This window comes from Pelophylax lessonae, assembly GCF_965119305.1.
Source record: "Pelophylax lessonae genome assembly, chromosome: 2".
Classification (NCBI taxonomy): Eukaryota; Metazoa; Chordata; class Amphibia; order Anura; family Ranidae; genus Pelophylax; species Pelophylax lessonae.
Window position 1 is genome coordinate 659,095,763 of NC_138769.1, and position 144,179 is coordinate 659,239,941.

General features: G+C 46.5%; 1 protein-coding gene across 1 annotated transcript; it reads left to right on the forward strand.

The window, feature by feature from the left end:
- Positions 1–2,983: 2,983 nt before the first annotated feature.
- RCBTB1 (RCC1 and BTB domain containing protein 1) lies at positions 2,984–119,538 on the forward strand (the record flags this gene model as incomplete). Its single annotated transcript, XM_082245394.1, has 12 exons — positions 2,984–3,151; positions 11,148–11,312; positions 13,470–13,620; positions 23,426–23,592; positions 35,505–35,663; positions 47,473–47,580; positions 50,400–50,539; positions 54,432–54,622; positions 72,060–72,186; positions 80,200–80,351; positions 90,085–90,215; positions 119,284–119,538. 12 exons carry the CDS (start codon positions 2,984–2,986, stop codon positions 119,422–119,424), a joined length of 1,800 nt encoding a protein of 599 aa, XP_082101520.1. The 3' UTR covers positions 119,425–119,538.
- Positions 119,539–144,179: the final 24,641 nt, after the last annotated feature.

The window sequence follows — 144,179 nt, forward strand, 5'->3', positions numbered from 1 at the left end:
AAATGATTCAAGCCAATGAATCAAATCACGACTCATTTCCTCCTAAACTAAGTTAGGATCATGAACTATAGTCCTGCGATACACTTAGTACACACAGATTAAAAGTCTAGCTGCATCATCCAATACAGAATTATTGTGTGCTTTCTAAGGCTAGGAGTCATTCATAGAATCGGAGTCTGACTGCCTTACACAGCTCGAGACAAAACAGAATCATTGCGTGCTCTCCGATTTAGTCAGACTTCTTGTTCCCTAAGGGCTCTTTCACACTGTCCGCGATCCCTGCTGAGTCGGCGGATGACAGCTCAGTCTCCGCTTGCAGCGCGGAGAGGGAGGTGTCACAGCCCCCACTGCTCTCTATGGGGGATCGGATGAGAGCGGACCGCCTGTACGCTCTCATCTGATCCGATACCTGAACGGATGGAAAAATAGGGTTTCCATCCGTCCAGATTTCATGGACAGGATCGGATACGGGTGTCAGCGGAGGTGTCTCCGCTGACATCCGCTGCCCCATAGAGCTGCATGGAGGATCCGATCAGATCCGCCTAAAAAACTGACAGGCGGATCTGATCGGACCGCCCGTGTGAAAGAGCCCTACACAGCTCATACATCTTATGTGCTCTGATGAGTCATTCACAGAATCCGAGTCATGCTGCTGGCTCTCACAGACAGCTCATGAATCTTATGTGCTCTGATGAGTCATTTACAGAATCCGAGTCATGCTGCTGGCTCTCAAACACAGCTCATGAATCTTATGTGCTCTGATGAGTTATTCACAGAATCCGAGTCATGCTGCTGGCTCTCACACAAAGCTCATGAATCTTATGTGCTCTGATGAGTCATTCACAGAATCCGAATCATGCTGCTGGCTCTCACACACAGCTCATGAATCGTATGTTCTCTAATGAGTCATTGACAGAATCAGAGTCATGCTGCTGGCTCTCAAACACAGCTCATGAATCTTATGTGCTCTAATGAGTCATTCACAGAATCAGAGTCATGCTGCTGGCTCTCATACACAGCTCATGAATCTTATGTGCTCTAATGAGTCATTTACAGAATCCGAGTCATGCTGCTGGCTCTCATACACAGCTCATGAATCTTATGTGCTCTAATGAGTCATTTACAGAATCCGAATCATGCTGCTGGCTCTCACACAAAGCTCATGAATCGTATGTTCTCTAATGAGTCATTCACAGAATCAGAGTCATGCTGCTGGCTCTCACACAGCTCCTGTTACAAAACAGAATCTCAATTCTTGTGAGCTCTCCAAGTCATTTACAGACTAATGCCTCGTACACACGTGCAGATCGTCGGCCGAAAATGTTCGGCTGCAGAACGATCGGCCGATTTTTGGCTTGTTAGTATGATGCTTCCGACAGCTGACAGCGCACTTTCGGCCGAAAAGAATCTGTCGTGCAAGCATTAAAATTTTTGTATGCCGACACCAGAATGGCCGATTGTTCGCCAGTCAGTACAGAATTCGGCCGACAGACAGCAGATTTGCAAGACTGGGCATGCTCAGAAAGGAAAAAACAGGGAAAGTTAACCATCACATGACATCACTTCTGCAGTCGGCTGTAGTCGGCGGACAAAATTCTTGTGCAGTCTTTTGCACTTTTCAACAGACACCGACAGCCGATGATCTGCACGTGTGTACGGGGCATCAGTCTGGCTGCATCAGCTCATGATAAAACAGACTCCTTGTACTCTGTAAGAATGAGTTATTCACAGACTCAGAGTCTGGTTGCCTTACACAGTTGATGATATCACTGGGTGCTCTGATGGGTCATTCACAGAGCCATGCTGCTATCTGCCTCACACACGTCCGCTCTTCATTAAAAAGAGAAAGGTGTGTGCTCCGATTCCGAGTCTTGATGGCTAATCACATTCTAGCACATTTTAATAATCATGAGCTGAGGCAGCTGTTTCCAGCTCCTTCCTTTACTCAGCCTGAAAGGGGAGGATCCTTGACAATGAACCGAATCAGATTCACTTTCAAGATCCCATTCATTCAAACTCTGTAGGTAGTTGATTCACCAATTTGAATCAGTGACTCAGTAGCCAAGCCTACACTGTAGCGAGCACCCGGATGATCCCAACCAGCTCCTGTCATTGGCATTTACTGTCAGGAGAAAAGCACCCCGGTTTTTACTGGATGCCAGAAAAAGATACTGACAGTTGGTAACACTGCCCCCATACCACTAGCTGTGAACATTGCCAATCAGTATTAACGTTTAATGCGCAAGATTACATCTCACACAGGACAAAGGGCGGAATGACACTGCTGTATGGAACCGTTAGACAACCGCAAACATGGCGCCAGCTTTGGCCAGAATGTAGGCTGAAGAAATAAAGCAGAAAAAACAAAACATGCTTTGGGGATAAAAGTACTGATGTGTGTGGAGTGGTTGATCATAGCGCTCTTATGATTTCGGAGGTTTGGTTCAGCGCAGTTTCCAATGGTTTCAGGCAGGGATTCTTTACGGAATATTTTCAGAAGGATTTTTTTTTACTGTCACTTTAAAAGAAAGTTTTCGTCCTGGAAGAAATAAAGTGACCATCACAGGTGGTGACAACGTCCAGTTCCTGATGACACATGAGGATGTCTAGCAGTGGTCACCACTCTATGAGGGCCATATGGTAACCTGGGCTCCCCCGGGGGTCCTATCACAGAACATCCGCCGTCGGGTACATGCAGCTGGCAGCCTTACCCCCCTCATGCTCAGCAAAGCCGCACACCTCAAACAAACCTGAGTACAGGAACCCACCGGCGGCTGCCGCACCGCACTCAACTCCGCTACTTATACACTGACGTCACACCTAATCCTATCAAGAGAGGAGGCGGGCATCCCTCCACCAATCGTAACTCTTGACAGCCGGTAGAACCAATCAAAGAGAGATACTTAAGACACCGTTGACACATGGGGCGTTTTGCTTTTTTTTTTGTGCTCTCTGGCTTATCAGCTATAGCGGGTCACGTGACATGGCATACCCCCTCCTCCACCCGCTGTGGGAGCGTGAGCTGAACGTCAGGTCCAGGAACAGAGGAGCGCGGGGCGGAGGGAGTCAGATACAACGGAGGGGCGGCAGACGGCAGCGGAGACTCACTCTTTTCTCACCGATAAACCCGCTCGTCCACCCAGTCTATTCGGTAAGGTGAGATAGATGCCTGTTGTCATGGTTTCCTGAGACCAGCGGACTCGTGATGTCATTGATGTATATACACTCCACCATGGGACATCAACATTAAAAGGTGCCCCCCCCCCCCCCTTGGGGAGATTTCCATTCACTTTCTGTCCCAGAGTCAAAACAGGAAGTGAGAAGAAACTCCTCCAACCCCTAGTGGTCCCCTCTGTAGGGGGGGGTGGGGGGCACTTTTTGAGAGCGAATGCTGGGACCAATGAGGCGCATTCACATCTGCGCTGTCCCTTAACCACTTCAGCTCCAGAAGGTTTTACCAGGCCATTTTTTGCAATTCGGCACTGCGTTCCTTTAACTGACAATTACGCAGTGATGTGACGCTGTACCAAAACTAATTTGATGTCTTTTTTTACCCCAGCAAATCTATCTTTCTTTTCGTGGTATTCGATCACCCCAGCGGTTATATTTTTAGCTATAAACAAAAAAATCGACTGTTTAAAAAAAAAAAAAAATGTTTTTACGTTAATTTCTTCATCAATTTAGGCCAATATGTATTCCGCTACATATATTTGTTAAAAAAAAAAAAATCACAATCAGAGTATATTAACCACTTCCCGCCCGCCCTATAGGCAAATGACGGCGGGAATGTGGTTGCATTATCCTGACTGGACGTCAGGAGGGCCGCGCAGAGCGGCGATCGGTGATGCGGCGTGTCAGTCTGACTCCCCGCATCTCCGATCTCGGGAAAGAGCCTACTGAGGTAGGCTCTTTACCATGTGACCAGCTGTGTCCAATCACGGCTGGTCACATAGTACACAGGAAGAGTCGTTGATCGGCTTTCCTCAGTACGTGCCTGACAGACACGAGTAAAGGAGCGCCGATCTGCGGCTCTCCTGACAGGGGGGGGTCGGCAGTGGTAATCAGATCATTGATTACCAGTGCAGACCCTTGGGGGGGAGGGGGATGCCACTAGAACCCCCAGGGATGCCCACCCATGACCCCAGGGATGCCCACTATGGCCACCAGGGATGGCAATCAGGGCTCAGGGAGCCCCCCAGTGCCCTCCCCATCAATGCTGCCCACCAGTGCCCTCCCCATCAGTGCTGCCTCACATTGCCCATCATTGCCATCTATCAGTGCCACCCACCAGTGCCCATTATTGCCCACCAGTGCCCATCAGTGCTGCCCGTCAGTGCCCACTAGTGCCACCTATCAGTGCCCACCAATGCTGCATATATGTGCTACCTATCAGTGCCCACCAGTGCTGCCTATCAGTGCCGCATATCAGTGCCACCCCATCAGTGCCTCCTCATCAGTGCCTGTCAGTGCAGGAAAAAACTTATTTATTTACAAAATTGTATAGCATAAACAAAAAAACATTTTTTTTTTTTCAAACTTTTTGGTCTTTTTTTTTTATCTGTTTAGCAAAAAAGAAAAAACCTTGCGGTGATCAAATACCACCAACAGAAAGCTCTATTTGTGGGGAGAAAATGACATAAATTTGGTTTAGGTACAGTGTTGCATGACCGCGCAATTGTCATTCAAAATGCAACAGCGCTAAAAGCTGAAAATTGGCCTGGGCAGGAAGGGGGGGGGGGGGGAGTGCCCTGTATTGAAGTGGTTAATCGGTTTGCGCAAATGTTATCGTGTCTACAAACGGAATTTAGGTAATTTTTGTGTTTTTTTTTTTTTTTTTTTTCTACCAGTAATGGCGTCAATCAGTGACTTACAGCTGGACTGCGACATTGTGGCGGACAAATCGGACACTGACATTTTTGACAAATTGGGGACCAGTGACGCCAATACAGTGATCAGTGCTAAAAATATGCACTGTAGTCACACAAAAGTGCAGCGCTCTGCTTCAATAAAGTGCATTCAAATTTATAGTGCATAAATAAATATCTGAAAACAGTGTAAAAATCATCTATACATACAGTACATTTATGTGAGTCTTTTCTTTTAACCACTTAAAGCAGAGTTCCGCCTCCTCCCCTCTCCCCCTCCAAAAATTAAGTCAGCAGCTAGACATACTGTACACATACTGTACACATACTGTACACATACTGTACACATACTGTAGCTGCTGACTTTTAATATTAGGACACTTACCTGTCCTGGAGTCCAGCGATGTCGACACTGTAGCCAATGTTTCCATCGGCTGTCTGGTGCTGCCGCCGCCATTGCCAGTAAAAGGACCCAGCAGTGAAGCCTTGCAGCTTCACAGGCGGGTCCCTACTGCGCATGCGCGAAGCACGCAGCACATTCCTATTGCCTTGGCGGCGGAGGAGGGGGCTGAACTTCCGAGGGACAGTGCCACGGTGCCGTATCCTGGAAGTGGGGAAGGGTATCTGTCAAAAACAGGTACCCGTTTCCCCCCTCCCCCCCCGAAAGGTGCCAAATGTGGCCCCTGGAGGGGGGGAGGAAGCAAATGAGCAGAAGTTCGACTTTTGTGTGGAACTCCGCTTTAAGGACCGAGCCTATTTCTGACACTTGTTTAGAAGTTAAAATATATATTTCTCTATCGTTCATCGTCAGACGCAGCTCCATCCTCATTATTAGTAGGGTTATACTCCCTCTCATCTGGAATAGGCAGTAGGCAGGCCTAAAGCTTAACCGCTTGCTGACCGCCCCGCGTAAAATATACTTCTGCAGGGTGGCTCGGCTGCGCAAAACCACGTAGATCTACCTGATTTTGTGCACGCTGTCTCGGAGCCGCGCTCCCGCTGTGTTTAGACACAGCGAGAGGCGGGAGGAGCAGCAGCTTCTTTGTTCATCCACATTCGGTGTTCATCCAGTGAGTCCATTCCCCCACACAGAAAGCACCCCCTAGGGACACACCTAACCCTTTGATCACCCTAGATGTTTAACCCCTTCCCAGCCAGTGTCAATACAGTAATGGGACATATTTTTAGCACTGATCATTGTAATTTAACTGGTCCCCTCAAGTGTCAGGTGTCACTGCAATGTCTGCTGCAATGTCGCAGTCCCTCTAAAAATCACTGATCGCCACCATTACTAGTAAAAAATAAAATAAAAATTACATCTATCCCCTAGTTTGTAGACGCGATAACTTTTGCGCAAACCAATCAATATACACTTGTTGGGATTTTTTTAAACAAAAATATATGGCAGAATACATATTGGTCTAAATTGATGAGAAAATTCGATTTTTATTGTTAGATTTTTATTGGATATGTTTTAGATCAGAAAGTAAATATAAATGTATTTATTTTTTTCAGAATTGTCGCTTTTTTGTTTATAGCGCAAAAAATAAAAACCGCAGAGGTGATCAAATAACACCAAAAGAAAGATCTATTTGTGGGGAAAAAAGGACATGTTTTATGTGTATAGTGTCGCACGACCGCACAATTGTCAGTTAAATTATGCAGTGCCGTAACGCAAAAAATGGCCTGGTCATTAGGGGGTAAAACCTTCTGGTCCTTAAGTGGTTAAAAGCTGGTCTCCAAAACAGGGGTTGTTTTTTTTTTTTTCATCGCTTTTTGTCCATCCCCCAAGCTGTAGAATTTGTGCACTCTGCAGCTGAGGATTCAAGTCACATGTCCATGAAACTAAACTGTTCCTGTTCTCTACTCTGCAGCTTGGTTTGGCTTTGTAGTTGTGATAGGAAAATGAACAAGAGTGACATGGTCAGGCCCCTTTCACACTAGTGCGACTTGTCCCACGATTTTGGACCGCAAAATCGCATGACAAGTCGTTTTCCATTATTTTCAATGAGCCCCATTCATATCTGTGCGTTTTTGAAGTCGCACCGACTTCAAAGTAGTTCCTGCACTACTTTGGCACGATTTTAATGCGTTTTGAGGTATATAGCCATTGTTTTCAAAATCGCGGCAAAGTCACGTCAAAAACGCGTCGCATAAGTGTGAAAGGGGCCTCAAGGTAGAAAACTCTTTTGCAGGTGAAAGCATTGTGCTACTTCTGTTCTGAGTTTGTTGCTCACTCTGGAATGTCCAAACATTTTGGTTTTAGATGGTATGATCGAGCTTCTCATGTGTTTGTTTATATAGGGTGTTCTGATTACTTCTGGGGAGACTCGCCCTCTTTTTGCCCTTAAAGTTTTTTGTTGCCTTTTAGTTATGGTCTAAAGCTGCTCTCCAGCCTTTTCTTCAGTCTTGCACAGGTGTACAGGCCCCTCTCCTCCTCTACTCTGCTTTCACTGCACACTGTAAACTTCACTCGGTGTGCATTAGAAGCTGCTACAAGTCAGACAGAGCTACATCCCTTCCTCTCAAATAAGACGTAATGGAAAAGGACCAATGGAAGGCAAAATATAAGCTGAATATTCTTCAGCTTTAAAGCGGAGTTCCGGGCACAGAAGTCAATTTTCAAGCATTCCCCCGGGACAGTCAGGGCTAGTACATTCCACAATGGCTAGCCTCTGATCTGTCCCGGTTCGCACTTACCTGCAAGAAGAAATACTTACTTATAAAATTTCTTCCACAGCGTTTCCATCTCTCTTGTGGGCAGCTGAAGCCGGCGCGGTCCTCTTCTGTGTCTTCTTCCGCGTCTTCTTGTCCCAGAATGCGCCTGCACCGGCCCCTCTCGTCACTTCCGGTGCGGCGCCGCATTCCTCCACAGCTTCTGGGCATGCCCAGAAGCTGTTTAGCAGGGGAATGCAGTGTCGCCCGGAAATGACGAGCGGGGCCGGTGCCGTCGCATTGATTCCTGGGAGCTATGACGTTCAGCTCCCAGGAATCATAGCGAGACAGGAAGTGACGGGTGAGCCGCGGCTCCGAGGGAGGAAGTACTCTGAGGTGAGTATTTACGATCTTCAATTAAAAGGTGAGTGAACAAAAAAAAAAAAATAACTATCCAATTCCTTTTCAGGTCAGGTCTACCTAGCGGAGGGGCACAAAAAAAAAATATAGTTTTTGTGCCCGGAACTGCGCTTTAAAGTGATTCTAAAGGAATTTTCTTTCCAAAAAAAAAAACAATTTGTTACTATTTACAATTTGTTTTGCACAGAGCATCCCTGATCTCCCTTTTTTTTTTTTTTTGGTCCCCTGCTGGCAGTCCTGGCTCCTCAACCCCCCCCACCGAGTGCCCCCAACAACATGGGGGCACTTGAGCAGGTTCTCTCCCGAGCTGAGCTCTTGTGTCCATTTGCACCTGGAGTGTGGCTCGGCTCCGTCCCCAACCTCTCCTTCATTGGCTCATTGTCTGTGGTTAACCTCAGCAGGAGCCAGTGAGAGACCCGGGAGAGCTGCTGCTCTCATGCACATGGCTGGATCGAGATGGGCATGTGCAAGTATGAGGGGGGAGCTGCACACAAGGTTTTTTTTACCATTAAAGGAGAAGTACAGCCAAAGCCCGTTTGGTTGTACTTCTCCTGTGGATTGCAGGAGTGCAGTTGATTCTGTGATTTGTTTACAGCAGATAGTGGGCTGAAGCTGTTTGCTGACAGCTGTCCACTGCTCAGCCAGTCCAGGCAGAGGCAAGGTGTGACAATGAAGTCGGGATCCACCCACATGCCTGGACCGGCTCAGCCTGTCAGTGAGCCTCAGAGCTTGAGTTGGCTGCAGACAGTCAGTCACTGACAGTCACCAGCTCTCTGCTCAGGGAGCCCTGAGCGATGAGCAATGTTTGATCGCACGGTTCTCAGTCTTAGAGCCGGCGGGGGGGGGGGGGGGGGGAGCAGAAGCAGCATCAGGCCGATGCTGCATCCACCTAGGTAAAAGTATGATTCTGAAAAAAAAAAAGAATCCTAATTTTAATGCATAGAATGCATTAAGATAAAAAACAAAAACGAAAACCTTGAGCCTTTACAACCACTTTAAGGTTGGCCTCCATCTTGGCAACATTGGATAGTATAAAAAGGTGGTCACCAAACCTCTTCACAAGCATCATATTAACACTTTGGGTAAAACAATGCCAGTTTAACCACTTCCGGCCCGCGCTATAGCCGAAGTACAGCTACAGCGCGGGCTCTAATTTCCGGAAGGCCGTCTTTATAAGGCCTCCCAGTAACAGACTCCCCGCGCGCTCCCGCGAGTGCGCATCGGGGAAAATCTGTCGGCCGTGTCCCTTGGACACAGCCAATCACAGATCGTGGTAAATGGCCAATCACAGCGGCCATTTAACACGTGATCGGACCGTGCAATGAGAGATGATCTCATATGTAAACATATGAGATCATCTCTCATCGCCAGCGCTCCTTCCTCACACAGAGACTGCAGTGTGAGGAAGGAGCAGAGCCGATCAGCGCTTAGGGGACACAGAGGAATGTAATCAGGGCACTGATCACCAGTGCCCTGATTACAAAAGCGGTAAATAAAATACAAGTGCCCACCATCAGTGCCCATAGTGCTGCCAGTCAGTGCCTGCTCATCTAGGCACTGAAGGGTACTGACTAGCAGCACTATGGGCACTGAGTGTGGGCACTGATGGTGCTGCCCATCAGTGTCCAGCAGTGCCGCCTCTCAGTGCCCGTCAGTGCCACATCTCAGTGCTCATCAGTGCCACCTATCAGTGCTCATCAGTGCGGCATATTAGTACCTCCTCATAAGTGCCACCTCATCAGTGCCCATATGTGCCACCTCAGTGCCCATCAGTGCCGCCTATCAGTGCCGCCTCATCAGCGCACATCAGTGAAGGAGAAAAATTTATTTATTTTTAAAATTTACTCGCAGAAAATAAGAAACTTTTTTTTTTTTTCAAAGTTTTCTTTTTTTTTTTTGTAAGAAATAAAAAACCCAGAGATGATTAAATACCACCAAAAGAAAGCTCTATTTGTGTGAAAAAAATGATAAAAATTTCATATGGTTACAGTGTAGCATGACCGCGCAATTGTCATTCAAAGTGTGAGAGCGCTGAAAGCTGAAAATTGGCCTGGGCAGGAAGGGTGTGAAAGTGCCCGGTAGGCAAGTGGTTAATATTTAGAAAATACCTTGGGGGGTTTGCTTTTATCATACTTCTAGATTTCAACATTTTTCACTAAGAGCCATACTATAGTCTTTCAAATATGCGTGTTTTTTTCTTTTTTTTTTTGGCATGTTTTTGGAAAATGTGGGAAGAAATTGAAAAGGAGCTGACAGGAAAGATGCGGACAGGTAAAGTGTAGCAAACAGAGGTTTGATCAGTATAAGTGAGAAGGTCGTCATGTTTCTCTCCCCCCCGTTTTGGTACAGATCAGTGACGTGTCCTCTAGATTGGAAGGCACACAAAATGACCCAATATATCAGAAGGCAATGATTGATATCGGCAAATTGCTATTTCTAAAAAGGGGGGAATGGGATTTTTCTATGCTTGGGTAGTTGGGTAAATCTGGGCTTCTCAAGAGGCATGGTTAACTGGGCATGATCTGGTAACTGGTTCTGCTTGCTCTGGTAAAACTAACTGAAATATTTTAACTAAGGTTGTGTTTTTTTTTTTTTTTTTTTTTTTTTTTTTTTTTTTTTTAAAGCAGACCAGCCCATGCAGGGAAAAGTAACCCACCCCCTCCCTGCCAGCGGTACATACACTCCTTTCCTTCACTCTCCTGCTGCTCTGTTCAGCCACTGGTAATACCTGGTTCTTCCAAGGTAGGAAGGAACATGTAACTCCACGTTCTCTTGTAACAGTGCTGGTGATTGGGCAAGTTCTATGACATGGTTTAGCAGAGAGCTCAGACTAGTGATTCTGTGCTTACATGGGGTTTCTCTCCATTTGCTGGAAAGCTGAATGGGTAAGGGAATAATGTGCTGCTTTACTGGGAGAGGCCATTAAAGTACTTTCTTGGTTTTGCCTGTATGAAGGTCCAGATCCAGTTAGTCTCATTTAACATTGGTCAAAGTAGTCCATTTGTATTAAATTCTTGAACGGTAAATGCAGACATGAATTTCTTCATGCCCTTACTACGCATAGGAGAAAACGCAATACTTTTCTGCAGTGTAGGTGTGTCCATACTTTACTATGTGTTGACAACACAAGTGAGATCCGCTAATACTATAATATAATCCGATATTTAATGGATACTGATATACGTTTTTTTTTCCTGATCTTTGTAGCTTTTGAAACCTGGTATCCCTGATGTGAAACACTGTAAAGACATGGTTGATTTTGGAAAGTGGCCTTTATTCACTTTGCTGTCACCTCAGGAGGTGTCCTCCATTCGGCAAGCCTGTGTTTTTGGTACTTGTGCCAATGAAGTTATATACACTACTGACAATGAGGTAAGATATAAGCCATTTCTTCCTTTTTTTTATTTTTATTTTTTCCACCGTAACAACTTTAATTGCTGCTAGGCAGTTTTAGATTGACCAGGCTTCCATAACCCTTGGCAATCCATCTTGCTCTAAATGCTCAGTAAAGTTGGGTTGTAATAATCAGTAGCTTAAAAAGGTCCTCTGGAGTGAAAAATCCATGCATAAAGTCACTCTGCCATCAGCGTCTGGTGAATTTTTCTAAAGAATGATATAGTCAGGTCCATAAATATTGGGACATCGACACAATTTTAATCTTTTTGGCTCTATACACCACCACAATGGATTTAACATGAAACAAACAAGATGTGCTTTAACTGCAGACTTTCAGCTTTAATTTGAGGGTATTTACATCCAAATCAGTTGAACGGTGTAGGAATTACAACAGTTTGTATATGTGCCTCCCGCTTTTTAGGGACCAAAAGTAATGGGACAGATTAACAATCATAAATCAAACTTTTACTACTTGGTTGCAAATCCTTTGCAGTCAATTACAGCCTGAAGTCTGGAACGCATAGACATTACCAGACGCTGGGTTTCATCCCTGGTGATGCTCTGCCAGGCCTCTACTGCAACTGTCTTCAGTTCCTGCTTGTTCTTGGGGCATTTTCCCTTCAGTTTTGTCTTCAGCAAGTGAAATGCATGCTCAATCAGATTCAGGTCAGGTGATTGACTTGGCCATTGCATAACATTCCACTTCTTTCCCTTAAACTCTTTGGTTGCTTTCGCAGTATGCTTCGGGTCATTGTCCATCTGCACTGTGAAGCGCCGTCCAATGAGTTCTGAAGAATTTGGCTGAACATGAGCAGATAATATTGCCCGAAAAACTTCAGAATTCATCCTGCTGCTTTTGTCAGCAGTCACATCAATAAATACAAGAGAACCAGTTCCATTGGCAGCCATACATGCCCACGCCATGACACTACCACCACCATGCTTCACTGATGAGGTGGTATGCTTTGGATCATGAGCAGTTAATTTCCTTCTCCATGCTCTTCTCTTCCCATCACTCTGGTACAAGTTGATCTTGGTCTCATCTGTCCATAGGATGTTGTTCCAGAACTGTGAAGGCTTTTTTAGATGTTGTTTTTGCAAGCTCTAATCTGGCCTTCCTGTTTTTGAGGCTCACCAATGGTTTACATCTTGTGGTGAACCCTCTGTAAGTCTTCTCTTGAATGTTGACTTTGGCACACATACACCTACCTCCTGGAGAGTGTTCTTGATCTGGCCAACTGTAATAAAGGGTGTTTTCTTCACCAGGGAAAAATCTTCGGTTATCCACCACAGTTTTCCGTGGTCTTCCGGGTCTTTTGGTGTTGCTGAGCTTACCGGTGCGTTCTTTCTTTTAAAGGATGTTCCAAACAGTTAATTTGGCCACACCTAATGTTTTTGCTATCTCTCTGATGGGTTTGTTTTATTTTTTCAGCCTAATGATGGCTTGCTTCACTGAAAGTCACAGCTCTTTGGATCTCATACTAAGAGTGGAAAGCAACAGATTCCAAATGCAAATAGCACACTTAAAATGAACTCTGGACCTTTTATCTGCTCCTTGTAAATGGGATAATGAGGGGATAACACACACCTGGCCATAGAACAGCTGAGCAGCCAATTGTTAATCTGTCCCATTACTTTTGGTCCCTTAAAAAGTAGGAGGCACATATGTAAACTGTTGTAATTCCTACACCGTTCACCTAATTTGGATGTAAATACCCTCAAATTAAAGCTGACAGTCTGCAGTTAAAGCACATTTTGTTTGTTTCATTTCAAATCCATTGTGGTGGTGTATAGAGCCAAAAATATTAGAATTGTGTCGCTGTCCCAATATTTATGGACCTGACTGTAGAAAGCAGTTCATAGAGGAAATGGGAAGAATGGCTCACAAGAACAATAGGGAGCAGAGGGAAACATTCCACAGGAACAAGGATGGTAACAAAAAGCAAGAGAAACCGAATACTTCCAGGTTATCAAAAACTTGGCTAGCGTTTCAAGCTAAATAGTGGGGCAACCAAGCACAGAATGTCAGTGCCAGGATAAAAACTTCAGCCATTAGCAGTTGTGTCCAACTGTTTTGTATTCAACTAGTTTGTAGTGTACATGGCCTTTTAATTGTCTTGGATTATTTTGCAGGTATTTGCATTTGGGCAGAATTGCAGTAACTGTCTTGGAACTGGAGATAATCAAAGCACTATGGTCCCAAGGAGACTTGATGTCCTTTGTGGCAAGAAAATGACTGGCATTAGTTATGGCAGTGGCCCTCATGTCCTGGTTTGTACTGAAGGTATGTGATGCCATACTTTTTTTTGTGGCAAGAAAATAACAGACATAGTTATGGCATTGGCCCTCATGCTTTACCTCCATCCCTCATAGAATTGTGATATACATAACTTCGTTGTGCCTGTTTAATGCCCATTTTCTCTGATTTTATAAAGAAAACCTATAGCTCATATGCTTCCTATAGATCTTAGATCTCCGTCCATCTCTCGCTATTTTTTATTTTTTTTTTTCGTTGCCCTTTGACAGTAGTGTAAAGGTATTAACTGAATTTTATGCAAATTCATTCCTCTGATAGAAAAAAGGAATTTGTTAAAGAGGTTGTAAACCCCAAAATTTAATTTTTTTTTCTTTTTGCAAGCTGCAAGAGAAACACATAATGAGCTAGTATGCATCGCATACTAGCTCATTATGAAATTCTTACCTTAGAACGAGCCCCCGCCGTGCCGTCCACTCACCTGTATGACGGGCGACATGTCTAGTTGCCCGTCTTCCGGGATCGCGGCATCCGGCCATCTGATTGGCCGGAGCCGCGGTGACGTCACTCCCGCGCACGTGCGCGGGAGCCGGCGGTCACGGCACGGAGCGCTAAAGGAACGGCACTCCCACTTTTTTCTGCCTAGTGATGAGTAAGGACCTAGTCCCTTGCTGGGATCTCTGGTCCTAGCATTTTTTCCTTTTTAAACGGATTTTTTTCCTCTTATTTTCTGTTCCTGTGAGAACCACAACCAACTGCTGGAATGGGCGACGCACTGGATATTCTAGATCCTTAGGGTCTCACCAGTCCGGCCAGTGAGCGCGACCCGATCTCAGCTCTGCACTAGGTTAGACGTGACCTAGCCCCACTAGACAGGTGCTGTCCGGCGAGTTAAACGTCTTGTGAGGACGCTCTCACCTGGTACAGCCTGAGTTACAGCGTACCTCTCCAACCAACCCCCCCCCTCCCTCTTCCTGCCCATTCCTTTCTGAGGGTCCTGGGATCCACTTGGAGCTGCCATTTTGCTGTGGATAGCTGCTGTATCTATCGGAGTTCATGTTTGTGTAGTCAGGTGGCCATTTTCTTGGTTTCCCATTGAATAAAGCGGAAGAGCCTACAGAGTGGCGGTTCTTTGGTGGGCCTCTAGTGTTAACTCCAGTGCTTCCTCCTTCTCTCTGATTGCTGCACGGTGGGCAGCTGAATGCTCTGCTCTGTACCTGGGTCGGTGTGAGTCCCTGTGGGGGTAAACGGCTCTCCCTCTTCTCTGCTATAGCAGCAACTTGGTGGGCTGGGATTTGTGGTGCCGATTGTGCAGCGGTGGGGATTTTTTTTTTTTCCTTCCTATCTGCTAAGGTAGTCTCTGGGTTAACCATGGAGCCGCTGGAGAATGTTTTACCACCTGGCCCTCTCTGAGGCTGCGAAGCCCTCTGTGGCCCAGCCTGCTTTGTCTGCTATGACGGCGGTCCTGGAGTCAATAGGGTCCAAGGTGGATATGGTCCTGCAAAACAGGATGGGCAAAAAACAGCCTCCCCCCTCCCTCACCTTCGCCTGCATCCTCTGTCTCCTCAGATTTGGAGGTTGATTTGGCTGCTTTGGATGCGAGTCTCCCTACTGGCACCCTGAGTGCTCTGATAGTGAGGACGATTCCTCTTTGTGGTGCCAAAGCATTTTGCTAGAATGTACTCTTTTGAAGAATCCCTGTTAAAGCCGACAGTCCCACCTGTGGTGGACTCTCAGGTTTCCAGGTTAAATAAATAAAGCCACCCTTTTCCCAGTGGAGGACTCGCTGTCTTTTAAAGACCCTGTTGATGAGTGGAGTCTCTGGTCTGGCATCTTTTTACCATGGCCGGTTCCATCCTTAGACCAGTGTTTACCATAACTTTGGTCTCCCAGACTGTAACGGAATGGGCAAAACATTTGCACCAGGATTTGGGGGCGGGGGGGGGAGACAGATTTCTCCTAATCTTGCAGAGCTGACGAACCACTTGGTCCAGGGGTTTCAGTTCATCTGTGATGCCTCTCTGGATGCGGCTCCTTTAGTCTGCAGGGTATCTGTAACAGCAGTGACCCTGAGGTGCATGATTTGGCTCAAACATTGGTCTGTGTACCAGGCTTTCAAGAAGGTTCTGTCTGATCTCCCCTTTGTAAGAGATCGCCCGTGTTTGGAGCTTCCATGGATGAGATCAATAAGGGTCTTACGGGGGAGGGGGGGGAGCACTCTTCTCCCACAGGCATACCAGGTGCAAGGAGGTTCATCGCAAATGTGGCCCTTTCTTCTCGGCTCACAAGCGGCCCTTTCGTTCCTCAGGTCAAGGGATCGAAATCCCCTCGAACACCTTTGGGAGGTTCCAAGAGGTCCTGGTCTGGTAAGCCGAGAGCGGGTCCCTTCAGACCCACAGACAAGCCCTCTTCTGCCTGAAGGGCGCCCTCACCGGTATCTGGGGTGGGGGGGATGTCTTCGCTTCCGAACCTGTGGACCGCCTGGATTCAATACAGGTGGTTCCACGAGCTGATCAGGTCCGGTTACAAGATCGTGTTTCAATCTTCGCCTCCGGCAAGGTTCTTCCCTTCCAACCTGCGTTTGTCCTCCCTCGGGGCGGTGCAAGATTTACTTCTACAAGGGGGTCATTGTAACGATTCCTGTTTTTCAAGGGTTTTACTCAAACCTGTTTACTGTTCCCAGAAAGGAGGGAAAGGTTGTGCAGGTACAAAAATTCCAGATTGAGTCTATTCCCACGGTAGTGACATACCTTCATCATGGGAACTCTTCTGGCCTCCATAGATGGCAAGGACGCTTACCTTTTATATCCCAATATGTTGGACATCAGCCTTTTTGTTTGCTTGGCCGAGAGCGAGGAGCATTATCAATTCCTGGCATTACCCTTTGGTCTAGCCTCAGCTCCTCGGGTGTTCACAAAAGTGTTGTCCCTGGTGTTAGCAGTGTTGCGTCAGCGGGGGATTTCGGTACTGGGGTACCTGAACAATCTCCTTTTACGAGCAGAGTCTCCTACTGCCTTGTAGGGCAACCTGGACATCACTGTGAAAACCGAATTTCCAAAAATATGCTCTGGTTCCATGATCCACCAAGCTGGACTACCTGGGCCTGACCTTAGACTTGGCCTCAGCCCGGGTGTTTTCTTCCAGAGGAAAAACTCCAGAAATTGCAGGATACGATTAGGCTCCTGTTGTCCTACAGGAGGTCATCTCTCAGGACTTGTATGCAAGTGCTGGGCCTGATGGTTTCCACCTTCGAGGCGGTTCCGTTTTCACAGCTCCATACGAGACCTCTGCAAAGGGAGTTACTTGCCAAGTGGGACAAGAGTGCACAGTCTCTAAACGATGTGATCCTGTTGAGTCGGAGTACGGGAGGGTCCCTGATTGGTGGCTCCGCTCTCCGCTTCTTTGACAGGGAAAAAAGTCTTTCTTCCCTGTACTCGACGGTGGTCACCACGGATGCCAGCCTGTCTGGGTGGGGAGGCGTCTTGGGGCATGGATTGTGCTTAAGGGGTTTGGAGTCCAGACTGCCTATCCATATCCTGGAACTTTGGGCGATCAGGCTTTGCCTGACCCATTGGACGCATTGTCTGCAGGATTCAATCGGACAATGCCAGAGCCATGGCATATGTCAATCATCAAGGGGGCACAAAATGTCCTAGCGCCCCGGGAAGTTGCCGGCATTCTACCGTGGGCAGAACACATTGTACCAGCCCTCTCTGCTGTGCATATTCCAGGGGTGGAAATTTGACAGGTGGACTACCTCAGTCAGCAGGCATTGGACCAGGGAGAATGGTCTCTTCATCTGAAGGTGTTTCATCAACTGTTCCCTCGGTGGGGAACTCCCGAAGTGGACCTGTTGGCCTCTCGACAGGAAGGTACAGAGGTTGTAGCATGGGCTCAGGATCCTCTGGCTGACGCCACAGACGCTCTGGTGTCCCCTTGGGGCCAGTATCATCTGATGTATGCTTTTCCTCCTCTGAAACTTTGCCAAGACTTCAGCGAAGGATCGAAGCAGAAGGGATTCTGGTCATCCTAGTGGCCCCAGACTGGCCTTGCTGGTCTTGATACTCAGATATGGTACGGCTGGTCGCCGACATCACATAGACTCCCTCCCAGAGAAGATCTTCTGGCTCAAGGGCCAATCTTCCATCCTGCTTTACAGTCGCTGGATTAACGTTGTGGCTATTGAAAACCAGGTGCTGAAGGATAAGAAAGTGTCAGAATCAGTGATTCCCATGCTGTTAAAAGCTAGAAAATCTACTTCTAGGAAGATTATTCATCATGTGTGGAAGACGTATATTGCGTGTTGTTGGGGGGTGGTGGGTTTCTCCCCGTTCCTTTTCGGTGGCTAGAATTTTGGAGTGCCTCCAAAAAGGGGTAGATCTATCGCTTGACCTTGGGAACCATTAAGGGCCAAGTTTCAGCCTTGGCGTTTTTTTCTTTCAACGCCCTTTGGCTACGCACTCCTTGATTCATTCTTTTTTACTCAGGGGGTCAGCCACTTGGCTCCCCCCGGTGAGGTCTCCGTTGCCCCTGTGGGACCTCAATTTGGTGCTGTTGGTTCTTCAGAAACCGCCTTAGGAAAATAGGAGTTTCCTCTGCTCACTGTGACACAGAAGGTAGCCTTCTTGGTGGCTATTACTTCTGCACGCAGGGTGTCTGAGTTGGCTGCGTTGTCTTGTTCCCCTTATCTGGCGGTCCACAGAGAAAAAGTAGTACTCCGTTCCTGTCAGTCATTCCTTCCTAAGGTCGTTTCTGGTTTCCATTATAAATGAAGACATTGTGTTGCCCTCCCTGTGTCCTAAGCCTAAACACCCTAAAGAGATTACCTTATTGTATCAAATGGTGAATAACAACAAAATTTATAATTCAGGTATACTGGACAGCCAATGACATATCTCGTGAATATTTAGAATGAAAGCAGGCACCAAGAGCAGTTTTGATAAAAAACATAAAACAAAACTTTACTGGACATCATAAACACAAAGTTTCCTTAAACATCTTAAAAAGTTACCATTACTGGACATCATAATACATAAAGCTCCCTTACACATAAAAGTTACCATGAACAAATACACTTTAAACATAATACTTAGCTTTTGGTAGTTGTAACAGCGTCCAATAGATCTCTGCAACAAAGGGGTCTTGGCCGCATGTTTCCAAACAGCCAACCTTCCAAACGAACAAACAAGCAAGGCTACATCATGGATCTTTTCTCTGTGTGAGCGTGATCGAAAAAAGAGCCTTTCTCATGCAAATTAACCCTTTTTTATAGTACTGTGCACAAGAGAACGCCCACAGGATGTGGTCATACCTCTTGTCCACTCATAGGTCATTTTTGAGTGAGGTCATCCACACATGGCTGCACCTCCCCCCCCCCCCCCCCACAATCACATGGTTCATTAAATATGCGGCAGCCATTTTAGGACCACCTGTGGGTGAGAGATTATTATTATTATTATTATTATTATTACACATGTATTGGGAACATTTGTAAAAAAATCCACAACTGATACACTTATGTTCCCTGGATGTGGTTTGGGCGATCAGGGTATCTGGTGGTGAGTTGTTTAGGAAATCAGACTCACTATTTGTCCTTACGGATGGACCTTGTAAAGGGCTGGCTGCGTCTGCTGCAACCATTTCCAGATGGATCAGGCAGACGGTGGTGCAAGCCTATTCTATTAAGGGTCAGGATCCTCCTTTCCCTGTTAAGGCTCATTGTACAAGCGCGCTTATTGCCTCTTGGGCCTTTCGTTATCAGGCAACTGTGGTGCAGGTTTGCAAGGCAGCCACCTGGTCGTCTGTGCACACTTTGACAACATTTTATAAAATGAATGTGTTGGTATCTGCGGACGCTGCCTTGGGCCGCAAGGTTTTGCAGGCTGCTGTTAGTCCTCTTTTTGAGCGTGTAATTTTCAGGTGAGCCCCAGTTCTTGGTTGAGCTCTTGTTACCTGGTTGGCCAGGTTTAGCCTTTTGGCCAATTTCTTTTGTTTTTTTTCCACCCCTAATGTTTGACACTGCTTTGAGACTAAAGCAGGAAAAAGCTTTCACCACGCCTATGGGCATAACCTCACACCCTCTGCTACAGTCCTTAGTTTGTTTCTGCCTAGTTTAGGAGTAGGACCTAGTCCCCTGCTGGGACTTCGGTCTTAGCTGCTGTTTTCTGGGAACGTGCTTTTTCTTTTGTTCCTGGAGAACTACAAGCAACAGCCGGCTGGATTTCGGACTGGATATTCTAGATCCTTAAGGTCTCTCAGCCTGGCCAGCGAGCGTGTGCAGGTCATAATCTAGCACTAGGTCTCGCCACGACACAGCCCCAATGGCTGGGGACGAGCCTGCGAGCGGACAGTCTCGCTGGGATGCGAACGACCTGGAACGCCTTGAGTTGCAGCGTACCTCTTGGCTGGCAGCACCCCCATTTTGGGTTGGAGGTAGTCTGCTCGTAGTGGCGCCCACCTGATCCATGGTATGGTAAGAGTTCCCCCCCCCCCCATTTCTCTGGCGGTCTCGAGGTGGACGTGGGCCCCCTCCTTGGAATAGTTGGACCCTCGGGTTTCCCTTGGTTCCCCTGGCCTCTCGGACATACCAGGCCCCCTTCAGGTTCCCACATTTGGGAACAGTCTGCTCTTCTGTGGTGGCTTCACTCGTCAGCACTTCGCCTGGCAAGTCCTTCCTGCCGCTGTATTGGACGGTGGTAACTACGGACACCAGCCTGTCAGGCTGGGGAGGAGTGCTGGGGAAACTCTGCGCCCAGGGATCTTTGACAATGGAAGAGTCCAAGCTGCCGACGAATATCTTGAAGCTCAGAGCGATAAAGCTTTGTCTGAGTCATTGGATGGCTCGTCTGCATGGTTGCCTGGTCCGGATTCAATCAGACAATGCGACGGTCGTGGCTTACATCAATCAAGTGGGCACCAAGAGTGTCTCCGGGAGGTCACCGAGATTCTGGTTTTGGGCGGAAAGGTTTGTCCCTTTCTGCTGTGTGGATTACCGGAGTCGTCGGGTATTGGATCAGGGGGAGTGGTCCCTGCACCCGGAGGGGTTTCACCTCCTGTGTGTCCGGTAGGGGACACCCGATGTCGAACTGTTTGCTTCTCGACTCAACAAGAAGGTTCAGAGGTTTGTGGCCAGGTCAAGGGATGATCTGGCCGATGCCACAGGCACCCTGGTAGCTCCTTGGGGTTAGTATCGGCTGATATATGCGTTCCCTCCGTTAAAACTCCTGCCAAAACTGCTGTACAGAATAGAGGTGGAAGGGATTCCAGTCATTCTAGTGGCCCCTGACTGGCCTCTCCGGTCTTGGTACCATAGACCTGGTAAGATTGGTCGCCGATGCTCCTTGGAGGTTTCCTCTCAAGGGCCGATCTTCCATCCTGCTTTACAGTTGGTGTGGCTGTTGAAAGCCAGGTATTGAAGGATAGGTTTTTCTGACTTTGTGATTCCCACACTGTTGGAAGGTCAGTAAGTCTACTTCCAGGAAGATCTACCATCGTATGTGGAAATCGTACGTTTCATGGTGTGAATCATTGAAAGTGCTTGTTTTCGGTAGCTAGGGTTTTGACTTTTCTTCAAAAAGGGGTTGAACGGCGTTTGGCTTTAGGCACTATCAAAGGCCAAGTGTCTGCTTTGGCTGTGTTTTTCCAACGCCCTTTAGCTACACTTGTTTCAAAAAACTATTAGATGGGCACCTTAAAGACCACAACATACAGGGGTATACAATGTACTAACACACACAGACACATACATCATAGGTTGAACTGGATGGACTGTCTTTTTTTCAACCTCACAAACTATGTAACTATGCCCTGATTCGCACTTTTATTCAGGGGGTGTGCGTCATATGGCGCCTCCGAGACGAACCCTGTTACCTCCGTGGGATCTGAAAAAAACCTCCCTTTGAGAACTTTAGGGAGATTCCCCTCTGCTTTCATTATCTCAGAAGGTTGACTTTTTGTTGGCTTATCACTTTTGCCTGCAGGGTGTCTGAACTGGTGGCATTGTTTTGCTGTTCACCTTATCTGGTGGTCCATAGAGATAGTGTTACTTCAACCTAATCAGTTGTTTCTTCCTAAGGTGGTTTCTGATTTCCATTTGAATGAAGACCTTGTGCTGCCTTCACTCTGTCCTAAGCCCAAGCATCCCAAGGAAATTGCTTTGTATTCTTTGGATGTGACTCGGGCAATTCGAGTTTACCTGGTGGCTACTGAATCTTTCAGGAAATCAGACTTTTTGTTCTTACCGAAGGACCTCGCAGGATTGGCTGCGCCTGCTGAGACCATATCCAGATGGATCAGGCAGACAGTGGTTCAGGCTTTTTCACTGAAGGGTCATATTCCTCCTTTCCCAGTAAAGGCGCATTCTACTAGAGCGCTGAGTGCCTCCTTGGGCTTTTCGCCATCAGGCGTCAGTGATGAAAGTTTGCAAGGCCGGCAATTTGGTCATCAGTGCACACGTTTACAAAATTTTACAAGGTAGATGTGTTGGCATCTTCGGATGCCTCTTTTGGCCGTAAGGTTTTGCAGGCTGCTGTTTAAAAGAGATCTTCTTTTTTTTTTTCTCTGAGTGTGTGTGCTTTTTCTAGGTGAGCTCCAGTTGTTCCTGGTTGGCTAGGTTTTAGCCTTTGGGGAATTGCGTTCTTTTTTGCATTGTTTTTCCCACCCCTCATGATACTGCTTTGGGACGTCCCAATGGCTAAGAAGATGTGAAGCTGCGTCTGTCAATGAACGATAGAGCACTGGATTTTTGACTTACTGTAAAATCCTATTCTCTGAAGTTCATTGACAGACGCAGCACCTGCCCCTCTAAGAGTGGAGTGGGGTTGTTTTCTTAACACTGCTTGCAACGAAACTAAGGATGTAGCAGAGTGTGTGGGGTTATGCCTGCAGGGACAGCCCCATAGGCGTGGTGAAAACTTTTTTTCCTGCCTAGTGTCCTATTACTGATGGAAGGAGCAGAACCCAATGGCTAAGACTATATGAAGCTGCATCCTGTCAACGAACTTCAGAGAAAAGGATTTTACAGTAAGTCAAAAATCCAGTTTTTTGTCTTTCCTTAAAAATTTTTTCTCTGATGTTCATTGACGGACACAGCACCCACTCCTCTATTGAGTGGGGTTATTTATTCTGACACTGCTTGCAACAAAATTAAGCAGGAAGTAGGAGTATACCCCATGGGACTACCTCATAGGCGTAGTAAAGTTTATTTATTTTTCCTGCCTAGTGTCCTACTCCTGTAGGGGGCAGCGTAACCCAATGGTCAAGAAGATTGTGGAGCTGTGTCCGTCAATTAAAATTTGGATTTTTATCTTACCGCAAAATCCTTTTCTCTAATGTTAAACTAGTATCAATGTCAGTGTATTTTTGTAGGATAAAAAAAGCAAAATGCACACCATGGTTTCTGAGCCCTACTATGGGTAAAAACGACTACTGGCATACAGATCTATATTGCTGCTTTATTTTAGGGTGCTTTTTGGTACGTTATGGTAATGGCAAGAAATCGTCAGCTAAATTTGAAAAAAAAAAATTTTTTTCCTTTGCTGGAGGGGGAAAAAAAAAATAATTGGCTACCATATATCATCAAAAGAGCCCAATTTGTCGTGGGGAAAAAAAAAAAAAAGATATAATGCACCTGGATACACAAAGTAGATGCAATGACGTATACAGTTTTTTACGAAGATGTGTCAGTGTTGCAATATTGTGGTCAGGCATGTACATTTGTTATACCATACTCTGTCACAAAGCGATTTATGTTGTCAATTTTTGGCTATGAGATGAGTTAGTACCTACTTGTTCTTAAAAAATGTTACGAATACTTACAAAAATTGTTTTTACCTAGATGGAGAGCTGTATGCGTGGGGACATAATGGTTATAATCAGCTTGGGAACGGCAATACAGTCCAGGGCACAGTTCCTGTCCACATTGGTACTGAACTAATACCAAAGAAGGTGGTGCAGGTGGCTTGCGGCTCTCATCACTCTCTGGTCCTCTGCTTGGATGGAGAGGTAATTATGTACATTATCAAAAAAATTGCATTCACACTAATTTTGCTTTGTAACTTACATCTGTAAAAGCACTGGGATTTTGAGCAATAGACCATACTGACTCCTGTAGAGAAATCGGGCACCCCTGGTCAGTGTGTCGCCATAGATGAAACTCTTGTCATAATAAACCCTAAAGTCCTTGAGGTTCCTGAAACGACCTCAAACTCTGTAAAGCCTTTAGGAAAAGTAGAGCCAGATGTGTGTACAAACATACTGGACAATGGTTTTCAGGTATAGAAAACCAAGGTTGTCTTCAGATTAACACTACCGGCAGAAGCATCCCTTATAATTCACCTTCCATGATCTCTAGTTTCTAGTAATCTCTACTGCGCTGCTTCCCAAAAACACTGCTGAAATCCATCACTAGATGTAAATTAAATGTTTGTGTTGCTGCCAAAGTGTCACCTGCTGCAGAATTGCATCAGTGCTTTTACCTTAGAGGGCTTAACCCTTGTTCCAGAACCAAAAACCTTATCTTAATTGTACATTACACAGGTATTCATAGAATCAAGCTATAGGTTTGTTCTTCAGGTGATTAGACATTTAGCAAAGCTTTTGAGGCTGTACTCCTTGGTCCCCTACCTTGTAATCCTGCCCCACTCCATGAATCAGTTTTGTTTTAGTGCAAGAAGGTGATGGGCTTTTTTCTCCATGGAAAAATCACTCGTAACGTAACTTGTTTTTCCCAAGTCATCTTCCAGGACAGCTTAATGAGACAGTCTCCTCCCACCTAGCACAGGAAACACAATCCACATTAGTTTAAATACAGATGAGAGCCAGAGACCCTCAGTATTTTGTTTCCTCGGCCAGACAGGATCACATCATGCTGTCATGCCTCCATGCTAGGTGGCAGGAGCCTCCCAACCCTGGCCTTTCCTTAACCGGGGCAGTGTTCCTGGGGACGTTTAGCTGGGGAACTCGGGGGGCCCCCTGACCCCTTTGATATTGGGGGGGGGGGTGAAGGTGGACCCCTTCTCCTCCTCCTTTTTTTTTTTTTTTTTTTTTGTCCATTGGAGGGGGGGGGGAAGCCATTGGAGGCTTACCTGGTCCTTGCAAGCATTGCAGAGTCTGCGTTTCCCTGTGGGCAGCATGGGGCTGGTGTCTCCCTTCTTCCTAGGCAGTCACGCTCATGGACCGGGGAACGCCGAGGGCCCATCATTTCCGGTATCCTCCAGGTGGCGAAGTAGCACGGCAGCTATTTTGACTGTTGGTCAACCGGTGTGTGGGCGCTAGCCTAGATTTGTCGTCCACCTGGAGAAAAGTGCTTTGCCAAGACTGCATTGACGCTCTAACCAAAAAGAAACTAGCTCTAGATCTAAAATATTGCTAGGCACCATGAATGCAGAGATGGTTAAAACTTTTAAGTCGTTTAGATCTTCTCTGCAAGAGCCGGGTCCTTCGGACGCATCTCAACCAAGTACTTCATGTGCTAGCAAAGCACCTCCAGGCCCATGCATCTGCACCTGTCATAGAGAACATTGCTGCTTTGAAAGATACCATACTTCAGGAATGGAGGAGCCAGAAAAGTCTTTCTCCCCCAGAAATTTGAAAAGGTTTCCTTTTTAAAAAGGAAGATGCGGCGTTGGGGAGAAATGACCAAAGCTGGATGCAGCGCTTAGTGGCCAGACCTATCTTTTGAGGACGCAGTGGTGTTTAAAGCTGCCATGGATAGAAAGGCAGAAGATTATTAAAAGAAGGCATGGGATGCAGGTGTTGCGAACTTTCAACCGGCACATTGCATCCACCTGTGTATCCAGGACATTGGATCTCTAGTTAAAGCAGTTGAAGATCTCCTAGAACATCCTAAAGAGGAGATTTTGGACTCCCTCCCCATCCTCAACAAGGCTGTGGCTTATATTGTAAACGCCTCCGCAGAAGCCATCAGGTTTTCAGCTATATGTGCGGCGCTCATAAATGAGGCCAGACGGGCGATCTGGCTTAAAGTCTGGGCAGGAGACGTGGCTTCTAAAGCAAAGTTATGCTCCTTACTGTTCAAGGGTGGCTTAATGTTTGGTAAAGACCTGGATTCGGTTTTGGAGATGTCTGCTGATAAAGGCTTTCCAAATCCATGGAGGCAACAGTCCAAAAAGCCTTTTCGTCCTTTCAGGAAAATAAGTCAGAAGGACACAGGCAAGGAGGACCAAAATAGACCTGGCAACAGAAGGGTAAAGGCAGAGGGGGATTTCTGTTTAATCCCTCCCAAACCAAAGACAAAAGCCAATGACTCCCTGCGGCGGCCATTCATTTTCAGGAGACATGAAAAAACACATGCATATAAGCGCTAAAGTCCATTCAACATAAATAATGATTGAATGCTAGAAGGAGGGAAAAGGAGGGGGGGCCTCTGTGGGAAGGGGAGGAAAAAACAATCTAAAATTGGTAAATATGTATGGAATGTCCATAAAGTCCATTGAATAAGATATCCAACTGCACCAAGCAGCTCTTCTCAGAAGTGGAAAACTCTGGAACAAATACAAAAAGCACAGAACAGCGCTCAAAGTGCAGACAGATTTTATTGAAGTGTGTTAAAACAAATGTAGCAACTCGCAAGAAACCACGGCATCAAAAGGCTGTTGTATCAATGATTGAGCAAGACGACTCTAGGTGGTGCCGTCCATCCACATGTAAGGACGAAACCGAAGTAAGCCATCTGTCACAGTAGGAGAGGTGCCGGCTATCTCCTGTGATAGTCTGGGTCCCAAGCAGAGCTGTGATGCGGAAGTGAAGATGAGAGAATATGGCAGCACTATATGGCAGTATTTTCATCTTCACCTCAGCATCTCAGCTCCGCTTGGGACCCTGACTATCACCGGAGACAGCCAGCACCTCTCCTCCTGTGATGGAGGGCTTACTTCGGTTTTGTCCTTACATAGTCAGGTTGAAAAAAGACAAGTCCATCTGGTTCAACCAACAAAAAAAAACAAAAAAAAAAAACACCAGTATTGAAAACCCAACCATACAATCCCATATACACCATCCTATACCCGCAGTTGATCCAGAGGAAGGCGGAAAAAAAACGCAAAGCATGATCCAATTTGCTACAGCAGGGGAAAAAAATTCCTTCCTGATCCCCCGAGAGGGAATTGGATATTCCCTGGATCAACTTTACCTAAAAAAACAATTTTAGTACCCACTTACTGTATATTAAGTACACCCAGGAAAGAATCCAGACCTTTTTTAAAGCAATCTAATGAGCTAGCCAGAACCACCTCTGGAGGGAGTCTATTCCACATTTTCACAGCTCTTATGATGAAGAAATCTTTCCTTATTTGGAGATGAAATCTGTTTTCCTCTAGACGTAAAGAGTACCCTCTTGTCCTCTGTGTTGACCTTAAAGTGAACAACTCAACACCAAGTTCACTATATGGACCTCTTATGTATTTGTACATTTTGATCATATCCCCCCTTAATCTCCTCTTAAGAGAATAAATTCAGTTCCTCTAATCTTTTCTCGTAGCTGAGCTCCTCCATGCCTCTTATCAGTTTGGTTGACCTTCTCTGCACTTTCTCCAGTTCCCCCGATATCCTTTTTAAGAACTGGTGCCCAAAACCTCATATCCCAGATGAGGTCTTACTAATGATTTGTACAGGGGAAAAATTATATCTCGCTCTCTGGAGTCCATGCCTCTGTTAATACAAGAAAGGACTTTGCTTGCTTTGGAAACCGCAGCTTGGCATTGCATGCTATTAAGCTTATGATCTACCAGAACACCCAGATCCTTCTCCGCTATTGATTCCCCCAGTTCTACTCCACCTAGTATGTATGATGCATGCATATTCTTAGCCCCCTTACATGTGGATGGACGGCACCACCTAGAGGAGTCTTGCTCAATCATTGATACAACAGCCTTTTCATGCCGTGGCTTGTGAGTTGCTACATTTGTTTTAACACTCTTCAATCTGTCTGCACTTATAGCGCTGTTCTGTGCTTTTTGTATTTTCGGCATATTTGACCCGTTTTCGGCCGAAATGGGATAGGCCCATTTTCGACCGAAAATTTTGGTTTTCTGAAATTTCGGTGCACCACTACACTCCACTTCTTTGGTCAGCCATTGCAAAGCCTGCTCTGAGTGGAACTTGCCCTGTCAAACCGCTGTATGGTCTTGGCCACCGTGCTGCAGCTCAGTTTCAGGGTCTTGGCAATCTTCTTATAGCCTAGGCCCGGCCCTAGGCCATCTTTATGTAAAGCAACAATTTTTCTCTTTTTCAGATCCTCCGAGTTCTTTGCCATGAGGTGCCATGTTGTTGAACTTGCAGTGACCAGTATGAGAGAGTGAAAGTGATAACACCAAATTTAACACACCTGCTCCCATTCACACCTGAGACCTTGTAACACTAACAAGTCACATGACACTGGGAAGGGGCCCGATTTGGACATTTTCACTTAGGGGTTTACTCACTTTTGTGTGAGGGGACAGCAAATTTACACTTGCTACTTTACATTGTAGCATAGTGTAATTTCTTCAGTGTTACAAAAGACATAATAAAATATTTACAGAAATGTGAGGGTTGTGCTCACGTTTGAGAGACTGTAGGTCTTATAGCTGCCTCCTTTTGAGGCTGTTCAATTTGCCCAATTTAATTTTGAGATTTCTCCAACACAACCTCTTGTTGGCATGGAACAAGCTGGATCCTATTCTTGACCTACCTATGTTACTGCCCAGCCAAGCAAGAAATTCCCTAGCTTGGTGGAACTCCAGCCCAGCCTTAAAGCCTAAAGCTGGATACACACTATAATTTGTCTTTAGATTTTTTTTCCTTTTAGATTTACCAAAACCATATAATACGAGGACAAACCTAAACACTTTCAGTTTGTATGCAGTCAGGCCTGCCCTTGCACTACATAGTTGAAGGTAAATCTAAAGGAAATCTAACAACAAAAGTTGCATAGTGCGTATCCAGCTTAACTCTACATGTTTTAGTGAACTGTAAATATTTCATATTGGCGCACGCTGGACCAAACAAACTTTTTCACTAACCTGTGCAATGGCTGTCAGCGCTGTATGAACTGTATGTAGCATCAGCTACATGGAATAGAGTGCTGTGTTCTAGCAGCACTATGGGGACTTCTATCCAGCTCCCAAAACAAAATAGTCTGGCTAAACACTGCTCAGCCATTCATGGAAAGCTCTGTATTTTCTGAATGCATGCAAAGCTTCATCTTATTGGCTGAGGTGAATTTTGAGGTCATTTGCATGCCTCTCCTCCTCAGAGGAAGCTTTGTATTCAGAAAATACAAAGATGACCTGTGATAGGCTGAGCAGTACTTGGCCTGGCTCTATTTTTTGGTCCAGGATGAGAATTCCCAATCCTGCTGCCAGAACGCCACCCATGAGGCTACATACAGTTTATACAGCTCTGATAGTCACTGCATGTGTTTGTGAAAGAAATAATTGGTTAGGACCAGCTTGGTACAAAAAACTAGTTAAGCTCACTAAAACCTGCAACAATGAGGAAGTCCTTCTTTCCTTACAAAGTTCTGACTGCAAATGGCAGTCTTATCAGGCTGGGGAGGAATGGTCCAGTCCACAGTTCAGGGAACATGGTCATCGGTCAAAGCCAAGCACCCCATTAACATCCTATCGTTCTGAGTCGTAGAGATGGCTCTGCAATGCTTCTGCAAGGACACCCAATCACTGCAATCAGATAAGAAATATCCAATTGCCTCCTGGGGGGATAAGAAATATCTAGTTGCCTCCTGGGGGATCAGGAAGAAATTTTTCCCTGCTGGAGCAGGAAAGGTAAAGAAAAACCTTCTTACAGGGTGTTTTTGCTTTTGTTGTTTTTTCTTGTTTTTGTTTTTTTACAACCGCTTCAAGGATTTTTACCTTAATGCATTCTATGCATTAGAGTAAAAAACACCTGTTCTGCAGGAGCCCCCCCCAGCCCCCTCCTTATTCTTACCTGATCTGTGTCCGATCTAGCATTGTGCACAAAAGCAGGGGCTCTCACCGCTAACTCCCTGATTGAGCAGATTGATAGCAGCGGCAGCAATTGGCTCCTGCTGCTGTCAATCAAATGCTGTGATGGGGGGTGTAGCAGAGTTGCCTATCCGGTGTCAATAGACGCAGACTGGGTGGCTTTGGGGGGGGGGAGGGGGGGAGGGGGGGGAACCCACACAGGTGCCCCCTGGGATAGTGGCTTTCTCTGCGTGCACTCGCTGAAGAGAAGGGGCATGGAACGCCTGCGGGGGAGAAGGGGCATGGAGCGCCTGCGGGTGACCCCAGAAAGAGGATCGGGGCAGCTCTATGCGCCACCCCAAAGCACCCAAAGGAATTTGCTCTTTACTGCCCGGTACTTATTCAAAGGCATCAATCGACCTCAAAGTGGTCAGATGCATGCAGGCAGCCCTAATGAATGGAGATGAACGGCTGAATATACTCGCTCGCACTTCTATGTTTCACAGGTACATAAGGGCAGGTGCACAGAATTAGACGCAAAGCTGATACATGTCCATTCACCTATATACTACCTGGGTACAGCTGAACAGCTTTTCAAGCTGTATGAGGCTGAGCACCATCTGATCCCTAAAAATGTAGATCTTCTTCTTTTTTTTTTTTTTTTGTATGGAAGTAGAGAGTATTGGTTTTAGCAGTCTAGAATCACGCAGATCAATGCTGGGGTGCAATGAGTAAGGTAGATTGTCACACTGGAATAATGCATTGTTCATTGCAAATGGTTTTCCAGCTATTCTATTACTAGTGCAGTTTATAGTCCTATGTTTTTTGTTCATTGATGGACACAGCTCCAGAATCTTCTTGACCATTGGGTTATGCTGCCCCGTACAGGAGTAGGACACTAGGCAGGAAAAAAAAAACGTTACCACGCCTATGGGGCAGTTCCAGGGGATATACTCCCTGAGCCCTGCTACAGGCTTTTTTTTCCGGCCTAGTCAGGAGTAAGGACCTAGTTCCTTGCTGGAATCTCTGGTCCTAACAGTTTTATTTTTTATTTATTTTTTTTTCTACTGACTTTTTTTTTTTTTTTTCTTTTGTAGTTCTCACAGGAACAGAAAATAAAATCAACTGCTGGACTGGGCGATGAACTGAATATTCTAGATCCTTACGGTCCCTCCCAGTCCGGCCAGCGCGTGCGAGCATGCCTTAGCTCTGCTCTAGGTCGGCAGCGATCTATCCCCACTGGACGGGGGCTGGCCTGCGAGTTAAACGTCTCCCGAGGGTGCATACGACCTGGTCCCGGCGTGAGTCGCAGCATGCCTCCTGGCCCGCAGCACCCCCATTCCGATGGTGTGGTGGTCTGCCTGGAGCGGTGTTCACCCGGTTCCATGATATGGTAAGTAGTATCTTTCCCCCCTTACCTGATTGCCTTTTGGGGTGACCATGGGATGGTCAGATCCTCGGGTCCCCCCCCTTCCCACACAGCGCACCCAAATATGTCAGAATCCCCTGTGGACCGCTCCCTCCCCCCCCCCCCCCCCCCCCCAGGGGTGGCCATATCTGTGTCCAGGTTCGTGATTGGGGGGAGTGCTGTGTGGAGCCACCATTTTGTTGTGGATGGCTGGCTGTATAGATTGGCCACCATGTTTGTGTAGTCCGGCTGCCATTTTTTTTTTTTTTTTTTTTGTGGTTTCCAATTGAAAAGAGCGGTGGCCATGGTTTTGGAGCCTTATGGGTAGTGTTTACAGTGGTGTGGTTTCCAATTGAAAAGAGCGGTGGCCGTGGTTTTGGAGCCTTATGGGCAGTGATTACAGTGCCATGGTTTCCAATTGAAAAGAGCGGTGGCCATGGTTTTGGAGTCTTATGGGCAGTGATTACAGTGGTGGACCTCTAGTGCTGACTCCTGGACTTCCTCTTTCTCTCTGATCGCTGCATAATGTGCAGCATCTGGCGCTCTGCTTTGTGTCTGTGCCTGACCAGGGGTGGTGAGTTCTTGTGGGTGCCTTGCGGCTCTCCCTCTCTGCTATAGCAGTGACTGGTTGTGCTGGGACCTGTGGTGCCGCTATTGCGGCATGGGGGGGGGGTCACTTAGCAGTGTTTTCTCATTTGTGCTTGTGTAGTTCCCCTGGTTAACAATGGAGTCCCTGGAGCACATTTCACCGTCTGATCCCCTCTCGGAGGCAGTGGGCCTTTTTGGGTCCCAGTCCACCCTGTCTGCAATGGCGGCGGCCCTTGAGTCCTTAGTGTCTAAGGTTGATATTTTCCTGCATAGACGGACCAGCAAAAAGCGTCCACTGCCTTCACCTGCCTCTTGTCTCCTCAGATCCTGAGTCTGATCTGGCTGCTGAGGGTGCAATTGCCCTACTAAGTCTGCGTCCACGCACCCTGAGTGCTTCGATAGTGAGAATGATTCCGCTTTTACTACAGCCACGCATGAATTGCTGGTGGATGCATTGATTGATGCGGATCTAGTATGGCTGGGCACCGATGTCCCTTGGGAACTCCCTCTCAGAGAAGACCTATTGGCTCAAGGGCCGATCTTCTATACTGCTTTGGCTTAAACTGCTTGGCTGTTGAAAGCCAGGTGCTGAAGGATAGGGGGTTGTCTGACTCTGTGATCCCCACGCTGTTAAAAGCTAGAAAATCTACCTCTAGGAAGATTTAACATCGCGTCTGGAAGTCGTACATTGCATGGTGAGTCTCTGGCGGCCATCCCCCCCATTCCTTTTCGGTGACTCGAATTTTGGCGTTCCTCCAAAGGTGCGAAGCAGCGCCTGGCCTTGGGTACCATCAAGGGCCAGGTTTCTGCCTTGGTGATTTACTTTTAACGACCTTTGGCCACGCATTATTTGGTTCGCACCTTTGTTCAGGGGGTTCGCCACTTGGCTCCCCCAGCACGGTCTCCGTTGCCCCCGTGGCATCTCAACTTGGTACTGTCAGTTCTTCAGAAACCATATTTCAACAATATTCCTGAGATTCTTCTGCTCACATTGTCCCAGAAAGTTGCCTTTTTGGTGGCTATTACTTCTGCACGCAGGGTGTCGGAGCTGGCTGCTTTGTCTTGTTGTTCACCTTACTTGGTGGTTCACAGAGACAAAGTGGTGCTTCACCCTTATCAGTTGTTCCTTCCTAAAGGTTGTATCTGGTTTCCATCTGAATGAAGACATTGTGTTGCCTTCCCTGTGTCCTAAGCCTAAGCATCCTAAGGAGATTGCCTTGCATTCTCTGGATGTGGTTCGGGCGTAAAGGGTGTACCTGGCAGAAACCGAGCGTTTAGGAAATCACTCACTCTTTGTCCTTGCAGATGGCCCTCGCAAGGGGTTGGCTGCGTCTGCCGTGACCATTTCCAAATGGATCAGACCTGGTGGTGCAGGCCTATTCAATCAAGGGTCAGGTTCCTCCTTTTCCTGCTAAGGTGCATTCTACGTGGGCGCCTTCTGCCATCAGGCGTTAGTGCTGCATGTTTGCAAGGCGGCCACTTGGTTATCTGTGCACACTTTCACAAAATTTTGGCTGGCATCTGTGGGTGCTGCTTTTGGCCGCAAAGTTTTGCAGGCTGCTGTTTTTTCCCACCCTTGATGTTTGATATTGCTTTGGGACATCCCAATGGTCAAGATTCTGGAGCTGTCAGTCAATGAACAAAAGAGAAAATTGGATTTTTGTCTTACAGTTAAATCCTTTTCTCTGATCATTGATGGACACATCACCCACCCTCTATTGAGTTGGGTTAGATTTCTTCTGACACTGCTTGCAACAAAACGGAGTGCCTGTAGCAGGGAGGGGGGAGTATATCCCCTAGGACTACCCGATAGGCGTGGTAGTGTTTGTTTGTTTTTTTTGTTTTTCCCCTACCTAGTGTCCTATTCCTGTAGGGGGCAGCATAGCCCAAAGACCAAGAAGATTCTGTCCATGATCATCAGAGAAAAGGATTTTACGGTAAGACAAAAATCCAACTTTCTTTCGTTCATAGACAGGCACAGCTCCTTAGCTTGACCATTGGTTATACTGCCCCCCCTACAGGAGTAGGATACTAGGCAGGAAAAAGCTTGACTTGCGTCTATGGGGCAGTCCCAGGGGGTATACTAACTCTCAGCTATATGCACTTTTTTTTTTCCTGTCAGGAGTAAGGACCTAGTTCCTTGCTGGGATCTCGGGTCCTAGCATTTTTTTTTTTTTTTTTTAATTTTCTGTTCCTGGCAATTTTTTCCTTTTTTAAATGGAACATTTTCATATCTTTTTGTTCCTGTGAGAATCTACAATCAACTGCCGGACTGGGCGACGGACTGGATAATCCATATCCAGACGGTCCCCCCAGTCTGGCCAGCGCGAGTTAAACGTCTCGCAAGGGCACATACAACCTGGCTTCTGCCTGAGTCGCAGCGTTCTTCCTGGCCGACACCCCCCCCCCCCCCATTCAGATGGAGCATCGGTCTATCAGGAGCGGTGCCTACCCTGTTCCTGGTATGGTAAGTAGCTGTCCCCCCTCCTTCCCCTGTTCCCTGAACGGTTTTGTGGTGGATGTGGGCTCCTCCCTGGGATGGTGGGACCCAAGTGACCACCTCGAAAATTTCAGTGGTCACTTGGCTCCTCCAGTGCGGTCTCCATTGCCACCATGGTACCTCAATTTGGTTGTCCGCTCCCCAGAGACCACCCTTTGAAAATATTCGGGAGGATCACCTGCTTATGTTGTCCCAGAAGGTGGCCTTTTTGGTGGCTATTACTGCTGTGCACAGGGTGTCAGAGCCAGCGGCGTTGTCTTGTCGTTCACCTTATCTGGTGGTTCAGAGATTAGGTGGTTCTTCATCCCTGTCTGTCCTTCCAAAGGTCGTCCGATTTCTATTTGAATGAAGACATTGTGTTGCCTTTCCTATGTCCCAGGCCTAAACATTCTAAGGAAATTGCCTTGCATTCCCTGGATGTGGTTCGGGCAATCAGGGTGTACCTGGCAGCTACAGAGTCATTTAGGAAGTCAGACTCACTGTTTGTACTCGCGGATGGACCTCGGAAAGGGTTGGCCGCTTCTGCTGTGACCATTTCCAGATGATCAGACAGAAGGTGATTCAGGCTTATTCCATTAGGGGTCAGATTCCTCCTTTCCCTGTTTAGGCTCACTCTACTCGGCGCTTAGTGCCTCCTGTGTCTTTCGCCATTAGGCGTCACTGCTGCAGGTTTGCAAGGCGGCCACCTGGTCATCTGTGCATACTTTCACAAAGTTTTAGAAGGTGGATGTGTTGGCATCTGCAGGTGCTTCTTTTGGCCGCAAGGTTTTGCAGGCTTCTGTTACGAGGACCTGGTCCTCTTTGAGGTTGTATTTTTTTTTTTTTTTTTTTCAGGTGAGCTCCAGTTGTTTATGGTTGAGCTCCATGTTACCTGGTTGGCTACGGTTTAGCCTTGGGAATTGCTTCTTGCTGTTCCCACCTCTTATGTTTGATGCTGCTTTGGGACATCCCAGTGGTCAAGAAGATAAGGAGCTGTCAGTCATAGAACAAAAGAGAAAATGGGGATTTTTGACCTACCGTAAAATCAATTTCTCTGATGTTCATTGTGGAGTTGGCTTTCTTCTGACACTGCTTGTAACAAAACTGAGTGTCTATAGCTGAGTGGGAGTATACCCCCTGGGACTGCCCCATAGGCATAGTCAAGCTTTTTTCTGCCTAGTGTCCTACTCCTGTAGATGACAGTAAAAATTAATGGTCAAGAAGATAAGGAGCAGCGTCTGTCAATGAACATAGAAATGGATTTTATGGTAAGTCAAAAATCTCATTATTCACACCTGACTGCCATAGGGTTAAGGCCATAAAGTTGGCACAAAATGTTTCCACAACGAGTTGAAAATAAGTTACAAGGCTGACTATCATTATGGCAATTGACATGCGTCACTTGTCTGAAGTGTGAAACCTTTTTATATTTCTAAACGCCTTTTAAAAAAAAATAGTTGTCTTATGGTAAATGTTTTTTTTTTTTTTTATAACTTAGGTGTATGCCTGGGGATATAATAATTGTGGACAGATTGGCACAGGGACCACTACAAACCAGCAAATTCCTCGGAAAGTATCTGCACAACTGCAGAGCAAGGCAGTGGTTGCTGTTGCAGCTGGTCCAACGTGTTCCATGGCTATTACAGACAATGGACAGGTGAGTTCAGTATGTGCATAGTCTTATTTTCCCCTCCTTGTGATAGACAGAAGGTTGTTTGTACTTGTATACGCACAAATGCTCTGATACTAAAACCGATGCCTACAAGTCGCACCCAATTTCAAACAATGGAAAAGTTTAAATCTTTGTGACCTAAGTCGCAGTGGCTTTGAAAAAGGCCCCTGAACTAATTTTCTGCAAATTCAATTGTAACTTGCATTGACTCGATTTAAACGAGGTCACAAGCTGCAATGAAATCTGAGGTCCAAATTGTACTGCAGCTTTGAAATCGCACTGAAGTAGCGCAATTTCAAAGCCGCTCTGGTGTGAACCAGGGCTAAAAGTGGCCAAAAGTTTTGAGAATGACGCAAATATTTTCACAAAGTCTGCTGCGTCAGTTTTTAATATGGCAATTTGGATATACTCCAGAATGTTATGAAGTGTAATCAAATGAATTGTAATTACAAAGTAACGCTTTGCTATGAAAATGAACCTAATCCAGAAACATTTCCACTGCATTTGTAAAGAAGACTTCACAGCGCCCAAGAAAGTCCCATCAAGTGACAGGACTGTCTTCTACAGTCGATTCAGCTACAGGATGAGGGCACCACCAGTGTAGTGCTTGCTCAAGAAAGGCAGCAGGCAGGTGTGAGTGCCTCTGCACGCACAGTAAGGGGAAGACTTTTGGAGGATGGCCTGGTGTCAAGGGGAGCGGAGAAGCCACTTCTCTCCAGGAAAAACATCAGGGACAGAGTGATATTCTGCAAAAGCTACAGGTATTGGATTGCTGAGGACTGGGGGTTAAAGGAATTTTCTCTGTATCCCCTTTCCTATGGTTTGGGACATCATGAAAAAAACCTTGTCTGGTGAAGAAAAGGTGAGCGCTACCATCAGTCTTGTGTCATGCAAACAGTAAAACATCCTGTGTCCATTCATGTTTGGGGTTGCTTCTCAGCCAAGGGAGTGGGCTCACTTACAGTTTTTGCTTAACAGTCATGAATAAAGAATAGTGCAAAAACCTCTTCCGAGAGCTACTTCTCCCAATCATCTAAACTTTGAGGAAAAACTCCTTTTCCAGCATGATGAAGCACCTTGCCATAAGGCAAAAGTGATAACGAAGTGGCTTGGGGAACAAATCGTCAACATTTGGGGTCCATTGCCAGGAGACTCCCCAGACCTTAATCCCAGAGAGCACTTGGGGTCAATCGTCAAGAGGCAGGTGAAAAAAAAAAACCCCACAAATTCTGACAAACTCTATGCATTCATTATGCAAGAATGGTCTGCCATCAGTCAGAATGTGGCCCAAAAGTTGATTGACAGCATGCCAGGACAAATTGCAGGGGTCTTGAAAAAGGGGCAACACTGCAAATATTGACTCCTTGCATAACCTTAATGTAATTGCCAATAAAAGCCTTTGACACTTCTGAAATGCTTGTAATTATACTTCAGTATACCATAGGAACATGTGACAAAAATCTAAAACACTGAAGCAGCAGACTTTGTCATTCTCCAATTTTGGCCAAGGTTCTAGGTATCGGTAATTAGTATTGGTAAGTACTTGAGAGAGCGATGGTACTTGGTCCTAAACTGGTATCTGTGCATCCCTAGTGCTAATGTATAGGTCTAAAAGGTTTGGATTCCTGTAATGCTGTACATGTTCTGTAGCTTACAAGTGTATGCACTAGGTTTTGTATTTCTGAGTTTATAGCTTTCCTGGGCCTGGTAAAACTTCCACTACATTCATCATAATATAAAAAACACAATATTGCTGCGCTGAAGAAAACATATAAAGGATAATGTAAAAATGACAAAATGATTTGCCAAGACGTGAGGATAAAGCAGCCACACTAATCTGGAATATAGCAGATTAAAATACAAAGAAACAATAACTGTGGCTAAACCCTATAAAACAGTCCCAAATGAATGAGAAAGCAGAGAAAATATAATCTCCACACTTGAGAAACAATTCCAAAGTTGAAGAACCACCACCAGAAAGCACTCCAGCACCATCACTCCTTACCAGATGTAGTTGACCCCCGTGACAGAGATCAAATGCGCATAAACAGTGGGTATAGAAACAGGAGGCTTCCCACTCTGATGTCCAGATAACAGGCTCAAAGGGTGGTGTAGTATGTGAAAGAAAAAAGGGGACATCACATAGCGTAGACTGCTTAATTGCACTTTATTCCCACTCATAAAATTGGCCACTTACAGAATAAAAGAAGACATCTCGCGTCCATAAAAGACATATGGAGACCTCCCTGATGTTCCTGGGCGTTCTAAGCGTTAACCACCCGAATGATAGCCGCTCTGTCTCCTCCACGCTGCGGCACGCGTCACCAAGAGCGCCACCCGACGCACGTTTCGTCATAAAAAGACGTCGTCAAGGGGTGTGGCCTCGAGGTGCGCTGGTGCCTTTTAAAGCTGCGGAAGAGAGCCCGCCAATCAGAAATGCTAAGTGGCCGGAGGTCGCAGATGCGCTCCACGCTCCGGAACCACCGCATAAACCGAAAGGAAGGGGAGGAGAGAGGACAATATGGAGACGATCAAGACGTGAATCAAAATCACCCCATATTTTAATTGCACAATCTTTTTCTCAATCTCCCCCCGCATCCGTAATACCCTAAAAACAAGAATGACCTGGATGGGGCAAATACTACAATACTTGGGGATAAATATACCCGCCATAAAGCATAAGGCCGCGGCCCGGCGGAGACAGCGCCATCTACCGGTGTCGATCATTAAGAACATCCAAGGAACAAGGAGGCCCCAGTAACCAACAATATAAAATCACAAATAAATGCAAAATACATGCATGGAAATACATTTTAAAACCTCAAATGTATTAAACAACAATTTTAAGAAATATTTGAAAGCATGAACATCACCACTAAAAAATATCACATATTGCACAGAAAGATAAGGAAACCCAAACTAGGAATTATTGATATGGGCATTTAAATCCCATTCAATATTGAGACCTAGGGGGGTATAAGACTTGAGCCTATAGATCCAGCTAGTCTCAAGCCTTGATACTCTCCTCCTTAGGTTGCTTCCCCTCCAGTGGCCCGAAAACCTATCTATGCCCAAAAATAGGGTTCCACTGGGGTCTCTATGATGGCACTCATCATAATGCCTTGAGAGACTATGTTTGGGGAAGCCCTTGACTATGTTGGCCATCATAATATATTTAACAATGTAAGCCAGAGTGAAACCACTTCATAACGGCCATTCCTGATAAACGGCTCTACTAACTGGAGTGCAGAGATGTTACTAAATTGATTGCAGATATCTCAACGCTTGAATCCCTAATAGACTAAAAATTTGGGTGCTTAGGTGTTCAGTATCTGTCAAAAACTGCAATCATTGTTCAGGCAAAGTTAACATATTTAAATGCATTCCATGTGATCCTTTAAATCCCCACTCAGAGACCACTAACTTTTACCACTTCTCCTTCCCACCCCCTCTAATCCAACACTGCAATGCCCCCCCCCCCCCCCACCATCACCGGTCACCAACCACACCATCTTCCATTAGATCGGCCCTCTTCTCTGTTTTTATAGGACCCCACTGGGACCATCCAATAGGAAATGTCCACGTCACACAGAGTGACATAGATTTCTAACTAAAAACCCAAAGCAGGAAGTAAACAAATTGCTAAGGACTGTAGTATCACGTGACCGCAGGTTAAGGTAACCTAAAACCAGGCATTTGGATTTTTTTTTTTTTTTTTTTTGGGGGGTTTTAGCAATCGGAGGGAATTGGGCAGGGGATGACCTCAATCCAGAGGGGAGTGCTTTAGTGTTAACTTTGTGTTCCTAGATATCAATGTAATCAATATATCCTAGAATATAGATATGAAGAGGCAGGTGTGGCAGTTAAATGTGCAGTATGCTATGTTATTGGATAATAAAATTAGTAATAATCAGCAAAAACCATAAAATTCAAATAATTCAAAATCCATACAAAATAGTGCACACAAGGCTGCAAACAATCAGTGCTAAACACAAAACACCAGTGACTAATCAATAAACAATATTGCTGCGCCAAGTGAAAAGATATCAATAAATGTGTCTAAATAACATAAATAAGATAACAACTCAATGTTAATAAATCAACTCTAATAATAGTGATTGCTAGTGATATTAATAGTCCCAATTAATAGTGAATCATAAAGATGAAATCAAAAAACAATCTTCATCTGTGATCACAAAATAAAGTGCTGCATGCTTCACTCCAGTGCTCCCAGTGGCTAGTGCAAGATGAGCAGCTCACCTTAAGGACTAGACTCAGAGTCAAACACGCTTTGGGATGTAAGGATAACAGCCTGATGTCCCTTCCTTCACCGCCTCCAGCTATCACTACGTATAGACCAGGAACCCGGTGTGTATAAAAGAGAAGATCTAATGCTCTCTGTTTTGCAAAAAGCTATTTATTTCCTCTTAAACAGAAACCATTACACTTACATTGGAATGCACTTAACCACTTGCCGACTGCCGCACTACTATTTACGTCGGCAGTCAGCCCTTCACAGGCAGAGCGATGTAGGGCTACGTCGCTAGCCTGTGAGGGTCTAGGGAGCGAGCGCACGCCGCCGAAGGCGCGCTCCCGCGCAGTCACGGACCCCCACCCCCGCGTGTGACCGGCGGACCCGATGTCCGCCGGTCACTCGCGATCGTCGGGTGGAGAGGGAGAAAGGCAAGTGGCTAATGTAAACAAGCCGTCTGTCATTCTCCTCTGTGTATGAATGGTGATCATACGGTTCTACTATGTAGGACCGTTGATCACTGTTCATACACCTCAAGCCACAGCCAATCAGTTAGAATCACGCCCCTAGGGACACACATAACCCCTCCCTCTCAAAAAAGTTAACCCCTTCACTACCAGTGTCATTTTACAGTAACAGTGCATATGTATAGCACTGATTACTGCAGTAATGTCACTGGTACCCCCAAAAGTGTCCAAAAATGTCAGTCAAGGGTCCGATCTGTCCGCCGCAATGTCGCAGTACCGCAAAAAAAATCGCAGATCGCCGCCATTACGCGTTAAAAAAACAACAAAAATGACAAAAATCTTTCCCTTAGTAAACGCAATAACTTTTGCGCAAACCAATCAAAATATGCTTTTTCCGATTTTTTTTTTTTTTTTTTTTTACCAAACATATGTAGCAGAAAACAAATTGGCCTAAAATGTTAAATTTTGATTTTTACATTTTTTTTTTTGGGGTATTTCATTAAAAAAAAAAAAAAAGTAAAAATATTGTTATTTTTGCAAAATTGAAGCTCTTTTTTTGTTTATAGCGCAAAAAGTAAAAATCGCACCGGTGATCAAATACCACCAAAAGAAAGCTCTGTTTGTGGGAAAAAAAGGACATCAAATTCGTTTAGGTACAGCATCGCATGACCGTGCAATTGTCCGTTAAAGTCACGCAGTGCCGAATCGCAAAATAGGCCGTGGTCAGGAAGGGGGTAAAATCTTCCGGGGCTTAAGTGGTTAAAGCAGTGCGGGCTTCACAAACAGCTCTCTGTACACCTCCAGGAATCTACGTACTCCAAGCAGGCTCCTCCCCCGGAGTATGTCGATTCCTGGAGGTGTACAGAGAGCTGTTTGTGACGCTTGAAGCCCGCACTGCTTTAAGTGCATCCCAATGTAAGTGTAATGGTATCTGTTTAAGAGGAAATAAATAGCTTTTTGCAAAACAGAGAGCATTAGATCTTCTCTTCTTTTATACACACCGGGTTCCTGGTCTATACGGAGTGATAGCTGGAGGCGGTGAAGGAAGGGACATCAGGCTGTTATCCTTACATCCCAAAGCGTGTTTGACTCTCATGAGTTTAGTCCTAAGGTGAGCTGCTTATCTTGCACTAGCCACTGGGAGCACTGGAGTGAAGCATGCAGCACTTTATTTTGTGATCACAGATGAAGATTGTTTTTTGATTTCATCTTTATTATTCGCTATTAATTGGGACTATTAATATCACTAGCAATCACTATTATTAGAGCCGGTTCACATTTGTGCGGCTCCGGCGTTCGCATGTATTGTCTGAGCCCACTGCTCCTTCATTACATGCGATCGGCTGTGCGGTGCGAGTTTAGCCATACAGTTTGTATGGCTAAATTTGCGCCGCAGCAAACACCCACAAGACCCTTTTCGGAAGCCGCATCAGGATCGGGTCGCACAGCGGTTCACACTTGTGCGATCCGATCCTGTGCGAACTGCACGATCGCTCTGCGATATGCGATCAAACTGGGGGTGTCGTTAAGATTACATTGACACCCCCAGCGTATCGCATATGGCAGTGTGAACTGCCGGGGGTGCGTGTGCAATGCGGGAACAGGCTGCGGATGCGCAGCCTTCCCGCATCGCATAAGTGTGAACCGGACCTTAGAGTTGATTTATTAACATTGAGTTATCTTATTTATGTTATTTAGAGACATTTATTGATATCTTTTCACTTGGCACAGCAATATTGTTTATTGATTAGTATGCTTGCTATGTTATATCCGGTGCGAGTTGCAGCACAAGGTGTGGTTCATTTTTGTTGATGCACCTACTGCAGCCGAAACTTGGTTGGAAAGAAATGAGCAGTCTATAGAAGTATTGAGATAAGAGGTACAAATCTTGATAGGGACACAAGGGTCTTGCCTTAGTTTGGCAATACTTTTTAGTATATAGGAGCATTAGAATGGAGTTATGATTTAGGAGTGTAATTATTTAGAAAGTCAAAGGTGTTTTGACACAGACACATTTTTTATAGGAAGGAATCTTGGTATTTACACAAGATTATGGGACCACAATCAATACCTCCGGGGAGAAGGTGGAGCCACTTATTTATCTTTTGGGCAGAATTGGGCCCGAAAAAAAAAACTCACTTGGTAGAGATAGAAAAATGGGTATGAGCCAGGCACATTGAAAGTTAGAAATTGAAAAACACGAGTGTATGTTCAAAAATGTAACATTTTTGTAGATGTCGGGTATAAGGTGTAGAGGTAATGGATTAAAAGAAAATGGCCCCTATATAACGGAGTGTATGTGTGTGTGTATGTGTGTGTGTGTATGTATGTATATATGTATGTATGTATATATGTGTGTATATATATATATATATATATATATATATATATATATATATATATATATATATATATATATATATATATATATATATACTATATATATATATATACTTTCCCTTTCGTTCATTGACGGACACAGCTCCAGAATCTTCTTGACAATTGGGTTATGCTGCCCCCTACAGGAGTAGGACACTAGGCAGTAAGAAGCTTTACAACGCCTATGGGGCAGTCCCAGGGGGTATACTCCCACTTCTGCTATAAGCATTCAGTCTTTTTCTGCCTAGTCAGGAGTAAGGACCTAGTTCCTTGCTGGGATTTCTGGCCCTAGCATATTTTTTTTTTTTTTCTTAAACTGATTTTTCTATCCTCCTTTTTTTTTTTTCTGTGGGAACTACTACAATCAACTGCTATACTGGGGCGATGGACTGGATATTCTAAATCCTTATGGTCTCTCCAGTCCGGTCAGCGAGCGCGTGCAGACCTCAGCTCCCCGCTAGGTCAGCCGCAGCATAGCACAACTACATCGGGGGCTAGTCTGCGAGTTAAACGTCCCACGGGGACGCACACAAACTGGTCCAGGCCTGAGTGGCAGCGTGCCTCCTGGCCCGCAGCACCCCCATTCCGATGAAGTGGTCTGCCTGGAGCGGTGCTCACCCAGTTCCATGGTATAAGTAGTGTCCCCCTTTCCCTGGTGGCCTTTCGGGGTGGACGTGGGCCCCTCCCCTGGGATCGTCGACCACCCCTCCTGTCCAGGTGCATTTTGGAGGCGTTGAGCGGGAAATAGGAGCCAGGGGGGGTGCCTCTGGCAGCTGAACACATGGTCTGTTTGGGGGGGGGGGTGTCAGGCTGTCCTGGTGGGTTCTCCTGCCAGGGCCCCCCTCTACCTTACAGATGTCCTTTGGTCTCCCTTGTGGGTCCCGGGATCTGCGTGGGCCTGCCATTTTGCTGTGTATTCGGCGGCCATGTTTGTGTAGTTCGGCGGCCATTTTCCTGTGGTTTCCCATTGTATAGAACGACGGCCATGTTTTTGGAGCCTGGGGGGCGGTGACTGTGGCGGTGGACCTCTAGTGCTGACTCCTGGACTTTTTTTTTTTCTCTGATCGCCGCAGTGTTTTTTTTCTAGATTACTTGTGTGGTTCCCTGATTAACATGGAGGCTCTGGAGCAGATTTCACCCCCTGATCCCATCTTAGAGGCGGCAGGCCCTTCTGGATGGCAGCGGCTCTGGAGTCATTAGTGTCAAAGGTTGATTTGGTCCTGCAAAAAAAGGACCAGCATAAAGTGTCTGCCAGAGGTTTTTCTTCCAACCTGTGTTTGTGCCCAGACCGCTTGCGTAATCTCTTTGGGGGTAGTACAAGATTTTCTACTGCAAGGAGTGATTGTACCGGTTCCAAACTCTGAACTTTCGGGGTTTTTATTCAAACCTGTTTACAGTTCCCAGGAAGGAAGGCAACGTTCGTCCAATCCTGGATCTCAAATCCCTGAACTGCTTTGTGTGGGTACAGAAGTTCCGGATGGAGTCCATCCGTTCGGTAGTGGCATTCCTTAATCAAGGGAATGTTCTGGCCTCTATCGATATCAAGCACGCTTACCTCCATATCCCGATATGTCGGACATCAGCACTTTCTCGGCTTTGCTGTGGGCGAGGAGCATTATCAATTTGTGGTGTTACCTTTTGGTCTCTCCTCAGCTCCTCGGGTCTTCGCAAAACTGGTGTTAACATTGTTGCGACAGCGGGGGATTGCGGTGCTGGGGTACCTGGATGATCTTCTATGAGCAGAGTCTCCGACTGCTCTACGGGACAACCTGGACATCACTGTGCAGACTCTGCAGGAGTTTGGGTGGACTCTGAATTTTCAGAAGTCTGCTCTGGTTCCGTCCACCAAGTTGGAATATCTGGGTCGGACTCTGGACTCGACCTAAGCCAGGGTGTTTCTCTCGCTGGACAAGTTCCAAAAGCTGCAGGATGCCATTTGACTTCTGTTGTCCAACAGTCGATCGTTTTTCAGGATTTGCATGCCGGGGGTGGGCCTGACGGTGTCTACCTGCGAGGCGCTGCCATTTTGCGCAGTTCCACACGAGACTGCTGCAGAGAGATTCTTGCTAAGTGGGACAAGTATACACAGTCTCTAGACAATCTGATTCTGATGAGACGGGGTATGACAGGGTCCCTGATTTGGTGGCTTCGCTCTTTGGCTCTTCGACAGGGAAAATCCTTCTACTTTGTCTGGCCTATTGAACGGTTCGTCTTCAGGGGTGTCAGGTATGGATTCAATAGAACAATGCCACGGCCGTGGCAATTGTCAATCACAGAGGGGGCACAAAGTGTCCTAGCGGCTCAAGAAGTAGCAGGCATTCTAAGGTAGGCCAAATGTTTAGTTCCAGCTCTTTCCGCTGTTGCATATTCCAGGGGTGGTAAAAAGGCAGCAGGATTAACTCCCAAGGTGGACCAGTTTGCCTCTTGTCTCAATAGGAAAGTGCAGAGATTTGTGGCAAGGTGTCGGGATCCTCTGGCCGAGGCCACGGATGCACTGGGGGCTCCTTGGGGTTGGTATCATCTGATCTATCCCTTTCTACCTCTCAAACTTCGGCTGAGACTTCTGCGAAAGATCGAGGCAGAAGGAATTCCGGCCATTCTCTTAGCCCCAGACTGGGCTTGCCAGTCTTGGTACGTGGATCTGGTACGGCTGTTCGCCGATGTCCCTTGGAGACTCCCTCTCAGAGAAGACCTATTGGCCCAAGGGCCTATCTTCCATCCTGCTTTAGTCGCTGGCTTTTAACGGCTTGGCTGTTGAAAGCCAGGTGCTGAAGGATAGGGGCTTGTCTGCCTTGGTGTTTCCAACGCTGCTGAAGGCTAGCAAATCTACCTCTAGAAAGATTTACTATCGTGTCTGAAAGTCGTATATTGCGTGGTCTCTGGGGGTGGCTTGAATTTTGGCTTTCCTCCAAAGAGGTATGGAACAGCGCCTGGCCTTGGGTACTATCAGGGGCCAGGTTTCGGCCTTGGCAATTTTCTTTCAAGGTCCTTTTGGCTACACATTCCTTAATTCGCACCTTTGTCCAGAGGGTTCACCACTTGGCTCCATCTGTGCGGTCTCCGTTGCCTCCGCGGGACCTCAATTTGGTACTGTCGGTTCTTCAAAAACCGTCATATAAATATTTGCTAGATTCCTCTGCTTACATTATTCCAGAAGGTAGCCTTCTTGGTGGCAATTACTTCCGAATGCAGGGTATCCAAGCTGGCAGCTTTGTCCTGTCCACCTTATCTGGTGGTTCAGCGATAAAGTGGTGCTTCGCCCTTGTCATTCGTTCCTTCCGAAGGTTGTCTCTGGTTTTCTTCTGAATGAAGACATTGTTTTCCCTGGAGCTACTTCCTGGCAGCCCAGCTACAACATGTAGGGGGTTGGGAAGTGGGTAATGACACCACCAGTTTTAGCTCACGAGCCTTGTTGGCCTATACCCCACATGCATCGCTAATGGAGGCATTGGAAGCAAACTTTGAGGGGGGGGGGGGGGGCGCAGTAGGTCAGTATCCATCGGCAAAGTTGCTGCGGAAGGTATGGAATAGAACAATGGAATGTTATATGGGATATATCAATATTTCAGTACTCAAGATTTACAGAGTATATACCTATTTGGGATAATGTAAATCTGAATTTGAGATTGGAGAATTTTAAAAATTGGAAACTGAAGAGAGTGATAAGACTATCGCAATTGTATAAAGCGGGGATAGTGAGGACATTTCTGGAGCTAAAAGAGGAATTTAGGTTGTCAGATTTTTATATGTATTTATAATTGAGACAAATGCGTTGACAACACAATTTGTGGAAGGAGGACTAGAATGGAGTAAAATCTCCTTGTTGAACTGTGATAGAGGCCACATCCTTAAAGGGGTTGATCTCAAAACTATATAAAAATACATGTAAAAGTATTGGAAAGACTCTCAACTGTCTAGTAGAATAAAATGGGAGGAGGACATGGGGAAATTAACAGACGTGCAATGGGATGGCATTGTAACCTCAATAGATACATTATCCCTCTCCGCAGCCTAGAAACTGTTTTACATTATTCATAGAACATATTACACACCAGAAAGATTGTTTTCATTTTGGAGGACGCCCGGATGCATCCTGCCCCAGGTGTAAGGTTGCAGTTGGGGACATGGGGCACCTCCAAAGCATATGAATCAAGTTACATAGATACTGGGAGGAGGTGTTGGATAGAATAAACTCAGTGTTTGGAACAAATTTACGATTTGAATCCGGTCCTGTGTGTTGGGGTACATGGAACAGATTGTGGGTCCCGGGGCTAAGCGAATAGCCGTTTTGAGATGCTTGTATCGAACTAGAAAAGCCATTACAGGGAAGTGGATAAAGTCTAGACCACCAAAAATAACAGATTGGTTGAGAATGGTTAATAAGAGAAAAACTGGCTTTTATGAGAAGGGGAGGTATAAGAAGACTTGAAAAAAAATATGAAAAGCATGGTTAGAAACTCCAGGTCTGGCACCCAACGTGGCAAATATTTAGAATGTCTGTCTGGTTAGGTAATATATTGACCTCAAATGGGGAGGGCGAGGGTGGGGGGGAGAGGAGAGGGGGGGTTAAAAGAAACCATTATAGAATGTTTACCATTTTTGTATGTGTTTGTTTATTGTAAAAAAAAAAAAAAAAATGTGTGTGTATATATAAGAATTGAAAAAAAACTTCCTTTTTTCTTCTTGACTTTACCAGGTTTATGGCTGGGGTTACAATGGCACGGGCCAGCTTGGGCTGGGTAGTACTGGAAACCAGCTAACACCTTGTCGAGTAGTGTTTGTCCCGCAAGTTTGTGTGGTGCAGGTATGTCTTATCGATTTAGATCAGCATCCTTAAGTTGCAATTACTTCCAGTTCAAAAATAAGTGGCCTAGCTATAGACAGCTGAAATTGCATATCTATTTTTAAAGGAGATGTATAGCCAAAGCTTTTTTTATTTTTTATCCTGAACTTCTTTTAAAGTGGTTGTAAACCCCATTCATGAACGTTGAACTAAGCATGTGTAGTGTTTTTACGAATGTCTCTCCAAAGCTTGAAGTGTCGTTTCCCCCTGGTGCTCCGCTCCTCTGTTATCAGCATGAGTCTCTTCTGAGAAGTTCTTTGACACATGCGATTAACGATAACTGAAAATTAGTGTCGGGGAGGGAGCTAAGAAGAAGATTAGCAGGGAGCTTGGCTATTCAGACTACAGCTCTGCATGTTCCTTCGTTCCTCTGCCTATGAGGAGGGGGGTGGTGCCTGCCTTTCCTCCAATCAGCTCTAACAGTGTAAGCCCATTCTCCCCACTTACCCCTATGTGCTGCAGAAAGAGGAAGAAAAAGCTTTTTAATGCGATCTGCTCTTACCAAAGAGTGTAGACAGCTGAAGACAGCAGATATACAAGTAAAACTTATGTAGGAGGATTTTTTTTTGTGTTTTTTTTGTCTGTCTATGTATCAGAAGTCTATTCATTGGGTATAGGTGAGGGCTTAAAACCATTTTTAATTTTTTGATATTCAAAGCAACCTTGCCCGCCTTGCTATATTTTGTTGAGCGGTATTTTTCAAAGTAATTTCTCAAGTATTTCTAGCCATGGCCATCTTGAGTAAGGGCAGATTATTCATGTAGCAGCTATTTTCTGGAATCCATCTGCTTTTTGCTTGGGCAGGCAGGAAGCTGAAGAAAGCCTTCCTTTCCTCCTTGATCTAGGTTATTTCTTTGCATGTTTTTTACACACATGTATGTGTGCAGCCCGACACCCTCTGTGCCAGCATATCTCACAGGAGTGGGAAAATTTTTTTCAGATATACAGTATCTCACAAAAGTTAGTACACCCTCTACATTTTTGTAAATATTTTATTATCTTTTCATGTGACAACACTGAAGAAATGACACTTTGCTACAATGTAAAGTAGTGAGTGTACAGCTTGTATAACAGTGTAAATTTGCTGTCCCCTCAAAATAACTCAACACGCAGCCATTATGGTCTACACCGCTGGCAACAAAAGGGAGTACACCCCTCAGTTAAAATGTCCAAATTGGGCCCAAAGTGTAAATATTTTGTGTGGCCATCATTGGTTTCCAGTACTGCTTTAACCCTCTTGGGCATGGAGTCCTCTTCAACTCCTCCATGACGACATCATGGAGCTGGTAGATGTTAGAGACTTTGTGCTCCTCCACCTTCCATTTGAGGATGCCCCACAGATGCTCAATAGGGTTTAGGTCTGGAGACATGCTTGGCCAGTCCATCACCTTTACCCTCAGCTTCTTTAGCAAGGCAGTGGTCGTCTTGGAGGTGTGTGTGAGGTCATTATCGTGTTGGAATACTGCTCTGCGGCCCAGTCTCCGAAGGGGGGGGGGGGCTCCTGCTCTGCTTCAGTATGTCACAGTACGTGTTGGCATTCATAGTTCCCTCAACGAACAGTAGCTCCCAGTGCTGGTAGCACTCATGCAGCCCCAGACCATGACACTCCCACCACCATGCTTGACTGTAGGCAAGATACACTTGTCTTTGTGCTCCTCGCCTGGTTGCTGCTACACACGCTTGACACCATCTTAACCAAATAAGTTTATCTTGGTCACATCACACCACAGGACATGGTTCCAGTAATCCATGTCCTTAGTCTGCTTGTCTTCAGCAAACTGTTTGTGGGCTTTCTTGTGCATCATCTTTAGAAGAGGCTTCCTTCTGGGACCACAGCCATGCAGACCAATTTGTTGCAGTGTGAGGCGTATGGTCTGAGCACTGACAGGCTGACCCCTCCAACCTCTGCAGCAATGCTGGCAGCACTCTTACGTCTATTTCCCAAAGACAACCTCTGGATAGAACGTGGAGCACGTGCACTCAACTGCTTTCGTCGACCATGGTGAGGCCTGTTCTGAGTGGAACCTGTCCTGTTAAACCGCTGTATGGTCTTGGCCACCATGCTGCAGCTCAGTTTTAGGGTCTTGGTAGTCTTCTTATAGCCTAGGCCATCTTTATGTAGAGCAACAATTCTAGATCCTCAGAGCTCTTTGCCATGAGGTGCCATGTTGATCTTCCAGTAACCAGTATGAGAGAGTGAGAGCGATAACACCAAATTTAACACACCTGCTCCCCATTCACACCTGAGACCTTGAACACTAACAAGTCATATGAAACCGGGGAGGGAAAATGGCTAATTGGGCCCAATTTGGACATGTTCACTTAGGGGTGTACTCACTTTTGTTGCCAGCGGTTTAGACATGAATGGCTGTGTGTTTGAGTTATTTTGATGGGACAGCAGATTTTACTTTGTTATACAAGCTGTACACTCACTACTTTACATTGTAGCAAAGTGCCATTTCTTCAGTGTTGTCACATGAGGATATAATAAAATATTTACAAAAATGTGAGGGTTGTACTCTCTTTTGTGAGATACTGTACATGGATTTGTTTAGTGATGGGTTGGCCAGGGATACGGCGGCTGTTGGTGCCTGTGGAAGAGATCTTCTGATCCTACTTGGCTACATCAGCGGGATTTGGTGACTAATGCAAAAGAAAATGTCATATACCATTTTATTAGTGCTTGTTGAACAGATGAAGGCTTAGTTATTCTAGATCTATGAATACTGCTTCTTATCCATAGACTCCTTCTGGAGAATAAACTTTATTTGTTTTTGCAGATTGTATGTGGCTATAGCCACACTATGGGCCTGACAGATCAGGGTTATCTCTACTCCTGGGGAGCAAACATGAATGGGCAACTGGGCATTGGAAACAAAAGCAACCAGCTCTCTCCAGTGTATGTACCAACAAATGAGCGGTAAGGTTTCAGTCCTCTTTTTTATTTTATTTTTTTTTTACTTTTCATGTAATGACCACTTGCTATCCAGGGTAATAGTAGAAGCAATAGGTCCAGATATGCCAGGGAAATGTAGGAAAAAGGGACTGGACATAGAGGAAAGGGAAACCAGCATATCTGGGAGATGGGGATTTAAATGTGCCTATCAAACACCTTAAATTGTATAAAGAGTCGTTTAGTAAAAAATATCAAAAATGTTGTTATATGTATCAAAGGAATCGTATCATATTTGTATTACAAACATATAGATAATCGCAAAAGTCTTTACAATACAGTTGTCCCAGAAGGGCAATACATTAATGAGTCTATTGCTGGATCAACGCGTTTCGCTGAAGATGCTTCATCAGGGTCCAGCAATTTTTAATTCACAATAGAGTTATACAATGATATCAAATCCTTTATTTGTATCTGCAAAAAAGAGATGCTATGTGCAATGGACAACATTAGTTAGTCCTAGATTAAAATCGGAATTAATCGCCACGGATCCCCATAGTTTTTAAATTACAAAGATTGATACAACCTTAGGAGAAAAGGGCCTGTATCATGAAAGATTTTGGGTCCAAACGAGGTCAAAACATCCATCAATTTAAAAAAAAAAGCACCTGGAAAGCCCCAGTGCTGATGGTAGCCAAAAGAGCTAAATGTCAATACTGGACCAGGAATCACTCCCGCTGTCAAGGCAATGGAGAGGATAGCCTGTCTGTATGTCAGTGAGTCGGTGGCTATTGGGACGATTAGAGTTCAAAAGGACATGGAAATGCATCTCTTTTTTGTAGATACAAATAAAGGATTTGATATCATTGTATAACTCTAAGGGCTCTTTCACACGGGCGGTCCGATCAGATCCCCCTGTCAGTTTTTTTAGGCGGATCTGATCGGATGCCCCATTCAGCCCTATGGAGCAGCGGATGCCAGCGGTGACATGTCCGCTGCCATCCGCATCCGATCCTGTCCGTGAAATACGGACAGATGGAAACCCTATTTTCCATCCATCCTGGGGATCGGATCGGATGGGATCGGATGAGAGCAGACAGGCGGTCCGCTCTCATCCGATTACCCATAGAGAGCAGCGGGGGCTGTGACACCTCCCTCTCCGCAACGCAAGCGGAGACGGAGCTGTCATCCGCCGGCTCATCCCCGCTGAGCAGCACGGATCCGCCTACGGAGGCGGACCGTGTGAAAGAGCCCTATTGTGAATTAAAACTTGCTGGACCCTGATGAAGCATCTTCAGCGAAATCTGTGGATCCAGCAATGGACTCATTTATGTATTGCCCTTCTGGGACAACTGTATTGTAAAGACTTTTGCGATTATCTATATGTTTGTAATACAAATATGATATGATTCCTTTGATACATATACTATAACATTTTTGATATTTTTTTACTAAACCACTCTTTATACAATTTAAGGTGTTTGATAGGCACATTTAAATCCCCATCTCCCAGATATGCTGGTTTCCCTTTTCCTACATTTTCCTGGCATATCTGGACCTATTGCTTCTACTATTACCTTTATAGGGGAAGGTGCCATTATACTTTATATTTTTTGCTTGGCCATTTTCTCCCCATACAATCTCCAACTTGCTCAACATTTTTTCCTAGAAAATGACTGACGCTCCAAACATATTTTCTGAAAGCAAAGGCCCTAGAGAATAGACGTGGCTGTTAGAATTTTTTTTCTATTTTTTGTCATGCAATTTGTACAGCCAATAGCAAAAAGGCAGTTGAGGTTAATACCAAGCAAAAAACACCTTTATTGAAAGCCGCACACTTGCGTGTCAAAAATCACCAATCCCACCAGTGGATAGTAACCCAGCAGATGTGACATAACGCAGCAAATCCTCCCCCTTGCCCACCCCACTGGCCATTTAAACTTTTTGCTTCTGGCTTTCCCTTTGCATTTGAAAAAGCCGTATTCCTTGAGGAACGTGTTATGCTCATCCCCTTCTGATAGCTGTCCTCTTCACAGTGCAGCTGGAGATGCTGCCATCTCCCCATACTACCTGCTGGAGCTTTGGAGCCCCTGCTGCATGCCTGTCAGCGGAGATGAACCACATTCCACCATTTATTTATTTTTTTTTTTTTTCATCCACCCCTCTACCATTCATCTACTATTGCTATAATTGATGTTATACCGCAGACTCTGTGTTTATCCATGGACGAATTGTCATATTGTGTAGAGGAGCGCCGGATGTTTTGTGTAAAGTTTTACGCGTGTGTTAATATGTAGTGTTAATATTTGTGCAGCTATTAAACACAGATTTTCAGGAAAAAAAAAAAGAAAATTAATTTGAGCGCACACAAATACAATAAAACACTTAATTGTTTGGTAAAATATAAAAGTTGATGTGGCATTGAGTAAATCCCAAATGTCAAGATTCAAAATTGCATGCACCAGAGAAATAGCTACTAACTGTTACCTAAAATTTTTTGTAGACGACGCTTTAGCAGCCTTTGCAGGTTCAGTGTAGAACTATTACTCTTACTCAGGGCTATACCTTAGTGTTTGTGTGTTTTTGAGTGTATGTAGGTGTGTCAGCAAGTGGTTTAAAAGCACTACTAGGTTTTGTAAGGTGTATACTAAGTGAAATATGGAGGCTGCTGCTGACCTCTCCTGAAAATGCTACTTAACTGGCTTCTAGTATTTCAGTATTTGATCCTTTCAGTCACTGACCCCCTAGCTTTCAAGTTAGGAATTTGATTTCACTTAGGCCTCTTTCACAGGAGCGGTCCGACAGGGTCCACCTGTCCATTTTTTTAGGTGGACCCCATCAGACCCTCCATTTTCTATGGAGCGGCGGATGTACATGGACTTGTGTCCATTTATACCCGCCTACCTCCAATACGATCTGGCAAAGAAGGTAATCTGTTCTGTTCCCCTCTGGCCAGATCAGATCGGAGGGCAGTTGAGTGTAAATGGACAGCTGGTCCGTTTACATTAGACTGCCTATAGAGCTGAGCAGGTCAGAGGGGAACAGATTACTTTTATTTTTTGCCAAATCGTATTGGAGGTAGGCGGTTCAGAAGGGGCTTTATGGACAGATTCCCTGCTGAGAATACCTGATCCGGCTCTTGTGAAAGGGCCTTAAAGCAGAAGTATCATCGCTTTTTTTACCTACAGGTAAGCCTATAATAAGAAAAATTTAATATCTCCTAAACCTGCAATTTTTTTTTTTTTTGTTTTTTTTGTGCAACCCCGCAGGTTGAACGAAAAAAACTCCTCTTTGGCCGGAGGCTTAGTTCAGCGATCTCCACTGGTGAGCTGTTGTGTTCTAATGGGGACAGCCCCTCCCGCCAGAAAATGGATCAGCGACCTCTGCCATTGGCTGAGAGTGCTGATTAGGAGTTGGTTGACTGCTGGTTTTCTGTCAGATATGCATGCTGGAAATCGGCCGAACGTTGGCCATTTTTTTTTTTTTAAACTGCCGATGTCTTTCGACTATAGACCGGTGTGTGGTGAGGCTTAAGGGAGAACTAATTTAATCTCACGTGGCTTATTTAATTCTCTTTACATTTTTTCTAATAGGGGCCAGGGTGTTCTAAAAAAAATATCTGAAAAAATTACCCCTGTATTACTCCTATGGAATAAAAGACCCTATGTGGTTTCAGATAACCAGAAATGCTGTGCTTTCCTCTCTGCTGTGTCTGCTATATTAGGTTTTGTGTGTGTGTGTTTTTTTTTTTTTTTTTTCTCCATAGTGAAGTTTCTTATGCACCATACCACACAGTACTCTTCACCTTTTCCTGAGCAGTTCTCCAATTCTTGGACCCAAATACATGACTTGATATCTAAAGCACTTCAATAGCTGTGGTTATATGCAATGACTAATACTGTTTTTCTGTCAAATGCAGCATTGTGGAGATTGCAGCTTGTCACTCCTCTCATACCTCTGCTGCCAAGTCGCAGAGTGGACAAGTATACATGTGGGGCCCATGCCGTGGCCAGATCATCCTTTCTCCTCTGCTCACAAACTTTACTTGTACGGATGACGTGTTTGCCTGTTTCTCAAATCCACCTGTGATGTGGCGAATGCTTTCTATAGGTAATTATTGGCAACTTTATTTAGAGCTATTAGCATTACAGGTATCAAATTATTCTGTCGGATTATTCATCCCTAGTACATGGAGACAAACCTCTTTGTGTTAAATGTCAGCTGATTCGCATATCTGCTTAGTGTTAGAACTATGGCAATGAAATCTGCACAGGTTGCAAGTTGGGTGTACTTGACACAAGAAATAAGGAATCTATCCAGAAGAGAAGCATTACTTTCTGGTATACAGTTTGCTCCAGAGCCTTTTTTTTGCTCGAGTCCGAGAGTGTTTATCTTTGTAGGTGGTTTCATTATGCACTTATGTGTTTAGATTTTGTAGTCGACCCTAATGTATTATACACCAGTTTTTGAGGACAGATGGGACTTAAATTTGTTAACAGTTTTGGGTGCATTTTTTTAAATATATTTTGAGAGAAATAGGAAAATTACAAATTGCCTTTTTGATTTAAAAATGTAGCAGAAATGTAAAATCCAAAATGTAGTAATTTTTAATTTATCAGAGCTTTTTGCCCTTCTGATGTTCCACCCAGTTAACATGTTTGTGTGAGCTGTTTGGCATAAGAAATTAGAGAAGATCAAGTTTGTTTCTGTGGACGCAAATTAGAATGACACTGATCATTTTCACAGGTTTGAAAATTCTAATTTCTGTGCGACGTGCCTTACCATGAATTTTCACGAGCATATGATATAATTTATCGTACATCAGAGCACACAGCCGCCATTTTCCTTACTCCTAGGCTTATGTGCCACATATGGGTAATTGGACACTGGCAAAAAGACAGTAAGTCCTCTACCAAACAGGAAGTACCTCAGTTTTTTCACCAGTGTCTGAAGGTGTTGGTTATTACTATGTAGCTCCCTGCAAAATGTTACCAGATTCTTGAACAATTTAAGCAGGGATCAGGAGATTAGTGCTATCCAGATCCGTTTATCATAGTTTTAAATTTGTTAAAGATTGGTATGCGTCTCTGCATCGCTGGAAGAGGACGTGACATGGAGATTACCTGTAATATGACCAGCCTGCACTGGACCCTGTGTGCATGGAACCCTACACAGTAGCAGTTGACAAGGTGCTTCCGGTAGGGTGCTGAACAGGTCCAGAGTCCAGTCCCCGAAGTTCCTGCGAGACATTGGCCGCTGTGATTGATCCTGAGGTGCGAATGAGTTCACAGGTAGCCTTCTGGTACCCATATAAGGAGTGCAACCTTATTAAAGGGTTCCTACCTGCCTAGTGAACTGTCCTTCTCTTGGTTGCCACTTGGGGGTGGAAGCTGCATTTGGAAGCTTCATGTATTTGTTGCCTAACTTTGGACAGTTGTGCCGAAGAGAAATCATTGTTACTTTTTTTTTGCTGGCTCTCGATCATCTCCTATCTCTCAGCAAAATAATTTCCTGGCATCGGGAAATGCTTATCTGCATTTCCCAATCTTTCCTCCGCACCCGACATTCTCTGGGCAGAGTACGATTTTAAATTTGTGGCCCTTCTGTTCGGTCTGTCCTTAGCGGCGGTGGGTCTAGGGCCCAATTCTGAGCTTCTGAAGGATGCAGGGGCTGTCTATTCAAGGGTACGTGGATTATTTGCTTCACAGGAAATCGATTTATTTTCCTGGACACATGGTGTTACTGACTGGGCTGTCCAAATCGCACACGGGGGTCCTTGAGCAGTTCCCAGTCCCCTGGAGGTTAGTAACTGGGGCAGGGATGTCCTCTGGGCTCCCTGTGGTGGTTATTTGGCTGGGGGGGGGGGGGGTGGGGAGCAATATGGCGGTGCCTAAGCGTTTCGATAGATGGCATCTCTTGAGGAGTCTCTGAGTACAATAGGAAGTCCCACCTGTGGTGGACTCTCAGGTTTCCAAGCTGAATAATTCTGCCCTATTTCCGGTGGAGGAGTCTCCGGTTTTTAAAAGATCCTTTTGACAGGAGAGCAAGACTTTGGTCCATCACATGTTTTTTTTTTTTTCTGTGGCCGGTTCGGTCCTTAGGCCGGTGTTAATCATAGCATGGTGTTCCTGACTTTCCCGACTGGGCAAAGCCTTTGCGCAAGCATCTGGAGGGGGAAGAGATTCCTCCTGCTTTTGCAGAGCTGGTAGACTAGTTGGTCCAGGGGCTGCAGTTAGCCTGTGATCCTTCGACGCATGATATGGCTAAAATGCTGGTCTGTGGACCAAACTTTCCAGATAGCCTTATGTGATCTTCCCTTTGTGGGGAATCATCTGTTTGGAGCCTCCCTGGAAAGACCTCCTCCGGAGGTTCCATGAAGATCTGGTCTGGTATGCCGAGAGCGGGTCCTTCCAGACCTGCAGACAAATGCCCCTTCTGCCTGAAGGGGCGCTCTCACCCATATCTGGGGTGGAGGAGGACGTCTTTGTTTCCAGATCTGTGGATCTCCCTGATTCAAGACAAATGGGTCCACAAGCTAAATTGGTCCAGTTACCAGACAAGTTTTCGGTCTTCTCCTCCAGAGAGAGGGATTTTTTCCTTCCAACCTGCGTTTATCCCCAGACCGCCTGCGAGTTCTCTTCGGGGCGGTGCAAGACTTGCTAGTTCAAGGGGGTGATTGTTTCAGTCTCAGATCTCTGAAAGTTTGTTTCATGTTTGCAGGTCTCAGGAAGGAAAGCGAGGTTGGTGCAATCTTGGACCGCAAGCTCTGAAATTCTCGAGTACAGATGTTTCAAATGGAGTCCATTTATACATCAGGGGGATCGTCTGGCCTATATTGAGAGTAAGGACACTTACCTTCATATTCTGATATGTCGGTCATCCCCGCTTCCTCCTTGCTGTGGGCAAGGAGCATTATCAAGTGGTCTCACCTCAACCCTCCTGGTTTTCACAAGTGTTGGCATTGTTGTGCCAGCGGGGAATTGCAATACTGGAGTACCTGGATGATCTTCTGCGAGCAGAGTTTCTGACTTCTCTGAAGGACAACCTGGGGATTACTGTGTTGACTCTGCAACAGTTCGGTTGGAAAATAAAATTTCCAGGTATTGGCTCTGTTTCCGTCCACCTAGTTGGACTATCTGGGTCTGTTCTGGACTCAACCTCAGCCAGGGTGCTCCTCCCATGGGACGAGTTTCAAAAACCTGTCCACACAGGACCTCTGCAAAGAGATTCTTGCCATGTGGGGCAAGAATCCAGTTTCTATACAATATGATCCTGTTGAGCCGGGGTACAAGAGGGTCCCTGATTCGGTTGCTTCCCTCTGACTCAACGACAGGGTAAATCTTCCTTCCCCTGTCCTGGATGGTGGTCACCACGGATGCCAGCCTGTCCGAGTGGGATGGCGTTTGGCACGGAATGTGCTTAGCGGGTATGGACTCTGGAAGAATCCAGGCTACTGATCGATATACTGAACATTTCCTCCAGAGATGTTTCATCAGTTGTCTCTGCTGTGGGCATCTCGCGAGGTTGGCCTGTCGGCCTCTTGTCTCAACAGGAAGGTGCTTGGGTTTGTGGCACGGGCTCGGTATCCTCTGCCCGACGCTACAGACACACTGGTGGCTCCTTTGGGTCCAGTATCTTCTGATATACGTCTTTCCTCTAATAGAACTTCTTGGCTCCTGCGTAGGCTTGTGGCAGAAGGGATTACGGCCATGCTAGTGGCTCCAGACTGGCCTCGTCATTCTTGGTACGCAGATCTGATAAAGTTGATCGCCAATGCTCCTTGAAAACTTCCTCTTAGAGGAGACCTGTTGGCTCAAGGGCCAATCTTCCATCTTGCTTTACAGTTGCTGGCTTTAACCGCTTGGCTGTCGGAAGCCAGGTGCTGAAGGCTGGGGGGTTGTCTGAATCTGGGATTTCCACGCTGCTGTAAGCTAGTAAATCTACTTCTAAGTAGATTTACCATCATGTTTGAAGAGCGTACTTTGCGGATGTGAATCTCTTGGGGTTCACCACTGCTTTTTGGTGACTCAGAGTTTGGCTTTTCTCCAACGAGCTGGGTACCACCGAGGGCCAGGTTCGACCATGGCTATGTTTTCTGTGGTTCGCACCTTTGTTCGGGGGGCTCTCCAATTGGCTCCCCCAGTGCGGTCTCCATTGCCCTCGTGGGATCTCCCACTTGGTGCTGTCGGTTCGTCTGTAAATTTGGAAAATATTCATGAGATTCCTTTGCTTGCATGTCCTAGAAGTTAGTCTTCTTGGTGGCTTTTTCTTCTGCACCTAGGGTGTCAGAGCTGGCAGCTTGTCTTGTCGTTCACCTTACTTAGTGGTTCACAACGATAGTGATGCTTCGGCTCTGCCAGTCGCACCTTCCTAAAGTTGTTTCTGGTTTAATTTTACATAAGTCTAAGCACCCTAAAGAGCTTGCCTTGCATTCTTTGGATGTGGCTCGGGCAGTCAGGTTGTACCTGGCGATTACTCAGTCATTCCAAAAATCAGATTCCCTATTTGTCCTAACGGATGGATTCTGTTAGGGGCTGGCCACGCCTGCTGCGACCATTTCCAGATGGATAGGCTGCAGGTCTATTCCATTAAGGGTCAGGATCCTCCTGCCCTGTTATGGCGCATTTTAAATAGGTGCTTAGTGCCTCTTGGGACTTTCGTCCTCAGGCGTCAGTGGTGCAGGTTTGCAAGGCGGCCACCTGGTCGTCCACGCACATTTTTACAACATTTTTATAAGGTAGATGTGTTGGCATCTGCGGATGCCTCCTTTTGGCTGTAAGAATTTGCAGGCCGCTATTAGAGAGGATTCGTCTTCTTTGAGGGTGTATTTTTTTATATATGTGTATGTAGATGTATATATGTATATACAGTGCCTTGCGAATGTATTCGGCCCCCTTGAACTTTGCGACCTTTTGCCACATTTCAGGCTTCAAACATGGATATAAAACTGTGATTTTTTTTTTTGTGAAGAATCAACAAGTGGGACACAATCATGAAGTGGAACGAAATTTATTGGATATTTCAAACTTTGTTAACAGATAAAAAAAAAAAACTGAAAAATTGGCCGTGCAAAATTATTCAGCCCCTTTACTTTCAGTGCAGCAAACTCTCCAGAAGTTCAGTGAGGATCTCTGAGGCCCCGTTCACACAGGGGCGATCCGACTTCGGGGGGCGACCTCCGAGGTCGCGGTGCGAGCAGCGTGCCGCGACCTCATAACATTGAAGTCTATGGCAGTCGCCTCCGGGTCGCCCCCAAAGAAGCTCCGGACCCTTTTTCTAAGTCGGAGCGGTCCTATTAGAACGGGTCCGCAGCTTCCCTATGGAAGGCGACCGCCTCACAGGTCGCCTTAGTGTGAACGGGGACTTAATGATCCAATGTTGACCTAAATGACTAATGATGATAAATAGAATCCACCTGTGTGTAATCAAGCCTATGTATAAATGCACCTGCACTCTGATAGTCTCAGAGGTCCATTTAAAGCGCAGAGAGCATCATGAAGAACAAGGAACACACCAGGCAGGTCCGAGATACTGTTGTGGAGAAGTTTAAAGCCGGATTTGGATACAAAAAGATTTCCCAAGCTTTAAACATCCGAAGGAGCACTGTGCAAGCGATAATATTGAAATGGAAGGAGTATCAGGCCTCTGCAAATCTATGAAGACCTGGCCGTCCCTCTAAACTTTCAGCTCCTACAAGGAGAAGACTGATCAGAGATGCAGCCAAGAGGCCCATAATCACTCTGGATGAACTGCAGAGATCTACAGCTGAGGTGGGAGACTCTGTCCATAGGACAACAATCAGTCGTATACTGCACAAATCTGGCCTTTGTGGAAGAGTGGCAAGAAGAAAGCAATTTCTTAAAGATATATCCATAAAAAGTGTCGTTTAAAGTTTGCCACAAGCCACCTGGGAGACACACCAAACATGTGGAAGAAGGTGCTCTGGTCAGATGAAACCAAAATCAAACTTTTTGGCAACAATGCAAAACGTTATGTTTGGCGTAAAAGCAAAACAGCTCATCACCCTGAACACACCATCCCCACTGTCAAACATGGTGGTGTCAGCATCATGGTTTGGGCCTGCTTTTCTTCAGCAGGGACAGGGAAGATGGTTAAAATTGATGGGAAGATGGATGGAGCCAAATACAGGACCATTCTGGAAGAAAACCTGATGGAGTCTGCAAAAGACCTGAGACTGGGACGGAGATTTGTCTTCCAACAAGACAATGATCCAAAACCTAAAGCAAAATCTACAATGGAATGGTTCACAAACATATCCAGGTGTTAGAATGGTTAAGTCAAAGTCCAGACCTGAATCCAATTGAGAATCTGTGAAAAGAACTGAAAACTGCTGTTCACAAACGCTCTCCATCCAACTTCACTGAGCTCGAGCTGTTTTGCAAGGAGGAATGGGCAAAAATTTCAGTCTCTCGATGTGCAAAACTGATAGAGACATACCCCAAGCAACTTACAGCTGTAATCGCAGCAAAAGGTGGTGCTACAAAGTATTAACTTAAGGGGGCTGAATAATTTTGCACGCCCAATTTTTCAGGTTTTTATTTGTTAAAGTTTGAAATATCCAATAAATTTCGTTCCACTTCATGATTGTGTCCCACTTGTTGTTGATTCTTTAAAAAAAGTTAGTTTTATATCTTTGAAGCCTGAAATGTGCCAAAAGGTCAAAGTTCAAGGGGGGCGAATACTTTCGCAAAGCACTGTGTGTATGTATAATTATATATATATATATATATATATATATATCTGGGTTCTTCCCACCCCTCGTGTTGACACTGCTTTGGGACGTCCCACAGGTCAAGAAGAGATGGCGCTGTCAGTCAATGAACAAAAGAGAAAACTGGATTTTTGTCTTACCGTAAGGTCCTTTAAAAAAATTAGTGCATTAACACTTATGCAATTGAGCACAGGATAATCAATGAAAAGTGAAAAAAGAATATTAATAAATAAATTAGTGAAAAAGAATATTAATAAATATTAAATATTAGTGAATATAAATAGTGATTATTGAGCAGCACATCAGACGAGCAGGGGCTCAAAGTATGAACAAAGGTATAAGGACCGTGCTCTAAATTTAATGATTGGCACACACAAAAATAAATATTTAAAAAATATATAAATTCATATATATACATAAACGTCTCCTTTAAATATCAATTCACCATACAAAAAAGTGATCTATGTGAAAAAATTTGAAAAAAGTCCATATGTGATAAATGGCAACTTCTCCTTTAAATAACAATGGATCAACCACCCGTGCTTATGAAGAAAATGTGTTGTCCACCGATATCCCCATGCACACACCGTTTACCAGATAAATTTGACCCCCATTACAGGTAGTCAAAATAGGTACCAGATCAAATAGTAAACGATTATCCTTAGAATTCCCCTCAAGGCCAGCGATCAATAAAGTTTTTCATTTAGGTAGAAAAGGGAGATAAAGAAGCTTCTCATGGTGTAGAAGGTTAAAAATATTCATTTACTAAAAACGTAACTTATAAGTTAATTATAACAGTTATAAAATCCTTCATTCAGCCGGCTGCCTGAGCTGAAAACTCGGTTGCATGCAGGGGACGCCATTCCGCGTTCCACCTGCATTCCAATAACCGAAAGTTACGTAATACGTTCCCAGTCCCTACGCATTTCGTCAGCGAGCGTCTGTCAGGGGTGACATGCGGGACTGTGGTGGACAGATCAGACCCCTAACTGACATTTTTGACACTTTGGGGGGGGGGAACCAGTGACATTACAGCAGTAATTGGTATGCACTGTTACTGTAATAATGACATTGGCAGAGAATGGGTTAACTTAGGGGTATTAAAGGGTTAAATGTGAGCCTAGGGAAGTGTTTAACTATTGGGGGGGGAGGGGGACTTGTGAAATGTATTCAAGTAAAAACAAAACCTCCTGCGCTTAAGTGCTGTCTGATGGAGTAGGAAGAGGTGCACTACAAACTCAGATGTAAAGAGAGCTGTTTGGTCTTGCTGCCCCCTTCAGGATCAAGGGTATCCAGAACCACTGGTAGAAAAGACAAAAAAGAAAAGAGGGGCGCACCGACCTAGTGCATTACCATAAAAACTTTTATTAAAATATTAAAAGGTGTACAATATATTCACAAGACTGGTGTGGTACAACACACATCAAGAATAGCATATACAGTCTCCAAGGTAGCCAGGTCCCAATAGTGACAAATACAGATAGTCGCATGGGGCTGCTGTGGCTAGGCTGACGCGTTTCAGGGGCGAGCCCCCTTCCTCAGAGCCAGAAAAAATGCTGGACTTGTGAAATGATCAGACTTGTTTTCCTATAAAGGAGGATCACAGGCTCTCTGTGATCATTTTAGAGGGAATAGTCTGCTGTGTTTACTACAGCTGTCCGATGTTCTCAGCAGGGATGAATCGCGGGTGCCCAGCGGGGATCGGTGACCGCTGCCTATTGTGGGTAGGAGGGAGCGGCGGTTTTGCACTGAAGAGTCTAGATCCTTAAGGTCTCCCAGCCTGGCCAGCGAGCGTGTGCAGGTTATAGTCCAGAACTAGACCTCGCCACGACAGTGCCCCGATTGGGGGGGGGGGGGCAGTAATAATGGGGCCGTTATGGTGCTTATTTGAGGGGGGTGGTTTGTCCTGGGTGGGTCCATTAGTTTGCATGTGCAGCCATTTTCCATAATTCCCCATTGAGACTGTATGAGTGGCCATTTTCTTGAGGTCCGTGGGATGGACAGGCATGCGGCATGGCTTTATAATGATAGAGGCAGAGCTTCTTCCTGTGCAGACAGCGTTAGTTTGGTTTTTACACTGATTAGGCTGGATGCTTCTCTGTGGTCTGGGACGTTCCTGGGTTTCCCTGTGGGTTTTTTCCTCTTCTGCTCTAATATTCCATAATTCTAAGGTATTGTGAATCTGCAGTAATAGCGGTGCGTTTTTTACGGTCTTAAAGGGACATTACACATCATTTTTTTTTTTATTTGAGCAGTGGAGTCCCAGGATAAAAATTCACTTGCAGACCCCCTAGAAGCGACTGCGGGACCCTCTGGTTCACAGTCGCAGCCAGAAATTGCAGGTTTTTTTTTTTTTTTTTTTACAAAGCCTGATGTCAAGTGTTTTTTGTCATCTCTGGTGCTGCCAGCTGCAAACGCCCTCCGCCCTCACCTCCATCGGCAGGGTCTTCAGGGTCTTTGAGGGGTCGGTGTCTTCATATTCTGACGTGAAGAGGACCTGTCTTCCTCAGCTGCCGCGTGGCAACGCGCATTGGTGGAAGCCCTGATGGTTTCTGTGTGGGAAACCCTGAAATTGGCTGATGAACCCACAGCATCAGATACGCAGGTGTCTTTCGGCTCCCGCAAATCCCGCAAATCTCATAAATCAGGCAAGGTATTTCCTTGTCCTGACTTGTTTCACACTATTGTGGATGAACAGTGGTGACACACTAAGCACATGTTGGTGGTGCATAAGCGTTTTGCATGCCGTTACCCTTTTGCGGAGGCGGTGTCCAATAGGTGGACTGTACTACCGAAAGTGGATTCTCCCGTGACCAGGTTAAATAAAGCGACTCTGGTACCGGTGGAAGAGTCTCCTACTCTTCCGGATCCCGTGGATAGACTGGTGGAATCCTTGTCCCGCCATTTACATGTGGTAGCAGGTAACAGCTTAAAGGTTACCTTTTGTGAATGTTTTAGTAGCGCAGACTGCTACTGAATGGGTGAATTACTGAAAAGTAACTTTGAAACGGCACAGCTTCCCCCTGCGGTACTGGAACTCATAGCCCAGTTGACCCAAGCACTGGTGTTCGTGTGTGATATGTCCCTGGACTCAGCTTTATTGGTGGCCAGGAAATCGGCAGTGGAGATTGCTATTAGGCGCATGGTATGGCTGAAATGCTGGTCGGCTGAGACTGATTTTCCTTTTGTATGGAAGAAGCTGTTTGGGTCCTCTCTGGACGAGTTGATCAACGGTAAGAGCACTAATCTACCCCAATCCTCTAAGAGCAAGGCGCTGCGTACTAGGCGTCTTTTTCGTGCCCCCGTGTCACAAGAGAAAGGTAAATTGTTTAGATCTTCTGGGGGTTCCAAGAAGCCATGGTCAGGAAAATCTTAGTTCAGCCAATCTGGACCTGCAGACAAATCCTCAGCTGCATGAAGGGGCACCCTCACCCGAGTCTGGAGTGGGGGGGATGCCTTCAATTCTTTCAGGAACCCTGGACCTCCTTGATTCAGGACAAATGGGTTCACAAACTGCTCCGATTAGGTTCCAAGATCGAATTCCGGTCGTGTCCGTCGGACAGGTTCTTCCCGTCCAACCTTCAATTATCCCCAGTCCGGTTAAGGGACTTGCGAGGGGCGATACACGACTTGCTGTCGCGGGGAGTGATTTGGTCGGTGCCCGCTCAAGGGTTTTATTAAAACCTGTTCACCGTGCCCAGGAAGGAAGGCAAGGTGCGTCCCATCCTGGATCTCAAGGCCCTGAACCACTTTGTGCGGGTACAGAGGTTTCGGATGGAGTCCGTCTGCACTGTGGTAGCGTCTCTGCATCAGGGAGATTTCTTAGCCTCCATAGATATCAAGGATGCATATCTACACATCCCCATGTAGATTGACACCAGCGGTTTCTTCGTCTTGCGGCAGAGGAGCATTATCAATTTGTGACGTTAACCTTTGGTCTCGCCTCTGCTCCCAGAGTGTTTACCAAGGTAGTAGCACTGCTGTGCCGGCGGGGGATTGCAGGACTGGGGTACATGGACGATCTGTTGAGAGCGGACTCTCATTCAGCCTTGATGGGGGATCTGACTATCAGAACTCTGCAGGAGTTTGGTTGGAACATCATTTTCAAGAAATCCGCGCTGACTCCGGTTCTGAGACTGGATTATCTGGGCTTGACTCGGGATTCAGCCTTGGCAAGGGTTTTTCTTCACCCGGACAAGCTGTAAAAAGTCGCAGGGGGCGATTCAGTTATTGGACAACCATCTGTCCTCTCTACGAGTTTGCATGTGATCCTTGGGTCTGATGGTATCAACCTTCGAGGCAGTTCCGTTTGCTTAGTCCCATACCAGGTCTTTGGATCCTTGTTCCATTTCACAAGAATCTCCCTTTGCAAAGTCCTTGGATTCTTTGATTCGGTTGAGCCACAACACCAAATCTGCTCTGTTGTAGTGTATTCAGTCTCCAGCAATGTGCCAGGGCAAGTCCTTCCTTCGGTTGTTTTGGAAGGTGGTAACCACGGACGCCAGCTTGTTGGGCTGGGGCGGGGTGCTGAGGAAGCTCTGTGCCCAGGGTCGACAAATGGAGCTTATAGCGATAAAGTTTTGTCTGAGTCATTGGATGACCCGTCTGCAAAGTTGTCCGGTGCGGAATCAATCAGACAACGGCACGTCTGTGGCTTACATCAATCACCAGGCGGGCATTAAAAGTGTCTTGGCAGACAAGGAGGTGGCCGAGATTCTGGCCTGGGCAAAAAGCTTTGTTCCAGCCCCCTCTGCTTTACACATTCCAGGTGTGGAGAACTGGCAGGCGGATAACCTGAGTCGTCAGGTGTTGAATCAAGGGGAGTGGTCCCTACACCCAGAGGTGTTCCGTCTCCTGTGTGTTCGGTGGGGGATGCCCGAGGTTGATCAGTTTGCCTCAACAAGAAGGTGAAGAGTAGCCAGGTCTCAAGAGCCTCTGGCTGACGCCACAGACACACTGGTGGCTCCTTGGGGTCGGTATCGGCTGATTTATGCATTTCCCCATTGAAATGCCTGCCGAGGCTTCTGCGCAGAATAGAGATGGAAAACATTCTGGTGTCTCCAAACTGGCCTCGCCGGTCTTGGTATGCAGAGCTGGTAAGGCTGGTCGCCGACACCCCTTGGAGACTTCCTCTCAGGGAAGATCTGCAGTCTTAAGGTCTGATCTTCCATCCTGCTTTGCAGTCGCTGGCTTTAACGGCATGGCTGTTGAAATGGTGTGAATCGCTGAAGGTGCACCCTCGCTTGTTTTTGGGTTTTGGCTTTTTTTTTTTTTTTTTTTTTTTTTTTTTTTTTTTTTTTTTTTTTTTGCATAAAGGGGTTGAACAGTGGTTGGCTTTGGGTACTATCAAAGGCCAAGTTTCGGCTTTGGCTATATATTTTCAAAACACCCGTTAGCCACGCATGTCCTAATCCAGACTTTTATCCAGGGAGTGCACCATATGGCTCCTTCGAGGCGATCACCGTTACCTCCGTGGGATCTAAATCTGGTGTGATCTGCTCTTCAAACAAAAGCCTCCTTTTGAAAAATTTTGGGATATTTCGTTGCCTTCTTGGTGGCAATCACTTCTGCTCGCAGAGTATCTGAATCAGTGGCGTTGTCTTGCCACTCACCTTATCTGGTGGTACACAGGGATGAGGTGGTACTTCGACCTAATCGGTTGTACCTTCCTAAGGTGGTTTCTGATTTTCATCTGAATAAGGACATTGTGTTGCCTTCACTTTGCCCTAAACCTCAGCATCCTAAGGAGTATGCCTTGCATTCGTTGGATGTGGTTCGGCCGATCAGTTTTTAGAGACCACTGAGTCCTTTAGAAAATCGTACGCTTTTTGTCTTTACTGATGGACCTCGTAATGGACTGCCTGTGTCTGCTGCGACCATTTCCAGATGGATCAGGCAGACGGTGGTACAGGTCTATTAACTGAGGGGTCAGGTTCCTCCTTTCCCAGTGAAGGCTCACATGCTACGAGAGCGCTGAGTGCCTCTTGGGCTTTTCGCCATCAAGCGTCGGTGCTACAAGTTTACAACTTGGTCGTCTGTGCATACGTTCACAAAATTCTACAAGGTAGATGTATTTGTATCCGCGGATGCTTCTTTGCAAGGTTTTGTAGGCTGCAGTTTAAAAGAGAACTTTTTTTTTTTTTATTATTATTTTTGTTTCTCTGAGGGTTCAGTTTTTCCAGGTGAGCTCCAGTTGTTTCTGGTTGAGCTCCATGTTACCTGGTTGGCTAAGTTTAGCCATTGGGGACTTATGTTTTGTTTCTGCGTTGTTTTCCCACCCCTCATGATTATACTGCTTTGGGACATCCCTATGAGTCATGAAGGATAAGGAGCTGCGTCTGTCGAACGATAAGAGAACTGGATTTTTGTAAGAACTTACAGTAAAAATCCTTTTCTCAAGTTCGACAGACGCAGCACCCGCCCCTCTACTTTTGAGGTATGGGGTTTTTTGTATTCTGAACACAGCTTGCAACTAAACTGTTTGAAGCATAGTCTGAGGGGTTATGCCTGCAGGGACAGCCCCCATAAGTTCTTCCAGAAATCCAATTTTTTTCAGTTTAGGCCAATTTGTATTCTACTACATATTTTCGGTAACCCCCCCCCCCTCCCCCAAAAAGCGTATAATTGGCTTGCGCAAATGTTATAGCGTTTACATACTACAGGATAGATTTATGAACTTTTTATTTATTTTTAGTAATGGCGGCGATCAGAGTTTTTTTTTTTTTTTTTTTTTTTTTTTTTTTTTTTAATCGCGACTGCAACATTGCAGCGGACAAATCTGACACTAATGGCGCTCTTCCACTGCATGGAACCGAACAGTTCAGCTCGCGTTTGTGCTTTTCCACTGCATGGTACCGCATGGTACGGTGTTGGAATGGTTCGGTACGGCGGTGCTTTTCCACTACATGGAACCTAACAGTACGGCTCGTTTAAACAGTACCACCTCGGTTGTGGTTCCAAGAGGGCCGTACCGGTACAATATCCCACAATCTGTTGCATGCAGCCTTGACTGTTTGTCATTACTAGCCACTGATTGGTCAGAGAATTGTTGTTATCCCACCCACTTACTATTAGTGGAAAAGCAAACCGTACTGAACCGTTCCAACACCATACCATGCAGTGGAAAACAAAACCGAGCCAAGCAGGGCCGGGTGGACCTGAGCCGGTACTTGCAGTGGAAAAGTGCCATAAGTGACACTTTTTGGGGAGCGGTGACATTAATACAGTGATCAGTGCTACTGTATAATGACACTGGCAGGGAAGGGGTTAACACTGGGGTGATCAAGAGGTTAAATGTGTTTCCTATGTGCTTTATAACTGTTTTGAGGAAGGATTGAACAGAGGCAGAGAGATCAGTGATTCAGCTTGGCTGAATCACAGAATCTTTCTGACAGGAGAGCCGTCTTGCATTGTTTACATTCCAGACGGCTCTCCTGTCAGTATTGTCAAGGCATGGGAGGCCAGTGGCGATCGAGCCTGCTCCTCCCACGGTCTGCCTCCTGCTGTGTCTAATCACAGCGGAGAGCGAAACCGTGTGCACATAATCATGTATATCTGTGATTATTCGCAGCCGAGCCACCCTGCTGCAGTAAATCTGTGTGGGATGATCGGCAAGTGGTTAATATAAGAGATTTATATCTCCCTTCCACCCTTCATATAGCTTCATGTCTGACTCGTAGTTAAAATGCCCATTCATCATACTTCTGTGTGTGTGTATGTGTGTGTGTGTGTATATATATATATATATATATATATATATATATATATATATATATATATATATATATATATATATATATATATATATGATACTTTCACTGTTTCACATTATAAATGAACCCCTGCTAGCTTTTCTTAACCCCATTATGACGGGTGATACAAAAAAGCATGCTGCTACTAAACGTCTTGGGCCTCGTCCACACCTATGCGTTTTTGGTGCTTTTTACAGAAACACACAACAGTTAATTTACCATGGTTTCCTATGGGATGCTTTCACATCTATGCTTTTTTTTTGCTGCTGCGTATTTTTTTTTTCAACTCAAAACTGTTTTTTTTGGTTTAATAGACTTCAATGGAGAAGCTGCAAAAAAGTATGTGGTGCGTTTTTGCCACTATTTGCGTTTTTTTAATCTGGCCAAAAAGCATAAAAAATGCAAGTCGCGACAAAAACGCGTGTGCAAAAAGCACTGCAGATAAGGGTCAAAAACAAACTGCATAGGTGTGAACCGAGCCTTATGCTGGCCATACACATCGATTATCGGACGAGAATATTCATACACACCTAAGATCACTCAAGAGGACTTATCTGCACTTTGCACTTCTGTGGTGGATGTATCACGAATTACTCTTATGATGGACAATTGTTCTCCAATTTCATACGTTTTTAATTGTACGTATGCACTTTATATTTTTGTACTTTATTTACCTAATTTTGCACACTTAGTTTTTGGTAAAGTGTATACGTCTTTACACTTGTACATATATATGCACTTTATTTGCCTAATTTTGCACATACTTGCACTTTCAGTTTTTTTGTAAAGTGTATACAATGTTGTATTTAACTCGTATGAGTTTGCACACATATATTTGCACTTTACAGTGCAAGTATGGATACATGATTTGCACTATATGCGTTTAATTTTGTTATCAGCGCTGCATTTTATACTTAATAAAATACGTCTGATTTATCAAGTCTGTGGCCATCTTTAAAAGTGTGACTGTGTGTGTGTGTGTGTGTGTGTGTATGTGTGTGTGTGTATATATATATATATATATATATATATATATATATATATATATATATATATATATATATATATATATATATATATATATATATACACACACAGTGGGTACGGAAAGTATTCAGACCCCCTTACATTTTTCACTCTTTGTTATATTGCAGCCATTTGCTAAAATCATTTAGGTTCATTCTTCTTCCTGATGAATGTACACATAGCACCCCATACTGACAGAAAAACACAGAATTGTTGCCGATTTATTAAAAAAGAAAAACTGAAATATCACATGGTCCTAAGTATTCAGACCCTTTGCTCAGTATTTAGTAGAAGCCCCCTTTTGATCTAATACAGCCAGGAGTCTTTTTGGGAAAGATGCAACAAGTCTTTCACACCTGGATTTGGGGATCTTCTGCCATTCCTCCTTGCAGATCCTCTCCAGTTCTGTCAGGTTGGATGGTAAACGTTGGTGGACAGCCATTTTTAGGTCTCTCCAGAGATGCTCAATTGGGTTTAAGTCAGGGCTCTGGCTGGGCCATTCAAGAACAGTCACGGAGTTGTTGTGAAGCCACTCCTTCGTTATTTTAGCTGTGTGCTTAGGGTCATTGTCTTGTTGGAAGGTAAACCTTCGACCCAGTCTGAGGTCCAGAGCACTCTGGAGAAGGTTTTTGTCCAGGATATCCCTGTACTTGGCCGCATTCATCTTTCCCTCGATTGCAACCAGTCGTCCTGTCCCTGCAGCTGAAAAACACCCCCACAGCATGATGCTGCCACCACCATGCTTCACTGTTGGGACTGTATTGGACAGGTGATGAGCAGTGCCTGGTTTTCTCCACACATACCGCTTAGAATTAAGGCCAAAAAGTTCTTTTTTGGTCTCATCAGACCAGAGAATCTTATTTCTCACCATCTTGGAGTCCTTCAGGTGTTTTTTTTTAGCAAACTCCATGCGGGCTTTCATGTGTCTTACACTGAGGAGAGGCTTCCGTCGGGCCACTCTGCCATAAAGCACCGACTGGTGGAGGGCTGCAGTGATGGTTGACTTTCTACAACTTTCTCCCATCTCCTGACTGCATCTCTGGAGCTCAGCCACAGTGATCTTTGGGTTCTTCTTTACCTCTCTCACCAAGGCTCTTCTCCCCCGATAGCTCAGTTTGGCCGGACGGCCAGCTCTAGGAAGGGTTCTGGTCGTCCCAAACGTCTTCCATTTGAGGATTATGGAGGCCACTGTGCTCTTAGGAACCTTAAGTGCAGCAGAAATCTTTTTGTAACCATGGCCAGATCTGTGCCTTGCCACAATTCTGTCTCTGAGCTCTTCAGGCAGTTCCTTTGACCTCATGATTCTCATTTGCTCTGACATGCATTGTGATCTGGAAGGTCTTATATAGACAGGTGTGTGGCTTTCCTAATCAAGTCCAATCAGTATAATCAAACACAGCTGGACTCAAATGAAGGTGTAGAACCATCTCAAGGATGATCAGAAGAAATGGAAAGCACCTGAGTTAAATATATGAGTGTCACAGCAAAGGGTCTGAATACTTAGGACCATGTGATATTTCAGTTTTTCTTTTTTAATAAATCTGCAACAATGTCAACAATTCTGTGTTTTTCTGTCAGTATGGGGTGCTATGTGTACATTCATGAGGAAGAATGAACTTAAATGATTTTAGCAAATGGCTGCAATATAACAAAGAGTGAAAAATTTAAAAAGGGTCTGAATACTTTCCGTACCCACTATATATATATATATATATATATATATGTGTATGTGTGTGTGTATGTATATATATATATATGTATGTATATATATATATATATATATATATATATATATATATATATATATATATATATATAATGTGTGTGTGTGTATATGTATATATATATATGTGTGTATGTATATATATATGTGTGTATATATATATATATATATATATATATATATATATATATATATATATATATATATATATATAATATATACACACACATATATAGAATCGGGTTGTTTGCAAATTTCAGCATTATTACTGTATTTGTACTAGTTTGACGCATTTGTAAACTTCTTTCTATTTAGAACCTGAAGACTTTTTAACAGTCGCAGAGTCTCTGAGGAGGGAATTTAATAGTGAAGAAACATCTGATCTGAAATTCAGAGTCGATGGAAAAGATATACATGTTCACAGGGCAGTCTTGAAAATAAGGCAAGTATATAACTGTGTAGTTAATTATTATAGCTTTGATCCAGTTATAATTTGATCTATGTAAAAACCTAGAAAATGGCGCCTCCCTATTAAATGTGGAACTTATTTTATTAACCACTTGCCGACCGCCCACAGTATATTTACTGCGGCAGTCAGCCCCTCACAGGCAAAGTGACGTATATTTACGTCACTAGCCTGTGAGGCTCTGGGGCGGCGCTCTCCCGCGCGGTCACGGACCCCCCCCGCGTGTGTGACTGGCAGACCCGATGTCCGCCGCTCACTCTGCGATCGTCGGGGGAGAGGGAGAAAGGCAGGCAGCTTGTGTAAACAAGCTGCCTGTCATTCTCCCCTGTGTAGAAACACTGATCATACGGTTCTACTATGTAGGACCGTTGATCAGTGTAACTACAGCTCAAGCCACAGCCAATCACAGTTAAAATCGCGCCCCTAGGGACACACACAGCCCCTCCCTCTCAAATAAAGTTAACCCCTTCACTGCCAGTGTATTTTTACAGTAACAGTGCATATATATATATAGCACTGATTACTGTAGAAATGTCACTGGTAACCCCAAATGTGTCAAAAATGTCAGTCAAGGGTCCGATCTGTCCGCTCCAATGTCGCAGTACCGCAAAAAAAATCGCAGATCGCCGCCATTACGCGTTAAAAAAAAACAAAAATGACAATCTTTCCCTTTGTTAGTAAACGCAATAACTTTTGCGCAAACCAATCAAAATACGCTTTTTGCGATTTTTACTTGTTTTTTTTGGGGGGAATTTCATATAAAAAAATGTGAAAAATATTGTTATTTTTGCAAAATTGACGCTCTTTTTTTGTTTATAGCGCGTGATCAAAAAATCGCACATACGATCAAATACCACCAAAAGAAAGCTCTGTTTGTGGGGAAAAAAAAGACGTCAAATTTGTTTAGGTACAGCGTCGCATGACCGTGCAATTGTCCGTTAAAATCACGCAGTGCCGAATCGCAAAATACCCCCTGGTCTTTTAGCAGCCAAATCCTCCGGGGCTTAAGTGGTTAAGTGAAATATAAAGATGCGGCTTGCCATCAATTTTGGGTAACCACTAATTGTCACTATTATAGTATGATCCATGCATACATTTTAACCACTTAAGCCCCAGAAGATTTTACCCCCTTCCTGACCAGGGCGTATTTTGCGATTCGGCACTGCGTGACTTTAACGGACAATTGCGCGGTCGTGCAACGCTGTACCTAAACGAATTTGACGTCCTGTGGGTGGGAAAGGGACAATTCTAGCCCCGTTTTTTTGGGGGGTATTACCTTTATGGCTTTTGGTTGTGTAAGTGTTGGGGTTTTTTTTTTTTCTTTAGTCTTTTTTTAACACCATGAATGCTATGATGAATCTGTTGTGCAACACTGTGTATTCCATACCCATACAGTGTTTTATCATATACTGTCAAATTTGTCATGTCTAAACCGTTAATAAAAATTTGTGGTATGTCAGGGGGCTAAACTCACCTAATAAGCGGTCCTTAGTCTTTTCTTTTCTTAAATATAAACCCCACATAATCTGTCTTCAAGAGACGCATCTTATTGATATGAAGGCTCGAGCCCTTAAACGCTCCTGATTCGCAAAGTCTTATAACGCCACCCACTCCTTATTCCAGAGGAGTTTCTATTCTGCTAGCTAAGTCACTTCAAGCCGAAACTCTAGCGGACTCTAGCAGTGACATTTACACCGGTGAATATCTGTCAGCCCCCCCCCTCCATTTTCACCGGACGTACTTTATAAATTATCACTATTACTACTTTTTAGGACACCCGGTCCCATACTCTACATTGGTGACTTTAATGCAGTTTTAGACACTGGTATGGACTGCTTGGAGCGTGGGGGCAGACCATATCAATCATTTACTGACTGAGCACAGATTTATGACCTTACTGAGGTGTGGTGGTGGTGGAGGCATCTGGAGCTGCATCAGTACTCCTGTCACTGATCCCTTCCACACCATGTCACGTATAGATCTAGTGTTTGCCACGGATGTCACACTTCCCCCTGGTGTCTCAGGTGTCCTATTTACCTAGAGGTGTGTCTAATCACACTCCCGTTTCAGTTGAGATCCTTCTCCCTGGCTCCAGTCCGGCTCCCTGGCGCTTGAACTCCCAGTGGCTGGAGGATGCGGTGGTGCGGGGGGGGCAGTGTAGGGAGGGTATAGTGAATTTCTGGAACACGAATATGGGTACTGCTGACCCCCTCTATTGAGTGGGAGGCGGTTAAGGCTATGCCTGGCCCTAATACACAGGTCACCTAACTTTATAAACTTAGAGTATGAGCTCTGCCTGCTGGACCTCACTTAAAAAAAACAAATGCTCCATGTAACACAAAAAATATTTGAGCATAGTAACAAAGCAGGTCGCCTACTGCCATACTTGACCAGACCAGATAGCACCCCTATGTCTATCCCTAGAATACTAACTTACCATGGCCAGATTACTGATTTTCCACAGGACATACCAGAAGCCTTTCTGACATTCTATAAGTATATATATACTACTAGAGCCCAATACACTGAGGAGCAGCTGAGCGGCCCACAAGACGCCTGGACTGGATGGATATCCAGCTGAATGGTATGCCCAATTTAAACACCTATTGAGCGCAATGCTGTTACGCACTTATAATGAAGCCCATGCGTGAAGCCTTAATTATCTTGCTTCTAAAGCCACGTAAAGATCCTCCCTAAATGTGAATCTTATCGTCCCATTTCCCTTTATTAATGTTGATACCAAAATACTAGCCAAAGTATTAGCTGGCCGTTTTTAATAAGGTGGTTGCGGAGTTGGTATGAAGCGACCAGGGAGGTTTTATCCCTGGCTGTTCCACTAGAATGAATATAGACTGTTTCATTTCCAGTATCCACACGACTGTCCTCCCACTCCTGTTATAGTTTCTTTAGACACTAGAAAAGCCTTTGATAGTGTGGAATGGCCATATCTGTTTAGTGTGTTACAGCTGCATGGCTTTGGTCCCCGTATTCTTGGGTGGATACGACTCCTATACACATCCCTGGTAGCCCGTATCCGGGTTAATTCCCAAATATCTGATTCCTTTCCAATGGCCAGGGGCACTAGTCAAAGGTGCCCATTGTCGCCCCTTCTTCGATTCGCACTGGCAATTGAACCACTTGCAATACGGGTGCATAACTCCCCCTTGATTAAAGGCCTCCCCATTGGACCCATAGAAGAAAACCTCTCACTATATGCTGATACACTGGTCTACTTGGCTGATCCTCATGACTCTCTTAATAATCTGCTGCTTGAAATGAACACATTTGGTGATTACCCTGGCTTTTTGGTGAATTGGGACAAGTCTATTCTTTTTCCACTAGATCAGGATACTATTCCCAAAATTCACACGGACTCCAGACTACAGGTTGTATCCTTATTTAGATACCTGGGAGTTGTGATCCAGTTGCCTTTATACTTTTACATTAGCAATAACTTGTGTCCTCTGCTGACTCAGCTGCAATTACAAACCAAGTGGTGGATGGAACTGCCTTTGGATCTCATGGGAAGGGCCAATTTAATGAAGATGATTTACCTCCCTAAACTTCTTTGTTATGGCCAATTCACCATGTAAAATTCCCAAATCGATTTTTAAACGTATTGACACAATCTGCACAGCATTCCTGTGGAGTGGCTGTTCACCCAGAGTGTCAGTGGAGACACTGCAACTCCCTGCCCAGCTGGCGTGACTGGCATTCCCTAACTTGTACCTATACTATTTGGCATCCCAGCTGGTTCCCATTCATGATTGGCTGCACCCAGATTTGGTCAATGCCTGGACTACTATTGCTATTGCCTCCTCTATGGAAACTCTCCATAATATTACATATAGGGGACGCACGCCGGATCTTCCGGGTATGTCACTGCTAAATACATCCCTATCCCTGTTTCAATATGTAGTAGCTACAATTTCCAAAGGCTCATGGTCCACATCCCCCAATAGTCCATTATGGTTTAATCCCAATCTCAGAGTTATGTTTTGCCTGACCCACAGCAGTGGTATTCTAGGGGAGTTAAATACCTGTCACCTATATACCTCACAAGGGTTCAAATTCTTTCACTAGATGCGCGCGCACTTTGATTTACCCCACACATATCTCTTCTATTCTTATCAACTTAGACATACAGTGCGTGCGCAGTTTGGTTCATTGGAGAACCCTATTCAGATCCCTTTCCATGGAGAAAAGACACCCTGACCCTACTAGCCTTGTTTCTACGTATTATGCTGCTCTTATTGCTCATTCTAACTCTAGATTCCAAACTACGCAGGCAGGTTTCTACCCATCTAAATGGGTAGATCTGGATATAGTCCTTACAGAATCAGACTGGTCTGAATTCAGTGATACATATGGTACTTCAGTGATATCCTCTAGAGCTCCCATTATACAACTTCAAATTTTCCACCATTCACATCTCACTCCTGCTAGACTTTTTTAGATGGGATTAGCTCAGTCGACCGAGTGTTTTAGGGGTTGCGGTCGGGATGCTGACTTTCTCCACTGCTTCTGGACATGTACTTTAGTCCAGGAGTTCTGGAGAGACATAAACTCCAATTCATCTGCACTGGGCCTGCCAAACATTGTGAACCCTAAAAACTGTCTGCTGGGTATCTTTGGGGATCTGGCCATCCCTTCTGGTACTAAGAGACTGCTCCGTATTCTTTACTTTTATGCAAAGAAGTCTCTACTATTATCATGGAAGGGATCGATCTCTTTAACAAGGTCTCTGTGGTTAAAACTGGTCAATGACTCACTTCCGCTGTATAAGCTTACCTTTGGGAATAGGAAAAGAAATAAAATTTCTCAAAATATGGGATCGGTTGATTGCCTGTCCTCTGACCCTTACTCCTGAATTGCCACAAGAATAAAAATTTGCTTGTATGTCACACTATGACAAATGGCATATTTGCTTATGGTGAAACTGTAGGCGAAGTATGTAATCACTGACTGTAACTGCACATAGGATAACCTTGCAGGGGAGAGGAGCGGAGAGAGATTGTTTATTGATGGGGGTTTTTTTTTTCTTTGAGTGGTGGGTTTGTACCTTGCACACAGTGTTGTGCTAATGTTGTGTAATCTGTTTTATAAAATTAATAAACCTATCTTTAAAGAAAAAAGAATTTCTGCATAAACTGTCAAACTGTCATCTCAGGGAAGCTCCTCTGCATTCTCGTCCTAAACCTCATCGGAGTCTTAACCTGACTGTAGTTCGTCATCGTAACTGACTTGAGTGGTCAAATGCTCACGTTCTATGGCGTCTGGCACTTTGGAGAGGTGTTCTCTTCACGGATGAATCAGTTTTCACTGTACAGGATAGATGGCGGACAGTATGTATGGTGTCGTGTGGGTGAGTGGTTTGCTGATGTCAACGTTGTGGATTGAGTGGCCCATGGTGGCGGTGAGCAGGCGTATGTTATGGACAATGAAGGTGCTTTTTATTGATGGCATTTTGAATGCACAGGGATACCGTGATGAGATCCTGAGGCCCATTGTTGTGCCATTCATCCATGAGATCGCCTCATGTTGCAGCATGATCATGCATGGCCCCATGTTGCAAGGATCTGTACATAATTCCTGGAAACTGAAAACATCCCAGTTCTTGCATGGCCAGCATACTCACCGGACATGTCACCCATTGTAGACTTACCAAAACCATATAATATGAGGTCAAACCTAAACACTTTTCAATTTGTATGCAATCCGGAAGGCCCTTGCACTACATAGAAAAGGTAAATCTGAAGACAAAAGTCTTCAGATAATCTGCACGTGTGTACGGGGCATAACAGGTCCTGCCCAAATCCAGCAACTTTGCACAGCCATTGAAGAGTGGTTCAACATTCCACAGGGCCATAATCAACAACCTGATCAACTCTATGCAACGGAGATGTGTTGCACTGCATTAGACAAATGGTGGTCACACAGATACTGATTGGTTTTCGGACCCCCCTCCCCCAATACAGTAAAACGGCACATTTTAGAGTGGCCTTTATTGTGGACAACCTAAGGCACACTGCGCAATAATCATGCGGTCTAATCGGCATCTTGCTATGCCACACCTGTGAGGTGGATGGATTATCTCGGCAAAGGAAGTGCTCACTAACACAGATTTAGACAGATTTGTGAACCATATTTGAGAGAAATGGGCCTTTTGTGTACATAGAAAGTCTTAGATCTTTGAGTTCAGCTCATGAAAAACGGGAAAAAACAAGTGTTATGTTTTTACATTTTTCAGTATAGAAATTATAGACTAGTCCAAGGAATTTTGTCTACAAAGGCTAAGATGCATTTCAGACCTGGTCTCCACCTCGTGTTTGGCTGCCAAATGTGCCTTCATTTCCTCAGCACAGAGCAGATCTGCCTAAAGCTGTAACCCAATTTTAGGCTCAGTGAGTGATTAGTCTATAATTTTAACCGCTTTACCACCGGAGGATTTTCCTGCTTTACGTTCAGGCCACTTTTTGCAACTTGGCACTGCGCGACTTTAACTGACAATTGTGCGGTCATGCAACGCTGTACCCAAACAAAATTTACGTCCTTTTTTTCCCACAAACAGAGCTTTCTTTTGGTGGTATTTGATCACCTCTGCGCTTTTCATTTTTTGGGATTAATAATAAAAAAAAGCGCAAATTTTGCGAAAAAATTTACATTTTCTACTTTGACAGTTAAAAAATATCCAATATATTCAATTTTTGTCATATATTTAGGCCAAAATATATTTAGCTACATGTCTTTGACAAAAAAAAATCCTCAATGAGCGTATTTTTAACCGCTTTAAAACCGGAAGATTTTACCCCATTCCTGACCAGGCTATATTTTGCGATTCGGCACTGCGTTACTTTAACGGACAATTGAGCGGTCGTGCGACACTGTACCCAAATTAAATTTATGTCCTTTTTTTCCCACTAATAGAGCTTTCTTTTGGTGGTATTTGATCACCTGTGCTATTTTTAATTTTTGAAAAAAAGAGCGACAATTTTGAAAAAAAAAAAACATGATTTTTTACATTCTGATATATAACATTCCCAAAAAAAATCTATTATTTTAACATCTTAGGCCAATTTTAACTGCTACATATTTTTGGTAAAAAAAAAAAATCACAAGTGTATTTTGATTGGTTTGCGCAAAAGTTATCGCGTTTTACGAACTACGGGAAAGATTTGTCATTTTTATTATTTTTTTTTTTTTTACTAGTAATGGCGGCGATACTTACCTTTTTAAAACAAAGCCCCATCACGGACACCCAATCACCGCAGACGGAGCCGTCATGTTCCCTCAGCGTCTCTTCCTGGTTCGGCGCCTCCAGCGCTATGAGTGGCCAGAGCCGCGATGACGTCATGCGCACGGGAGTTACTTTCCGGCAAAGAGCTCTGAAGGTCCGCTCGACTTTCAGAGCGCATGTGCCGCTGATTTCAGCGGCTGCATGCAAGGACATATATCTCCTAAACCTTGCAGGTTTAGGAGATATTAATTATACCTACAGGTAAGCCTTATTATAGGCTTACCTGTAGGTAAAAGGTAAAAAGTGGAGTATACTACCACTTTTAATGGGTGTGTGAGGGGACAGCAAATTTTACACTGTTATATAAGCTGTACACTCACTACTTTACATTGTAGCAAAGTGTCATTTCTTCAGTGTTGTCACATGAAAAGATATAATAAAATATTAGAAAAATATGAGTGGTGTAATCACTTTTGTGAGATACTGTACACATTCCCAAACCCGCATGTATGGACATTTTTGGCTTTAGGTTACATTGGTTAAATCATGCTTCAAAATATATTTTCTTTGTATAAACCTCTGAGGGTTTGCTGTGGTATCTGGCACTGAACCTTCAGTAGCAGATCCTTTAAGCCCTGCAAGTTGCGAGGTGGGGCTTCCATGGGTCAGACTTGTGTTTTTTTTTTTTTCCCAGCACATCCCACAGATGCTTAAAAGAATTGAAGTTTCTTACACTGTATTTCTCTTCTTAGATGTGAGCACTTCCGCACCATGTTCCAGTCTCACTGGAGTGAAAGCTCCATGGAGGTTATAGAAATTGACCAGTTTTCCTATCCAGTGTACTATGCCTTCCTACAATACCTGTATACAGATGCTGTAGACTTGCTGCCAGAGGATGCCATAGGTAATAATTTAGAGATGTTGTGCAGATATTGTGTTTGTGCTTTTCCTCACCATTCACATCTGATGTGCCCACACACTGTCTGCCTGTCTTTTTTTTTTTTTTCTTCCATATGTTTGGATATAAGAGATGTAATGTAATTTTTTTAAAGTTACATTGAAATTAGACTTGTAAGTTGTAAATAATTGCAGATTTCTTAATTGTATATTTTAAAGTTTCTGCTGCCAGCCAAAAATATTTTTAAAAATGGGCTCCTAGAAAGTATTAGCACCACTTGTATGTCCTTTGAGTGGTAGCTCCTGTCCTCAATCTAGCAGAGGATGAATAATAATTTTCAGCATCTGACAGACTTCTGGGTATGTAAGGTGTCTGGACCCCTGCTGCATGCTGTGGTTTAACCCGCTGGCGGCTACATCACTCTAGGACATGGTAGCTGGCAGGGATATCCATAGCATGCAGCATAACGGACATACAACACCCCCAGAAGTGTGTTGGAGAAGGGAATTAAAGATGCTGCCATTGAGTAATTCTTTTCAGGCTGCTCATATTTATAAACTGTTTAAAAAAAATGTCCTTTATGCTGCACACGCTATAACCATTCATTCTTTTTTGTTAGTAGTAGCCTTGTAGTTTTCCTCACCCACTGATACTTTAGGAGTATCTAAGCCTTTCTGTAGTAGGCCCCTGCGTTGGCCCTGACCTCACCTAGGTGAAGCTACTGCTTGGAGTTTTCAACACCTAAAGCTAAAGAGGGTCTTGCACATTATCAGTGACAGCAGTAAGTTCCAATGCTCAACACAGGCCGAGCAAACGTAGCTTGTTTTCCTGCTGGAGACTTCAAAGGCCGCAGCAATGTGGGCTGTCCAAGAGTATCAGGTTGACGAAAACTACAGGGCTGTTATTATTGGGCATAATTAGTTGCTATATCAAGGGCAGCAACAATATGTGTTGTAAAACCATTTATGCAAGCAGCTTAACATGTTTCGTACTGTGTGGGGGTTGGGCTTGTGAAATGATCAGAGACCTGTGATCCTATCCTGTTTACAACAGCTGCCTGTCCTCCTTTCTCAGCGGGGAGCGATCACGGATGGCTGGCAGCAATCGGAGTCCCTGCTGCCGAGTGGGGGTAGGCGCGCCCCCTAGCTTCAGGCGCGCGACCAACGTAGGGCTATGTTGGATCGCGCAGGAGGGCCAGCCTGCCGCAGTATATCTTCGGCGGGTGGTCCGAAAAAGGGTAAAGGTAAATAAATAACATGTTACCTGCTCAGTGCAGTGGTTTTGCACAGAGAAGCCCTGATCCTCCTCCTTCTTGGGTCCCCCAGTGCTGCTCCTGGCTCCTCTTCTCCAAGTGCCCCCATAGCAAGCTGTTTGCTATGAGGGCACTCGGGCATGCTTGCTCCCTTGCCTCGCTCCCTCCTCACTGGCTGTGATTGACAATGGAACCCACTACTGTCTCTCAGCCAGTAAGGAGGCAGAGATTTGTGAGAGCAAGTACCTCTTTCAAAGAAAGGTGTACTCCCCGCGCCTATAAGTGCTTTAAATATAAATTAACCTTCTAAAATAGTAACAAGTGTGTTTATGTAGCAGCAGCAGTAGTGTAAAAACGGTATGAATTGAGAAAAAATAGTCCTAAAAATAGGGCTATCTACCGCCCTTGCTAAGATAAAACGTAAAACATAAAATTGTGCAATATTTAAATACAAATATATGTGCAAATGTGCAGAATTATGTGCCAATCCAATACCATACACAAATTAATTCAAGTCCATCTTGTATTGCAAAGATAAATATATAATTATATGTGAATATCAAAATATCAAAAATATAAAAATAAAAAAGATATTGTAAATTATTTCCAAAGTTCCGTGATAGTTCTTTTCCTAAAAAAACTTTTTGTGCAGGTGCTTTCATAAAACTCAAACGCTGATTGTTAAAAGTGCAGGTGCTAGATGCCTTCTTCCCATGCAGCAGTTTATAAAATGGGTAACTTACCAGATGTAGTGGGTCTCGTATACCTTACAGCACTGAGACCAATCAAGCTTGAATGGCAAGTTCCCTTTAAGGTCCTCCTATGCTGCTAATGATTTTTCCTTCCTCGCAGTTTACAAGGCAGCTCGTGGTGTCAATATGAAAAGAAGATAGAGGCTCCAGATAGTGTGATATTTTACATCAAAGTTTATTCCCAAAATAGTAATATGACAAAATTTCAGCAGGATCTGGCAAGGATCTATTGCAGTACTGTCCGTGACAATCAGTGAAACCATGCAGAGTGGCGAGCGGAGGTAAATACGGCTTGCGTTCCAATGGGTCACGTTGTGTGGTCCACGGTCTGACGCGTTTCGTCACATCCGGTGACGTTCTCAAAGGCTCACAGCTTTGGCACATAATTCTGCACATTTGCACATATATTTGTATTTAAATATTGCACAATTTTATGTTTTAAGCTTTTATTATCTTAGCAAGCGCGGTAGATAGCCCTATTTTTAGGACTATTTTTTCTCAAAGGAGGCAGAGACCCTGGAGAGCAGCTGCTCTCATGCACATCACAGGATCCGGTTTGGGTGGGTAATAAAGAGGGGGGGGGGGGAGCTGCGTTCAGGTTTTTCTTCATGAATGTTAAAACCATTCAGCCTTTAGAACCATTTTAATCTTATTAGACAAACGATAGCTGGAATCTGATCATAGCAAGCCGTTTGCTATGGGGGGGGTACTCGGGAGTGAAGAGCTAGTAGCACCAGTGGGGGACCCGAGAACAGGAGGACCAGGGCTACTCTGTGCAAAACCACTGCACAGATCGGGTAAGTGTAAGGGCCCTTTCAGGGCCCTTTCATACAGGTGCCTCTGTGGAATAGTTGCTGCTTGCTCAGCGGGGGAGTGCTCTACTGATCCCGCTGAGCAGGCAGATGACAGGTCTGTCTCTGGATGGAAACGGACCGCCTGTTTTTGTTTTTCATCCTATCCAATCCGATCCACCTGACAGATGGAAAATTGGACCATCTGTCTGGCTTTTGTGGGCAGGATTAGATCTGATTGCGGCGGATAGGTGTCCGCTGACATCTACCGCTCCATGGGGAAGACTGCAAGGTCAGATCGGGTATGCCTGGAAAACTGACAGGCGGACCTGATTGGACAGCCTGTGTAAGTGCCGGTTCACACTATAGCGTGTGCGGCGATCGCATGTAATATCGGAGCGCACTGCTCCTTCATTCACTGCGATCGGATGTGCAGTGCGAATTCAGCCATACACTTTGTATGGCTGAAATTCGCACTGCACCCGCACAAAAGTATCACATGACCCTTTTTCTCTGTCGCTCATTGACAGACGTAGTCTTCTTGATTCACAAGAACTGGGTTATGTTGTCTCCGCAGGAGTAGGACTAGGCAGAAAAGAAAAAACGTTCTGGCTCCACCCTAGGGGCAGTCCCAGAGGGTATATCCTCCCTCTCTCTGCTACAAGGCATCAGTTTTTTTTCTGTCTAGTCAGGAGTAAGGACCTAAGTTCCTTGCTGGGATCTCTGGTCCTGGCAAGATTTTTTTTTAGAAAAAATATTTTTTAGGCAGTTTTCTCCAGTGTTTTTTCCTGTGAGATCTTCAAGCAAATACGCCGGACTGGGCGACACCAGTGGTCACCCCAGCCGGCCTACGAGCGCGCGCAGACCATTGCATTGCGCTTGGTCGGCCGCGACACATTCAAGTAAGTATGCGGGGCCGGGCGACGGGCTGGATGTTGAGATCCAGTGGTCACCCCGGTTTCTGCCTACGAGCGCGTGCAGACCAGAGCTCCGCGCTGGGTCGGCCGCGACGGAGTCCCATTGGAGGGACTGACCTTGCGAGTTAAAAGTCTCGCTTGGACGCCAGGAACCAGAGAGTCGAGGCGTCCGGAGTGGTCCACAACCCCCCACCCCGGTGGAGAGGGTATTGTGAAGAGAGGGTGCCTGTCGGTTCGGTATGGTGAGTAAACGTTCCCTTTTTTCCTCGTTATGAGGCAGTATGAATTATGGGCCCCTCCATACATGGTCAGTATCTGTCTGACACTAAAAGTCCCCCTTGTAAATACAGCATGTGTTTGGTGGGAAGTGGACTTGGTTTGAGAGCTAACACTCTACCCAGCAGACTGTAGTATTACAGCAGACATAGGAGGTATAATCCTACCTTAATTGTAGTGTACCTCCTGCAGATCGATAAACCGCCATTTAGCAGAGATGCAGGTGGATGTGCTGGGAAAAACGATTTCGGCAGTCCGCCGCCATTTTGCCGTAGACCGGGTGCATGAATGTCCTCAGGTCACGCCGGCCGCCATGTTTTTGGAGTCTTGTCTCCTGTATGGGGGCGGCCATGTTTGATGAGCCCAGCTACCTCGTTGAGAGCTGGGAACGCCGGAAGGCGTACACAGGGGGCGGAGCCACGTCCTTCTACCCGGGAAAACTAACACAGCTCCTTCCAGTCTGTAAAGACAGACGCTGACTGCAGTTGGTTGGAAACTTCTCTGCATCGGGTGGTGCGCCTTGAGGGTCCCTCTCTCTCTCTGTGGGGATCGAGAAGCAGGTACTCTGAGGGGCGCTATTGCGCTAGGGGGATACACATAAAAAAAGGAAAAAAAAAAGAGGTATTTTTTTATTTAAAAAAAAAAAAAAAAGTTTTTGTTTTTTCTGGCAGAGGTGTCCTGGATTAACATGGACCCTGCCACTCATGTATCTCCACCGGATCCCTCGAGGTGTCTGCAGGATCCTCCAGCACCCCACTGACGGTTTAATCATTGTCAGCTATTATGGAAACTTTTGTGTCCCGGGTGGAAGTGGCTTGTCAGGGACAGGGCGCAAGAAAGCGACCCCCGCCTAACCCCTTATTATCTGAAACTTCGGATTCAGAATCTGAGCCTATTTCTGCAGTTGCAGGTACTTCATCTGGGATTGGTGTCTCGGGTACTGTCTCTTCAGACAGTGAGGAGGATGTTTCGGCATCAGCCATAGCCCGAGAGGAAGCGTTGGTAAACGCACTCATTGTATCTGTTCAAGAAACCTTAAGATTACAGGGTATTCCGTCGGAAATAGCTGAAACTGAAATCCCCTTTGGGACTAAAAAAACGCATCAAAGTAGCGAAGGTTTTTCCATTGCCCAAATGTTTTGGCAATCCAATCGAAGAATGGAGTCTGCCAAAACGCACTTCTGCTATTTCTAAACGCATTAACAGGCGTTATCCGTTTGAGGAAACCCTCATTAAGAAATGGACAGAACCACCTGTGGTGGATTCACCTATTGCTAGATTGAATAAAGCCACGGTTATTCCTTTAGAAGATGCCCCGTCTTTTAAAGATCCAGTGGATCGCAAGATAGAAGCTATGTCTCGCACCATGTTTTCCTTGATTGGATCAGCTTTCAGACCAATAATTGCTATTGGACTGGTTTCCCAGACTGTAACTGAATGGACCAAGTGGTTGCGCCGGGACTTAGAAGAAGTCCCTCAGGCGGTATCAGATTTGTTGGAACAAATGATACAGGGGTTACAGTTTGTGTGTGATGCGGCGTTAGACGCCACTCCATTATTGGCACGAGCATCAGTTTCAGCAGTGGTTCTCAGGCGTACACTGTGGCTAAAAGGTTGGTTAGCCGACCAAGGTTCCAAAAAAGCATTGGCTAATATCCCCTTTTTAGGAGAGCGTCTATTTGGAGCCAACTTAGATGAGATCATTAAGGATCTCACGGGAGGAAAGAGCACCTTTTTACCGCAAAATGTTAAAGGTAAAGGACCTCGTCAAAGACGAGGGCCTTCTTTCTCTGCTCACAAAAAGTTTTTTCGTCCCGCGGGTGAAAAAATTAAGTCCTCCAAAGCTCCTTCAGGAGGCTTCAGGGGACGTTGGTCGGGCAAGTAAAAGCCCGCCCACTCCAGACCTGAAGATAAATCGTCCAAAGCCTGAAGGTGCACCCCCACCCATAACTGGGGTGTGGGGACGTCTTCGCCGGTTCCCGGATCCATGGCTTTCCAGAATCCCGGACAAGTGGGTTTGCGAAGTCATAAGGTCAGGGTACAAGATCGAGTTTCGATCTCTCCCACCGGCGCGATTCTTCCCTTCCAATATCCGACTATCCCCGGATCGTCTAGAAGATCTGCGGAGAGCAGTCACGGATTTACTACAACAAGGAGTGGTAGTCCACGTTCCTTGGACAGAACGTTTTCAGGTGTTTTATTCAAACCTATTTACAATACCCAGGAAAGAGGGCAAAGTGCGTCCAATTCTGGACTTAAGGGCACTCAATTCCTTTCTCAACATAAGAAAATTCAAGATGGAATCCATTCGCACAGTAGCAGCCTTCCTGCATCCAGGGGATGTCCTAGCGTCCATAGACATCAAGGACGCCTATCTTCACATTCCCATTTTCGCAGGACATCAGCGGTTTCTACGCTTTTCCGTAGAAGAGAACCACTATCAGTTTGTGGCGTTACCTTTCGGTCTCGCCACGGCTCCTCGGGTCTTCACGAAGGTGTTGGCCCCAATGTTGGCACTACTGCGCCAAAGAGGCATATCGATTCTAGGTTACCTAAACGATCTCCTGCTTCATGCAGAGTCTCCTCAGACCCTGCTACAAAACATAGAAATTACTATAATTTCTTTACAGGAATTCGGGTGGCTGGTGAACCAGCAAAAGTCATTTCTGGTTCCCACCCAGAGGCTCGAATATCTGGGTGTAATTCTAGACACAGTCAGGACAAGAGTTTTCCTTCCGGTAGGGAAACTCCGGAAGATTCAATCAGCAGTCCAGTTGTTACTATCCAACAGCTGGTCTTCTCTTCGAACTTGCATGAGGGTTCTGGGGTTGATGGTGGCTTCCTTCGAAGCAGTCCCATTTGCCCAGTCCCATACCCGAATTCTTCAGCAAGAGATTCTTCTCAGATGGAATCGGAATCCGGAATCCCTGGACAATCGGATCCGATTGAGCAAACAGACCAGAGAGTCTCTGGTCTGGTGGCTTCGGTCTCCGATTCTCAGCCAGGGAAAGTCATTTCTGCCAATATATTGGACGATAGTGACCACGGATGCCAGCCTATCCGGATGGGGAGGAATTCTCGGTCAGTTATCTGTCCAGGGACTTTGGTCCCCGGAAGAATCCAGGTTGACGATAAATGTATTGGAACTGAGAGCGATCAAACTTTGTCTGATTCACTGGACCGAGCAGCTCCAGGGCAGCCCGGTTCGGATCCAGTCGGACAACGCCACGGCTGTGGCTTATGTCAATCACCAGGGGGGCACCAAGAGTGTCCAAGCGGCCAAGGAAGTGGCTTGCGTTCTTCGCTGGGCGGAACGATTTGTTCCAGCGATCTCTGCGGTGTTCATTCCGGGGGTGGAAAATTGGCAGGCAGATTATCTCAGCCGTCAGACTCTGGATCAGGGGGAATGGTCCCTCCATCCAGAAGTTTTCCACCAGTTGTGCCTACGTTGGGGCACCCCGGACGTGGATCTGTTGGCATCACGATTCAACAGGAAAGTTCAGAGATTCGTGGCTCGCTCCCGCGATCCTCTAGCAGAGACCGCAGACGCACTGATCGCCCTGTGGGGGCAATACCAGCTAATGTATGCCTTCCCTCCTCTCGGGTTACTGCCAAGACTTTTTCGCAGGATAGAGGAGGAAGGAATTCCAGTAATCCTGGTAGCTCCGGACTGGCCTCGCCAAGCGTGGTACGCCGACTTGGTCAGACTGGTGGCGGACGTCCCGTGGAGACTTCCTCTCGGGAGGACCTACTGTCTCAGGGACCGATCTTCCATCCTGCTTTACGATCGCTGGCTTTAACGGCCTGGCTATTGAGACCCAGGTGCTGAAGGACAAGGGTTTGTCAGCTTCAGTTATTCCTACTCTAGTTAAAGCAAGGAAAGTGACTTCCAGAAAGATTTATCATCGCACATGGAAGTCCTACATTGCATGGTGTGAACCTCTGGGGTTCCGTCCACGGTCTTATTCGGTTAGTCGAATATTAGCTTTTCTGCAACAAGGGGTTGAGCAGAAACTGGCCTTGAGTACTATCAAGGGTCAGGTCTCAGCCTTAGCTATCTTCTTTCAGAAGCCTTTGGCTACTCATTCCTTGGTGCGGAATTTCATCCAGGGGGTGCGACATCTGGCTCCGCCAGTGCGCGCGCCGTTACCACCCTGGGATCTTAATTTAGTATTGTCGGTTCTTCAGAAACCTCCCTTTGAAGATATTAGGGAGATTCCTCTACCTACGTTGTCCCAGAAGGTGGCCTTCTTGGTGGCTATCACTTCTGCACGCAGGGTGTCAGAACTGGCCGCATTATCTTGTCGTTCCCCATATCTGGTGGTTCATAGAGATAAGGTGGTTCTTCGTCCGAATCCATCCTTCCTACCAAAAGTGGTTTCAGAATTTCATCTGAATGAAGAAATTGTATTACCTTCCCTGTGTCCTAAGCCCAGTCATCCTCGGGAGTTTGCTTTGCACTCCTTGGATGTGGTCCGGGCGATCAGGGTATACTTGAAAACGACAGACTCGTTTCGCAAGACGGATTCACTTTTTGTGGTCCCGGATGGACCCAAAAAGGGGTTGCCTGCATCTGCCGCGACTATTTCCAAATGGATCAGACAGACGGTGGTACAGGCTTATTCTATTAAGTGTCGGGAGCCCCCGTTCCCTGTTAAGGCGCACTCCACTCGGGCACTTAGTGCGTCATGGGCCTTTCGCCATCAGGCGTCAGTGGTCCAGGTGTGCAAGGCGGCTACCTGGTCGTCGGTGCATACCTTTACAAAACATTATAAAGTTGATGTAATGGCATCGTCTGATGCCTCGTTTGGCCGCAAGGTTTTGCAGGCCGCCATTTGAGGAGACCAGTGGTCTACCTCGAGGGTTTTTTTCCGTTGGAATTTTTATTTGAGTCTCATTCTTTGTTTATAATGAGCCTTTAAAACTTCTAGTTTGGCACCGGTTGGGCCTTCTAGATTGGATTTTGATTTCTGTCAATCCCACCCCTCATTTGTGGCACTGCTTCTGGATGTCCCAGTTCTTGTGAATCAAGAAGACTACGTCTGTCAATGAGCGACAGAGAAAATCGGATTTTTGTAAGATCTTACCGTAAAATCCTTTTCTCTTAGCTCATTGACAGACGTAGTACCCGCCCCTCTATCATTGAGTTGGGTTGGGTTAAATTCTCTGTTGCTGCTTTGTGACAGAACTGATGCCTTGTAGCAGAGAGAGGGAGGATATACCCTCTGGGACTGCCCCTAGGGTGGAGCCAGAACGTTTTTTCTTTTCTGCCTAGTCCTACTCCTGCGGAGACAACATAACCCAGTTCTTGTGAATCAAGAAGACTACGTCTGTCAATGAGCTAAGAGAAAAGGATTTTACGGTAAGATCTTACAAAAATCCGATTTTTTTCAGCCGCATCAGGATCGGATCGCACAGTGGTTCACACTTGTGCGATCCGATCCTGTGCGAACTGTCAGATCGCACTGCGATATGCGATCAAACTGGGGGTGTCATTAACATTTCATTGACACCCCCTGCGTATCGCATATGGCAGTGTGAACTGCCAGATGTGCGTTTGCGATGCGGGAACAGGCTGCGAATTCGCAGCCTTCCCGCATTGCACAAGTGTGACCCGGCACTGAAAAGGCCTTTGCGTGATATTTTAAAGAGGGAAAAAAATGCTAGCTAGAATCACTCTAACCTTGTGATGGTCTTCCTTTGTGTTCATACAACGCATGGTTTTTGTAAAAATTGTGTTTTTCTTTTTAGGTCTCTTAGATCTTGCTACATCTTACTGTGAAAATAGACTAAAGAAGCTGTGCCAGCATATTATTAAGCGAGGGATCACTGTGGAAAATGCTTTTCTCCTACTTTCTGCAGCAGTCCGCTATGAGGCCCAGGTAATTATGTCAGATGCCACAAATTCCAGAGATAAGACTATAATCCTTCCACTTTATAAAACTCTGGTCCGACTGCATCTGGAGTATTCTGTCCAGTTCTGGTCGCCAGTCCTCAGGAGGGATGTGTTGGAGCTGGAGAGAGTCCAGAGAATGGTAACTAAACTGATTAGGGGATTGGAGGACCTTAATTATGAAGAGCGTCTGCAATCGCTCGATTTATTCTCCCTGGAGAAGAGACTCCTGAGGGGGGGACATGATAGCAATTTATAAATATCTCAATGGGGATCTCAGCTTAGAAAAAAAGCTGTTCAGTCGAAGGGATTGCATGAGGACAAGAGGGCATACAATGCGATTAGAGGAGAAGCGTTTTAACCTCAGGCAACGTGGGGGGTTCTTTACTGTTAGGGCTACAATTGTGGGATTGTGGAATTCTCTACCACAAGAGGTGGTTTCTGCGGGAAGTATGGTGGCTTTCAAAAGACTCTTGGACGTACATCTCAAGGATCAGGACATTCAGGGCTATGTGAGAGGATTACAGCCACACACACCTACACAGGTTGAACTGGATGGACTATTGTCTTCAACCTCACCTACTATGTAACAAATGTCCTTTTCAGATCTACTTAGCAATGTGGTCAATGTCTTTGTATATTTAAATGGATATGTTGAATACAACATTTACTAGGTAGTCCCTGTATTTCATCTAAATACATTATTTGCGTTTAGTCAATCTTCCCCTCAACCCCCTCTGCTTTCTGATGTTGTATAGGCCCTTTAGACTTGCCTTTACAAAATCCATCCTGTAGGTTGGATTCTCTGTCATCCCCAGGGATTCTCACAATGCTTCTCCTGCATCCAGGCTCAAGAAGCTGGAAAATCCAGTGACTTGTAATAACCCAGTTCTCGAATGATCAGGTACTGCCCTTTCCATCTATGTGGTTAGTGCTTCATGGCTCTTTTGAAAATGTGGTGATTTCTCAAGTCTTCTGCTGTTGCCAGCCAACTCCATGTACTTGTTTCTATGCATAGCAGTGGGCTGGCAACTGTAACTCTACATGGATAATTCGCAGAATGCAACATTGCTTCTTAATGAATCTGAATTTCTCTTTCAAAAAATCTATCACCACCAAATACGTATACACGCAACACGCAAACACGTATATGGCAAAATGATGGTAAACCCTTGTGCTCAGGAACAAGAACTGAAACCTGCCTCACTGCTGCTACTGATGCATAAAGTATGATATAATAAAGAATTCTCATGTAAAACCTCAAGGTGGGTAACTCATTAAGAGAAAACAGTAGTGCAACGATAAACAATGATATATACACCTACCATATAGAGTGAAATAAATAAGTAGGTACAAGTGCATGAAATAAAACCATAAACTGGTAAAATTGTATAAACTGGTAAAATTGTATTGTATTGATAAAGCAGTCCTCTTAAAAGTCCATATAAATGCAATCATGCTATAATCATGCTATATATACGACATCCATGCTTGGAAATCTAAATCAATCCAGGGAAGATCAGATGTGTGCTTTAAGGAACACCTCACACTCCGACACCAATGTGTCAGGATCAATCTGAGTAGATGGAACACTCACCAGACCGCCATGCCTAGCCACTCACATGGAAAAGGCGTAAGAGTTTTTTTCAATCAGTGACATACACAGTCAGATAGGTGTGTGCGATCAGCCTCCTCAATGACTCCTCTTCCTCGGATGTATTTATACAGAGGTACATAAAAAAAGAACAAGCCTCCACGTCCTCTCCGTTCTCTCATCCCAGGAACAGAGAACGGAGTGGATGTGGAGGCTTGTTACTTTTTATGTACCTTTGTAGAAATATCCAAGGAAGAGGAGTCATTGAGGAGGCTGATCACACACATCTATCTGTGTATGTCACTAATTGAAATACACTCATGCCTTTTCCATGAGTGGATAGGCATGGCGCTCTGGTGAGTGTTCCATCTACTCAGATTGATCCTGACACATTGGTGGTGGAGTGTGAGGTGTTAAAACACACATCTGAATCCCTTGATTGATTTGGATTTCCAAGCATTGATGTCTTATATGTAGCATGATTGCATTTATATGGACTTTTAAGAGGCCTGCTTTATCAATACAATACAATTTTAACAGTTTATTTTATTTCATGCACTTATACCTACTTATTTCACACTACATGTTGGGTGTATATATCTTATTGTTTATTCTTGCACTACTGTTTACTCTTAATGAATTTCTCTTTCGTTCATCGACGAACACAGCGCTCCATAAATCAGAACTACTGGGTTATAATGCCTCCTCAAGGAGTAGAACTAGGCAGAACAAAAAGCACCTGGCTACGCCCATGGGCCATCCTCAGCTTGGTATATAACCCCCCCCTCTACGCTAGGTAATCAGTTTTAATCTGTCTAGTCAGGAGTAAGGACATAGGCTCCTGGCTGGGATCTCTGTTCCCAGCAATTTTTCTCCTTCCTTACATCTTTGTTTTCTCTTACGTCCTCCGACAGTCGCCGCCTCTCCATATTCGTCACAATGGGGTAATTGACCTTTGCTCCGTAGGAGTAGCTAGGCAACAGAATATGTCAATATTAAAGCTTTTAGCATATCCCACCCCCAGGGGGTGGTCCCCTCAGTCAATACCCTCCTGCTTCCTGTATCCATACCTCAGTTTCATTGTCTAGCTTTCAGGAGTTAGCTGGCTGTTTCTGTGCTGGGGCATTTTGTCGCAGCCTTTATCTTCTTTTTGATTTTATTTGAGTTTTTTTCTCTCTCTTAGCTGTTACTTTTGTCAGCATTAGTTAGTTCTTCTGATGAAGAGGATCGTGCGGGCTGGGTCTCGGGCTGCCCCCCCTGGTCGCAGGTTGTGGGCCAGTGGCTTCCCAGCCTGCCATCGAGCGTTCAGTCAGGTATTTTTTCCTAGCATAGGTGAACGACCCATCCCTGTTCGCTGCAGGGATGCTGTGGTGAGGTGGCTACCTCACTGGACGCCATGCGGTTTCGTACCGCAGTTATACTGCGTCCTGGCTGCGACTCTCCCTGTCTCATGTGCAGTGGCTTGATCGCTTGTGCGGGATCCCCACGCCATTCAGAAGGTAAGTGTACTCTGTGTGGGGACCTGTCTGTTTAGTGGGTGTCAGTCTGGGACTGTGTAACCCTGCATGTCTGTTCACACTGTTGGGCTCCCTGTCTGGATGCTGCTGTGGGCTGCAAGGAGGGGGGCTGTTATACACTGTTTCTGTGTTACAAACTGTGTGATTTTTTTCTCTATCGCTCATTGACAGACGTAGTCTTCTTGATTCTCAAGAGCTGGGTTATGTTGTCTCCGCAGGAGTAGGACTAGGCAGAAAGACAAAACGTTCTGGCTCCACCTTAGGGGCAGTCCCTGAGGGTATATCCTCCCTCTCTCTGCTACAGGGAATCAGTTTTTTTCTGTCTAGTCAGGAGTAAGGACCCAAGTTCCTTGCTGGGATCTTTTGGTCCTGGCAAGACTTTTTTCTTTAGAAAAAGACATTTTTTAGGTAGTTTTTCTCCAGTGTTTTTCCTGTGAGATCTTCAAGCAAAAATGCCGGACTGGGCGACACTTGTGGTCACCCCAGCCGGCCTACGAGCGCGCGCAGACCATTGCATTGCGCTTGGTCGGCCGCGACACATTCAAGTAAGTATGCGGGGCCGGGCGACGGGCTGGATGTTGAGATCCAGTGGTCACCCCGATTTCTGCCTACGAGCGCGTGCAGACCAGAGCTCCGCGCTGGGTCGGCCGCGACGGAGTCCCAGTGGAGGGACTGACCTTGCGAGTTAAAAGTCTCGCTTGGACGCCAGGAACCAGAGAGTCGAGGCGTCCGGAGTGGTCCACAACCCCCCACCCCGGTGGAGAGAGTATTGTGAAGAGAGGGTGCCTGTCGGTTTGGTATGGTGAGTAAACGTCCCCTTTTTTCTTTCCTCGTTATGAGGCAGTATGAATTATGGGCCCCTCCATATATGGTCAGTATATATCTGATACTAAAAAGTCCCCCTTGTAAATACAGCATGTGTTTGTGGGAAGTGGACTTGGTTTGAGAGCTAATACTCTACCCAGCAGACTGTAACATTACAGCAGACATAGGAGGTATAATCCTACCTTATTTGTAGTGTATCTCCTGTAGATCCATATATCGCCACTTAGCAGAGATGCAGGTGGATGTGCTGGGAAAACGATTTGGGCGGTCCGCCGCCATTTTGCCGTAGACCAAGTGCATGTATGTCCTCAGGTCACGCCGGCCGCCATGTTTTTGGAGTCTTATGTCTCTTCTATGGGGGCGGCCATGTTTCGTGAGCCCAGCTACCTCGTGGAGAGCTGGGAACGCCGGAAGGCGTACACAGGGGGCGGAGCCACGTCCTTCTACCCGGGAAAAAGCAACAGCTCCTTCCAGTCTGTAAAAGACAGACGCTGACTGCAGTTGGTTGGAAACTTCACTGCATCGGTTGGTGAGCCTTGGGGGTCCCTCTCTCTCTCCGTGGGATCGAGAAGCAGGTACTCTGAGGGGCGCTATTGCGCTAGGGGGAGACACACAAAAAAAAAAAAAAAAAAAAAGGGTATTCCATCGGAAATAGCTGAAACTGAAATCCCTTTTGGGACTAAAAAACGCATCAAAGTGGCGAAGGTTTTTCCATTGCCCAAATGTTTTGGCAATCCAATCGAAGAAGAATGGCGTCTGCCAAAACGCACTTTTACTATTTCTAAACGCATTAACAGGCGTTATCCGTTTGAGGAAACCCTCATTAAGAAATGGACAGAACCACCTGTGGTGGATTCACCAATTGCTAGATTGAATAAAGCCACGGTTATTCCTCTGGAAGACGCTCCGTCTTTTAAAGATCCAGTGGATCGCAAGATAGAAGCTATGTCTCGCACCAGGTTTTCCTTGATTGGATCAGCTTTCAGACCTATAATAGCTATTGGTCTGGTTTCGCAGGCTGTAACTGAATGGACCAAGTGGTTACGCCGGGACTTAGAAGAGGTCCCTCAGGCGGTATCAGATTTGTTGGAACAAATGATACAGGGGTTACAGTTTGTGTGTGATGCGGCGTTAGACGCCACTCCATTATTGGCGCGAGCATCAGTCTCAGCAGTGGTTCTCAGGCGTACACTGTGGCTAAAGCGTTGGTTAGCCGACCAAGGTTCCAAAAAAGCATTGGCTAATATCCCCTTTTTAGGAGAGCGTCTATTTGGAGCCAACTTAGATGAGATCATTAAGGATCTCACGGGTGGAAAGAGCACCTTTTTACCGCAAAATTTTAAAGGTAAAGGAACTCGTCAAAGACGAGGGCCTTCTTTTTCTGCTCACAAGAGGTTTTTTCGTCCCGCAGGTGAAAAAATTAAGTCCTCCAAAGCTCCTGCAGGAGGCGTCAGGGGTCGTTGGTCGGGCAAGCAAAAGCCCGCCCCCTCCAGACCTGAAGATAAACCGTCCAAAGCCTGAAGGTGCGCCCCCACCCATAACTGGGGTGGGGGGACGTCTTCGCCGGTTCCCGCATCCATGGCTTTCCAGAATCCCGGACAAATGGGTTTGCGAAGTCATAAGGTCAGGGTACAAGATCGAGTTTCGATCTCTCCCACCGGCGCGATTCTTCCCTTCCAATATCCGACTATCCCCGGATCGTTTAGAAGATCTGCGGAGAGCAGTCACAGATTTACTACAAGGAGTGGTAGTCCACGTTCCTTGGACAGAACGGTTTCAAGGGTTTTACTCAAACCTATTTACAATACCCAGGAAAGAGGGCAAAGTGCGTCCAATTCTGGACTTAAGGGCACTCAATTCTTTTGTCAACATAAGAAGATTCAGAATGGAGTCCATTCGCACAGTAGCAGCCTCCCTGCATCCAGGGGATGTCCTAGCGTCCATAGACATCAAGGACGCATATCTTCACATTCCCATTTTCGCAGGACATCAGCGATTTTTACGCTTTTCCGTAGAAGAGAACCACTATCAGTTTGTGGCGTTACCTTTCGTTCTCGCCACGGCTCCGCGGGTCTTCACGAAGGTGTTGGCCCCAATGTTGGCACTACTGCGCCAAAGAGGCATATCGATTCTTGGTTACCTAGACGATCTTCTGCTTCATGCAGAGTCTCCTCAGACCTTGCTACAAAACATAGAAATTACTATGATTTCTTTACAGGAATTCGGGTGGCTGGTGAACCAGCAAAAGTCATTTCTGGTTCCCACCCAGAGGCTCGAATATCTGGGTCTAATTCTAGACACAGTCAGGACAAGAGTTTTCCTTCCGGTAGGGAAACTCCGAAAGATTCAATCAGCAGTCCAGTTGTTACTATCCAACAGCTGGTCTTCCCTTCGGACTTGCATGAGGGTTCTGGGGTTGATGGTGGCTTCCTTCGAAGCAGTCCCATTTGCCCAGTCCCATACCCGAATTCTTCAGCAAGAGATTCTTCTCAGATGGAATCGGAATCCGGAATCCCTGGACAATCAGATCCGATTGAGCAAACAGACCAGAGAGTCTCTGGTCTGGTGGCTTCGGTCTCCGATGCTCAGCCAGGGAAAGTCATTTCTGCCAATATATTGGACGATAGTGACCACGGATGCCAGCCTATCCGGATGGGGAGGAATTCTCGGTCAGTTATCTGTCCAGGGACTTTGGTCCCCGGAAGAATCCAGATTGCCGATAAATGTATTGGAACTGAGAGCGATCAGACTTTGTCTGATTCACTGGACCGAGCAGCTCCAGGGCAGCCCGGTTCGGATCCAGTCGGACAATGCCACGGCCGTGGCTTATGTCAATCACCAGGGGGGCACCAAGAGTGTCCGAGCGGCCAAAGAAGTGGCTTGCATTCTTCGCTGGGCGGAACGATTTGTTCCAGCGATCTCTGCGGTGTTCATTCCGGGGGTGGAGAATTGGCAGGCAGATTATCTCAGCCGTCAGACTCTGGATCAGGGGGAATGGTCCCTCCATCCAGACGTTTTTCACCAGTTGTGCCTACGGTGGGGCACCCCGGATGTGGATCTGTTGGCATCACGATTCAACAGGAAAGTTCAGAGATTCGTGGCTCGCTCCCGCGATCCTCTAGCAGAGACCGCAGACGCACTGATCGCCCCGTGGGGGCAATACCAGCTAATGTATGCCTTCCCTCCTCTCGCGTTACTGCCAAGACTTCTTCGCAGGATAGAGGAGGAAGGAATTCCAGTAATTCTGGTAGCTCCGGACTGGCCTCGTCGAGCTTGGTACGCCGACGTGGTCAGACTGGTGGCGGACGTCCCGTGGAGACTTCCTCTCAGGGAGGACCTACTGTCTCAGGGACCGATCTTCCATCCTGCTTTACGATCGCTGGCTTTAACGGCCTGGCTATTGAGACCCAGGTGCTGAAGGACAAAGGTTTGTCAGCTTCAGTTATTCCTACTCTAGTTGAAGCAAGGAAAGCGACTTCCAGAAAGATTTATCATCGCACATGGAAGTCCTACATTGCATGGTGTGAACCTTTGGGGTTCCGTCCTCGGTCTTATTCGATTAGTCGAATATTAGCCTTTCTGCATCAAGGGGTTGAGCAGAAACTGGCCTTGAGTACTATCAAGGGTCAGGTCTCAGCATTAGCTATCTTCTTTCAGAAGCCTTTGGCTACTCATTCCTTGGTGCGGAATTTCATCCAGGGGGTGCGACATCTGGCTCCGCCAGTGCACGCGCCGTTACCCCCCTGGGATCTTAATTTAGTGTTGTCGGTTCTTCAGAAACCTCCCTTTGAAGATATTAGGGAGATTCCTCTACCTATGTTGTCCCAGAAGGTGGCCTTCTTGGTGGCTATTACTTCTGCACGCAGGGTGTCAGAACTGGCCGCATTATCTTGTCGTTCACCATATCTGGTGGTTCATAGAGATAAGGTGGTTCTTCGTCCGAATCCATCCTTCCTACCAAAAGTGGTTTCAGAATTTCATCTGAATGAAGAAATTGTGTTACCTTCCCTGTGTCCTAAGCCCAGTCATCCTCGGGAGTTTGCTTTACACTCCTTGGATGTGGTCCGGGCGATCAGGGTATACTTGAAAACGACAGACTCGTTTCGCAAGACGGATTCACTTTTTGTGATCCCGGATGGACCCAAAAAGGGGTTGCCTGCATCTGCCGCGACCATTTCCAGATGGATCAGACAGACTGTAGTACAGGCTTATTCTATTAAGGGTCGGGAGCCCCCGTTCCCTGTTAAGGCGCACTCCACTCGGGCGCTTAGTGCGTCATGGGCCTTTCGCCATCAGGCGTCAGTGGTCCAGGTGTGCAAGGCGGCTACCTGGTCGTCGGTGCATACCTTTACAAAACATTATAAAGTTGATGTAATGGCATCGTCTGATGCCTCGTTTGGCCGCAAGGTTTTGCAGGCCGCAATTTGAGGAGACCAGTGGTCTACCTCGAGGGTTTTTTCCGTTGGAAATTTTTCTTTTAAGTCTCATTCTTTGTTTATAATGAGCCTTTAAAACTTCTAGTTTGGCACCGGTTGGGCCTTCTAGATTGGATTTGATTTTGTCAATCCCACCCCTCATTTGTGGCACTGCTTCTGGATGTCCCAGCTCTTGAGAATCAAGAAGACTACGTCTGTCAATGAGCGATAGAGAAAAATGGATTTTCTCTTACGTCCTCCGACAGTCGCCGCCTCTTCATATTCGTCACATATGGGGTATTAGACTTTGCTCCGAAGGAGTAGCTAGGCAACAGAATATGTTAACAATAAAGCTTTAACATATCCCACCCTCAAGGGGTGGTCCCCTCAGTCAATACCCTCCTACTTCCTGCAACCATATCTCAGTTTTAATGTCTAGCTTGTCAGGAGTGGCTGGCTCTCTCTGTGCTGGGACTTTTTGTCCCAGACTCTTTCTTCTTTTTGATATTTTGTTTGAGTTTTCTCTCTACCTTTACTTAGCTGTTATTTTTGTCAGCATTAGTTAGTTCTTCGGACGAAGAGGATCATGCGGACTGGGTCTCGGGCTGATCCCCCTGGTCGCAGGTCGTGGGTCAGTGGCTTCCCAGTCTGCCATCGAGCGTTCGGCCAGGTAACGCTCCTGGCACAGTGAACGACCCATCCCTGTTCGGTGCAGGGATGATTGGTGAGGTGGCTACCTCACCGGACGCTGTGCGGTTTCTGAACCGCCATTGTGTGCGTCTTGAATTGCGACTCTCCCTGCCTCATGTGCAGCGGCTTGTTCGCCTGTGCGGGTTCCCCACGCCATGTGAGGTAAGTGTATCTATGTGGGGACCTGTCTGTCTGGGGGGGGGTCTCAGTCTGGGACTGTGTAACCTGCCTTTAATCACACTGCTTGTCTCCCTATCTCTCGGCTGCATGCTGTGGGCTGCAAGGGGGGGGGGGGGAGCTGTATGACACTGAGTATGTCAGGCTGGGCAGTGTGAGGAGCTGTGTGCTGTGGGGCATGTTTTTAATGGCATGTTGGGGCATATACAGCGATCGCTGCGGCGATCTAACATGTATCCATATAATGGGATAATATTGTGTGTGATTTTATGCACTGTGGAGCGGCGATTTCGGCGCCAAACGACGCCATTTTACCGGCGCCCGCTCCGGCCGCATGGTTTACATGCACGGCGGCCATTTTCTTGTAGCCTCCATAGGCTTACATAGAGCGCCCTGGCAGCATCACTTCCTCTCTCCTGGAAGCACCGATCGAGGCAGCAGCAGCAGCGGAGTCTCCTCAGGTTTTATCCTTCTATTCCTGTGTTCCATTGCCTGTATTCAGTCTGTATATTCCCTGTGGGGGTCTCATTGTGCCTGAGTGTGGTGCGGTGGGCTGCGCTTGCCGCGCTTGCTGTAAGGGGGCAGTTAACCCTTGGTTGTCTGGCATACAGGGGCAATGGATTCTCAGGAGGGCAAGTTTCCCACAGTATTGGTGGAAAGCCAGGGGACCGCTGTTTCCCCCCCAGGGGGGGATTTAGCCACTATTGTGGCTGGCCTTGCTGCACAGGTGAAAATGCTGGTGGCTGCTCAATCTACAAAACGGCCCAGAGTTGCTCTGTCCTCTGATTCTGAGGGTGAAGGTGATGGGGCTGTTCTGGCGGGGACCTCCCTATCGGGGTCCCGCTCCTCTCTTGATCTAGTGGGGTCTGAGGTAGAGGCTGAAGTTGAGGGGGTTGATAATTCTCCCCCTGGCTCGCCTGAAGAGCTTGCAATCATGGATGAGTTGATTGCTTCCATTAAGCAGACGCTACGTTTGCAGGACGAGGTGTGTCCCCCAGCTGCCTTGGCGGCTTATGGGACGCAGAGAAAACGCAGGACGCCGCAGGTTTTTCCCTGCAATGCTGATTTTCAGCGCGCTGTTAAGGACCAATGGCGCGATTTGCGCAAGCCTTTTGCGGTACCAAGTAAATTTAAGCTGCGTTATCCTTTCTCGCCTGCCACTGATGAACGGTGGTGTGTGCCTCCGCCAGTGGATCATGCTATTGCGGTTTTGAACAAAGCCACTGCGATCCCTGCAGAGGGATCCCCTGTTTTCCGTGATGCCACGGATAGGAGACTGGAGTCTCTTGCCCGTCATACTTATTCTGTTACGGGTTCTATGCTTAAGGCTCTGTTTGCTTCTCTCATGGCGGCCCAGGCGATCGCAAGTTGGACGCAGATGCTTAGGCGCGTCCTAGTGGCCGACTCGGCCTCGCCGGCGACCCTGGATATGGTGGATCAGATCCACCAGGGTGTCATGTATCTGTGTGATGCGGACCTGGACCTGATTCCGTTGGCTGCGCGTGTGCACATCGTGGCGGTGTTGTCTCGCCGCCTGGTTTGGTTGAAATGTTGGTCGGTGGACCAATCTTCACGTAAAACCTTAGCCAATCTGCCTTATGATGGGTCTCGCCTTTTTGGGGAGTCCCTGGATGTGTTGATTAAGGGGATTACCGGGGGTAAGAGCACTCTCTTGCCCCATTTCCCCAAGGCTAAGGGGGCTTCTGGGAAGAAGCATGCTCATTTTCGGCCCCCTCAGGGGTCCTTTCGTGCCTTTCGGCCGCACTACAAGGGCAAACCGTTCAAGGGCCAAGGCTCTCAGAAGAAGCCCTGGTCTGGGAAACAGAAGTCCGGTCAATCCGGACCTGCGGCCCATAACAGTTCGGCCTGAAGGGGCGCCCTCACCCAGTTTTGGGGTGGGGGGACGCTTGCTCGGTTTTCTTCAGCCCTGGTTGGCCCGTGTGAGGGACAGATGGGTTCTGGAAATCGTTCGATCTGGTTACAAGATCGAGTTTCTCTCTCGGCCGGAGAGCAGATTTTTTCCCTCAAATCTTCAACTGTCTCCAGAGCGCCTGCGGGATCTGCACCTGGCGGTGCGGGACCTGAGGGCTCAGGGAGTGGTGGTTCCGGTGCCTCATCGGGACAGATTTCGGGGGTTTTATTCCAATCTGTTCACCGTGCCCAGGAAGGAGGGCAAGGTTCGTCCGATTCTGGACTTGAAAGCTCTGAACCGCTCTGTGCGGGTTCGCAAGTTCCGCATGGAATCCCTGCGCTCGGTGGTGGCTGCCCTGGTTCCGGGGGAATTCATGGCCTCCATCGATTTGAAGGATGCGTACCTTCACATCCCCATATTCGAGGGTCATCAGAGGTACCTTCGATTTGCCATTGCGGAGGATCACTACCAGTTTGTGGCGTTGCCCTTTGGGCTCGCCTCGGCTCCGCGGGTCTTCACCAAGGTGCTTGCACCGGTTCTGGCATTATTGAGAGCCCAGGGCATTTCTGTCCTGGGGTATCTGGACGACATTCTGGTTCGGTCTGCGACCAGACAGGGTCTGTAGAAGGACCTGTCTGTCACAATGCAAACTCTGCAGGAGTTCGGTTGGACGATAAATGTTCCGAAGTCGACACTGAGTCCGTCGGTTCGTCTCCCCTATCTGGGAATGATACTGGACTCGGTGCAGGCGAAGGTCTTCCTGCCGGAAGACAAACTCGGGACTCTTCAGGAGGAAGTCAGGTCCCTCAGGGACGTTCCACACTCGTCTCTGCGGACGGGTATGAGATGTCTGGGATTGATGGTCTCGGCCTTCGAGGCGATTCCTTTCGCGCAGTTTCACACGCGGGGTCTCCAAGCGGAGATCCTGTCCAGGTGGGACGGGCGACCTCAATCTCTGGATCTTCAGATCTCGTTGAGTCATCGCACCAGGGAAAACCTTCTGTGGTGGCTCCAGTCCCCGTTGGTGTCCGGGGGCAAGTCGTTTCGTCCGATCTCGTGGACGATAATCACCACGGACGCCAGCCTGTCGGGCTGGGGTGGTGTTCTGGGCGTTCTGTCCGCCCAGGGGACCTGGTCGGAGGGGGAGTCTTCCCTTCCGATCAACATTCTGGAATTGCGTGCGATAAGGCTCTGTCTTCATCGCTGGACGGACCGGCTGCAGGGCTGCCCGGTTCGGGTGCAGACGGACAATGCCACGGCGGTGGCCTACATCAACCACCAAGGGGGCACCAGGAGTGCCCGAGCGGCTCGAGAAGTGGCCGACATTCTGTCTTGGGCCGAGACTCATGTCCCGGCGATAACGGCGGTTCACATTCCGGGAGTGGAGAACTGGCAGGCGGACTATCTGAGTCGCCAGACCCTGGATCAGGGGGAATGGTCTCTCCACCCGGCTGTCTTCCAGATGTTGTGCGCGAAGTGGGGTCTTCCAGATGTGGACCTGTTCGCGTCTCGCCTCAACTACAAGGTGAAGAGGTTCGTGGCAAGGACGCGCGACCCTCGGGCAGACGCGTCGGACGCGTTAGTGGCCCCGTGGCATCAGTACAGGCTGATGTACGCGTTTCCACCGATTCAGTTGCTGTCCAGGTTCCTTCGCAGGTTGCACTCGGAACGCAGCACGGTGATTCTTGTGGCACCGGACTGGCCTCGCCGGTCCTGGTACGCAGACCTCGTGAATCTGGCGGTCGACGCTCCTTGGCGTCTGCCTCTTCGAGACGATCTACTGTCTCAAGGACCGATTTACCATCCTGCTTTACAGTGGCTGGCTTTGACGGCCTGGCTGTTGAGACCGAGGTCCTGAAGGAGAAGGGTCTCTCTCCAGAGGTCGTTCATACTTTGATCAACGCGAGGAAGTCTTCCTCGGGGAAGGTTTATTACCGTACTTGGAAGGCCTATTTTGCCTGGTGTGAGTCCAGGGGGTTTTCACCCCGCACGTACTCGGTTTCCCGTGTGCTGTCTTTCCTTCAGACGGGTGTCGATCAGCATTTGGCGCTGGCTACGATTAAGGGTCAGGTGTCGGCGCTGGCCGTTCTGTTTCAACGTCCCGTGGCTTCCAACTCCTTGGTTGGCACTTTTATTCAGGGTGTGCGGCATCTGGTTCCTCCTAGGAGGGATCCTTTGCCCCCTTGGGACTTGAATCTCGTTCTATCTGTGTTACAACGTGCTCCTTTTGAACAGATCAGGGAGATCTCGTTGTCTATGTTGTCCAAAAAGGTCGCCTTTTTGGTGGCGATCACTTCGGCTCGCAGAGTGTCGGAACTGGCGGCTTTGTCCTGCAAGTCTCCGTACCTGGTTGTTCATTTGGATAAGGTGGTCTTGCGACCTAATCCTTCTTTTCTACCGAAACGAGTTTCGGAATTCCATCTTAACGAGGATATTGTTTTGCCTTCGTTGTGCACGAAGCCTAAACATCCGAAGGAGGTGAGATTGCACTCTCTGGATGTTGTTCGGGCGATAAGGGTTTACCTTAAATCGACTGAGTCTTTTCGTAAGACTGACTCCTTGTTTGTTCTTCCAGAGGGTCCTCGGAAGGGCATGGCGGCTTCCGCCTCTACCATTGCCAAATGGATCAGGCAGACCATTGAACAGGCCTATGCCTTGCTGGGGAAGGTTCCCCCTGTGCCTGTGAAGGCGCACTCTACTAGATCACTGAGTACGTCTTGGGCCTGCCGTCATGGGGCTTCTGTAGCCCAGGTGTGTAAGGCGGCGACTTGGTCGACCGTACACACTTTCACAAAATTCTACAAAGTAGATGTTCAGGCATCGGCGGATGCTTCCTTTGGCCGCAAGGTTCTTAGTGCGGCTGTTCCATAGGGTCCCTTGTTGGGGACTCCTGGCTGTTGGGATAGTTTTTTGTATCCCCTGGTTTTTTTGTCTTTTCCTGGGTTGTTGCTCCTGTTGAGCACTTGTTTTTGCTGTTGCCCAGCTGGTTTCCTTCCTTTGGTAAGGTTCCTTTCTTTGATGTGGAGACTGCGTTGCCTTTCGGCGCGGATGCGTTTCCCACCCCTCATGTTTGCACTGCTTTGGGACGTCCCCATATGTGACGAATATGAAGAGGCGGCGACTGTCGGAGGACGTAAGAGAAAACGGAATTTTTGTAAAATCTTACCTGTAAAATTCCTTTCTCTGAGTCCTCCGACAGTCGCCGCCCCCGCCCCTCTTTTGGGGTTTGAATGTATACTCTACTGCTATTCCACTAAAACTGAGATATGGTTGCAGGAAGTAGGAGGGTATTGACTGAGGGGACCACCCCTTGAGGGTGGGATATGTTAAAGCTTTATTGTTAACATATTCTGTTGCCTAGCTACTCCTTCGGAGCAAAGTCTAATACCCCATATGTGACGAATATGAAGAGGCGGCGACTGTCGGAGGACTCAGAGAAAGGAATTTTACAGGTAAGATTTTACAAAAATTCCGTTTTTGTAAGATCTTACCGTAAAATCCTTTTCTCTTAAGCTCATTGACAGACGTAGTACCCACCCCTCTATCATTGAGTTGGGTTGGGTTAAATTCTCTGTTACTGCTTTAGAACAGAACTGATTCCCTGTAGCAGAGAGAGGGAGGATATACCCTCAGGGACTGCCCCTAAGGTGGAGCCAGAACGTTTTCTTTCTGCCTAGTCCTACTCCTGCGGAGACAACATAACCCAGCTCTTGAGAATCAAGAAGACTACGTCTGTCAATGAGCTTAAGAGAAAAGGATTTTACGGTAAGATCTTACAAAAATCCATTTTTTGTGTGACATGCTGTATGTTGTAGGGCATGCTGTGGTGCATGTTTTGTGCAACATGTGGCGGCCGCTGCTGCGGTCCGCCATTTTATTAATAGCTGCAGGCATATGAGGGCTTCTTCTGTATGCTGGGAGCGGCGTTTTTGGCGCCAAGCGCCGCCATTTTGGCAGCGATCGGCCATTTTTTTGTAGCCTTCTATAGGCTTTATAGGAGCGGCTTCTGTTGCATCACTTCCTTTTCCCTGGGCACACTGATCGATACAGCAGCAGCAGTGATCTCTCCAGGTTTTTATCCTCTTTAGTCCTGTATTCCCTGCCTGAGTTTGTAATTTTCCCTGTGGAGGGTCGGCTTGTGCTGGTGTGTGTGAGCGGTGGGCTGCGCCCGCCGCGCTTTTAAAGGGGCAGTTACCCTTTTTTTCTCCTGCACACTTCTGGGGGCATGGATTCTCAGGAAAGCAAATTTCCTCCCACTTTACTGGGAGGCCAAGGGGCTGCTGCTGTTTCCCCTGAGGGGGGCGATTTGGCCACAGTTGTGACTAACCTGGCTGCTCAGGTACAGATGCTTGTGGCTGCTCAATCTCCTCAGAGTTTCAATCTCCTCTGATTCAGAGGGCGATGGTGATGGGGCTGCTATGGCTGGGGTCCCCTTATCGGGGTCCCGTTCGTCCCTGGACTTTGCAGGGTCGGAAGGGGAGGCAGAGGTTGAGGGGGTTGATGATTCCCCCCCTGGCTCGTCTGAAGAGCTTGCAATCATGGATGAATCGGTTGCTTCTATCAAACAAACGTTGCATTTACAGGATGAACTGTGTCCGCCTGCCGTTCTGGCTTCTTATGGGACACAGCGGAGACGCAAAACATCGCAGGTTTTTCCTTGCACTGAGGATTTTCAGCACGCTGTTAGTGAACAATGGCGCAATCTTAAAAGGCCTTTTGCTGTGCCAAGTAGGTTCAAGCTGCGTTATCCTTTCACGCCCGCCACTGATGAACGCTGGTGTGTACCACCTCCGGTGGATCACGTGGTGGCGGTTTTGAATAAATCCACTGCGATTCCGGCAGAGGATACCCCGGTGTTCCGAAACCTACGGACAGGAGACTGGAGTCTCTTGCCCGCCATACTTACTCGGTTACAGGTTCCATGCTGAAAGCTATTTTTGCTTCCCTTATGGCAGCTCAGGCTGTCGCGGATTGGACACAGGTACTCAGGCGCGTCCTGGTGGCTGATTCTGCCCCGCCGACAACATTGGCTATGGTGGATCAGATTCATCAGGGTGTCATGTATTTGTGTGATGCGGAATTAGATGTAATTCCTTTGGCTGCACGTGTGCACAGCGTGGCGGTGTTGACACGCCGTTTGATTTGGCTGAAATGTTGGTCTGTGGACCAATCTTCTCGCAAGACTTTGGCTAATTTGCCCTATACGGGATCTCGCCTTTTTGGCGACTCACTGGATACGCTGATTAAGGGGATCTCTGGGGGTAAGGGCACGCTCTTGCCCCAATCCCACAAGGCTAAGGGCGCTCAAGGTATGAAGCATGCTTCATTTTGGCCCTCTCAGGGGTCTTTTCGTGCCTTTCGGTCGCACTATAAGGGCAAGCCCTTCAAGGGTCAAGGCTCCCAAAAGAAACCGTGGGCAGGTAAGCAGAAGTCCGGCCAGTCCGGGTCCGCTGCCCATAACAACGCGGCCTGAAGGGACGCCCTCACCCAGCTCTGGGGTGGGGGGACGTTTGCTCGGTTTTCTTCAACCCTGGCTGGCCCGCGTTCAGGACAGGTGGGTTCAGGAAATCGTTCGATCTGGATACAAGATCGAGTTTCTCTCTCGGCCGGTGGGCAGATTTTTTCCCTCAAATCTTCAGCTGTCTCCGGAGCGTTTGCGGGATCTGCACCTGGCGGTGCGGGACCTGCGGGCTCAGGGGAGTGGTGGTTCCGGTGCCTCATCGGGACAGGTTTCGGGGGTTTTATTCAAATCTGTTCACTGTGCCCAGAAAGGAGGGCAAGGTGCGTCCGATTCTGTACTTTAAAGCTCTGAACCGCTTTGTGCGGGCTCGCAAGTTCCGCATGGAATCCCTGCGCTCGGTGGTGGCTGCTCTAGTTCCGGGAGAATTCATGGCATCCATCGACTTGAAGGATGCGTACCTTCACATCCCCATTTTCGAGGGTCACCAGAGGTACCTTCGATTCGCCATTGCGGAGGATCATTACCAGTTCGTGGCATTACCCTTAGGTCTCCGGCTCCGCGGGTGTTCACCAAGGTGCTTGCACCGGTTCTGGCCCTATTGAGAGCCCAGGGAATCTGGGAATGATCCTGGACTCTGTCCAGGCGAAGGTCTTCCTACCGGAGGACAAGCTCAGGACACTTCAGGACGAAGTCAGGTCCCTTCGGGACGTTCCATGCTCATCCCTCCAGACGGGCATGCGGTGTCTCGGCTTTCGAGGCGATTCCCTTTGCCCAGTTCCACACGAGGGGTCTCCAGGCGGAGATCCTGTCCAGGTGGGACGGGCGACCACAATCTCTGGATCTTCAGATCTCGTTGAGTCCTCGCACCAGAAGGGATCTTCTGTGGTGGCTACAGTTCCCGGCGGTGTCGGGGGGGCAAGTCTTTTCGTCCGCTTGCATGGACGGTGATCACCACGGATGCCAGCCTGTCGGGCTGGGGTGGTGTTCTGGGCGTTCTGTCCGCCCAGGGTACTTGGTCGGAGGGGGAATCCTCCCTTCCGATCAACATTCTGGAATTGCGGGCGATAAATCTCTGCCTTCGACGTTGGACGGACAGGCTTCAGGGCCGTCCGGTTCGGGTGCAGACGGACAATGCCACAGCGGTGGCCTACATCAACCACCAAGGGGGCACCAGGAGTGCCCGAGCGGCTCAGGAAGTAGCCGACATTCTGTTTTGGGCCGAGACGCACGTCCCGGCGATCACGGCGGTTCACATTCCGGGGGTGGAGAACTGGCAAGCGGACTATCTGAGTCGCCAGTCTCTGGACCAGGGGGAATGGTCGCTCCACCCGGATGTCTTCCAGATGTTGTGCGCGAAGTGGGGTCTCCCAGATGTGGACCTGTTCGCGTCTCGTCTGAACAACAAGGTGGAAAGGTTCGTGGCAAGGACGCGCGATCCTCGGGCAGACGCGTTAGTGGCTCCGTGGCATCAGTATCGACTGATGTATGCGTTCCCACCGATTCAGTTGTTATCCCGGTTTCTTCGCAGGTTGTCCTCGGAACTGCTCACGGTGATTCTGGTGGCGCCAGACTGGCCCCGCAGGTCTTGGTACGCGGACCTCGTGAATCTGGCGGTCGACGCTCCTTGGCGTCTGCCTCTTCGAGAAGATCTTCTGTCTCAAGGACCGATATTCCATCCTGCTTTACAGTCGCTGGCTTTGACGGCCTGGCTGTTGAAACCGAGGTCCTGAAGGATAGGGGTCTCTCCCCGGAGGTCATTCATACTTTGATCAATGCTAGAAAGGCCTCTTCGGGGAAGATTTACTACCGTACTTGGAAGGCCTATTTTGCCTGGTGTCCAGGGGGTTTTCCCCCCGCTCATACTCGGTGTCTCGGGTGTTGTCTTTCCTTCAAACGGGTGTGGACCAGCGTTTGGCGTTGGCCACGATTAAGGGTCAGATTTCTGCGCTGGCTGTTCTCTTTCAACGCCCTGTGGCGTCTAATTCTCTGGTTGGCACCTTTGTCCAAGGGGTGCGACACCTGGTCCCTCCTCGGAGGGAGCCTTTGCCTCCATGGGACTTGAACCTTGTTCTGTCCGTGTTACAACATGCTCCCTTTGAGAAGATCAGGGAGATCTCACTGCCTCTGTTGTCTAAGAAGGTCGCCTTTTTGGTGGCGATCACTTCGGCTCGCAGAGTGTCGAAGCTGGCGGCTTTGTCCTGCAGGTCTCCGTATCTGGTGCTTCACTTAGATAAGGTGGTCTTACGACCTAATCCTTCTTTTCTTCCTAAAAGGATCTCGGAATTTCACCTCAATGAGGACATTGTCTTGCCTTCACTTTGCGCAGAGCCTAAGCATCCGAAGGAGGTGGCATTACATTCCTTGGATGTTGTTCGGGCGATCAGGGTTTACCTGTCATCGACAAAATCCTTTCGCAAGACGGATTCTCTTTGTCCTTCCTGAGGGACCTCGGAAGGGCATGGCGGCGTCGGCTTCTACCATCGCCAAATGGATCAGACAGACCATTGAGCAGGCATATGCTTTGAAGGGAAAAGTTCCCCCTATGCCTGTGAAGGCGCACCCTACCAGATCTCGGAGTACGTCTTGGGCCTGTCATCATCGGGCTTCTGTGGCCCAGGTGTGTAAGGCGGCGACTTGGTCGTCCGTTCACACCTTCTCAAAGTTCTACAAAGTGGATGTTCAGGCATCGGCAGATGCTTCCTTTGGCCGCAAGGTTCTTAGTGCGGCAGTACCTTAGGGTCCCTTGTTTTTGGGCCCTTGGCTGTTTGGGATGTTTTTATCCCTGGGTTATTTGTTCTTCCTGGGTTGTTGCTCCTGTTGAGCAAAGTTTTTTTCATGCTGCCTAGCTGGTTTCCTTCCTTTGGTAAGGTTACTTTCTCTGATATGGGTCCGGCGTTGCCTTAGGCGCGGCTGCGTTTTCCCACCCCTCATGCATACACTGCTTTGGGACGTCCCCATTGTGACGAATATGGAGAGGCGGCGACTGTCGGAGGACGTAAGAGAAAACAGAATTTATGTAAAATCTTACCTGTAAAATTCCTTTCTCTGAGTCCTCCGACAGTCGCCGCCCCCGCCCCTCTTTTGGGGTTTATGTACTGCTATTCTACTGAAACTGAGGTATGGATACAGGAAGCAGGAGGGTATTGACTGAGGGGACCACCCCCTGGGGGTGGGATATGCTAAAAGCTTTAATATTGACATATTCTGTTGCCTAGCTACTCCTATGGAGCAAAGGTCAATTACCCCATTGTGACGAATATGGAGAGGCGGCGACTGTCGGAGGACTCGGGGAAAGGAATTTTACAGGTAAGATTTTACAAAAATTCCGTTTTTTTTTTTTTCTCTGGAGATCTGCAATCAACTGCCGGGCTGGGCGATGGGCTGAATAATCTAGATCCATTGGTCCCCCCAGCTCAGCCAGCGAGTGCGTGAAGATTGCAGCTACACGCTAGGTCGGCCACAACATAGTCTCATGGACAGAGGCTGGCCCACGAGTTAAACGTCTCGCAGGGTCGCATACGACCGTGCTTGAGTCTGCGTCACAGCGGTCCTTTGGCTGACAGCTCCCCTACTTAGGTGCCAAGGATTCTGTCTGTCCCTCCTCCAATCCTAAAAAATCCCTCAGTGAGCTGGGCTTCTACCACTCCCGCCCCCCCTGTCTGGACCTAGAGTCTTTGGGGGGGGGCCAGGGCAGAGGATGCAGCTAAGACACCTGGGTTCCCCCCCGCTATCCCCTATGTAAGGGTCCTGGGATAGTGTGTCCTGCCCTGGTAGTCTGGAGAGATCCCAGTATAGGAGACCCCTAGGTGCATGCCCCACTGTTTGCAGTGTGGGTATGGTGCAGGAGGGGGGGGGGGGTCTCAGTGCAGAGACTGGTGCAGAATGCGCATCGGAGTCTCCCCTAATGCGTGTCCTACCTTCAAGAGGAGGTCCCCTTGCAGAGGGCACGGGGAAGATCTTTGCAGCATGCTGTAGCTGATGATGGCCATTTTCCCTTAGTTTGACGGGTCACCAGTTGGCGGCCATGTTTGTGTTGCCCGATGTCACGGGGGCCGTTTTCCCTTAGTCCGGGAGCAGCTGGAGATGACCGAAGCTTTTCCTTCTTTTTTCTCAGTTTCCTCTTCCTGTGCCCTGGACATATGAACAGGGATGGCGTTCATGGTGATGCTGGGTCCGAATTCTGGGCACTCCTTCGATCGGCAAGGTTAGTCCTGGGGGGTCCCTGTTATCTCTTTCTCTCTACTGATAGGTACCCTGAGCCTTGGGGGGGGATCCTTTAATGATGCCAAAAGATTGTTTTGTACTGCAAGGTCTTCTTTTAATTATGGAGCCTTAGGGTCACATCTCTCCCACTGACCCCCTCATGGAGATGGCAGGTCCCTCGGAAACCCCAGCTTCCCATGGTTGCACTGACGGTGGTCCTGCAGTCCTTAGTGACCGAGGTGGAAGTGGCGTGTGGGCAAAGGCCCAGGAAGAAGTGTCCCCCGCCTTTCCCTGAGTCTCATCTAAATTCTGAGCCTGATGCCGCCGTGGGCGCAGCCTGTCCAGGGGGGTTTAATATCACACCCCAGATCCATTCGATAATGAGGATGATTCCTCCATGGTCGCAGCAGCGAATGAAACGCTGGTAGACGCACTTATCACTACAGTGCGTGAGACTTAAAATGGAGGCCGTGGCTGTGTCATTTGATACGCATAAGTCACCTCGCACTCCAAAGGGGTTTCCTTTTGTGTCTTATTTTGACAGTTTTTTCTGTAAGGAATGGCAACAACCAAAATTACCCTTTTCTGGTCCCCAAATGTTTTGCTGTAGGCAACCCTTTTGAGGAGTTACTTTTAAAAAAGTGGACCCTCCTGTTTACAGGTTGAATAAAGCTACCATGATCGCAGTAGAGGAATCCCTGCCCTTAAGGACCCGGCTGACAGGAACGCGGAGGCTGTGGCACGCAACATGTTTACTATGGCTGGTCTTACATTGCGGCCAGTATTTGCCTCAGCCCTGGTGTCTCAAACCCCCTAGCTGCGCCCTCTTTAGTTTGTACCTTCATTCAGGGGGTTCGACATGTGGCTCCACCTGTACAGTCTCTTTTGCCGCCATGGGATTTAAATTTAGTATTTTTGGTTATCCAGAAACCACCTCTGGAGAATATTCAGGAGATTCCCTTGCCTATGTTATCCCAGAAGGGGACATTTTTGGTGGCTATTGCCTCAGCCCACAGGGTATCAGAATTGCGGGCATTATCTTGTTGCAGTGCCCATTTAGTGGTCCATAGAGATGGAAGTGGTTATTCGTCCCTGTCCATCATTCCTGCTCATCCCATGGAATTTGCTTTGCATATCTTGGATGTTGTTCGTCCGATTTGGGTGTATCTGGCAGCTACAGAGTCCTTTCGGAGGTCAGACTTGCTATTTGTGGTTACGGATGGACCAAGAAAAGGTGTTGGCCGCTTCTTCGGCTACCATCTTCAGATGGATCAGACAGACAGCGCCTCAGACCTATAACATTAAAGGTCAGGTTCCTCCTTTCCCTGTCAAGGCGCATTCTACTCGGGCACTTAGTGCTTCTTGGACCTTCCGTCATCGGACCTCAATATTGCAAGTTTGCAAGGCGGCCACTTGGTCGTTGGTGCATACCTTCACAAAATTCTAGAAGGTATATATTTTGCCATCTGCGGATGCTTCTTTTGGCCGCAAAGGTTTTACAGACTGCTGTTTTAAAGAAAAACACCCCTCAAGAGGGAACAGCCCTTCTTAAACTTTTATTTTTCAGACGGGGCTCCTGTGAGCCAGTTAAGGCTTCTGTGTCCTGGTTAAGGGCTCCATATTTTTAGCCTTAGGTTATTTTCCGCACCCATAATTTTCCTTTTGGCACTGCTTTTGGACGTTCTACTAGTTATGATTTATGGAGTGCTGTGTCTGTCGAACGTACAGTAAAATCCATTTCTCTGAGTTCAACGGACACAACACCCACCCTTTATGGAGTTCTGATACTTTTAATACTGCTACTAAACTGATTACCTAGAGCATAGGGGGGCCTGGTTGTATACTGAGCTGAGGAAGGCCCATGGGCGTAGCCAGGTGTTTTTTGGCCTGCCTAGTCCTACTTCTGGAGGAGGCAATATAACACAGTAGTTATGATTTCTGGAGCGCTGTGCTGTGTCCATCGAGCTCAGAGAAATGGATTTTACGGTAAGTACAAAAATGTCTATCAATCGTTCATTTCGTTCATTGATGGACACAGCTCCTGATCTTCATAACAATTGGTTTATACTGCCCCCTACAGGAGTAGGACACTAGGCAAAAAAAAGGAATCTGGCTCTGCCTATGGGCAGTCCCAGGGTGGGGGATGTTCTCTCTCTCTCTGGCACCCCCTTTTATCTGTCCCCTGTTCCACACCCCCCTTTACTTATGTTGGGGCTATGGGGGTGGTCTGCTCCACCCCCTGGGGTGAGGGCAGAGTACTATGCTGGTGATGGGGGCCAGGGGGGTGTGCTGCCGGTGACCGGACGATCGGCGGCTTGTACCTGGTAGGGTCTTCTGTTTGAGCCTGTCCTTGAGGCCTAGGGGTCCCTCCTGGGTCCCTGGGAGCCTCGTGGTACTGCCATTTTGCTGTAGCCATGTGTGCTTAATGCAAGGCGGCCATTTTGCGGTGGTTTACCATTGACAATAACGGCGGCCATGACTGTGGAGCCCTGTTGGCGGCGATTTTGGCAGTGGGAGCCCCTCCTCATCCCCTGGTGCTGACTCCTGGATCTGTCCCAACCATCCATCGATGCACTGACAGCAGTCCTGGAGTCCTTTGTGTACCAGGTGGTGGTGGCTTTCGGCCAACTGGGCTAGCAAAAAGTGCCCCCCGCCCCATCTGTCTCATCAGATCCTGAATCTGGTTTGGCCGCCGTGGATGTTGGTCACCCTGTTGGGTCTGTGACCAGGCGCCCGGAATCCTTAGATAGTGAGGATGAGTGCTCCGCATCTGCAACCACGCACAAAAAGGCGCTGGTGGAAGCGCTGGTTGTATCTGTGCGTGAGAGCTTAAAGATGGAGTATGCAGCTGGAACGGAGGTGCAGGTTCCCTTTGACACTCACAAGCTATCTAGAACGGCAAAGGTTTTTCCTTTCCCTGCCTATTTTGACAGAATTGTCGCTAAAGAGTAGAGACAACCAAAGCGTCGCCTTGGGGTCCTTAAGTGATTTGCTAGGCGATACCCCTGTGAGGAGTTCCTCATTAAGAAGTGGACTGTTCTATCGGTGGTGGACCCTCTGGTTTCCGGATTAAACAAGGCAACCATGATTCCGGTTGAAGAGTCCCCGGCCTTTAAGGATCCGGCTGACAGGACGGCAGAGGCAGTGGCCTGCAATATGTACACTTTTATGCCGTGACCAGGAGGGAGAACAGCTACCCCCCCTGTCTTTGCTGAGCTGGCGGACCAGCTGGTCCAGAGGCTTCAGTTTTATCTGTGATGCCTCTTTGGATGCGGCTCCCCTAGTGGCCTGGCTCTGTTTTGGCAGTGGTCCTTCGGTGTGTCTTTTGGCTCAAATGCTGGTCTGTGGTCCAGACTTCTAAAAAAGGCCTTGCCTGATCTCCCCTTTCAAGGAGATCGCCTGTTTGGAGCTACCCTGGATGACATAATTTAAAGCTCTCACAGGGGGGAAAAGAGTACCTTTCTTCCCCAGGCTACTAAGGGCAAGGACCCTCGTCGTAGACTGGGCCCTCCTTCTCAGGTCAGAAGTTTCTTTTTTTTTTTTTTTTGTTCCTCAGGGTCGACTGACAAGGGCTTGACGCCTTTCAGGGCCTCCTCTGGAGGATCCAAACTAACCTGATCTGGGAAGCTGAGTGTGGGCTTCTCCAGAACTGCGGACAAGGCTCCTTCAGCATGAAGGTGCGCCCTCATCAGTATTGGGGGTGGGGGGACGTCTTTGCTAGTTTCCGGACCTGTGGACTTTCCTGGTATTAGACAAGTGGGTCCACAAAGTCAAGTGGGTCCACAAAGTCATTCGGTCCAGCTACAAGATCGAGTTTCGCTCTTGTCCCCCGGCAAGGTTCTTTCCTTCCAACCTGCGCCTTTCCCCGGACTGCTTGCAGGGTCTGTTCAAGGGGTGATTGTCCCGGTTCCGACTTTGGAACATTTTCAGGGTTTTTACTCAAACTTGTTTACAGTTCCCAGCAAGGAAGGCAAGGTGCGTTCAATCCTGGACCTTAAGGCGCTGAACTGCTTTGTGCGGGTGCAAACGTTCAGAATGGAGTCCGTTCGCATGGTGGTGGCCTCACTGCATCAGGGGGATTTTCTTTCTTCTATTGACATCGAGAATGCTTACCTTCACATTCCAATATGTCCGTCACCAGCGCTTCCTCAGCTTTGCCGTAGGAGAGGAGCATTATTAGTTTTCTGGCATTACCCTTTGGTATCGCCTCTGCTCCCCAGGTCTTCACAAGTGTTGGCCCTGGTGCTAGCATTGTTACTCCAACAGGGGATTGTGGTGCTGGGCTACTTGGACCACCTCCTTCTGCAAGCGGAGTTTCCTACTTCTCTGATGGAAAACCTGGAAATCACCATACGAACCCTGGGGGAGTTCGGCTGGTTTGTGAATTTTCAGAAGTCTGCTCAGTCCAGCTTTGTAGGCGGAACCAATCTGGATCTGACTCTGGACTCGTCCTAAGCCAGTGCTTCTTCCTGTGGACAAACTCCAAAAATTGCAGGCTGCAATTTGTCCCCTGCTGTACAGCAGATGGTCATCCCTCCGGACTTGCATGCGGTTGCTGGGCCTGATGGTTGTCTATCTTCGAGGCGGTTACTTTTGCACGGTTCCATACGAGGTCCCTGCAAAGGGAGATTCTGGCCAAATGAGACAAGACTCAGTCTGTGGACAATCAGATCCAGTTCCTCCCCTTGTATTGGACAGTGGTCACTATGGATGCCAGCCTGTCTGGCTGGGGAGGCGTCCTTGTCAAAAATTCTGCTCAGGGGCTCTGGACACTGGAAGAGTCCAGACTTCCGATCAATGTCTTGGAACTCCAAACAATCAGACTGTGCCTGGAACATTGGATGGATCGTCTTCCGACATGTCCAGTGCGCATTCAATCGGACAATGCCACAGCCGTGGCTTATGTCCATTACCAGGGGGGGCACAAGAAGTGTCTTGGCGGCTCTGGAGGTAGCTGGCTATCTAGGGCAGGCAGAACGGTTAGTTTCAGCCCTCTCCGCCATAAGCATTCCCAAGGTGGAAAACTGGCAGGCGGATTAACTCAGTTGGCAGGTGATGGACCAAGAGGTGGGGTCCCTTCATCCGGAGGGGTTTTATCAGTTGTGTCTCCGGTGGGGCATCCCCGAGGTGGATCTGTTGGTGTTTCGGCTCAACCGAAAGATGCAGAGGTTTGTGGCTTGGTCACGGGATCCTCTGGCAGATGCCAGACGCGTCTGATTTACACCTTCCCTCTAAAGCTTCTGCCAAGACTCCTACGCAGGATCAAGGCAAAAGGGATTCCGGTGATCTTAGTGGCTCCGAACTGGCCTCGCCGGGTTTGGTACACCGATCTGGTGTGGCAGGTCACCGACGTTCCGTGGAAGCTTCTTCTCAGGGAGGATCTGCTGTCCCAAGGACCAATCTTCCATCCGGCTTTACAGTCGCTGGCCTTGACAGCTTGGCTGTTGAACGCCAGGTGCTGTTGGATAGAGGTTTGTCTGCGTTGGTGATTCCAACGCTGTTAACCTCCCTAGCGGTATTCCCGAGTGTGGCTGCTCAGGGTTAATATAGTGTACCAAAAGCGGTAACCCGAGCCACACTCGGGATTACCCCAGAATCAGACTCCTTCCTCTGCGATTCCCCCGCCGTCCTCTAGCCATCCTCCCGCTGTGTGCTCGGCTGATGATGGCACCTGTCTTCCGGTTCCCTTCCCTGCAAGCGTTGCGACGCAGGGGGGGTGGAACCGGCGGCAAATCCAAAAATTTAAATGCACCAAATGACATGATACAAAGTTGTGGTCCTTGCGGATTACACTGTATCATGCCATTTCACCACAGGATTTCACTTTGTGGCTTTTCCAGTGCCCTTCCTGTGCTTTTCCAGTTTTGTGCCTGGAAAATTGAGAACGACCATGGCGTCCAAAAAGCGTTTTTTTTGCGCAAAAGCGATTTTAGACAAACTGGAAAACAGCGCCAGCGAAACTGAGTTATTCGAAGAACTGAGCGATAGCGATTCGTGGGAAAATTCGTCATCAGCTTCGAAAAGTGACAGCGACGATTCAGATGCCTTTTTGGCACATAGCTCCGTTGGAAATTCTGAAGAATCATTTAATGGACTTCCCAAATTTTCTTTAGTTTTGGTGCAGAATGAGTAGTTTGAAAATAATGAATTCGATGGAACTACTCAGTTCAAGCAACTCAGTTTCGCTGTCGCTGGTTCCAGTTCGTCTAAAAGCGTTTTTGCGCAAAGAACACTTTTTGGACGCCATGGTTGTTCTCAATTTTCCAGGCACAAAACTGGAAAAGCACAGGCAGGGCACTGGAAAAGCCACCAGGTGAAATCCTGTGTTGAAATGGCATTAAACAGTATAATCCGTTAGGATCACAACTTTGTATCATGTCATTTGGTGTATTTACATTTTTTAAATTGCCACCGTTTCCACCCCCTGCGTCACGACGATCGCAGGGAAGGAAACCGGAAGACAGGTGCCGGCATCGGCCGAGCACACAGCGGGAGGATGGCTGGAGGACTAAACAAGCACATAGCAGTCGTGTGAAACGAGTCTACTGTCCTACCCTGCTGTACCTTGTACCACTTATGTGAATAAAGAACTTTTCTTCATTGGATTCCGTGGTGGTGTGCCACCATTTTCTTCTTTTAGACTCTTGTTTAGACAGACTTAAGTGTGTTATTCATTAGAATTACAGGCCTAAAATATAAAACAACATATTTCCATGCAAAACAATGCACTGCTTTTAGCACAAAAATTCTGACATAATCAGACCGCCAGGGAGGTTAAAAGCTAGAAAATGTACTTCTAGGAAGATTTAACCTTCGTACGTGGAAGTCGTACATTATATGGTGTTGGTCTCTTGGGGTTCATCCTAGCTCTTTCTCGGTGACTTGGATCTTGACCTTCCTTCAACGGGGGGTTGAGCAGAAACAGGCCTTGAGTACTATCAAGGGTCAGGTGTCGGCCTTGGCAGTCTTCTTTCAATGGCCCTTGGCCACACACTCCCTGGTGCATACTTTTCTTCAGGGAGTTGGTCACTTGGTCCCTCCAGTGCAGTCTCAGTTCCTGCCTTGGGACCTCAGTTTGGTGCTCAGTCCTTCAGAAGCCTCCTTTCGATAATCTTTGGGAGATTCCCCTGCATACGCTGTTCCAGAAGGTGACCTTCTTGGTGGCTATCACTTCTGCGCGCAGGGTGTCTGAATTGGTGGTGTTATCCGGTTCACCTTACTTGGTAGTTCAGAGATAAGGTGGTTCTTCGTCCCTGTCCATCGTTCCTTCCAAATGTTGTCTCTGATTTTCATTTGAATGAAGACCTTGTGTTTCCTTCCCTGTGTCCCAGGCTAAAACATCCCAAGGAAATTTCTTGGATGTGGTGGTCTGGGCAATTAGTGAGTCTGACTTCCTAAAGGACTCCGTAGCTGCCAGCTACTCCCTATTTGTGCTCACAGAGGGGCCTCAGAAAGGGTTGTCCGCTTCCCCTGTGACCGTTTCCAGATGGAATAGACCTGGATCGTGGTGTATCTGATCCCTCAGGGGTCAGGTTACTCCTTTCCCTGTCAAGGCGCATTCTACTCGGGTGCTCAGTGCCTCCTGGGCCTTCTGTCATCAGACATCAGTGACGCGGGTTTGCAAGGCGGCCACCTGGTCGTTGGTGCACTTTCATAAAGTTCTATAAAGTGGATGTGTTGGCATCTGCAGATGCTTCCTTTGGCCGCAAGCTTTTGCAGGATGCTGTTTAGAGAACATGGTCCTCTGAGGTTTTTTTTTCAGGTGGACTTTTCAGTTGTTTTTGGTTGAGCTCTTGTTGGCTAACTTGGGAATTGTTTGCTGTTTCCCACCCCCCAGGTTTAATACTGTTTTAGGGCGTCCCAATGGTCAAAAATAACAGGAGCGCTGTGTCTGTCAGTGAACGAGAGAGAAAATGGGATTTTTGACTTAACATAAAATCCATTTCTCTGATGTTCATTGACAGGCACAACACCCACTCCTCTGTGGAGTTATCGTTCTCCTGACACTGCTTGTAACAAAGCTGAGTGACTATAGCAGGGAGAAGTATATCCTCTGGGACTGCCCATGGGTGTAGCCAGAAGTTTTTTTTTTTTTTTTTTCTGCCTAGTGTCCTGCTCCTGTAGGGGGCAGCATAACCCAATGGTCAAGAATGTCAGGAGCTGTATTCGTTTTTTTGTCAAATACCAGCAAAAGAGCGCTTTATCTCCATATGACTTGATACATTTTCTCCCAGTTAACATCCTTCTTTTTTTTTTTTTTCAGGATTTGGAAGACTTCTGCTTTAAATTTTGTGTAAACCACTTGACAGGAGTGACACAAACAGCGGCATTTTGGCAAATGGATGGCACATTGCTCAAAGACTTTGTTATAAAGGCTGGTAAAAGTGGTGGGTTTAAAAACTAACTACGGCTTTTGTACTGGATATATCAAGTATTGGGCATTAATGCACCCAACTGGGACCTCTAGAATTGCTAACCCATTTAAGAAAATGCACTAGAAAATCTTTCAGTGAATGTGTTTAAACTGCCCCTGTATATAAAAAAAGAAATCATGTTTAAAATGTTTTAAACGTCCGTATTACCTGTTGAATGTGCACACTAGCCACTGATGTGGTTTTGTGCATGTTGGCAGGGATCTGAGGCCTCTTGCACTTTCAGGTAGACCCACATACTGAAAATGTGGGTATTTGTTGAAATATTTTGTGGCATTTATAAATTGTAGTTTGTCCTTTTTGGTTTAAGTGTTTTTTATATTCCAAACCTATCTAAACTTGCATATACCTAACATGTACACTGATGGTCTTAGCCTACAGAATAGCTGCTATCTTTACTAGTGATGGCAGTTATTTTGTTCACTAAAGTGGTTGTAGTAAACCTCTTTTAAGACCAGCCATAGACTGAACAAATCTTTCCTGCAACCTGTTTATTCACTTTTATCACAGACAGTGTTGACAGGAGAATCCATCCCATGGAGCCATTGTGCTCTCCAAGGAGGGGTTGGGGTTACGGGAAACCTTTACTGCCGGGAGAACACAGTGACTATTGCTAGTGGCTATAACATCTACCAATAATCACATGTAAAAAAACTGGCAGGCTAGTTGTACCCAAGTTGATCGGTCGATCAACTTTGGTACATTAAACTTGCCCATACATGGCTTGTATCTCTTGATTTGAACAGTCAATGGCTGGCTTTAGAGAACTTGTCTTTAACTGATATGTTGGCTGCTTTTGCTGTCTGGGTTTCTGATCCAATCTTTATTTGCTACATACTTGTGCCAGGTCAGTGTCTTAAAGTACTGAGCTGAGTGCCTGATCGTCATACTTAAAGTTTAGGTCTGGTGTTTGAATCTTTTCAGGAAGTATGGTAGCTAGCAATTTTAGATTGGTAATGGCAGCCCACATTTCTCTGTGTACAAGTCTATAGTTTCATAACTGAGACATGAGGCACATTCTATTTCTGGTCTTCATTCTCCTACTAGATGTACATGCAAAGTTGTATACTGTAAATGGCCCTCAATTTTGTCTAGCTGGCAGTTAGTCCTACACATGAAGGTAATTGTCTAGTACTTGTAAATGTTTGCATACATTCAGAGCTATGCGTCAACTGCAGTCTCTCCAAGGATCCTGGAAAACTCATTGAACGACCTAGTAAATGTGAACGGGTTAAGGTTAAGTTGGCTATCACCCATTGTAGAGCTGTATGGCTGATTTTCAAAAAAATGTGCACTTTGAACTGAAAATGTAAAGGTCTTTGGTAAAGGATGCTTGGGGGTACCTTACCTTTTACAGCTCTTCTGTCAAAATACTTACTGTGCCTGGAGTTGTTTTAAAGTGCCCTATTCCAGTCAGGCTGAAACACGAAGGTGGAAATTGCTGGGAAACGTCACTGAAGCGATGAAACCGTTTCTTGGAATAAAATGTGTGTGGCCTATCCCATTACCTGGACAGAATGGAAGTTATGAGGACTGGGCCAATGTTCCTGAGGACAGCTATGTTCTGTTATGGCACTGGGTGCCTCAGCTGTGATGTTACTGGTTCCCAAAGAGTGAATGTCTTATGAATATTTGCTTAGTCCTCAGAATGGTCACTTGGCTTTGTGAACTCATTTTGAGCACGTTTTACTGCATGGGCCATAATTTGTTCATTCTAGAATCTTAACATTTAGCAGAAAGTCAATAAATTAAGTTTTATTACATGTGTGGTGTCTGTTTAATTGTTACATTTCTACTGCTGTGTTTAAAGGATAAGTTCACCTTTAAAAAAAAAAAAAATAATAATAATGCACATTTTTTTGCAGGTAAAAAAAGTGCATTTCTTTTTGTTTCTGGAGCCTCTAAAGCAGGGGTGTCAAACTCCTATTTATGCCGAGGGCTGCATCAGCATTATGGTTGCCCCAAAGGGCTTGTTAATTTGTAAGACCAGGGTCTTTTTTTTTTTTGTTCCCAAAATAGGTGCAGGAACTCTACCCCACCCACCCCCATCTACCCAACCCACCCCCACCAAACCACATCGAACGGCCAAATTGCACTACCATTGGGAAGCTCTAAAGGGGGCAAAAAATACCAGGAGTGTTGTGCGGAGTTCAGGGATGCACTACGTACAGAGTGCAGTTCTAGGGGTGCCTTATGCACAGTGCGGAGTTTAGTGGTGCGTTATGTACAGAGTGCAAAATTTAGGGTTGTGCTGTGTAAGAACTCTGCACTCTGTACATAACACCCTTGAACTCTGTGCTCTGATGCGTAGCATGCCTCTGAACTCTGTGCTCTGGTGCGTTTGTAACATTTTCGAGAAGGTGATTTTCTCCTTAATTTCTACCTTTTTTGGATTGTTACTTCAGGGTTTATTAAACATTTACATTACTTCAGTCCCATTTTAAGTCCTATCCTACATTACTTCAGTCCCATTTTATGTCCTATCATGCATAAAATGAAGTACGAAGAAAATATTGCCAATTTTTTTAGATTACTATTGGTCTTTAACCACTTGCCGACTGCCGCACGACTACTCACGTCGGCAGTCAGCCCCTCACAGGCAGAGTACTACGTCGCTAGCCTGTGAGGGTCTAGGGAGCGAGTGCGCGCCCCCGGAGGCGCGCTCCCGCGCGGTCATGGAGTCCCCCCCCCCCGCACGTGTGACCGGCGGACCCGATGTCCGCCAGTCACTCGGCAGGCGATCATCGGTGCAGAGGGAGAAAGGCAGGCAGCTGATGTAAACAAGCCGCCTGTCATTCTCCCCTGTGTAGAAACAGTGATCATACGGTTCTACTATGTAGGACCGTTGATCATTGTTCCTACACCTCAAGCCACAGCCATTACAGTTAGAATCACGCCCCTAGGGGCACACATAACCCCTCCCTCTCAAAAAAAGTTAACCCCTTCACTGCCAGTGTAATTTTACAGTAACAGTGCATATGTATAGCACTGATTACTGTAGAAATGTCACTGGTAACCCCAAAAGTGTCAAAAATGTTAGTCAAGGGTCCGATCTGTCCGCCGCAATGTCGCAGTACCGCAAATAAAATCGCGGATCGCCATTTTCCAAACATATGTAGCATAAAACAAATTGGCCAAAAATGTTAAATTGATTTTTACTTTTTTTTTGGGGGGGGGGGGGGGTTGAATTTCATATAAAAAAATGTGAAAAATATTTTTATTTTTGCAAAATTGACGCTCTTTTTTTTGTTCATAGCGCATGATCAAAAAATCGCACAGGTGATCAAATACTGCCAAAAGAAAGCTCTGTTTGTGGGGAAAAAATGACGTCAATTCCGTTTGGGTTTGGGTACAGCGTCGCACGACCGCGCAATTGTCCGTTAAAGTCACGCAGTGCCGAATCACAAAATAGGCCCTGGTCAGGAAGGGGGTAAAATCTTCCAGGGCTTAAGTGGTTAAAGTTGAAGCGGTATGAAAAAAAAGCATGAAAGAATTACCTTGAAACAAAGCCCTCTAGCGGCACGCTTTTGCTGCTGCAGAGGCTTCCATCTTCACCCATCCTGGGTCTGTGGCCCCTTGAATGGCTGAGCTGCGGTAAAGTCTTTACCATGCAGCCACGGCACAGAGCTCTAAAGGAATGGTACGGGATATGCTGTTCCTTTAGAGCTGGGTTCTCCAAACTATGGCCCTCCAGTTGTTCAGGAACTACAATTCCCATCATGCATGTGAATGTCAGAACTTTACATTGCCTCATGGGATGTGTAGTTCAGCAACAGCTGGAGGGCCGTAGTTTGGAGATGCCTGCTTTAGAGCGTATGTGTTGGATGTCACCGGCTGCCAACCTAGTGAATATCTCCTAAATGGTGACTGTTTAGGTGGTATTTAATCTACAGGTAAGAATCAAATTCAGGAGTTTAGTACCACTTTAAACCCCCAACTGAGAGCAAATGAAACTTGCATAGCTAAAATGTACATAACTAAATTGACACCAGCTTCCTTTGCCTAGATGATGAAATGCCACCTTTAGAAACCCTGATACCAGCTGAGGAATTGGGCTGCAGCTTTTCAAATTAATGAGTTAAAACCTCAACTTGCCCACATTTCTTGAAAGTACACTGCATCCGGAAAGTATTCACAGTGCTTCACTTGCGTACCTCTTGTAACGAATCATGCATAATGTCTGTATACCCATTTTGAACCCGTATGGAGGTTTTTTCCCCATAAACGGCTCGATTTTAATATGTTGATTATGCACATATGCTTCTTTTTTTGATTTTCCTTTTATATATGTTTTCAATAAAATACAAACGTTTTTAATCAAATGATTTTGCCTGTTCAGTATGTGCCTTTAAAGTCCGCTAAATGTTTGTTGTTCAACCAATGTTGTATCAACTTTTGTTTCTTGTTCACAATTAGGATTACGGCACATGGGGGTTAGCTCAATTCTCTCCCCCCCCCCCCTTTTAGCCCTCTCCATACTGTACCCAATACTTTAGAAAAGCTGCTTCTGTAACAGTTTTATCATAACCCTTTCTAGAGAAGGGTTATCATAAATCCCTTTATAGAAGAAGCTTTTCTAAAGCGGAACTGGAATATTCTCAAACAGGACCCTACTCTAGGACAACTCCTAACCTGTAAGCCTAAAGTAATTTTTAGGAAGCCAAGGGACCTAAAGAGCAAGCTCACTAGAGGCCATTGGTCTACAATTTTTGATCAGAAAGGCGGTTACAAATGTGGGGTGAGAAACTGGAAGCTGTTCCTTTATTTGGCATCGTAAGAAGGAAGTCACTGGTATCGATGGTCATGGACATGGAATTAGGCAGTTTATCAACTGCAGTACGACATATGTAATTTACGGTCTGATCTGCCCATGTGGATTGCTGTATATTTTGGAAGGACCACACGCCCCCTATGAGTTGGGTTCAGCGAACACAAATGTAATACCAATAGCAGGGAGGATAAGAGTTGCACAATGAAAAAAAAACAGGACCAATTATTCTGTTCCCTGACACTTCAGGCAAAACCACAATGCAGACCCATCAGGCATGAGGCAATATCCAAAGATCCTGATGGTGGTCGGAGGTTTCAGAGGTTGTGTAGTAGAGAGACCTTCTGGATCTTCACTTTGGGATCCCTCAAGCCGGGGGAATTAAATGAAGATCTAGATATCCATGGGATAGTTCATTGACCTGTTAGTGACCTAAAGAGAGAGCTTGCGCTTGAGTAAAAGAGTTGGCTATCGGTTGGGTTGGTAGCAATCTATTACCGTATATACTCGAGTATAAGCCGACTTTTTCAGCACATTTTTTATGCTGAAAAAGCACCCCCTCGGCTTATACTCGAGTGAGAAAAAAAAAGGAAATGGAGAAATGCAGGAACGATCAGGAATGGCTTTGTATATAAGCCCCGACCCACCCGCCCCGCATCTGCTGCCGTTAATATAGTATTTTGCCCGATTAACATGACCCGCCGCCGCCGCTGTCTCCTCTATAGCAGAGGAGCGGAGGAGACAGTCAGCGGAGAGACAGTGGACGAGCTGCGCCCGCACGTCACACTGTGGGAGGAGCCAGTGCTGGCAGCCGCGCTGCTGAAGAGGAAGTGAAGGAGCTGCCCGGAGCGGAAGGCACTGAGGAAACTGAGGAAACTATTCTGTCACCATCTATTCTGCACATCAGCACATCAGCACCCCAAGGTTCCTAATACCGGTAATTATATTTATTCAGTAAGGTATATATTCTTTATTAATTATGGTATACTTGGGTTGGAGGTGTAGGCTTAATGTGAGTTGAGGGGGGGGGAGGGGGGAGTGGAGGGTTAGGTGAAGGCCTAATGTGGGTTGGGGGGGGGGGGGGAGGTTGGAGGTGTAATGTATGTGCTGTAATGTACCAATGACCACAACTCAAGGTTTCCTTTTTTAAATATGATATTTACAGTAATATTTTATTTTATAGATTTTTATTTTTTTACGGAAACATTTCTCTTTACGGTTGACCTGGGTTGGGGGGGGTGGGGGGAGGCGTAATGTACTGTGTAGTGTGCTGTAATGTTATGTGTAATGTGCTGTAATGTACTGTATAATGTAATGTACTGTGTAATGTGCTGTAATGTACTGTATAATGTACTGTAATGTAATGTGCTGTAATGCGTAGGTGTGTTTCTGGTGCAGTGCGGGTGTTCTCTAGTCTATCCCGCTCATTTGCGGGCGCCTGCAGCCTCTGTGAGAAGTTCGATGACTACTGATATCACCGCTCTTCTTTTCTCCTGCACGCCAGCAGCCTCTGTATTGTCCGTGCCGTACTGGGCAAGAACCTGCCCGCATCTGTGTGCTGGTACCTGGGGTGCACCGCATACAGTTTCTACTGTAAATGGACTTCTTTTAAGAACTATAACTAGGGCTTACAGTATATTTTGAGAATTCAATCGCTATACCGTAGTATGGCATTCCTTTTCAGAGTCTTTTTTTTTTTTTTATCCTGTTAGAAATGGATCCCAATACTTCTACCAATCCTGGATCAAAACAAAAACGCAGGTCATACGAAGCTGGCTTCAAACTTAAGGTTGTGTCAAGAGCAGAAGAAAGCAATAACAGTATTGCAAGTAGGGAATTTTGTGTTGATGAAAAACAAGTGAGGGAGTGGCGGAAAATGAAAGCTGACTTGGAAAAGATTCCAAAGGCAAAAAAAGCTTGACGTGGTTTAACGACTTCATATGAAGCTCTAGAGACAGAATTGCATAAATGGGTTATGGAGTGTCGTCAAAATGGTTACTGGGTAACACGCATGGGAATTCGCTTACGTGCCCTTCAAATGGCTAAGGATGAAAAATTAAAAGCACCAGGCATTGAAAATTTTGTTGCGTCAGCAGGATGGTGTACCCGCTTTATGAATAGGTTTTCTTTGTTTGAGGCAAAAAACTAAGATTTCACAGAAGTTGCCAAAAGACCTTGATGAAAAAGTGATGTCATTCCATTCATTCATCATAAAACAAAGAAGGATCCATAACTTTGACTTGGGAGATATTGGAAACCTGGATGAAACACCTATGACCTTTGATCTTCCAAGCAACAGAACTGTGGCAAGTTTGGGAGAAAAAACTATTTTACTCAGAACCACAGGAAATGAAAAAAACCATTTCACAGTCGTTCTGTCATGTTTGGCTAATGGAACTAAGCTGCGGCCTGTCATTATTTTTTAAAAGAAAGACCTTGCCTAAAAAAGTCAAATTCCCACCTCGAATTATAGTGCGCGCACATATTAAAGGCTGGATGGATGAAGACGGAACAAAAAAATGGCTGGAAGAAATTTGGAACGAACGACCAGGAGCAGCCTTAAAGAAAAAACCATCATTGCTAGTTTGGGATATGTTCAGAGGCCACACCTCTGATGAAATAAAAAAATTGGCAAAGTCTTCTAAAGTTACTTTGGCTGTTATTCCAGGTGGGCTTACATCTGTATTGCAGCCCCTAGATGTGTGTTTAAATAAACCTTTCAAAGACCGTGTGCGAAAGATGTGGCATGAATGGATGTCATCTGGTCAGGCCCGACTGACAAAAACTGGAAATTTGATGAAGCCCGACATTGAATTAATAGCAAAGTGGGTTCGTGATGCATGGGAAGAGATTCCAGAGGACATGGTGCAACGCGCGTTCAAGAAATGTGGCATTAGTAATGCTATGGATGGCAGTGAAGACAGCGCTTTGTATGAGAACGACAGCAGTGATGGCGATGACTGCGAATTCGATGATGATGATGACAATGTCTATGCTGATAACCTCACACCAGCTATAGCTGAAGCTCTGTTTGGACATACAGATGATGAGGAGGAATCCAGTTTTGAAGGATTTTAACTCTTGCTTTTAGCTTGGTTGCTGATTGAGCTAAGGTTTTTGTACTTGTAAAGTTATTGTTGATTGGTATCAATATTGTTATATATTGTTTTTATTGACCCTCTTTTCCACTTATAGAGCTAATTTACTGTTGTTCTTTGAAATAAAGATTCAAAAACATTTAACCTACTGATGCCTCAATTAATGTAATTTTATTGGTATCTATTTTTATTTTTAAAATTTACCAGTAGCTGCTGCATTTTCCACCCTAGGCTTATACTCGAGTCAATCATTTTTCCCATCTTTTTGTGGTAAAAGTAGGGGCCTCGGCTTATACTCGGGTCGGCTTATACTCTAGTATATACGGTAGTCGTTTTGTGGCATTTATCATATGATGTAGACTAGTGGCATTTGTCGTATCATACCATATGTTGCTAGGCATCATGCAGTTAATTTTATAATACAGTACTAATTTTTTTATATATAAATTAATGCTTTTTGTATATAAATATTTTTTTATATATAAATGAATCTTTTAAATCTAACTTCTAATTCTATTATGGACATATTTGATTATGGACACATGATTTTAGATTCAAAAGCAATCCATATTTTGATTATTAGGAATGGTACATGCAGTACCTTCTGTTTTCAATTCGAAAGAAAGATTTATTTCTTTAGTTGGCGATGTTGAGTAAGTGCGATTAGGGTTTGAGAAGATCTTCCCATTTACCATCCCCCCAACTTAACCCCCCCCCTTTTTTTTTTTAGTATTTTATATTCTTTATATATATATATATATATATATATATATATATATATATATATATATATATATATATATATATATATATATATGTAGCCACCTATTACTGAGACAGGTGGCTTTGGCATCAATCTCCCCTTCTACCACCCTTTATGCAGTGCTTGTATGATAAGCACACTTGAACAATTAGAGCCAGCAGGGTGGAAGTACTGTATATATGTGTAGTTTTAAGATTGGCCACAGGGGGCAGTGGTGTTGCGGATTTAGCCTGTGTAGTGAGCTCTCAATTGGAGAGCATTGTGTGACTGTGTTCAGAGCTAGATCACGGTCACAGGGAGGGCTGGAAAGCAGGGCGTGGCCACACTTCCTGGTTGGTGTCTGCGGCATGCGTTCCAGCTACACTGAATAGGAAGTTGAAGAGCACACCCATTCCATCTACTATGGTGCGCAGTGGACACAGTGATCGGTGCCCCAAGAGCAGGCTGACAGCCAAGAGAGGGGCAGTTTATCTATCTACTGCAACATCGTGAGCACCTCACTCTAGCGAAGTCCAACATAAGGACAAATATGAAGTAAGCAAACCGTGTAAGAAATGGCCTTGTGTGTGCATATAGAATCTAAATGAGCATGTAGTGAGCTTAGTATATGTGTGTTTTTATATGTACTAATGTGCAAGGTTGGGAGTGTGTACGTGCACACGTGCACACGCGCACACATTAATATAGGTCTGTGCCATGATTGGATATATGTGTATATATTAAATGTTTTTTTTTGGTGGTTGCTGTTGTTAATGACAGACACCCCGCCCAAGTGGGGTGGAATGGTAACGCCCATATTTGAAACTACCTCTTGTTATCTGTTATATAAGAAGGGTATGGTGGTCTTCTCGTGTGGCTCTGAAGAGGAATTCCTCAAAAGATGTCAGCCCACTGGGTCTTTAGTGACTGTTACACCCATACGTATTGATATATTGGATGGAATGTACAGTGATCTGTGATGCACAATTTCTTGCTGTCTTTGTGAGTACATTACTTACCGTGCTTTTCTCTAATAAATTATTTTTCTCGGGATAATGCACTAGGTCGGTGCACCCTCTGTGTTTTTATATAATCCTAAGGAATCGGCATTGCATACTCTGGATATAGTTCGGGCACTCAAGGTGTACTTGGCAACTACTGAGTCTTTTCAGGAGTCAGGTTCGCTCTCTCTACTCACGGATGGCCCAAGAACAGGGCTGCCTGCATCTGCTGCGACTGTTTCCAGATGGATCGGACAGACGGTGGTGCAGGCTTATTTAATTAGGGGTCAGGTTTTACCTTTCCCTGTTTCGGCACATTCTACTGGGGCGCCTAGTGCTTCCTGGGCTTTTCGCCATACAGGCATCTGTGCTTCAGGTTCCAAGACGGCTACTTGGTCGTCTACTCACACCTTTACCAAATTTTATAAGGTGGATGTGCTGGCATCTGCTGATGCCTCTTTTGGCAGCAATGTTTTGCTGGCTGCTGACTGGAGGGCCTTTGGCCTTCCTTGAGGGTGTTTAAGGTTTGTTTCAGGTGGGCCTCATCTTTGTTCCGATGAGTCCTATGTTGCCTGGTTGGCTATGTTTAGCCTTGGGCACTTGTTCTTTTCTGCTGTTCCCACCCCTCATTTTATAGCACTGCTTTGGGACGTCCCTACTGATATGAATCAGAGAACTGCGTCTGTCAATTAACGATAGAGAACTGGATTTTTGACTTACCGTAAAATCCTTTTCTCTAGTTCATTAACGGATGCAGCACCCGCCCCTCTATTTTGAGTTGGGTTAGTGTTCCTTTTCTGACACTGCTTTGATACAAAACTGACATCCTATGCAGTAAGAGAGGGTGTACCCTCTGGGACTGCCCATAGGTGTAGCCAGAACATATTTTTTTCTGCCTAGTGTCTTCCTCCTGTAGGGGGCAGTTTAACCCTACTGATATGGATCAGAGAACTGCGTCCGTCAATGAACTTAGGAGAAAAGGATTTTAGGGTAAGTCAAAAATCCAGTTTTCTCACCTCACCTTCCAGGATGGCCAACGTATGAGAGATAATGGGCCCCTCCCTACCGGAAACACAATCCATATACAATTTGCTAAAAGACCCTACCCTTCCCCTTATCCCTCAGTTTAGATTGTGTTTCCTCCTACAGCGAAACGTTTTTTTCTCTGACCTGAAGACTTGGGAAGTCTGATGGTCCCCCTGTGAGCCAGGTTCAGGAATGCCGATGAGAGCTGCACTCTACCTGCCGCCTCCTTAGGCTTCTCAAAGGTCCCCCCCATTTGCACAGGCCGTCGGTCACCAGGGCGTCCCTCTAGGCCTGTCTCTGGCTATCCAGCAAGTCTCCTCCAGCGGCAAGAAATTCAAAAAGCCTGCTGAACGTGCACCTCAAGCCTCCCTGTGAGACCGGAATTTCCGGCGCAGCGTCAGAGGCGGAGCATGCGGGGTGCCGCCCGGAAGAAGAAAGGTAAGGTGGAGGAGACGCCGGACCCACTTGCTAGCGGGAGAGCAGACTCCCAGGCCCCAGGAGCCTGGACAGCTGCAGGAGGAAATTAAGCCTATCTCAACCCACCTCACGGAGAAGGAGGAGGGAAGGCCGGTCCAGGTGACTGCAGCCAAACCTAGGATGGAACCGGGTAAGTGCTGACTGTCTGATTGCATTTGTTAATTGCTGGCATTAACAATGTCCCTGGAAAGTCCTTTCCCCTGACCCTAGTCGGACCCATTATTCTATCCTTTCTATGGTTATATCTTTATGGAAGAGTGATACATTGTCTTTTTTGTCTGTATCTTCTCTTCTAGAGTCCCAGAGTGGTTTACAAGAGACCTCTAGTACAGTACCCCCCTTAGCAGCAGGTGCTGGTACCTCAAAAAAGTGTGGTAATTGTGGGGATAGATTATCTAGCTCCCACACTAAACCTTTCTGCTACAAATGCATCAATAAGTTAGCTGGTAAAGAGGCATCTGAATTAATTAAAGATTTTTTTTAAAATCCATTCAGGAAGAAATGCTGGCTACAATACAGTAATTTCGTTCCTCTGTGGCTTCCCCCCAAGTCACAGAGCCCAGTGAACCCATCCTTAAGGAAGGTGTCTCTTCCCAGGAAAGCTCAATTTTTAGGGCAGGTCCTTCTGGGTTTCTACCAGTATCCCAGAACCCCCCCCCCCCCAGCACAGCCCAGGGGGGGAAGAAAGGTTGACCATTGAGGCAGACCGCTCAGACTCCCAAACCAGTTCAGAAAGGTGAGGAAGAAAGGAACTCAGAAAGTGAAGCCACAAAGACTCAGGAGTAACTGGGAATCTATTCAGGTTGGCAGATATGCAGGGTCTGCTTCATGCCATTTATGCCTCAGAGGAGATCCATGAACCCCTGAAGGAATCTTCAGCACAGGACAGAGTGTATAAGGGGCTAGGAAAGAACCCTTCAAGTGTTGTAACAGTGCATCAATCCTTGAAGGGATTAATCCTTCAGGAGTGGCAGTTTCCAGAAAGCTAATTAGTTAAACCAAAGTCATGGAAGAGAAGGTTCCCCTTTAAAGAGGAAGAGGTGGAAAGGTTTCTAAAAAAACCCAAAACTGGATGCCCCATTATCACAAGTAACAAGGAGGTCTGACCTCTCCTTTGTGGATTCAGGCAATATCATGGATGTAATGAACTGAAAGGCAGAGTCCTTACTGAAAAAGGCTTGGGATGCCAATGCATCAGCAATGACCCCCGCCCTAGCAGCATCTTGTGTGGCAAGAAATGCTAACTGTTGGCTGGAAAGACTGACTAAACACCTGTCACAAGTTAAGACTCAAGACCTACAGGACTCCCTGTCAGTTATAGGTAAAGCAGTTGCCTATCTGGCTGACGCTGCTGTGGAATCAGTAGTAGCCTTAGCTAAGGCAGGGGCTCTGCTGAATTCAGCCAGAAGGGCCATCTGGCTTAAAGAATGGGAAGGCGACTTCACATCAAAAACCAAGCTCTGTGGTTTGCCTTTTGAGTGGTCATTACTCTTCGGGTCAGGCCTAGACGAGGTTCTGACCAGGTCCTCAGAGAGGGGGGAAGAAGTTTCCTGCCAAACCCAGAAGGGATAGAGGCAGGAAGTTTTTTCGTGGCTCCTCAGGGCAAAGACAGCAAAAAAGCAGGAAAGAACCTGCTAGAAGAAGGAGCTTTGGAAGAGGGAAACAGAAATTATTTGCTTTTTCTCCTCAGCGGGCGCAAGAGATAATAAGTGATGCCAGGATCAAAGTGGGGGGCAGACTAAGCCAATTTTTGCCCCAATGGGAAGAAATTGCAGTGACCCCTTATATCCACTCCCTCATAAAGGGTTATCGCCTGCAGTTTACATCATTGCCCCCCCCCCCCCCCCAACGATAGCTCCTACCCATCCTCCTATGGAGGTTCAAAAAGGGGTACAGAATCTGGCAGAGCAGTTAGTGATAGTCCCTGTACCAGAAGATCAGCTCTTCCAAGGCTTTTACTCCCATGTGTTTGTGGTTCCCAAACCCTCTGGAAAACATTGCCTCATAATAAACTTAAAAAACTTGAACAAGTTTCTACTTTACAAAAAGTTTTCAATGGAAACCATTTATTCAGTACTCAAAAACCTACCGAATGATGTGTTCATGACTACCCTGGATCTCAGAGATGCATACCTGCATGTTCCTATACATCAGGAATACCAGGTCTTTCTGAGATTTGCGGTAGTTACCAGAGGGAACAGCACACTGGCAGTTCAGGGCACTTCCCTTTTGGGTTAGCAGCCAGCCCAATAATTTTTACGAAAACTCTAGCAGATGCTGTGGCCCATCTCCAGGGTATAGCCTTAATTCCCTAATTCCCTATCTGGACGATCTGCTGATTTTTGGCACAACAGCAGACCAGGTGAACTCAGACACTCGGCAGGTGATAAAATTCCTACAAAACTAGGCTGGCTAATCAGCCCAGAAAAATCTTCTCTGGAACCAACCCAAGTGCAAACCTATCTGGGGTACCGTATAGACTCAAAGGTACAAAGGCTCTTTCTTCCGCTGGAAAAAGTGGAAGAAAATAGTCCTCCTGCAGTAGGAACTCTCAAAAGCGCACCCTCTTCCCGGAGAGAAATCCTAAGGGTCCTAGGACTGATGTCAGCCAGCATCCCAGCGGTTGTCTGGGCTCAGCTCCACGCAAGAGACTTTCAGTTCTTCCACCTGTTTTGGGACAGGAAGATGGAGTCATAAGACAAGACTGTCAACCTCACTCCTCAAGTCCAGGAGTCACTGGAGTGGTGGTTAAACCCAAACAATTTGGGGAGAGGCAGACCATGGTGTCAATGGAACCCTGTAAAAATCACCACGGACGCAAGCACCTGGGGATGGGGGGCTCACCTTGAAGGGGCCCAAGCTCAAGGAATCTGAAATAAACAAGTAGCCTAGGCCTCATCCAACTTCAGGGAGTTGAAAGCAGTGGGAGAAGCACTGAAAGCATTCGAAAGCTCTGTTCTAGGCTGGGAAGTTCAGATCCTGTCCGACAACACTACAGCAGTAATGGGTATATGGTAAAAAGGCGCTGGTAATCTTTAAAGTGCTGTGTATAAATACTTATAAAAATAACTTAAAATGTTTTCCACAAAGTATAAAGGCTTCAATAGTGCAATATATCTTATATAATTAATAAAAGTGCAAGTGCTATCAAACTTCCGTGCAAAAAAATATAAAAACTTTTTTTGAACCAGTGCTTAATTGTGCATCCACAAAGGATCAATAATACCACAAAACTGGTGCATATATTGGATCAATAACTATTGTGCTCACAATTTTAAAGTGTTAAAGTGATAAATGTGCTATATAAATTATATTTTAGTCCAAGTTAATTCATGCAAAAGGATTATCAATTCAATCGCTTGGATCTTTGGTGCTTCAGGTGTAGGGGAGTGTCACTCGTTGCCTCTTACCAGATAGGGGCAGGTCGCAAGGACCCCCAACGCCTGTGATCCCTTTATTTAGGTGGATCAAACCTTTAATCGGCTCCTTTCTCCAGAGTATCCTGCTCCTTACTCCTGTTCGTGCGTTACTCTTACATATGGGGATACGGTCCGCATGTATAAAGATATATAAGATAGCCGAACAATAGTGTAATACTGTTGGTTTTTAATGGAAATGCACAAATAACATATAGTTGGCTTCTTACATTTTGTTGTGCCCTCCTGGCACTGGGCAATTTGTATAGATTGCTTGCGGGTATCAGGAAAAGAGTCCTCCAAGGATCTGCAGTATCCCCTTTGTGTCTCCTATTTCCCTGCTCGCATGCGGCGGTCGGCTTGCGTTCCAGCCTGTGTATCAAAAAGCCCTTACTTCCTGCTTCCGGGTATCAGCAGTGACCACAATGCATTTCGCTTGTCTATGCGTCATCAGGCAACACTACAGCAGTGGTCTATATAAATCGCCAAGGGGGTACCAGGTCAAATCCCCTCTTACTATTGACCAAGGAAATTTTAGGGTGGGCCGAAGGGAGGGTAATCTCCCTGATGGCTGTTCACATAAGAGGGAGAAACAACTGGCAAGCGGACTTCCTCAGTCGTCACCCCATAAGAGAAGGAGAGTGGGAACTAAATCCCCAAATTTTCCAATTGTTGGTCCAAAGGTTCGGGTACCCAGAGATAGATTTATTTGCCACCCTGCAAAACGGGAAAGTAAAAAGATTATTTTCCCTTACACAGGAGAAAGATGTTGGGCCTGGACGCCTTGGCCCAAGCATGGCAGTTCAAGCTGGCTTATGCCTTTCCTCCCCTGGCCCTAATCCCCAGAACTCTACAGAAGCTAAGTTGGTCTCCGGACCTGCGCCTTATCCTAATTGCCCCTTGGTGGCCAAAGAGAGCATGGTTTGCAACTCTGAAAGCCATGTCAGTAGCTCCCCCCTGGGAGCTCCCGAATCTCCCAGACCTGCTGTCACAGGGGTTGGTTGTGTATCCCAAACCGGAATTTTTCCATCTGACAGCTTGGTTAGTGAGCACCAGATCCTAAAAATGAAGGGTTGCTCAGAGTGGTAGACACTCTTTTACTGAGCAGAAAACCAGTCACTAGAAATATATATTTTAAAGTTATGAAAAATTTTTGTACCTGGCGTAGGCAGAGAAAGGAAGGCTAGGGAAAGGGCTACCCCTGTTGTGAGAAACAGGTTCCCTCCTTGGGACCTGACGAGGGTTCTAGAGGCATTATCTAGTAACCCTTTCGAGCCTATAAAAGAGGTTTCCCTTAAGTTTTTATCACTTAAATTAGCCTTCCTGCTAGCCAACACGACAGCCAGAAGAGTAGGAGATCTACAAGGTCTATCTACAAAAGAACCCTTTGTTAATTTTTCCGGACAGGATTGTCCTTAGACCAGATCCTTTGTATTTGCCCAAGGTTGCATCATCCTTTCAGAGAAAAAGGGTTTGTTGTATGGGCGCTTCTGTGGAATACAGCAGGCTTTAGGTGAGACACTGCACTTCGGCAGCACTGGAGAGGAGAAGCTGCTCTGAAAGGGATAAAGATAAAAAGACAAGGCGCCTCTAAGTGCAGTAGGCTCTGCGTATTTATTAGGTTAAAAGTATAAAAGCACTCACATTTGGTAAATATGACATGGGCATAGCAAAGATCTGTCTGGAGTCTTCCTATCTGCTGTGCTGAGTGGTTGCAATGGGGACATCCGGGGATCCGCTTCCTGTAGATGCGTCCTTTCGTCTGTGTCTCAGCCTGGTCGGCATGAGATTTCCTGAAGGCAGGGTGTGGACGCAGCGGCTGGTGTCCAATAGAGCGGGTGGTGGGCGGTTACATGTTTCGGAGCTCAGCTCCTTCGTCAGACCTCCACCCGCTGGAGGTAAAAGGACATTTATATAGGCAACTGAAATCGTTATTAAATGGGACAGGTGCATTCAGGCAGAAGATAATTGAATACCTTTGTAGCTAATTTATGGCTTCTTGATAAACGAACACTTTGGTGTAATCCAGTGGCGGCTGGTGCTCAAAATTCTTTCTTGGGGGGGGAGTGCAAACAGAAAAATGTAATAGGCATTGCTTTGCGGGAAAAACGCAGCAAAAAATTGCATGACTTTGAGGTCACAAAAGTGTGAAAGGGGCCTTCAGTAATCAAAGAATAGTGTGCCCCCTTCAATGCAGAGTGACCACAGCGTGCCCCCTTCAATGCAGTGACCACAGCGTGCCCCCATCATTGTAGAGTGACCACAGCGTGCCCCCTTCAATGTAGAGTGACCACAGCGTGCCCACTTCAATGCAAAGTGACCACAGCGTGCCCCCTTCAATGCAGAGGGACCACAGCGTGCCCCCTTCAATGCAGAGTGACCACAGCGTGCCCCCTTCAATGTAGTGGTACCAGCAGTGGCCCGGTACACTGATTTGTCATCCTTTGTGTCTGCTGGACACAGTGGCTGACAGCGCCGGGGCGTGGCCCGTGGGGAACCCAGTCCACCCAGGATAACAGAGCTCCCACCCAGCCATCGTTTGTCTATAGGCCAGGTGAGAGGTGAATAATTTAGTAGAGTAAAGGAAGGATGGAACGCCTGTCAGCTTTCTCATTCGTTCTGTTGCAGATTTTCCCTCCCAAAACCATTGAATTGCACAGAGCAGTAAGTATGACATTTTTGTTATTTTATTGGAGAAAACAGCAAAGGTTTACAATCACTAATTCTTCTTCTCCAGTAAGAAAAGACAAACATACAACATTTAAACTGCCTACATACAGCCCCTTCTGGCTATTTAAGCTGCCTTGTTCATTCCTTTCCTGCCTGCCCATACCTGCAGTTGATCCAGAGGAAGGCGATAAACCCCAGCAAAGCATGAACCAATTTGCTACAGCAGGGGAAAAAAATTCCTTCCTGATCCCCGAGAGGCAATCGGATATTCCCTGGATCAACTTTACCTATATACTGTATATTAGTACCCATTTATATTATGTACACCTAGGATAGAATCCAGGCCTTTTTTAAAGCAATCTAGTAAGTTAGCCAGATCCACCTCTGGAGGGAGTCTATTCCACATTCTCACAGCTCTTATGGGGAAGAAACCTTTCCGTATTTGGAGAGGAAATCTGTTTTCCTCTAGATGAAAAGAGTGCCCCCTTGTCCTCTGTGATGACCTTAAAGTGAACAACTCAACACCAACTTCACTATATGGACCCCTTATGTATTTATACATGTTGATTATATCCCCCCTTAATCTCCTCTTCTAAAGAGAGAATAAATTCAGTTCCTCTAATCTTTCCACATAGCTGAGCTCCTCCATGCCTCTTATCAGTTTGGTTGCTCTTCTCTTCACTTTCTCCAGTTCACCCGATATCCTTTTTGAGAACTGGTGCCCAGGGGCGTAGCATGGGTAGTCAGCACCCGGGGCAAAGTAAGTAATTTGCGCCCCCTAACCCGGGGACATTTAGCACTCCCTTCCACTAGTACAGTAGTTCTGACCTACTTGATTCCTACACTGACATTCCTGACCTACCTGACCCCTACACTGACCTACCTACACTTACCTACCTGACCCTTACAGTGACCTGACACCCCCCACTGACCTACCTGACCCCTACACTGACACCTACACTGACCCCCTACACTAACATACCTGACCCCTACACTAACATACACTGACCTACCTGACACCTACATGTACATGCCTGACCCCTACACTGACCACTACACTAACCGACCCGACCCCCCCACTGACCTACCTGACCCCTACACTGACCCCCTACACTAACCTACACTGACATACCTGACACCTACACTAAGATATCATGACACCTACACTGACCTACCTGACCCCTACACTGACCCCCTACACTAACCTACACTGACATACCTGACACCTACACTAAAATATCATGACACCTACACTGACCTACCTGACCCCTACACTAACCTACCTGACCCACTACACTAACCTACCTGATACACCTACTTCCTGCACTACTCACCCCCCATCCTCCACACACAGTACGATGCAGATAGTGGATCCATCATTCTCCTTACCTCTCCATTGCCTCATCGTCCAGTTGATCAGAGCTCTCCCCAGCAGCGGGCGGGCAGTATTGTAGAAGTCCCCGCCATCCAGCCACTCTTTGGTATCCCTGCCGCCGGGAGGTCAGCTAGCAGCCACTGCACCTCTCCCATGGCCATAACTGCTCCGAGCACTGCCCCTCCCCCTCCGCTGTTTCACAGGCCACACCATAGGGACAGACTGGACCACAGGAGCCCTGGGGCAGGGGGAGCTGGAATAGGGTGCCACTGAGAGGAATGCCCTAATGCCTCACCAGAGGTATAAGGGTCCGGGGGAGGCAACAAGCTGCAGCACAGACCCTCGCAACGGCAAGGGAATAATTTTCCGCCCCCCCTAAATGTTGCGCCCGGTGCGAGATGACCGGCTGCACCCCCCACGCTAAGCCACTGCTGGTGCCCAAAACTGAACTGCATATTCCAGGTGAGGTTTTACAAACCCAGATCCTTCTCCACTATGGATTCCCCCAGTTCTACTCCCCCTAGTATGCATGATCCTGTTCCTCTGCCTCCGACTACGCTGATTTATGCTTTCCTGATCACTGGTTTGTCTGGCTTCCCGTGTTGGCTTCCAACCCATGGCTTATGTTTTGACTACGTTTACTGTTCTGTACCATTTTTTACCATTACATTAAAGGTGTCCTTTCCTTTCTATACTCCTTCATCCACTTTGTGTGCTTCTCCATCCACTTTATGTGACCTTCCTCCCCCTTCTTCCTGCACTCCTCTATCCTCTCTGAGAACTCTTCCATCTCCTTTCTGTGCTCCACCTCCCTTTTCAGTTGGCCCTCCTCAGTCATCTTGGAGCACTCCTCCATTTTCTGTCTATGTTCCTCCTCCCACTTTATCCTGTAGGCTTCCTTCTTGTTTGTGTACTCCTCCAGCCACTTTCTGTGCACCTCCTCCCTATTCTTTCTGTACTCCTCTATCATATTTGAGTACTCCTCTAACTCCTTTCTGTGCTCCTCCCCCCTATTCTTTCTGTACTCCTCCATGCTTTTTGTGTACTCCTCTATCTCCTTTCTATGCTCCTCATCCCTCCTCTTTCGGGACTCCTCCCTCTCTTTTCTCCACTTCTTTCTCCTGCTAATGCTCTCCTCCCTCCTGTTTCTGTCATCCTCCTCTGACTTCTTTCTGCGCTGCTCCTCTTTAATCTTTCTGTGTTGCTTCTTTCTTTTGTTTCTGTCCTCCTCCTCTGACTTCTTTCTGTCATCCTCCTGCCTCTTCTTACTGCACTGCTCCAACCATTGATCCAGCCTACTGTTTCTGTCTTCTTTCCTCTTCTTTTTGTCTTTCTCTCCTTCCCTCTTCCTGCTTTCCTCCTCCTTGTTCTTTCTGCACTCCTCCATTCTCTTTGTGTATTCCTCTTTCTCTTTTCTGTGCTCCTCCCTCTTTCTGGATGCCTCCCTCTCTTTTTTCAACTCCTCCCTCCTCTTACTGTCCTCCTCTCTCCTCTTTCTCTCCTCCTCCTCTCTCCTCTTTCTCTCCTGCTCCTCTTCTATCCTGTTCTCCTCCACTTCTCTCTTTATCAACTCCTCTATACTTTTCTCCAACTCTCTCTATATCAACTCCTCCTCCTCTACCATCTGCTCCTCCTCTATCCTGTTCTCCTCCACCTCTCTCTTTATCAACTCTTCCTCCTCCTCTGTCATCTGCTCCTCCTCTATCCTGCTCTCCACCTCTCTCTTTTTCAACTCCTCCTCTGTCATTTGCTCCTGCTCTATCCTGTTCCCCTCCACCTCTCTCTTTATCAACTCCTCCTCCTCTGTCATCTGCTCCTCCTCTTGGTCAGCAAATATTTTAGCCTAAAAAAAAAAAAAAAAAAAAAAAAAAAAAAAGGGTGGTAAGTGAAAAGTACAGAATTTAAAGTAGAACTTTAGTTAAAACTTAGCTAGTTACTAAATAAATTACTATTACAATTTGTTTTATGCACGTAGGTGCTGTCAAATTTAGCTTTGGCTCCTTCTGTAATGAAGAGAGCAGTAATTGTACAGAAGGGGGCTAGAATGTAGATACTGGAGAGCAGGGTTTCTACAATTTGGGGTCATGCTATGTTAGTGCTAAAAGTACAAGTGGGGGAACTAATGTGGCACACTGGCCGCTGCTCTCCAATGGGGGTGGTCAAAAAGTAGGTGTTGCCATGGGTGTGACCAAAAGTGGGTGTTTCTTTATGGTCTATCCCCTTTGTACAGACCAAATTGGGCCTTGGGCACACCAAAGAGATTGTTGGAGTAAAATATGCCCAATTGGGACCAGAATTGATACCCCCACCAAGTGTCAGGGTCAGCAATATACCCAGACATGGAACCCCCAACATGGAACAAAAATAAACACCCAGCCTACCACAGTTAGCCCCAAGCACAGCACAATACTTAACCACTAGCACTGCACAACAGTTAAACTCCACCATTGCACAATATTTAACCCTTTAGGTTGGCACAATTTATTTATTTTTTTCATTTCAGGTACTTGTGTGGCGCTGTCAATTTTCACAGCACTTTACACATATATATTGTACTGTCACATCAGTCCCTGCCCTCAAAGAGCTTACAAGAAAAAAAAAAAAAAAAACAGGACGGCACTGTAAAAAAAAGGAGGAAAGTGCAGGGCAGTGACCAGCATGCAGGGAATATGCCATATGTAGTACCAAACATGTAGCGTTATGCAGAGTACCTAATGGCAGTGGAGAGCCTGACAGGAGCTGTATGTCCTTGCAGTGGAAGAATAATGTGCAGAACATAGTGGCAGGGCAGTCAGTGATCAGTATGTAATGGTAGGGCAGTGAGTAGTATTTAGGGGGGTAGTATGTAGTGGGGGCAGTCAGTGATTGGTATGTAATAGTGGGGCAGTTGGTGATCCGTATGGAAGTGTGGGCAGTCGGTGATCAGTATTTATTGGTGGGGCAGTCAGTGAGCGGTATGTAATGGCAGGGCAGTCAGTGAATAGTATTTAGGAGGGTAGTATGTAGTGGGGGCAGTCAGTGATCAGTATGTAATGGGGGTAGTGGGGACAGCCAGTGAGTAGTATGTAATGCCGGAGTGGGCAGTGAGCAACTGCATGCAGAGGGTTTTTTTTACTTTAATGTGTAGAATGCATTAAGGTAAAAATCCTTCTGCCTTTATTACTACTTTAAATATACATCCCATAGACTCTTTATTGGAATCATTGTTAATGGACTGTTGCTGGTGTGGACGGGCAGTCTCTGTACTTATTTGATTGAAACCGGTTAAGATCAGCGGCCCATGCAGGGTTAACATTACACATATCATAAGGGTACAAAAAAAATACTTACTGGAACATAGTAATTCCAAGTAGCTGCTGCCAATTCTCTTACTAAAACAGTAAGTAAAAGCATTTTTGCGATTTGTTTTTCACTTGGGATGAAAATCTCTGAAAACGATTAGGCCCCGTTCACCCTGGGGCGACGCTACTTCCGGGAGCGACCTCCGAGGTCGCGGCGCGCTGCTCGCACTGCGACCTCGGAGCGGCCGGCACGGACTTCATAACATTGAAGTCTATGCAGGTCGCTCCGGGTCGCCCCAAAGAAGCTCCGGACCCTTTTTCTAAGTCGGAGCGACTTGTGTCGCTCCTATTAGAACGGGTCCATAGCTTCTCAATGCAAGGCGACCAACGGCGACCTGTCAGGCGACCAGGTCGCCTGACAGGTCGCCCCAGTGTGAATGGGGCTTAAAGTATCTCAGAAACAACAATCTGCAAAGAGAAGAAAAAAAACATGATTAATTTACTGTTTTATTATTTATAGTGGTTGTAAATATCGGACATAAAATGTGAACACAGCAAATATTTCTATGGTGTTTACTTCTTGCCCCTCTCCAAAGCTCTGAGTGTCATTTATCTCTGTTGCCTTGTCCTTCAGTTATCAGTATGAATCCTATTGGACAAGTTTTCCTGACACCAGGGATAAAATGGTGACAAGGGAGGAGCTCAGCACACAGCCTGTGCATTCCCAGCACAGCTGTACATGGTGTGTGTATATGCTATGTGTGTGGTTGGCTGTCCCTTTCCTTTAGGCTGTGTTCACACTGATGCGAATTGGATGCAGGGTTCCCCGCATCCAATTCGCATGACAGGAGAGTGTGACCGGCTCTCAATGGAGCCAGTTCACACAGATCCTACTAGAAGACAAAAGTGGGTGGGGCTTATCTGTTTTTCCCCCTTCAAACTGCAGTCACATGACAGGAAGTAAGGAGCTGCCTGCTTGATCTTGAAGATTTGTGAATTGACCTCAATATTGTCTGCAAAGTGCAGACAGTTCTCATTTCCTTTAGAAAGTGTCTGTTTAGAGTGAAATCTGTCCGATCTTCAGCAATAAATCTGATCTTCAGAGATAAATGGGATTTTGACCTTTTGGAAACTGTCCTGGCTGTTGTAAGCTGTGTCAGGATACCGCGTTGTACGGACGCACTGATGATGTGCGGTGACAAGTTGTGGTAAAGATGGCTGTGAAACGCAGATTATCACCACAGCTGAATGTTAATGAGCCCTGACAGGCGGCTCCTCCCCCACCAATCAATGGACAGAGACAGGAGATGTGACATCACACACACACAGCTTGTACTATTATTATTATACAGGATTTATATAGCGCCAACAGTTTGCACAGTGCTTTACAACATGAGGACAAGACAGTACAGATACAATACAATTCAATACAGGAGGAATCGGAGGGCTCTGCTCCTTAGAGCTTACAATCTAAGATTTCTAATTCACAAAGAATGTTTTTGATTTTACAATAATGTACAGCAAATAACCCCACAGCTGCCGGGGGGATCACCATTAACCCTTCCATGGCCGGGCACCCTTACTATGTAATAACGAAGAGAGATAACAAAGTCCACGATTCAAGGTGGGTGCTGAACCTCGGCTCGCCACCAGAAGCATGAAAGAAGAAAATGGTGGCACACCACCACGGAATCCAATGAAGAAAAGGTCTTTATTCACAGAAGTGGTACAAGGAAGGGAGCCCTACCTACCCTGCTGTACCTTCTACCACTTATGTGAATAAAGACCTTTTCTTCATTGGATTCCGTGGTGGTGTGCCACCATTTTCTTCTTTCACCCTTACTATGTAACCAGCAGACAGACATTCTTACACCTATCATTTCTCACAGTCCCCGCCCAGCTGTCACTACGCCAGGCCTCTCTGCCCCTCCCACGTCATCCTGTACCCCGCCTCCGGTGTAGCCCAGTATGTACGGAGCTCAGTGCTTCCTGGGAAATCAGAGTACTGTGGAGCCATTATCACTGCATACACAGCTTTCTACCACACACCCCGTACCCGTAAGCCCTCCCATCATATGGCTTAGGGGGCGGACCGATCACATAACCGCGCTGCTCCGCCCCGCGCCTACACTGACACTGATATCACATGACCTGCACTGCCCCGCCTCTCGCTACAAAGGCTTCTCCTTCGGGACGCAAGAGAGCGAGAGCATATCACATGACCCGCACCATAGAGACTTTCCTGCGGGGAAGGGATGTCACGTGTTTCCTGTAGGAAGTGACGACTGAGAAGGAGTGAAAGTCAAAGGTAGGGTGAGGGGTTTCTGTCTGTCTGTGGGAGAAGGAGGGGAGGGGTGCAGCTTGGGACATGGATCTCTACAACAGAGAGAGCCCGGTGTTATGGGGGGTTATCAGGGGGAGGTGAGGTCAGGAGACGCGGGCTCAGGGGGGAGGCGAGGTCAGGAGATTCCGGCTCAGGGGGGGGGGGGGGGGTGAGGTCAGGAGATTTCGGCTCAGGGGGGAGGCGAGGTCAGGAGATTCCGGCTCAGGGGGGGGGGGGGGGTGAGGTCAGGAGATTTCGGCTCAGGGGGGAGGCGAGGTCAGGAGATTCCAGCTCAGGGGGGGGGGGGGGGGGGGTGAGGTCAGGAGATTCCAGGCTCGGGGGGGGAGGCGAGGCGAGGTCAGGAGATTTCGGCTCAGGGGGGAGGTGAGGTCAGGAGACGCGGGCTCAGGGGGGAGGCGAGGTCTGGAGACGCGGGCTCAGGGGGGGAGGCGAGGTCAGGAGACGCGGGCTCGGGGGGGAGGCGAGGTCTGGAGACGCGGGCTCGGGGGGGAGGCGAGGTCAGGAGACGCGGGCTCGGGGGGGAGGCGAG